Source organism: Oncorhynchus gorbuscha, linkage group LG07 (assembly GCF_021184085.1).
Source record: "Oncorhynchus gorbuscha isolate QuinsamMale2020 ecotype Even-year linkage group LG07, OgorEven_v1.0, whole genome shotgun sequence".
NCBI classification, from domain to species: Eukaryota; Metazoa; Chordata; class Actinopteri; order Salmoniformes; family Salmonidae; genus Oncorhynchus; species Oncorhynchus gorbuscha.
The window spans coordinates 67,026,938-67,147,158 of record NC_060179.1 but is presented as its reverse complement, the minus strand read 5'-3'; the positions used below and the strand labels follow the sequence as shown (position 1 = coordinate 67,147,158).

At 42.9% G+C, this 120,221-nt stretch overlaps 1 protein-coding gene across 2 annotated transcripts; it reads right to left on the bottom strand.

Moving 5' to 3' along the window:
* Positions 1-1,724: 1,724 nt before the first annotated feature.
* Positions 1,725-106,800, bottom strand: galnt2 (UDP-N-acetyl-alpha-D-galactosamine:polypeptide N-acetylgalactosaminyltransferase 2). 2 transcript variants are annotated; one of them, XM_046357265.1, is made up of 16 exons: positions 106,509-106,800; positions 35,857-35,947; positions 26,591-26,744; positions 16,872-16,970; positions 16,706-16,773; positions 16,102-16,167; positions 14,624-14,745; positions 13,240-13,327; positions 12,632-12,719; positions 11,513-11,616; positions 10,676-10,802; positions 9,604-9,696; positions 6,008-6,091; positions 5,617-5,761; positions 5,071-5,190; positions 1,725-4,760 (listed from the first exon to the last, which is right to left on the bottom strand). In XM_046357265.1, exons 1-16 carry the CDS (start codon positions 106,602-106,604, stop codon positions 4,605-4,607), a joined length of 1,701 nt encoding a protein of 566 aa, XP_046213221.1. In that variant the 5' UTR covers positions 106,605-106,800; the 3' UTR covers positions 1,725-4,604. The 2 variants fall into 2 exon arrangements, with proteins under 2 accessions (XP_046213221.1, XP_046213222.1); XM_046357266.1 differs by having other exon boundaries at positions 5,635-5,761; positions 106,509-106,794.
* Positions 106,801-120,221: the final 13,421 nt, after the last annotated feature.

Below are 120,221 nucleotides of genomic sequence, written 5' to 3'. Positions count from 1 at the left end.
GATATCCCCCTTTCCCCATTTACGGTTGTTTTCAGACCCATAAAGCATATAGAGCGCCAATACCATGGTACCACTCGTGCACCCGCCTCCACCCGTAACCGTTAATGGACAAACTGAGACTGCATGCAAGTAAGTTGGCTAGTCAGGCAGCCCAATGCCCATTGGGTCCTTTTATAGTTAGTAAAAAGCCAACACATTTTGTGAATGTTTTTCATTCAATACAGCCTCCACTCTGCATGAGTGATCAAGACTGCTGAAATACATTTTAATATGTAATCTAGAAATGTTGGACACCATTTGTTAGTAATTTCCATTCTAAAACACAGTGGAAGATTACAATATGTTAAAGTGTAATGACAGTGGCAAGAAAATAAAAAATGTCTTCTGCAGGCCGTGCTCTCTGGCAATTGAAAGTCTAAAGTTGGGACCTGAAGATGTATGATTGAGACAGTCAAGTAAATTAACTTTGCCGACCTCAGGGCTTCATTATTCGCTATTAATAAAAAATAAAAAAAGGTGCTATCAAAATACTGTAAAAAATGATAGATAATATTGAAATATGTGCTCAATCAATAGTCAGTAGAAATGTTGTCAATACTAATATTAAGGGTAGTTGGTAAAATGAAATCTAGTTCCAGAATGGTGTATTTGACATTGTACTAATAATATGTAAATAGCTCATGTAAGCTGGACCAAACTTCGTACCGTATCGGATTAATTCTATACAACACACAAACTGCAATGTATGACTGCTCTGGGAATGTTGTTGAAACTGCTTCTTGTCCTGTGTGTTTTTCATTGGTGGAGGAAAAGTGATTGCTGTATCGTGCGTGTTTGTTATTTCTCCTCATTGAGTGTGTATGTAGCCTATTGTAAACCTTCCCTCTGTGATCTTCATGTTAACAGTACACCACCCTGATGGACTTTGTGAATCGTATGTATACCACCATGTTGCTAATAAATGTTCACGATTTTATACACCACCAGTGTCAAGAGTTTATGTAGGCCTTAAAGGTTCCCTTAACAAACGCTCCCTTAACATTATACACCTTCTAAATTATACTTTTAGATAGTGACCAATATGGGCATCACACTAGCACCCCCTGTGGGCTAGGTGCATGTCTAATGTGCTGTGCTGTAGGTAGTAGTGGGTGACAGATGGTCAGTTTAAGGCTGCTGAGTCAACTAATGTCTGTTACATTACCCTGGGATGTGATGAGCATTACACATTAAGTACAAACCCTTTAGTTCCCACTGGCCATGTACATGCAAGGAGCTGGACCTTAATTCCATACACAACCATTTGATCTATACTGTAGCTCCTGTTGCACGGAAATCGAAACGTATCCATTAAGTGGCATTTTTACACACACACGTGGGAGAGCTAGAGGTGTGTGTGTGTGTGTGTGTGTGTGTGTGTGTGTGTGTGTGTGTGTGTGTGTGTGTGTGTGTGTGTGTGTGTGTGTGTGTGTGTGTGTGTGTGTGTGTGTGTGTACACACGACTTAATAAGTATGCTGTCCAGAATGGCCAGATTTGAAATCAGACACCAGACATCTATTTGTTAGAGGCCTTTTCTGTTCCCTGAGAATGACTGCATAGCATTGAGAGCAGAGCATGCAGGTCAGGAAAACTGGTTTGAATTGTTTAGTTACAGCCATCATTCAAATCCAAGCTTTTTCTCATTTGCATTCCTTAAAGACTTAGCAAAGAAAGTCCACACCTCTTATATAAATGCATTTATTTAAGTTAATCATTTTTCCTCATTTAGTTGAATTTGCCATAACTATAAAACAATGAATTACAAGCGCTGTACAGTAGACCAACTCACTAGTAACTGCTGTTGCTTACAGTATGTGTATATAGACAAACGTACTGTATATACAAAGATATACACTTAAATGTTACCTCCATGCTGCCTCCCTTGCCACTGATTTGAATCAATCCAATTTTCCTACAGCAGAAAATAGAGGAACAAACCATATTCAATATCCCAAATTACAATTTCTTGTGATCAATAATTTGGTTTCAGTCATCATTTAGTCAATGCACGTCCCTCACCTAAACTTGAATCACAAATTGTATTGACAATGCAAATCAAATAAGTAAATAACTTTGGCACATTGTGCTATGTAAACATTTCATCCAATTAAAATGTGGCTGTAATTCTAAGATTTCTTTCCCTCCGTAATTCCTAGTGAACAGCAAACTTCATTTTCACACAAGTCTTACTAAAAAGGCTTTATTCAATACTTGAACAACCGTTGCCACCATGTAGACAATGTTCACACAAGCAATCCCATTTAGTACTGTAGGCCTCCCTCTAACCAGCTGAACTTTCACATTTGAATTGTTACAATTGACATGATCTCTGAAATTGTTACAATTTCAACAGTGATGTGATGGCAGACAGCTCATACCATGTGCAACTTGTCATAATCCTACACATGGGCGGTTACAACACCCCATAGTCCTGCTCACTCAGATCTCACACTCTGAACTGCAGATACTGCAGGTAAAATATGGGATGTTACCTCTATCCCCTGCTCCACACCTCTTACTGTGGGATACCTCATCTCTTTGGCATTTTTGAAATGCAATACCTCCACACAAGTTAGAGATGGGAGCTGTTGCATCTGTTTTGTCGGTGTGATGCTTGTTTCTATACCGATGGTGGTTGGAGTCTCCCTATGTATACGAAGGATTGACCAGAATGGTGTAGAACAAAGGGATATATGCATATATATAATGAGGGCTCACAAAATACAGACAGCAAATATTACTGAATAATTAGTAATTTGCTATTCTAGAATAAATTAATCTATTGAAATTGGGGGCATCCCAACCGAGACATACAATGCCATGTCAATGGATGAATCTTTGCTTTCGTAAGTCGTTATAGGCTCCTTTGGCCATCACATTAGCGGTGGGTTCTGCTGCCCCTCAGAAACTAACAGTAACGTTTAAAGTACCACATAAATCACAAGCTAATGTATTAACCCAATCAGAATACACCGGAAGCAGATGCGAGCTAAATGCACAACAATGATACTGAAATAAGAACATCTTATTGCTTTTCTCCCTTGAGTCCAGTTAACTATAGCCGAATGACCTGCCCTCCTTTAAGAAACCTGTTCACTAGCGCACAAAAACAAATTCCCCTTTACAGTATGATGGATATCAAAAAAGGCAAAGACATCATTCACAAAGCATGCGTGCAATGTCGAGACAAACAAAAGGACAGAAAAAAAGACGCTCAAGTATTGGTACAACATGCAACACAAGGCCCTCCCATGTAAATGCTGTCTTTGTCGCTTACCTCAGATGAAGTGGACTTTTCTAAAATGGCAAATCACAAAGTGACAATAAGGACTCCAATGTATACATACACTGTGTGTGAGAACATTTCAAGAACACTTCTAAGAATGAAAATGATGGTTCCAACAGTACCCTGTAATAAACTCTTTACTAATTTGTATGAGGTTGTTACCACGGTAACACGAACACTGAAAAGGGAGAAGGGGAAAAAATCAATACAGTAAGTAGATACGTTTTTACTCACAAGAGCACAGTCAAGCAACGAGTATAAAGAAATATCAGTTCAATTTACTGTGTAACTTAGTTGATTATTCTACAGTATAATTGAACAAAAATTTATTAAATGTCTGTTACAAATGAATCAATAAACTTGGGACACTACTGCTTTTGCAAAGAAAAAAATACATGAATGATAAAAAAATAAAAAAAAATGTTTTCCATCCAATTGTGATGGGAAAAAGAATGAAGAGTCGTAGCAACAAGTGCTACAATCTGATGACCCAGCAGCGATACATCCACATCCTCGACAACTCCTGGCCCCAAAAGTATCCATGAGAGACGCGTGAAGAGCACCCTTCTGATCAGACGACGCACCTTTTTACAACACGTGTGACAGGAGCAGGATGAAAATTCTGTATAATTGTGGAAGAAAAAAAATGATTTTGTTCTCTCCATCTCTTTACTGTTCACTCTGTCAGAACAGCCCACCAATCAGTAGAGAGTGTTTCAGTGAATGAACAGTGCGTAGAGTCCTTTCCCTTCTACCAGCAGGACCTTTAAGGGGCCAAACCCAACTGAAACCATACCAAAACTATCAACTTTCTTCCTGGGCCGTCTCGGTCTAGTCAGGGAACCTCTATGGAATACGTCTTTTACATTCAATAAAGATAGATTACTTGAGAGAGGGAAGAGGACAACAAAATAAGTCGCATCCATTTCAGAAACGCAGTGAACTTCAGTGGAAAGAGACATTTTAAAAGAACACGTTAAAAAAAAACAAAAAAAAACATCCAGAAAGTTAATTCCATTTCACCTGCATTAAGAAAAATAACATTCACTTTCCAAAGAGCAGGACTAAAGATGAAACACTGAGGTATATAGTTGAATGGAAAGAATCATCATCCCACTTGGTCTGTAGTTTCATATCCTTCCCTCTGTGTGTTGTGGCCCCTCCGGGGGCTTCCGTCCATCTGTCCGTAGTTGTTGCTGGGTGGCTCTAGTCTATGTGGCTCCGGGGAGGAGAGCAGGAGGTGGTGGTGGAGGAGGTGGTGGTGGGGACACTGTCTCTCTAGAGTTGGAGGTTGAGAGTGAACTTCCACTGCTGGTTGAGGTTGGGGCTGCACACCTCCACTGTCAGCCCCCCAGTGCGTGCACTGTGGCTGTCCAGGCACAGGTTGCTACCCACGTGCCGCAACTTGGAGTTGCTCTCAATCTGCTCCCATTTCTGGAGACACACGAGGTGGGGACAGGAAGGGGGAGGTTGGGACATGGGGGAAACAAGGGTGACATCAGTCACAGGTTTGTATGTACTGTGAGTACTATAATCACTAATGGTTTCAATTGACAGTGAGTTTATGGTGAATTATCTACAGTGCATATCAAAAGGGATCATCCCAATCCATCATAATCCACATTCCATGGCAAAACTAAATTAATGTTCTATTACCATGCTAACTGCCAGACTGCGGTTAGTCACTTTCATTTACTACTACTACTTTTTGATCGATCTGATCCGTGGTGCTCAGCTCGCTTACCTGTCTGCTGTCATTTTCCCTGCAGCCCTGCAGCTTGATTTGTGAGCCTGCGGTGCGGTCTACCACCGTCAGACAAAGGTCCATGTGCTTTACTGACTTGTCCTTGGTCAGCGCCCATTCCTGCGGACAAAGAGTGGGACACAGTGAATTTGCTACATTGGCACAGTTTAGGTACTCCTGAATTATTATACAGATCCACTTCTAAAGCGTTTGTCAAGTGTGAATATGTGATGTATACATGTTGTATGTTGAAAATCACACATATTTACACCAAAAGTGGCTGGACTCCCAGAATCCCCTCCTCCAGCTTAGTATATGATCAATATGTTGTGGTAAGTGGGACATCAAAATGCATTTCATCAGTATGAATCAGAGACACCCAATCAAAGCATTAGTTGACTGTCCAGTACAGTACCAACTCTTTGACATGTGCACTGTGACCCTCTGAAAAGCTGCGGCAGTAATTTATTTATAAAGTAAACCCACCTCATTGTGTTACCCAGCCCAGTGCACAGCTTGGTTATGTGTAATGGATCTGAGCAGTACCTGAGCCCTGAATGATACCTGATTTCCCCCAGCGTTGTGGCATTCGTAGACCCCCACCACTCCATCTGCAAAGTGTCCCAGCGTGTCTAAGCAGTTACCTCCCTGCTGCAGAGCGCCGAAGGCAATGTCCTGATGGTCAGGGACCCTGAAGGGCCAGACACACAGCACAAGTGAAGGGGATGTCAAATCACAAGATGTGGGTATATGCCACCCACCGCAGTCTTTCCCCTAGTTTAATTTCTAAGTGGCAAGCAGCAAAGGCCCCCAAACTCTGTTCTGCCTATATAATGGTAGGGGAAACAGTCAATAGTTATGTCTTTCCATTAAACTTTGTCCGTTTTCAAATAAATATATTGCTGGTCCACTGTGGTGGTCTGGTCTCTCTACTTACCGCAGCTCAGGGTACACGTTCTCCAGGTACCACTTGAATGGCTGGCAGCCCAACCTCTTCTTCATTTCCATTCTGCTCTGAATGCTGCCAGACACACAGAGAGGAAACCCATGACTCATCTAATTATCAGCCATCTCAGAGAGACAGACAGCCGCAGCATGACATCTGGAGACAACTGAGATCACTACTATAACTCGGTGTACTACCTGACCTTCTGGAGGTGTGACGACCCTCCCACTCTGTCTGCCGTATTCTGTCTTTGTTCTTGTTTTCTTATTAGGATGCCGGTGGGCGGAGTTGAGAGGGTCGTCAGCTACATGGGAAACACCTGGGCCAGGTGTCTCCCAGGATAAATAGACCTCTTCCACATTCATGGAGGAGACTCTCTCCATGCAGACACCCGTTGTAGATTGTGTTGTGGTTCTTGGTGGCCGTTTGTTTGTTTGCTTTGGCACCTTTCATCACCCTGCATTATCACATTCATGCATGCAAAACACTCACTTACACTACTGATTACTGATTACACACACCATTGTATATTATACTTAGTTACTTCTTTAATAAATATAGATTTTGCTACTCCTTATCTCCACGTTGTCTCCCTTTGTTACGGGCTTTGAGCCGGTTCGTGACAAGTGGGGGCTCATAGAACGTGTCACTGCACACGCAGAGAACACCTCTGGGAAACTCTGTACACTCTCATCAGGAATCCCAACAAATGACGGCTTAGTGGAAACCACTAGAGATGGAAACACAACTGGCCATACCCGCTCACCTGCTAAGTTATTCCCAAGGATAACGTCGATACCCTCAATAGGCAATGAAGGACGCACCCCCACAACAACTTCACCCTTCACCAGCCCACAATCCAACATCAGTTTATGCAATGGAACTGACAGAGTGTTCAAACCTATTCCCCTAATTAGAACACTATTCCCCGAATCAGTCTCAGCAGAAAAGGGTAACACAGACTCCAACACAAATGATTCAGAGGCACCTGTGTCTCTCAGGATCTTCACTGGCACTAGGTCTTTACTTCCTAACATAGACACAAAACCTTCTGTAATGAAAGGTAAATAGTCTGGATCAATATGGACTTTCACATTCTCCTGGGCCTGAGGAAATGAGTCAAGAATGAACTGATGTGGAACAGGTGCAGCTAACGCAGCAGGCTTAGATTTAGCGTAAGCACCCTTTGACCTGAGAAGTGGACATTCGTTTTTCCAATGACCTGAACCTTGACAGTAGTGACACTCCTGCCCAAAGTCAGCCTTACCATGGGAGTCAGGTTCAACCCTAGTTGAATAGAACTCTGCCCGAGAATCAAAGTATCTCGGTGAGCGAAGCCCAAATCTATCCGAACACCCCCACTCTTTCCGAATACGGGGTTTTGCAAAGACACTTTTGTGAGTCAACACATACTCGTCCGCCAAAACCGCAGCTTCAGCAACATTCTTTACTTTCTGTTCATTAATATAAGTGGCAATACGATCAGGAATTGTGTCCTTAAATTGCTCTAACATAATCAGATCACACAGCCCTTGGAAAGTCACAACTGCAGAGGCAGAACACCAGCGATTAAACTGTAAAGATAACTGTCGCGCAAACTCAACATGAGTCTGGTTATCGTCCCTTTTTAAAGTTCTAAATCGTTGGCGGTAAGCCTCAGGGACCAATTCATAAATCTGTAACACAGCTGTTTTAACTTTATCATAACTGGCACTGTCGTGTACACTAAGAGCTGAATATGCTTCCTGCGCTTTACCAGTCAGCACACACTGCAACATTAAAGTGCGGTCAGAATCAGGCCAACTCCTAGCGTCAGCAACCCGCTCAAACAACGAAAAGAATGTCTCGGGGTCCCTTTCATTAAACCGAGGCAATAACCGCAAGTTCCCAACAATATCAAATGTCTCTGGGGCACGACCAAAAGCGGAACTACCCCTAGGTAAATCTGGGTGACCTTCCCAAAACAAACTCTCCCCTGAGATCTTTCCTTCCCTAACCAACTCTATACGTTCTTGTTGCAACTTGATTTTAGCACGCTCCATATCTTGTTTAAATGCCAATTCCTTTTCATATTTCACACGATCATGCTCTAGCTTCTCACGATCATGCTCTAGCTTCTCACGATCATGCTCTAGCTGTAACAAAAGCAGTTCTTTCTGCTGTTCAAAAAGAAGGCTACTAGGACTAACCGATGGAATGGCCATTGTAACGTTATGGGGAGACAACAAATCCTCAGCAGAGGCTGGCCCGGTGGTAACTTCAAGAATACCACTCTCCATCAGATTGGCTTTCAATATCAACCTAATAGAATTCTTTAGACGTTTATCACTAATCTCAACCTTGTAGTGTTCCGCGACCTTCAACAGCTGTTCTTTAGTACCTAAATCTAACAATTCCTCTGATGGAGAGCGAATGAACTTATCTACATAAGACGCCATAATCACACAAAAAACAATTCTCGCTCTTCCCTTCTGCTGAGCACACCAGAACACAACCCGAGAATTGACAATCACCCTGAGCACCACAGAAGAGATGAGATATGGAGCTTCCCAAAACCTACAATAACTCAACCCTAGTCTTCGTGCAGATTTGCGGTGGGAATTTACGCACTGTAGCCCGCTGGCAAGGAAATAGAACTCCCCAGCATGCTGGCAAATTCCACCAAGCCACGGATGTGCCCCCGAGACAACTGCTCAGTCCACAGACACCACACAAAAATAACAAACATTAACCATGCCCAACATATTCCAAAAAATGAAACACGTCGCTAAACCTATCAGGGGAAAAAGGCTATAGCTCCGGGTAGCAAGTTCCACTACCCTACCCAAATCTCCCACCGAGGTACACAGCAGATTACTCACTTCAGACTGACGTCCCAACAGAAAGTAGAACAAGAGTTCAGGCTAGGCAGGGCCTGGAAACTAACCATTATACTCTCTCCAACATAGCACACAAACCAAACAAAAAAGGCAACCAATACTGGGCCGATCACACTCAAACACCATATTCAATCCAAACACGTACCTCCACGGTCTCCCAAACCAATAGTTCAAAGATCCCGGACGAGCCCCCACTTGTCACGAACCGGCTCAAAGCCCGTAACAAAGGGAGACAACGTGGAGATAAGGAGTAGCAAAATCTATATTTATTAAAGAAGTAACTAAGTATAATATACAATGGTGTGTGTAATCAGTAATCAGTAGTGTAAGTGAGTGTTTTGCATGCATGAATGTGATAATGCAGGGTGATGAAAGGTGCCAAAGCAAACAAACAAACGGCCACCAAGAACCACAACACAATCTACAACGGGTGTCTGCATGGAGAGAGTCTCCTCCATGAATGTGGAAGAGGTCTATTTATCCTGGGAGACACCTGGCCCAGGTGTTTCCCATGTAGCTGACGACCCTCTCAACTCCGCCCACCGGCATCCTAATAAGAAAACAAGAACAAAGACAGAATACGGCAGACAGAGTGGGAGGGTCGTCACAGAGGTGTCAGAAAAAGGGAAATGTTGATATTCTATACAAGCTCAGCAGGGAAGTCTGTGATGCCATCATGGGAAGAACGGTGTCTGAAAGGACACTTACTTGCCATAGGGCACGTTTCGGGCCGAGGGCACAGCGGCGTAGTAGAAGTTCTTAAACTCGTCCATCCACACCTCTGCTGCTCGCCTTGTGTTCCTGTGGACGGACAGACACCACGTTAGAATACTTACAAAAATGTGTCCTTCCTGTCCTTGAAATAGTCACTGATCAGACCATTTCATGGTACAGTAGCCTAAAAAACTATAGGCAATCTTATAGAACCTCTACTTGGACCTATTCATTTGATCATATCTATTATTTCTTCAATGAAGGATGCCTGTCAAAATAATTTGAACAGGGCAAGAGAAAGTGATGAGGCGGTTCAGGCTTCAGAAAACACAGGAGGAGAGTGACAGTCCTCGACTGTTTTGAGAAAAGAGCACACATCCTAAGACTTGGCAATCTGTGGGGTTTCCAGTGCTGCGTGACAGACTGGCAGTGAAGGAACGTTCACTCACTCTCATCGCAATGATGAATCACCCTCATGTGATGCATACTTGAACAGTGTTGACACTGCAGGGGTGAAGCCAAGATGAGAGCAGAGCTGAGGCTTCTGCTCTGACTGCGCCTCTATTTTAATGACTGCAGCTCAGCTAGACTTAAACAGCAGGTATTATGATGTGAATTTCAGAGGAATGAAACAGACCCTCTATGGGCTACAACCGCAAGTTATGTCATTTGGCTAGCAGGTATTCACCCCGCCGCCTCAGCTTGAATTTCATTGGATCTTTGAGAATGGTAAAGGGGAAAATAAGGGCAAAAAATAAGGGTAAAAAAGGTATAAAAGTATAACTCAATTGCCAGTTGTTAGCCTGTACAGTGGGTATTCTTTATGACTCATATTTCAAAACCCTAATGTACCGTCACTCTGGTGGGTTGTTATATACCCATACGTAGAATGTATGCACACATGACTGTAAGTCGCTTTGGATAAAAGCGTCTGCTAAATGGCATATATTATTATTATTATTATTATTATATGACAGTATGTAGAATAGGTTTTTACACATATTGGACCGAAGAGGGCAGACTTTAGCCAAGTCTAAATCACATCACAGGGACAATCAATAGTCACCTAGCAAACACGGTGCCACTGCCCCCAGGAAAGGTATATGGGTGCTGCTTCCTGAAGACGTGTCCCACTCGACTGCAGGGAATGATCTCTAGACTGCCGCCACACTGCCACACGCGGAAAGAGATCTCTGCAATGTCCAAACACAAAACACACATATTAATATAACGGTTTATGACAAGGTTTTAGAGTTACATTTCATTGTGATATAACTTCCCACGGTTGGTACCTTCAATGTCAATATTTGGTATTAGGATCCCCATTAGCTGTTGCAAAAGCAGCAGCTACTCTTCCTGGGGTCCACACAAAACATGAAACATGGCATTATACAGAACATTAATAGACAAGAACAGAACTACATACATTTGTTTTTTAAAGACACACGTAGCCTACATATCACTACATCCCCACAAACTATCTAGGTCAAATAGGGGAGAGGTGTTGTGAGGATGCTTTATCAGTTTAAAAAAAACTTGGTTTACTGATTATTTGAGCAATAGTAGATGGATCAGAGTTCCATGCAATAAGGGCTCTATATAATACTATACACTTTTTTGAATTTGTTCTGGATTTGGGGACTGAAAAGACCCCTGGTGGCATGTCAGGTGGATTAAGTGTGTGTCAGAGCTGTGTGTAAATTAACTATGCAATCAATTTGGGATCAACACATTCTTTCTTATAAAAAGAAGAAGTGATGCAGTCCAACTCAACTCTTGGTTGACATATGGACATCATAAACCAATCCAACAAAAGGTAGCGTGGGGCACACTTCCTCTCCCATTCCCCAGGCACACAATGTCAAACAAGCTCAAGCGTTCCTAGTGTTCTGTGTCCTATTACCTAGATTCTCTCCGCCCCACACATCCATCATCATGTCGTACTTCCCCAGCAACTCAAAGTAGTCCTTGTCCATGACAAAGAGTCCGCCGGCAATCATGGGAGTCCTGAGAAAGAGGTAGGACCGAAAGTACAGTTCGTCAGGGTCATGAGACAAAACTGTGAGACAGACTAAGCAAAGTCAAGCCAAGTTTAGCTCTCCTACAGTCCTCTCATCAGCATGTGATGCACAGAGCCTGGCCCTGTAACCTGGCAGCAGCAGGGGATGTGGTGTCCTGTCCTCTGGCTGTCTGGAGGGAAGAATACACCACTTCTGCTCAGAGGCCATTTTGTTTTCAAAAGGAAGAAAAACATAATGAGCATCTTGAACTAGTCTGCTGTTGTTCTCTCTTAAATGAACTTTTGGGAAATCCATGGCTCTAGTGGAAGATTTCAGACAAAACAAATTATGAAAAATGACTTGTCACCCTTTGGGTTAATTACCATCACCTAGCGAATAGGAACAAAAATGCATTTTAGGAAATTAAGGGCCAAATTCAAATTCTAGCCTTTGGATATCGATTAAATGCTGCCCTCTGTTGGTAAACCATGGTTCACTGAGAGAATGCATCTGACATTGGGTTACTTAGTTAAACAATCATTTCTGTGAGCTCATATTGATTGAACGAATCAACGTTTTTGCCCTCTCTTCTGATCTACAAGTGATAGGCTTGCAGGAAAATAGGTCAATGTACTAAATCTATCCTTTAACAGCAATATCCCCATTAAATCTCTTCTCCCTTATCACCATACACAGTTTAAGACAAAGCTGGGAGAGATGATACGAACATCTTTAATCACCTATGCCTTTGTTTACTGCACTCGCCGATGTCATACGGCACCGTAGATGTCAGGGACAAAACAGGACTTAGAGGCTCAAAGGCTCCGGGTCTTTTTGAGGAGCATCGGTCCGTATTCCCCAGAGTGCTCAGTTCTGACGCTGCACACTGATACTGACATCTAATGCTGCCAACCTCAGCATCTCCTCCAGCAGGCCCAGATGCGTAGCTATGAATTATTAGTAGAGGTGAGGTTGGCAGGAAAGGGCAGCATAAAGAACAGAAAGAGCAGAGGGTGGCTTACTTGATTGGAGCAGTGGGGTTTCCTTGACGTGCCCTCCTCTGCTCCAGGGTCATATAGTCCCACTTGAAGACCAGGTTCCAATCAAATCCTAGAGGTGGAAAAACACACACACCAGGTACAGATTAGGTTTCAAGTGATTTCAAGTGAATAAGAGTTGAATCATTTTGACAACAAGAAAAAGCGACGCTGGTTGTCAGATGTGATTGTATTCCTACTAAAACTTATATAACACAATGCCTATCTGATAGATATCATATCTGTGGCATTCCCTCTATTTTCTTATGGCTGTACATAACACTTCTCATAAACCGTATAGAATACACAACGACACCGTGCTTATGTTATCTGCCTATATCCTTGGACGAATCAATCAAATAGCTTCCATTCCAAAGGGCATTCCCATTTTCAAGATTTATCATGTACTTATTATCTTCTTTGCTTTCACACACATGCGCAGACACAGCCAGCCACACACACCAAAAAACCTAGACATCTTTGGCAGAAGGTGACTTTGGGCACCGAGTGGAAAACTGCAGTGTGATTTTCCTAAAGGCCAACCTGCCCTAGAGAGGAAATGAAAGCTGCTGGCATAGATGAGTGGGATTTACCTCCTTTGAGATCGGCCGAGGCACCTACGTACTGGAAGTTGTCCATGTTGATGACGTCAATGATGGGTGAAACAACTCGCGTTTTGTCCTGTTGGAGAAGTAAAGAGAGATTAAGATGGGACACAAAGATCCAGAGTGTTCCACTAGATTTTCCTACATTATTTTCCAGGCGGTCCACAAAGACTCCCAACATCCAGGCCCCTCTGCCACCAAAACTGTTCATTTTAACCAAAAGAAGCCACAAAGTATGTTATGGGGTGGGCATGGGGGCAACAGAGGTAGGGTAGGTGGGCTCTCAATTCAAACCAATTGAGAGACTGTCCACTGGATCTGAATTCAGCATTACTGAAGGACTGAAATATTCAGTAAAACTACTGCATAATTTCAATCCAGACACTCGATAAAAGCTATAACAAAGTTAGTCCAAAACAGATCTACGGCGAGTCAAATGTTTGCCCAAATTTGTACTTAAATATATAAGCCTAACGCAGCCAGAACACAAATAGATTTCCAAAAGGGAAGTGGATGATTTGCTGAGAGTGACATAATCAGATGGATTGAATCATTGCAGAGCTATTCCAAGTCTTTTGTTGGAACAACAGAACTACAGTAGTGACAGTGTTCCATGGAAGATTGGTCAAACCAATGGTGAGTTAGAGCTCATTAAATCATATTACTTCATTTTTCCTAAACTGTGTTCAGACCCGACAGCAGTAAACAAGTGTTGAAGCCAAGTGAACACAGTAAAAAAATCATGGAAAACTCAAGAGGGGTTGAAAGGCTGTGTTATTCTGTTTGTTTGCAAGCGCGTGTGTGTGTCTTTGTGTGTGTGTGTGTGTGTCTTTGAACTGTCCTTGCTGGGCAGGTGCCCAACAGGATGCACGTCCTGGTGCAATGCACTTGTTTGCTAGCGGAGGGTGCGGCAGCTCCTCCCCACAACTGAGTGACACGTACAGTAGGTAATACTCTTGAAGCTTGTCGATATTGCATTCTTTAGCAACTAGTCATGTTTACCCTACCAGGCTGAACCCCAAACTGTCCCTCTGTCTGTGTATCCATTTAAGAACCTTGAGTGTGTCTAACGTTACCTGTGCTCGTCTCAGCCCCTCTGAATCACCAATGTCTGTCAGTGTGTTTATCCATCAGTGTGTCTGGCTGTCTGTCCGTCCGTCAGTCATTGTGGGTGTCCGTCCGTCCGTCCGTCCGTCTGTCTGTCTACCTGCCCCCTGCCAGTGTCTGCATGTCTTTGTGTCTGTCTTCCTGCCTGTCTGAGAAATCTCCAGGTGCGTTCTCCTCTCTCTGCCAACACAACAACTCAACAGATCAGCGCAGTGAGCAGCACTCAATGTCAGGTGTGTGTTCTGTGACTGTGGGACACACTGACCTCAGCCACTCTCTCCAGCAGCGGTTCCAGCCAGTGTTCGTTACACTCGCAATGGCTGTCCAGGAAGGTGAGAACACTGGCAGTGGCTGCGTCGGCCCCCCTCACCCGAGATCTCATCAGACCTGTGGAGGTGTCAACAACATGATGTAATCTACAAATACACAATGGGCTATTCATGTGTGCGAGGCTCTAACTTCTTTATCTAAGTATACTTATTGCCCAACACCGGTTCTCTGAAGTTTGGGATGTGCATATCACCAAAATATGGTTAAATTATTAAAGTGATAGCTGCAATGAGTGTACAAAACATTAGGAACACCTGCTCTTTCCTTGACATCGTCTGAACAGGTGAAAGCTATGATCCCTTATTGATGTCCTTCTGTAGCTCAGTTGGTAGAGCATGGCGCTTGTAACGCCAGGGTAGTGGGTTCGATCCCCGGGACCACCCATACGTAGAATGTATGCACACATGACTGTAAGTCGCTTTGGATAAAAGCGTCTGCTAAATGGCATATATTATTATTATTATATTATGTCACTTGATCTATCCAGTGAAGATGAATTGGAGGAGAATGATTTTTAAACCTAGAGACAATTGAGACATGGATTGTGTATGTGTGCCATTCAGAGGGTTAATGGACAAGACAAAAGATTGCATTTGAACGGGGTATGCTGGGTTTTTCACGTTCAACAGTTTCCTGTGTGTATCAAGAATGGTCCACCACCCAAAGGACATCCAGACAACTTGACACAACTGTGGGAAGCATTGGAGTCAACATGAGCCAGCATCCCTGTGGAATGCTTGACACCTTGTAGAGTCCATGCTCTGACAAATTGAAGCTGTTCTGAGGGCGCAAAAAGGGGGGTGTAACTCCATATTAAGAAGGTGTTCTTAATGTTTTGTAAACTCAGTGTATTTAATTAGTAAGTTTTAATGGACTTCTGAAGTCATCTAGTATCTTTGCTGAAGTGCTAGCTCATATTAACTTTCTTTGATCCCGGGTTCGATAATTAAATTCATGCTTAATTGGTTGAAGGGGCAGTGTGCGATTGTGGAGTTGTAAATGAGGTAATCAGTTTTGCAGAGATAGCGATAATGAACAGAGGACTGCAGCCAGGTATTTTTTGGCCCAATGTTCTTTCTATTGGACAGCACATAAAGCCCTTTTCAAAAATATACTCTGCTTGTTACAAACTCTTCATTGTTCTGGAGTGTATATTTTCTCCCCGTTAGCCCCTATAAACCTGTTCAGTGCTTTTCATGAGAATTGCCCTAACAATCAGGACTCTGTTTTAAACTCAATCCTTTCTTAGCCCAAATAATATTTCTCTGCTTTTACAACTGGCAAATCACTGATTAAGGTACATGCAGCGTTGGACAAGGTCAATAAAAATGGGATTCAAATACTATGATGAATGAAGCCTGACCACACATTTCCAACTAACAGTTTTATTCCTTTTCCCATTTGTCCACTCACCTTCTCGGCGATCATTTCGAAGAACCCGGATCTTCTCAATTTTACCCAACAAGGCTCCATCCTCCGCTGAACCACGAGACACCAAAGGTTATTAAAATAAACCAACTATATACATGTCAAAGAAACATCTATATAGGCCTTGTAATGGGTTTATGAAGACTTCATTCAGTTCTGTATCATATAAGAGGGACCAAAGGTTTACGCAGTGGCCCAGACACTGACGGACAACAACTCTAGAACGACTCAAATATCAAAGTAGCTTCAATCTATCTCAAAACACTTTAATGTGCAACAAGAGACCTTGATGAAAACTATAGAGGGAAATAAAAAAACATATGATAGGCGTGATGTCTGTTAAAGTGTCTGGAGTGCACAGCCATCAAAGCTCAAGCAAGAGGCATGTGCCCTTAGGTTCGGGGGTCACCCAGAGTTGAGAGGGAGGGAGGCTCAACAATGGTTCAGGACAGGGGCTTTAGTTTACAGACTGGGTGGTGGGGGAGAGAAGGGCCTGGAACCTCTAAACCAGTGCCAGTACTGATCCAGAGTGACAGAGGCACAGGGCAAAAGAGAGAGAGTTAAGGCCACTCATCAAACAGAAACTCACGGTTGTCGCTGTAATCGTCCACCAGGATAATCTCCTTGACAAGGTGTGGGGGACTCTTCTTAAGAACACTGGAGGGGGAGGGAGGGAGAGGAGAGTGTTAGACATGGGTTATTATCTCCAGGCCTAGCCTGTGTGTGCGTGCGTGTGTGTGTGTGTGTGCACTCACCTGACTACGGTGCGGAGCAGAGCTGAGCGGGCCTCATTGTGGAAGGTAATGACCACACTCGAAGCAGGCAGCTCAGTCTTCCACTGTTTATGCCGGCAGCTGAAGGAGACAGGAAAACACGCAAATTCATTAGGGCACTGAAAACACACTCAATGGCCAAAAAGGACCAATTATCTACCTTTAAACAAGATTTTAAAATTAGCTGGTGTTGTGTGCTCCAACACGCTGGCTGAATAACTTTAGCTTTTGGAGTTTAAATCTCTGGACCCAGACCAATGTATTCGATCTGTATCCTACATAAAAATAGGCTCTATTTTGCACACACTCTTGTGACGGTTTGGTGAAGATGTGATCGACAGCAAGTCTTGCTTGCTTAAGCAATGGAGGCTCAGACAAGCCCCTTGAGATTTCAATATGACGGAGATGGGCTAATCCGCTAGAGTCCAGTCACCAGCAGCTTCGGCTTTGAGTATGGGTGAGAGCATAAGAGGTTCCCCAAGTCAAACCCATCGACACAGAGACTGCCCATGACGAGCCTCCTTGGAGAGAAGATGGAGAAATGGAGGGACAAGAGTAAGGCTTTGACGTCAATCAATGCTTCCTAAAGGAGTTACAAGACAAGACAAGACACGACACGACTCTCCCTTAGCAGGAATCACTCCAGGCAAAAAATAGCTGCTCATAGTTCCCAGAGCAGAGGTCAACTATGGGAGTAGTGCACATAGTACAGAGCACAGCAAGTACTGTATCATCCGTGCCAAGAAAAATACTCAAATACTGAAAATACTCCGTGTATTTTCAAATACAAATATATAAAAATACCCCAAGCATTTGAACCCAGGTCTGGTTGGTCTTAGGAGTATTAGACATTTATTTGGAAAAAAGTAAGCTATTTGAAAATAGAAGGTGAATTGGACACGTCACTTGAAAATACTAAAATATACAGAAAATAAGTATTTCAAATATAAATACTTAAATTCCTAACCCACATTACTGTTAGGACTGCATTCGCATTAAAGTCAATGCTGAAGGCTGCTTCTCTGTTTTTCAAATGGATCTAAACCAGTCTAGTAAACCATCCCAGGCTTAACCAAGCCCTTGACACCGTCTTGCTGTACCATCGAAAAAAACTGTGGCACTCCCTTTTCATTGCACAGACAACAATTAGGCTTCATACTTCATGTATGGCATGTAATGTAGGTCCCTCTGAGCTATGTAATTAAAATGAGGTGTCAGTAACAAGATACTGTAGGGAGGGGATATAAAAGACAAGCACAAATGAAAAACAAGCACAGCTGATGAGTTGCTTTGTATAGTCTACTGCCTGGTCCTTTGGTGGCCTCACGTGCAGGCCGTTCAGCGCCTCAATGTAACTGGCGCACCTCCCTCATTAAATATGTATCCGGCAGTGTACACTGAGAACGCTTCATTAGCATTGGAGAGAGTGGCCAAAACGGCAGACCGCGGTTACCGAGTCCACGCTGGGTCGACAACAGACAATACATAAAACATTCCAATTAAGACCTGCGGCCTCCATGTCTCCTGCCATCCAAGTTAATGGTATGTCTGAAGATTAAAGAAGCCAAGCAATTTAAACTGGTCAACAACAAAAAAAAGGACACAGAAATAAAAGGCATCTGTTGTGACAAGAATCAGAGGAGGCGGAATCTCTCATCTAAGTGTTCAATGGTGCTGGGCAGACAGCTGCAGGCAGTGCAGAGACAGGAAAGATGGTGCCGTATTGTATGGCTGTCATCTTGCGAGCTCGGACCCAACTTTGCTATTTTGTGATACTCCTGGCGTTTACCATTACTTTTTTTCCACAACATGTATCTCATCTGCCGTGGTCTCTTTGTGTAATTCCGACTCAATTTTCAGGCTATCCAAGAGGAAACGCTGGCGAAAGAAAGGCAAGAGAGGGTGAGCCCTGGCAAGGTGAAGGCTATCCAACTCGATGGATTCTCCATTCCCCCGAGTGGACAGGACATCGGATTCAGGGAAATTGAGAGGGGGAGTGGTATGCTTCTTCATCTACAGCAAATGGTGTGCCGACTTTAGCGCAATGGAAGTCTCGACCCATTGTTCACCTATCTTTGAATACCTGATCGTCAAATGCCACCCCTTTTACCTCCACAGAAAGTTTTCATTTGTTATAGTGACTGCTATATATATATATATATATATGTAATGTATATATATGCACACAGTGGGGCAAAAAAGTATTTAGTCAGCCACCAATTGTGCAAGTTCTCCCACTTAAAAAGATGAGAGAGGCATGTAATTTTCATCATAGGTACACTTCAACTATGACAGACAAAATGAGAAGAAAAAAAAATGAAAATCACATTGTAGCGCACCCATGAAGAGATGAGTCTTCAAGTATGTCTCTCACATGGGTAGGCAGACCATTCCATAAAATGGACCAAATCAGAGAGATAGGGACAATTAGGATCTTGTGACCAGCCCATGTCATGCTTTGTAGGTTAGCAATAAAACCTTGAAATCAGCCCTTGCATTGACAGGAAGCCAGTGTAGGGAGGCTAGCACTGGAGTAATATGATCAAATCTTTTGGTTCTAGTCAGGATTCTAGCAGCCGTTTTTAGCACTAACTGAAGTTTATTTAGTGCTTTATCCGGGTAGCCGGAAAGTAGAGCATTGCAGTAGTCTAACCTAGAAGTGACATAAGCATGGATTAATTTTTCTGCATCATTTTTGGACAGAAAGTTTCTGATTTTTGCAATGTTACGTAGATGGGGAAAAAGCTGTCCTTGAAACAGTCTTGATATGTTCTTCAAAAGAGAGATCAGGGTCCAGAGTAACGCCGAGGTCCTTCACAGTTTTATTTGAGACGACTGTACAACCATTAAGATTAATTGTCAGATTCAACAGAAGATCTCTTTGTTTCTTGGGACAAGCATCTCTGTTTTGTCCGAGTTTAAAAGTAGAAAGTTTGCAGCCATCCACTTCCTTATGTCTGAAACACATGCTTCTAGCGAGGGCAATTTTGGGGCTTCACCATGTTTCATTGAAATGTACAGCTGTGTGTCATCCGCATAGCAGTGAAAGTTAACATTATGTTTTCGAATGACATCCCCAAGAGGTAAAATATATAGTGAAAACAATAGTGGTCCTAAAACGGAACCTTGAGGAACACTGAAATGTACAGTTGATTTGTCAGAGGACAAACCATTCACAGAGACAAACTGATATCTTTCCGACAGATAAGATCTAAATCAGGCCAGAACATGTCCGTGTAGACCAATTTGTATGTATGCATTTACATGCACACATATATACATACATACATAAATACATACATCAAGACGAGAAAATCAACAACCTGGCACTATAAGGCTATAAACAAGAACTGCAACTGCTTTCCTTTTTGAGGCTAAATAAACAAATAAATAAATATCCATGCAACTGCTTTCCTTTTTGTTGGTGATTTTAATTCTACGTCATTAAGACTTGTAATGCCCAACTTCCATCAACACGTCTTCTTCGCCACTAGGGATGATAAAGTCCTAGACTACAAGCAAGCATACAAGATCCTCCCTCATCTTGAAAATGAGAAATGGTCCTCCAAATGGTCCTCTTTTACTCGCATGCCAACTGTTTCAGCCAGGCACTGGGAGAACGCAACTCAATTCTCAGTGAAGAAGACATGAAACTTTCAAAGACACTGGCCTAATCCTGCAGTGTCCTGGAAACCAATATGCACAATAAAGATTGTTTTCCCCCGAATCATATCAGTCAGAACCACGTTAATGTCAATTACAGAGGAAACCTATCCCTGGTTCAAATACACTGACGACTACAGACATATATGGTGAACCGGCGTAGATTTAACCCTCACATACTTCAACCCACACACACAGTGAGAGGAGCCAAGCTGGTGAAGCAAACCAATCAATGTGCCACCCCCTGGCACTGATATCCAGCAACTATGTATACAGAGACCTCAGCATTAAATAACTTTCACCGGAGCACATACTGTGAACCTGGCACATTGACAGGTGAGAGATACAATTCAATCCCCTCCTAGAAGTTACAGCTCTCTACAGACACATGGGAAATTAAATCAGCATGCGGTACCTCTGGAGTAAACAAATCAATCACTGTGAATTCTTCCCCATTTCCTTTTTAAGACTAACAGGACAGGGTGAAAGCTGAAAACAGGGCATTTGGGAGAAATCACAGATGAGTGTGCTGTTGTTGTAGCACTCATTGCAATACTCATCCACATAACAACAGAGGAGAGAAGAGAAAAGGCTGAAATATCGATGTTCACATTCAGCCTGGTTTCTGATTACTAATATTTCAGTCTGGTTCCTGATGACTGCAATATTGGCAGGAGATGTGACCCTGCATTCCATTTGGAGAACTTTCCTGCAGACGTACTGACCACAGCCAGAAGCACGCGTCAGTTGCTGAACTGCAACTCCTGACAAAGTATGGGCAGACTTGTTAGAAGAAGCAATAGGAAGCCTGTGCTGGGACACAGACATCCCTGACAAGACTTCCTGCATACCTGCCCCAGTCATAAAACACAGACCTATGTACAGTATGGTGGAGTGGCTAAATGCTTAATGTATTACACATTTTTTTTAATATTTTTTTAATCCGTTATTTTACCAGGTAAGTTGACTGAGAACACGTTCTCATTTGCAGCAACGACCTGGGGAATAGTTACAGGGGAGAGGAAGGGGATTAATGAGCCAATTGTAAACATGAATGAGATAGTCACATCCTACAACTTCGAGAGCATATTTTAGGTACTTTGCAGAGACAGAGTTGAGTAACTTCCAGCTCTTTAGCTCGTGGGACCCACAGACGATAACGAGAGATGGTGAACTCTGTGTTAGCTAAGAACACCACAGGCCTCCCCAAGCCGTTACTTACTGGTGACTTAAGTAATACTATAGTGCTTTCCCTAGTGATTCCAAAATCTGTATGTAAATTTGATATTTTACATTAATTCTGAGAACACCATCTAATGTAAGAAGCACAATTTACTTATTTTTTGGACTGGAATGTATTTGTCCTGCAGCTTCAGGAACGACCGTAATCAAGCTACTGATTAATCTAGAACATGCGGGGACAAGAATGTTTGTCCAAGTCCAGCAAAAATGTCATGAGAAATGAACAGGAAAATAATGATTATGCAAGAAAATAATGATTAAACCTGTGGATGGTTAAAAATGGCCATTTTATATTTGTTACTGTCAACTGAATGATTGCCCAAAATTCCAAATACATATGCAGGTACAGTATGAGCAGTTGTCTAGATTCTAGAGGCAACTGCTTTGAGTGACACACAAATACCATAATCATTTTTTTGAATAATCAGGCTTTAATTGCAGACGGCAATGACTTATAAATATGTATCGACTTCCAGAGATGTTTGTTTTGTTTACCGCACAGTGCCCACCCACTATTATATTTGCATCAGCCAGATGGGAAAGCGGGAGAAAGTGTTTTCACAGAGTGGCAGAAATGCTGACCTCAATATATTAATTTGTGGCCACTGAAGAACACTGCTGTCAACATGACCCACGAGCATCGACGGTAGAGAATATTTATCAGATGTTATATTTGAGCTAAATCAAAATGTTGTAGCTCAATAAACATTGCTTCAATGCCTGCTACATCTGGCCAATGTCATATTTGGTCCATGCTATGTAAAGTATCAGAAAAATAACACGAAAACCTGCCAGGAATCAGTGGTGTAATCTTATCAACATACACAAGTCCTATACCAGACACCATGTTTCCATTTACAAGGAGTAGCAGACGTTTCAATCCACCGCTGAAGCCCAAAACAACAACTCTTTGACTTTCTCATGACATATGGATTTGGCCCTCCTGTCCTCCTGTCCTCCTGTCCTGGGCAGGGATAGTGCTCTAGGTCCCGGGGAGCACAGGGGGGGGAGAGACCACAGGATAATCAATTGTACCTTTGAGCACCACTCCTTGGGCTGACATGAGGGCACCAATGTGGAGCAGGGGCGACTCCTGGGCCACCAGAAAACATTGATCAGAATGCCAGAGAGGGAAAGCCACATTGTTACAGCCACCGACCGCTCCCTCTCATTAGCAATCCAACACATTGGCTTCTGTGCTCCCCCACTCTTCTACAACCCGTCCTTTGTCAAATTGTATCCACTTTGATGGATCATCCTGCCCCTTGCCACCCCTTCACTCTCTTCAATATTTTCTGTGTCCCACGGGGCCAAAAGGCCTCAACATCAGAATACCCAAAGCAGTGGCAGATGACTGGGCATCAGATATAAAACGGTAAAGGGCACTTCCAGTTCAATATGATATTGCATTATTGGGGAAGTCCCTGGGCACCTGCCTTAGTCACAGCCATTTGACTCAAAAACCAACCCCCTTGGCCATGTACACCCTCCCAAAGAGATAAAGAATCCATTACACACATGAAGATAAATCTCATGCTAATTTGCTTTGTATAGTCCGGAATTCAAACATTATGGAAATCCGAGGGTATAAGAGAGAGGCTACAGAGGTTTCCCGGTGCAAATAAAAAAGCAGGGATTCTCTTAACTGGATGACAAGAGTGAGATGAATATGTTAAACTGACAGGGATAATGGACGAAGCTCTTTCAGAGTAGGATTCCTGTTATCTGAAGGTTCTCTCTGGAGTATCTATCTAAGCTCTATTGACCTGGCCCACCCAGAGACATAAATCAAGCAGGACATTGACATCTTTGGACCACAACTAAGTGATAATGCCCTCGAAGCCGGTGTTTGGAAGATATATTGGCACGGGTGTTGTTAGGCCCAAGACGAAATCGAGGGTCGGCAAACCGTGCAAATATATCCTCCAAACACCGGCTTCGAGGGAATTATCACTTTTATACAACGGGTTACCAACATATTCAAATAATGATTGACATATTTTCATAAAAAATATTATTTTGATTAATTTATTTCATACTATTTCATCCTTCCACAAGATATAGTCTCGACACAAATCTAGGGTTGCTACCTAAGCCAGCTGCTCGTCCATTCGGTCCGGCTGCCAGAGACGCGACCCAGCCGTTTGTTCTAAATGTTCTGTTGCCATACTGGCTGCAAATGTTCTTATTCCTTACTTGCTAGCAACTTACAGTCACATCAAACAGTGCAGCCAGAATAAGAGCAAAGTAGCTGTTACTCTGTTATTTGCGTTCATTGTAACCGGGATCTAATCTGAAAACAAGACTCCCTAAATTCTATCAGCATAATGATTGTGCTACCAGGGCTGGATCATTGTTATTCTAATTTCCACGACGCATATAAGGCCCTCCCCCGCCCTCCTTTTGGAAAAGCTAACCACGACTCCATTTTGTTGCTCCTAGCCTATAGACAGAGACTAAAACAGGAAGCTCTCCTTCACTGCGTCCAACGTGAATAAAAACCCTCGCGAGGCTTCAGGCCCAGACGGCATCCCCAGCCGCGTCCTCAGAGCATGCGCAGACCAGCTTGCTGGTGTGTTTACGGACATATTCAATCAATCCTTATCCCAGTCTGCTGTTCCCACATGCTTCAAGAGGGCCACCATTGTTTCTGTTCCCAAGACAGCTAAGGATAACTGAGCTAAACGACTATTGCCCCGTAGCACTCACTTCCGTCATCATGAAGTGCTTTGAGAGACTAGTCAAGGACCATATCACCTCCACCCTACCCAACACCCTAGACCCATTCCAATTTGCTTAGCGCCCCAATAGGTCCACAGACGACGCAATCACAACCACACTGCCCTAACCCATCTGGACAAAAGGAGAACCTATGTGAGAATGCTGTTCATCGACTACAGCTCAGCATGTAACACCATAGTACTCTCCAAACTCATCATCAAGCTCGAGAACCTGGGTCTCGACCCCGCCCTGTGCAACTGGGTACTGGACTTCCTGACGGGCCGCTCCCAGGTGGTGAGGGTAGGTAACAACATCTCCACCCTACTGATCCTCAACACTGGGGCCCTACAAGGGTGCGTTCTGAGCCCTCTCCTGTAATCCCTGTTCACCCATGACTGCTTGTCCATGCACGCCTCCAACTCAATCATGAAGTTTGCAGACGACACTACAGTGGTAGGCTTGATTACCAACAATGACGAGACGGCCTACAGGGAGAAGGTGAGGGCCCTTGGAGTGTGGTGTCAGGAAAATAACCTCACAATCAACGTCAACAGAACAAAGGAGATGATCGTGGACTTCAGGAAACAGCAGAGGGAGCACCCCCCTATCCACATCACCGGGACAGTAGTAGAGAGGGTAAGTTAAGTTCCTCGGCGTACACATCACGGACAAACTGAACTGGTCCACCCACACAGACAGCGTGGTGAAGAAGAACAACCTCAGGAGGCTGAAGAAATTCGCTTTGTCACCAAAAGCACTCAAACTTTTACAGATGCACAATCCAGAGCATCCTGTCGGGCTGTATCTCCAGAGAGTAGTGAGATCTGCACAACGCATCACCGGAGGCACTACCTGCCCTCCAGGACACCAACACCACCCGATGTCACAGGAAGGCCATAAAGATCATCAAGGAAAACAACCACCCAGCCACTGCCTGTTCACCCTGCTATCATCCAGAAGGCGAGGTCTGCACGATGCATCAAAGCTGGGCCCGAGAGACAGAAAAACAGCTTCTATCTCAAGGCCATCAGACTGTTTTACCTTTATTTAACTAAGCAAGTCAGTTAAGAACAAATTCTTATTTTCAATGACGGCCTAGGAACAGTGGGTTAACTGCCTGTTCAGGGGCAGAACGACAGATTTGTATCTTATCAGCTCGGGGGTTTGAACTTGCAACCTTCCGGTTACTAGTCCAACGCTCTAACCACTAGGCTACCCTGCCGCCCCTAAGTACAGCCAACTAGCGCAAAAACAATATGGCGATATTGTTAAAGCGATAGGATATATTGTCAAAAATCACTATAAAGCCGTTTGGAATGGATATACAGTAGACCCTGCCGCCCCAGGGTCACCACTAACATTGAGTGGCTGCTGCCAACATACTGACTCAACTCCAACCACTTTAATAATGAAAAAATGTATGTAAAAATGTATCACTAGCCACTTTAAACAATTCCACTTAATATAATGTTTACATACCCTACATTACTCATCTCATATGTATATACTGTACTCTATACCATCTACTGCATCTTGCCTATGCCATTCTGTACCATCACTCATTCATATATTTTTATGTACATATTCTTCATCCCTTTACACTTACATTACTCATTGGTTATTACTGCATTGTCGGAACTAGAAGCACAAGCATTTCGCTGCACTCGCATTAACATCTGCTACCATGTGTATGTGACAAATAACATTTGATTTTATTTGGATTTGATGATTGCACCAAAAGGTCTCTGCTCGACTGTCCAGTGTTCTTGTGAGGCTTAGTTAGATTATATTGAGGCACCAGCAGAAGAAACCCTGTTACGTGTTAAGGGGGAGGAACAAGAAAGATGTACACTATATACTTCTGTCTTTGATTCATTTTGCCCTTCTGATAATCAGATGACAGCAGGAGTTCCCAGTTTTTCCCCATAGGACATTACTAATGGGGAAGTTCACTGATTAATCACTTTACTACTCACTGCAGTAAAAACACCATGAATTTGCGAAAATTATTTAATTCTGTTCCCATTTCTTCCTTATTTAATTCCACCCATGACAGAGGTTGAATAAAGACTTACTGGTCGTGTCTGGTGTCAGGGACTCCACGGTCCATCCTGAGCTTGTCACACTCCACCTGATTGAACTTGTTGCGAGCGTAGGGATCCTGCCCCGGCCGCACCACAGTAGCACCGACATACAGGTCCTGGTCAAAGTCTTGCCACCTCACCTTGCCTGCAAACCAGATCAGAGACACAGAGTGTTTCCCCTATATTCAGAGTGTTTCCCCTATATTCATTTAGCAGCAGTTGCCACCACTCCAAAAAAATATGTAATTGAGCTTTTAAATGGATAGTGCAATTTTGGAAATTAAACCCTTTTTCTAGTTACCAATAGTCAGATGATCCATTTACAGTCATTATGCCAACGCTAGTTAGCAATGGCTTGCAAAACTACCTTAAAACTTCATTCAAACTGCAGCCAGAGACATAAAAATGGTATCCATGAGTTCATCTAAGTAAATTGAAAAAGAGCTTAATTTCCAAAATCTCACACTATCCCTTTAAGATCAAATCAAAGTTTATTTGTCATGTGCGCCGAATACAACCTTACAGTGAAATGCTTACTTACAGGCTCTAACCAATGGTGCGGAAAAAAAGAAGGTATGTGTGTGTGTATGTAAGTAAAGAAATAAAACAACAGTAAAAAGACATTTGGAAAAAAGAGTAGAGACAAGTTACAACTTATATTTGTAGCAAACAGAGTGAGCAGTGGCCCGAATGAAAGCTACGAGCGCTCAGCCACCGCTTGCTCATCATCACCCTACAGTGCAGTGGCACACATCAGTTATATTTCAGATGGTGTCAACATAATTACATTTTTGCATTTTGGAGTCTTTTTTAAAAAAGTCACCAGAAATCATTCTACATTTTTTTTTTTTTTTTTTTTTTTATTATCTCCCGCTACTTTTGCCACCCCTGCTGAAAATACTCCTTGGGGAAACACTGGTACAGTGGACAACAGCACAGTAAATTAAGATATTCTAACCTCTTTCCCCCTTACTGGGCAAAAAACAGCTGCTAGCACTTCATCACAAGTGACCATCGTGTTTAGTTTTCACATTCCATAGCTTAAAGATGATATGAGAGCCATTACCAAACTAATAAGAGCCTTCATTACAAACTCTGTGTCTCTTTCGCTCCCTCTCGCAGGAGCGCACACTCACACAGCCTAGTCAGATTATTACACATATAATTTTTTTTAATTTTTAACATCCATATTTAATTGTAATGCTTGTCACAACAACGTATGAAAACAAAATGTCCCCACACACACTGGATATCAATGCGGCTAAATACTAATGCAGCTGTTATGTGATTTTTTTTAATTTAACCTTTATTTAACTAGGCAAGTCAGTTAAGAACACATTCTTATTCAAAATGATGGCCTACCCCAGCTAAACACTAACAATGCTGGGCCAATTGTGCGCCACCCTATGGGACTTCCAATCACGACCGGTTGTAATACAGCCTGGAATCTAACCAGGGTCTGTAGTGACGCCTCGAGTGACGCAATGAGATGCAGTGCCTTAGACCGTTGCGCCACTTGGGAGCCCAAAGAATGAAGCCTCTAAAACACGTGAGCATTTGATTACATTGTCTCTCAGACAGGGTGGGGGCACGGAGAGAAAAAAGACCATGAGCAATTCATCTCATGGAGCTCTGGCAGCCTGTATTCCGCATGATAATTAGGAGGGTATGAGAATAATCTGTCACTGATGCTAATTGTTCCACAGAAATGTAATGGTGAATTGCATGCCGGGGGCATTATAACTAGCTAAGCTTAAAAGGGAAAGCAGATGACCTTGTCATTTCCATGATTAACATGTGCAACAGATGACTATTTATTAAATTCATGTTGCAATCTATTAAATGGTTCAGTCTCAGGTCATCATGTTCTGGAGCTTGATCTAAATAGATGGGCAGTAGAACGAGCACGACATCTCTTTTGTCATCTGTTTTTTTTAAACAAAATATCTTCACGTACATAACCCTCATTACGTTATTAGGTTACATGTTAATTTTGCTAATAACAGCAGTTAAGTCTGTATGGTCTGGTGGTAATAATGTACTAGACTTGTAAAGAGGAAATCAAATCTTCCACGCCCACTGCCATTCCTGAAGACCCATTATAAGCTGCAGTATATTCCGAAACATAAGGTATATAACGATCCCTTATACAGTAGCTTTACTTTATCAGACCTAGGAACTGGTTCCTGTCCAGATCTGTGATCCTGCCCTCAGATACCAGTTAAGAACAGGTTGTCTCTCCTTTATTGCATTTCCTTTGATGTGAAAGTTCAACAGTTCATCCATCCATCTCTCCTCGGCTGCAACATTCCTCCTCTGGCTGTGTTTACTTGACAAAAAGCTTTTAAACATGTCACTAAAGTTGAAAGATGTTTTAAAAATTGCTCTTGGGTAATAGGAATCTATTCATATAATAGCAATCTGAACAGGATCTCAGAGAGTCATGTCTACTGGTAACTGGCCTACACACAATACCACATAATGTAAAAGCTGAAATGTCTTGAGTCAATAAGTATTCAACCCCTTTGTTATGGGAAGCCTAAAAATGTTGCTTAACAAGTCACATAAGTTACATGGACTGTGTGCAATAAGTGTTTTTATGACTACCTCATCTCCGTACCCCACACATCTCTGTACCCCTCAGCAGAGCTTTGAATTTCAAACACAGATTCAACTACAAAGACCAGGGAGGTTTTTCAATGCCTCACAAAGAAGGGCACCTATTGGTATATGCATGAAAAAAAATAGACACTGAATATCCCTTTAAGCATGGTGAAGTTATTAATAACACTTTGGATGGTGTATCAATACACCCAGTCACTACAAGATACAGGAGCCCTTCCTAACTCAGTTGCCGGATAGGAAGGAAACTGCTCAGCCACTGATGGCTTTTAAACAGTTGCAGAGTTTAATGGATGTAATGGGAGAAAACTGAGGATGGATCAACATTGTAGTTACTCCATAATACGAACCTAAATGAGAGTGAAAAGATGGAAGCCTGTACAGAATTAAAATGTTCTAAAACATGAATCCTGTTTGCAATAAGGCACTAAAGTAAAACTGCAAAAAAATGTGGCAAAGAAATTAACTTTGTGCGGAATACAAAAAGTTACGTTTGTAGCACGTTATGGGTATGCTTGTTATCAGCAAGGGAGTTTTTCTTTTCTATTAAAATAAATGGAATAGAGCTAAGCACAGGAAAAATCCTACAGGGAAACTTGGTTCAGTTGGCTTTCCAACATCTCAAGCTCTTCATTCAAAGACTCATTCATGAACACTCTTACTGACAGTTGTGGCTGCTTTGTATGATGTATTGTTGTCCCTACCTTCTTGACTTTTGTGCTGTTGACTTTGCCCAAAAATGTTGGTACCATGTTTTTGTGCTGCTACCATGTTGTGCTGCTACCATGTTGTGTTGCTACCATGTTGTGTTGCTACCATGTTGTGTTGTCATGTTCTGCTGCCTTGTTACGTTTTCATCTCTCTTTATGTAGTGTTGTGTTGCTACCATTGCTGTGCTGCTACCATGTTGTGTTGCTACCATTGCTGTGCTGCTACCATGATGTGTTGCTACCATTGCTGTGCTGCTACCATGTTGTGTTGCTACCATGTTGTGTTGCTACCATTGCTGTGTTGCTACCATTGCTGTGTTGCTACCATTGCTGTGTTGTCATGTTCTGCTGCCTTGTTACGTTTTAGTCTAGGTCTCTCTTTATGTAGTGTTGTGTCTCTCTTGTTGTGATGTGTGTTTTGCGGGGACGGGGGCCTGGGATATTTATTATTATATATATATATAAATAATAATAAATATCCCAGGCCCCCGTCCCCGCAGAGGGCCTTTTGGTAGGCCGTCAATGTAAATAAGAATTTAACTGACTTGCCGAGTTAAATAAAGGTTAAATTAAAATTAAATTAAAAACACACTGGGAGACATTCACTTTTCAGCAGGACAATAAGCAGGCCGAATATAAACTGGAGTTGCTTACCAAGACAATATTCCATGTTTTGACTTAAATCGGCTTAACTCTATGGCAATACTTGAAAATGGCTGCCTAGCAATGATCAACAACCAACTTGACAGAGCTTGAAGAATTTTAAAATAATAATAATAATATAATAATTGTACAATAATAATTGTACAATAATAATATTGTACAATCCAGGTGTGCAAAGCTCTTCGAGAATTACCCAGAAAGACACAGATGTAAATCACTGCAAAAGGTGATTCTAACATGTATTAACTCAAGGGTGTGAATACTATGTCAAATTACATATTACTGTGTTTCATTTCAATAAATTTGCAACCATTTCAAAATTGGGTATTGTGTGTGGATGGGAGATTTTTTTAAAATTGATTCAACCAATTTTCAGGCTGCAACGCAACAAAATGTGGATTAAGTCAGAGAGGGTTATTCTAAAATGACCTTATTCTAAAATGAAATAAACAGTTTTCCCCCCTCATCAATCTACATACAATACCCCTATAATGACGAAGCAAAAACGTGTTTTTAGAAATGTTTGCAAATGTATTAAACATTTTAAAATGATATGACATTTACATAAGTATTCAGACCCTTCACTCAAGGTTTCTTGGGCATGATGCTACAAGCTTGGCACACCTGTATTTGGGGAGTTTCTCCTATTCCTCTCTGCAGATCCTCTCAAGCTCTGTCAGGTTGGTTGGGCAGCATCGCTGCACAGCTATTTTCAGGTCTCTCCAGAGATGTTCGATCGGGTTCAAGTCCGGGCTCTGGATGGGCCACTCAAGGACATTCAGAAACTTGTCCTGAAGCCACTCCAGTGTTGTCTTGGTTGTGTGCTTCGGGTCGTTGTCCTGTTGGAAGGTGAACCTTTGCCCCAGTCTGAGGTCCTGAGCGCTCTGGAGCAGGTTTTCAACAAGGATCTCTCTGTACTTTGCTCCGTTCATCTTTGCCTCGATCCTGACTCATCTCCCAGTCCCTGCCACTGAAAAACATCCCCACAGCATTATGCAGCAACTACCATGCTTCACCTTAGGGATGGTGCCAGGTTTACGCCTGACGTGACGCTTGGCATTCAGGCCAAAGAGTACAATCTCAGTTTAATCAGAACAGAGAATGTTGTTTCTCATGGTCTGAGTGTCCTTTAGGTGCCTTTTGGCAAACTCCAAGCGGGCTGTCATGTGTCTTTTACTGAGGAGTGGCTTCCGTCTGGCCACTCTACCATAAAGGCCTGATTGGTGGAGTGCTGCAGAGATAGGAGAATCTTCCAGAAGGACAACCATCTCCACAGAGGAACTCTAGAGCTCTGTCAGAGTGACAAATCGGGTTCACCTCCCTGCCCAAGGCCCTTCTCCTCAGATTGCTCAGTTTGGCCAGGCGGCCAGCTGTAAGAGCCTTGGTGGTTCCAAACTTCTTCCATTTAAGAATGATGGAGGCCACTGTGTTCTTGGGGACCTTCAATACTGCAGAAATGGTTTGGTATCCTTACCCAGATCTGTGCCTCGACAAAATCCTGTCTCGGAGCTCTAAAGACAATTCCTTTGACCTCATGGCTTGGTTTTTGCTCTAACGTGCACTGTCAACTGTGGGACCTTATAGAGACAGGTGTGTGCCTTTCCAAATCATGTCCAATCAATTGAATTTACCACAGGTGGACTCCAAGTTGTAGAAACATCTCACGGATGATCAATGGGAACAGGATGCACCGGAGCACAATTTCCAGTCTTATAGCAAAGGGTCTGAATACTTATATAAATAAGGCATCTGTTTTTATTTTTAATACATTTGCAAACATTTCTAAAAACCTGTTTTCACTTTGTCATTATGGGGTATTGTGTGTAGATTGAGAAAATCAAATATTTAATACATTTTAGAATAAGGCTATAACGTAAAAATGTGGAATGCACTGTATAGGCCATCAACTAGGCCTTATAACTTCCAATGTACTTCTTGAGCAGAGCAGCCATAGTGGAGGCAGACAGAGGCTAATTGTGTCTATGGGCTGGTGTGCTTTGCAGCAGATTCCTCACATGTCAAATCAGTTCATATAATAGCATTGTCAATAGGTAAGAATGATTACTCTAAAATTGAGTTGTCTTCTCATCTTGATCCAAGAGGAAACTCACTCACAGCACATAACACACTGTACACAACAGTACTGCAAAAAGCACAAAGTGGTGGCCAGAGAAACAGCTAGCAGCATCATAATAATTAAAAGCACCATTCGTGGAGAAAGACATTCCTACAGGGACTGAGAATACACAGCAGCATTCTCAATCAAAGACAAATGAAGCATGTTCTGTACAGAAGTTAAGAGGGAGAGAAAAGGACCTGCAGCAGAGCAGGATACAGCCGTCATCAGTATAATTAGCTTCTCGGAAGAGAATGGAGCCGCCAGGCTGTGACCTCCACAACGCTTCAATCCAGACATGCTCACAGACACGCGCGCGCGCGCACACACACACACACACACACACACACACACACACACACACACACACACACACACACACACACACACACACACACACACACACACACACACACACACACACACACACACACACACACACACACACAGCAACAGACTTCAGAAAATGAAAGTGTTACACAACCCAATCATAAACCTCTATGTAGAATTAATTTTAAGAAACAAGCAAGACTTCGCTGAGACTTCACATCGACCTAATGAAGTTCAGAGCTTTATGGAATTAATTTAATACAACCTTGAGGCAAAAAAACGACTTGTTTTCTCTTCAGCTCGACTGTAGCAGTAAAACAATAAAAAATGATGTATGTGGACACCTACCTGTCAAACATCTCAATCCAAAATCATGGGCATTAATATGGAGTTGGTCATTCCTTTGCTGCTATAACAGCCACCCCTCTTCTGGGAAGGCTTTCTACTAGATGTTGGAAAATTGCTGCAGGTACTTGCTTCCATTCAGCCACAAGAGCATTAGTGAGGTCGGGCACTGATGTTGGGCGATTAGGCCTGGCTCGCAATCTGCGCTCCAATTCATCCCAAAGGTGTTCGATGGGGTTGAGGTCAATAACCTGTGCAGGCCAGTCAAGTTCATCTACACTGATCTCGACAAACCATTTCTGTATGGACCTCACTTTGTGCACCACATTGTCATGCTGAAACAGGAAAGGGCCTTCCCCAAACTGTTACCACAAAGTTGGAAGCAAAGAATCATCTTTGTATGTACTGTCAAATTCTCTAAAACAACATTTGGGGCAGCTTAGGGTTGAGAAATTAACCTTAAATTACCTGGCAACAGCTCTGGTGCACATTCCTGCAGTCAGCACGCCAAATGCACGCTCCCTCAAAACTTGAGACAACTGTGGCATTGTGTTATGTGACAAAACTGCACATTTTAGAGTGGCCTTTAATTGTCCCCAGCATAAGGTGCACCTGTGTAATGACACTGCTGTTTAATCATCTTCTGGATATGCCACACCCGTCAGGTGGATGGATTATCCCAAACAAGAAATGCTATCTAACAGGGATGGGCTCCCGAGTGGCGCAGCAGTCTAAGGTACTGCAAAGCAGTGATTGAGGCGTCACTACAGACACCCTGGTTCGTATCCAGGCTGTATCACAACCGGCCGTGATTGGGAGTCCCATAGGGCGGCACACAATTGGCCCAGCGTCGTCCGGGTTTGACCGGTGTAGGCAGTCATTGTAAATTAGAATTTGTTCTTAAGTGACTTGCCTAGTTATACAAAAAATTATAATAATTATAGTTAACAAACTTGTGCACAGAATTTGAGAGTAATAAGGTTTTGTGCATATTGAACATTTCTGGGATCTTTCATTTCAGCTCATGAAACACTTTACATGTTGCATTTATATTTTTTATGTTGCATTTATATTTTTGTTCAGTATACCTCAAAAGACCTCATACAGTGCCTTGCGAAAGTAGCCCATTTGGCTGAATAATTTTGCACGCCCAATTTTTCAGTTTTTGATTTGTTAAAAAAGTTTGAAATATCCAATAAATGTCGTTCCACTTCATGATTGTGTCCCACTTGTTGTTGATTCTTCACAAAAAAATACAGTTTTAGATCTTTATGTTTGAAGCCTGAAATGTGGCAAAAGGTCGCAAAGTTCAAGGGGGCCGAATACTTTCGCAAGCCACTGTACCTCTCCACATTGATCTGGTACTGGCTGTCTGTATATAGCTCCATTCTTGTGTATTTGAGTTTATTCCTCATAATACTATTTTATTTTAAACTCTGCATTGTTGGGAATCATTTCATGGTAAAGTTTACATCAGTTGTACTTGGAGCATGTGACAAATAGAATTTGGTCTGATTTGATAGCAGATAGAAGAGGCTAATTACAAGGCAATTTTCACAGACATTCCATTATACTTTGGAGTCAAAAAAGGATTAATTGTACATTAGGCCATCTGGAAATGAGCTTAATTAAAAATGGGCACCCTTCTGCAAATTCTTTGTTTAACTCAAACTTGAGTGTTAAGCAGAGTGACCTAAATAGCATAAGCCACTGAAACAAGACACAATTGAATATTGATAGGGGTATTCTTTTCTACATAAAATACAGGAAACAAAAGCAGATGGGAATGATTTTTTCTCCCTGCCCTACCTTTATAGAAAATATGGAATGTTTATGACATGAATTAAAAGGAACAGCTCTCCCCCAGAACTACCTTGCCAAGGAAAGAATGTGACAGTCACAGTTATGATGGGAAAAATACTCAAATGTATATATGTATATATATATGCTTACACCTGAGGCTTAATGCATTAAGCAGCCCTGCTAAATTGGATCCCGGGTTTGGTTGAGCGCATGGGCTCGCAAATTGTTACGACAGGAGCTTTTCTACTTGGGTGATTGGCCTGAGGACAAGGATCAGACATTTGTAAAAACACCCAGATGAATTCAGATGCTTTTCATAGCATCTCTACACACACACACACACACACACACACACACACACACACACACACACACACACACACACACACACACACACACACACACACACACACACACACACACACACACACACACACACACACACACACACCTTGCATAATTAGCCCTGACCTTATGAACAGTAAAGGTAGTTTACTAGTTTTAAACAGAGCCACAGCTGACACCCTGCTCTATTGCAAAGTAGCTTGAACAACATGTCGATTCATTTTCTCAACAGGACTCTCCTGCGCCTGTGTGTAAATGGAAGGGCTAATCAGAATGGATGGCGCTGTGGGATGCCTGGCAGGGCTGGGATATCTGGCTCTTACCTGGGGGGAGTGTCTCCAGACTGTGGGTTTTGTCATCTGTGTTGCTGTGGGCCTGGGCCTGATTTGATGAGTCAATAGCGTTCCAGTCATCCTGCCAAAGAAACACAAAGACACATGAATATAGAAACAAATAGTGAAGGCAACTTTTTTACATTCAGTGGAAAATATATTCTTGCTCTCCTCAGAAAAGGATGATCTAAACATAGAAAATGCTCATCCCCATGTTTCATAAATAGCAGTGTTCCTCAATGACATGTCTGAGTAGTTTAAACCGAGAATGTTAAGCACATTTCCCAGACTAATTCTGAAAGCAAATGGTTAGAAAAGGCTTTAATAATACTTTAGTCTTCCTAGTTCCCAGTTGGGGTTATTGATTTATTCGTTCAGGGTTAACTGTGGAATTACAAATGCATGATTTGCATCATCATGTTACTCTGGCAACGAGATGCCCCTGACCTCGCATTGCGCTGATTCGAGAAGCTTTTAAAAATGTAAGTGAGTTTGTCAAAAGCATCTTGATGAAGAAAAAGGAACAGTGATCCTATGACAGACCGTTCACCATCATTCAATTTACATTCAAGAACTTGGAACGTAGGCTACTTACACAAACCCAATAGACAGGGGAAGGACAGAGGACATGTTTTATTCCGCTTAGGGCTCACAGCGATTCAAATAACTTCACAACTTGTATGTTGAATCATGCATTAGACCTTCTCAAGAGTCAGACAGTCTGCGTGGTATTTTGGGTTAACCACAGAGTATAAATTACACCCATATACAACAAAAAAACAGCATGTTTGATACAATCTAATGGACAAAATACGTTGTTGTCTCCTTGTCTACTACCATCAGGATAAACTGAAAGAAACTGTCTAGACTACAAAACCTGATGCAGGTGCTCTTGAACATTCCAATCATCGCCAGGTGCGTCATTGGATCCACAACAATAAGTTATGTGAGGATTCACAGAACGGAATGTGATGGAGAGGAAATGTCAATTGGGGAGTGGCTGCCGTTCTGATCTCACAGCAGAAACAAAAGCAGAAGGACAGTCAGTGACTAAACAGCCTAAAAGGATTTCCATCCGTGTTAGAACACACAGGAGTTGTGTGCCTGCACAAAGCCAGTAAAGATTCCCCACACTGCGGGAGCCTTTGGCCTCAGCATATAGCACAATTTGATAATTCTCGCCTGCCTCCATAACAAACTGTTGGGAAGTATGGCCGGGCTGACAATGAGAGCATGGGCCAAGCCAAACGGTGACACACTGCAGTGCTGCAAGCCTGTAACACAACGTGGGCTGGCTTGGTAATAACTCAAGAAGGACTCTTGCCAAGATTAGCAGTAAATAAACAAACAGGCGGGATGGTATGGACAGAAAGCAAGCTACTGAAGTCCTGTCCAGAAGCCCTCGCTTTACAAACCGCGATCAGCATCTGGTCTGGTCGACTGGTCCCCTCAGTCAGCCCAAAATGTACAGGTGGCTGTGGCAAAGAAAAGCATTTAGATGCTCAGCATTTGATCATATTAACTTATCAAAGTAATTCTCATATCTTCACAAAATTCTATATATTTAGACAGATGAACATGAATGAGTACTTAATGGCCTGTGAATCACCAGCAATTAAGAAAAATGTAATGTATTTCTTTTTGAGCATGATTATGCGTTCTGACCTCTTAGGCCTAGGCGCCTTTTTTTCTCAATTTCCACCTAAATGATGTGCCCAAAGTAAACTGCCAGTTGCTCAGGCCCTGAAGCCAGGCTTATACATATAATTGGTACCATTGGAAAGAAAACACTGAGGTTTGTGGAAATGTTAAAATAATGTAGGAGAAAATCCAAAGAAAAACCAACCGGAAATGTTTTCTTGTTGTTGAGAGACCATCCTCTTAGAAAGGCAAGTAAAAGGCCATATTGAAAATTAGCTCCCTGGATGCAATTCCTATGGCTTCCACAGGGTGTGCTCCCCATGTGTCAATAAATGCACAGTTAAGGTTTGTAACTTCAAAAACTAATAAGAAATAATACGTTTTAGTACAGGGACACAGTCTTGGAAATTCATGTTTGTGTGTGCCATTAAGACAGGACGCACCTGCTAAAATCGGTTTCCTATTGAACATACTTCTTTCCATAAGAAATATTATAGTTTGATTACATTTTAGGGTAACTGAGGAGTAAATAGAAACGTATTTTGACTTGTTGAAACAAAGTTTAGGGTTTTCAGATTCCTTTCTCTGCACGTTGAACGAGTGGATTACTCAAATAGATGGTGCCAACTAAACAGACCTTTTGGGAAATAAAAGAAGGATTTTATCGAACAGAACAACACTACATGTTATAGCTGGGACCCTTTGGATGTCAAATCAGAGGAAGATTTTCAAAAAGTAAGTGAATATTTAATCGTTATTTGTGAATGTATGAAACCTGTGCCGGTGGAAAAATATTTTGATGTGTGGCGCCGTCCTCAAACAATCTCATGGCATGCTTTTGCTGTAATAGCCACTGTAAATCAGGCAGTGCAGTTAGATTAACAAGAATTGAAGCTTTCAGCCGATATAAGACACATATGTACCAACATTTTTCATATCCAGAGTCTTTCTTGGTAAGTCTAAGAGCTTTGCACATCTGGATTGTTCAATATTTGCCCATTATTATTGAAACAATTCTTCAATCTCTACAAATTGGTTGTTGATCATTGCTATATAACCATTTTCAAGCAGATTTGATATAAAACTGTAACTCTGCAACTCAGGAACATATCTTCTTGGTAAGCAACTCCTGTGTAGATTTGGCCTTGTGTTTTAGGTTATTGAAAGGGGAATTGGAAAGAGAGCGAGAGTTGCACCCCTTCTGAAACAACCTACACTCGATCCCTCCGATGTCAACAATTACAGACCAGTATCCCTTCTTTCTTTTCTCTCCAAAACTCTTGAACGTGCCGTCCTTGGCCAGCTCTCCCGCTATCTCTCTCTGAATGACCTTCTTGATCCAAATCAGTCAGGTTTCAAGACTAGTCATTCAACTGAGACTGCTCTCCTCTGTATCACGGAGGCGCTCCGCACTGCTAAAGCTAACTCTCTCTCCTCTGCTCTCATCCTTCTAGATCTATCGGCTGCCTTCGATACTGTGAACCATCAGATCCTCCTCTCCACCCTCTCCGAGTTGGGCATCTCCGGCGCGGCCCACGCTTGGATTGCGTCCTACCTGACAGGTCGCTCCTACCAGGTGGCGTGGCGAGAATCTGTCTCCTCACCACGCGCTCTCACCACTGGTGTCCCCCAGGGCTCTGTTCTTGGCCCTCTCCTATTCTCGCTATACACCAAGTCACTTGGCTCTGTCATAACCTCACATGGTCTCTCTTATCATTGCTATGCAGACGACACACAATTAATCTTCTCCTTTCCCCCTTCTGATGACCAGGTGGCGAATCGCATCTCTGCATGTCTGGCAGACATATCAGTGTGGATGACGGATCACCACCTCAAGCTGAACCTCGGCAAGACGGAGCTGCTCTTCCTCCCGGGGAAGGACTGCCCGTTCCATGATCTCGCCATCACGGTTGACAACTCCATTGTGTCCTCCTCCCAGAGCGCCAAGAACCTTGGCGTGATCCTGGACAACACCCTGTCGTTCTCAACTAACATCAAGGCGGTGGCCCGTTCCTGTAGGTTCATGCTCTACAACATCCGCAGAGTACGACCCTGCCTCACACAGGAAGCGGCGCAGGTCCTAATCCAGGCACTTGTCATCTCCCGTCTGGATTACTGCAACTCGCTGTTGGCTGGGCTCCCTGCCTGTGCCATTAAACCCCTTCAACTCATCCAGAACGCCGCAGCCCGTCTGGTGTTCAACCTTCCCAAGTTCTCTCACGTCACCCCGCTCCTCCGTTCTCTCCACTGGCTTCCAGTTGAAGCTCGCATCCGCTACAAGACCATGGTGCTTGCCTACGGAGCTGTGAGGGGAACGGCACCTCAGTACCTCCAGGCTCTGATCAGGCCCTACACCCAAACAAGGGCACTGCGTTCATCCACCTCTGGCCTGCTCGCCTCCCTACCACTGAGGAAGTACAGCTCCCGCTCAGCCCAGTCAAAACTGTTCGCTGCCCTGGCCCCCCCAATGGTGGAACAAACTCCCTCACGACGCCAGGACAGCGGAGTCAATCACCACCTTCCGGAGACACCTGAAACCCCACCTCTTTAAGGAATACCTAGGATAGGTTAAGTAATCCCTCTCACCCCACCCCCCCCTAAGTTTTAGATGCACTATTGTTAAGTGACTGTCCCACTGGATGTCATAAGGTGAATGCACCAATTTGTAAGTCGCTCTGGATAAGAGCGTCTGCTAAATGACTTAAATGTAAATGTAAATGTAAATGGAAAACAGACTGAACCAGGTTTTCCTCTAGGATTTTGCCTGTGCTTAGCTCTATTCCATTTCTTGTTTATCATGAAAAGTCCTTAACGATTACAAGCACACCCCTAACATGATGCAGCCCCCTCAATGCTTGGAAATATGGAGAGTGGTACTCAGTAAAGTGTTGTATTGGATTTGCCCCAAACATAACACCTTGAATTCAGGACAAAAGGTGAATTACTTTAATGCCTTGTTGCAATCAGGATGCATGTTTGGGAATATTTGAATTATGTACAGGCTTCCTTCTTTTCACTCTGTCAATTAGGTTAATACTGTGGAGTAACAACAATGTTGTTCATCGATCCTCAGTTTTCTATCACAGCCATTAAACTTAGTTTTAAAAAGTCACCATTTGCCTCATGGGGAAATCTCTGAGCGGTTTCCTTACTCTCCGACAACTGAGTTAGGAACAGAGTATGTCAGCTGAGTGGAGCGTGCCCAATTCCCAAAGGCTGAAACGTTGTCCTTCTTGCCCGCTCTAATTTTGCTCCAGTAGCACTCACTTCACAACCTCAGGGCACGCCCACCTCAGCATGCATTTGTAGGCTACTTGTGTGCTGCTATAGCCCCTTGCTTTAGCTACCGTCGTGGAGTTCACTAAATATTTTCATTAAGAAACTGACGAAAGACACGGGTGTTAAATCAAGGTGACTTACAAAGATGAAGACCCAGAGCAAGAGAGGGAGTGCAGTCATGTTTGGGCTCCTGAGTGGCGCAGAGGTCTAAGGCACTGCATCTCAGTTCAAGAGGCATCACTGCAGTCCCTGGTTTGAATCCAGGCTGCATCACATTTTTTATTTAACCTTTATTTATACAGGTTTTACTCATTGAGATAATATCTCTTTTGCAAGAGAGACCTGGTCACATCTGGCCGTGATTGGGAGTCCCATAGGGCAGTGCACAATTGGCCCAGCGTCGTCTGGGTTTGGCCGTCATTGTAAATAAGAAATTGTTCTTAACAGACTTGTCTAGTTAAATAAAGGGTAGTGTCCACAATTAAAGAATCATTGTGGAATCTGAAAAGTCACTTATCCCAAAAGCATGATGGTGTACTTACTACGTGCACATGCTAAAAGAAAGGTAGGTAAGTGCATCATTGTGGCAAAGTATTTATAAACCAAAAATCGGATATTTTAAATGTTTTGTATAAATAATAGAACAAAAATAAACAACAGGCCATAATTGATTTTGGCCTAATAGGCCTGGCATATTTCCACATTCAAGGTGGTTTACATTTTGATTGGCTTATTTTGACTAAAAACCTTATCTATAGAAAAAAATTAAAACCACTCTGCATCTTTGCCCAGCCTGGCAAGAGTGGCCAAAAGAGTGTTTAGCATCCCCAGTGGCTCTGCAAATGTGGAGAGGATATTTTCCACTGCTGGCCAGCTATCCAGGCACAATCGCATGCGCCTGAAGCCACAGACTGGCCAAAATTTGTGTTACTAAAAATGAATTCAAAAGGCATTAATAAGTCATTTTGTGTTTAATTTGTATTTAATTCTAAGTAAGTTACAGCCTATATGTGCCATTTATAGACAATAATTTAATACAACAAAATGCTGTTTAAATGCTGCGCTTTATGTTCCTACCAGCCTGTCATGTCGCACTCTCAAATGCATTTCTTTGTAGGCTATAGCTTTGAAGTAATTGAAATGATATAGCTAATTAATTTATGTTCCTTAGGCTCCCTGTCTGGCTCCTGACCTATTTAGTGTTTATATGCTGTTTAATATAACATGTAGCCTATTTGAAAATAAGACTGTTCTTACATTACCTTTTCATGTTTATTCAAATACTTTTCATTCAAAGCCATATGGTTGGGTTTCAATACTTAAACTATTGGTAGGTCCAGGAAGTCACAAAACTAGATGGATGTTAATGAATGGAGCGAATTTGGAGCAGCAGTTTTTTTTCCTGTGACCACAGAGCGGTTTCTAGCGGTGCGGGATTTCCAACCGCTCAAATGCTCTGGTTAGGAAGGATGCCCGTATCTTCGTAGTATAATTAATAACTTTTTAATTAACTTATTTAGGCTTGCAATAACAAAGGGGTTGAATACTTATTGACTCAAGACATTTAATCTTTTATATTTAAGTAATTTGTTTTTTTTTAAATTGAAAAACATAATTCCACTTTCACATTATGGGGAATCGTGTGTAGGCCACTAAAACTTCCCTGCTGTGCTCTGCTTTTACATATGACACTGTAGTATGTACGCCCTGTTATGAACAGCAATCTATCCGGTACATCATTTATCTGATCTGGTACAGTAGTAGACTACTACAGTAAATTATATTCTAGTTTTTGGCCTGCCTGACTCCCATTATGTAATCTTTGTGATTCAGGGCCATTTCAGGTCTGGGAGCCAATTGTGGGAGAAAGCAGGTGTGAATGCAGAGAGCTCAGAGGAACATCCATCTCAGTTGGCATGGTATAACCGCACAGCAACTGTTCCCCCTCACTGAGCCATACATGCACTGCCAGGGGGCATTAGCAGGCAGCAGCCAGACTGGAGGCTCTTTCAGGCTAGTTTGTGGAAGGCAGGCTGGAGCCGAGGAGCAAAGTTCAACCAAAAATGTCCGCTCTTCTCTGAGGATGCTGCAGCTTCAGTTGGGACAGGGTACTGTAGAACTTGAGAGTAGAAGAGGGTATGGAAGTGAGTAGAAGAGTATCTTTGGAGTGCTCTTCAGAAATCAGGAAACGTATAAGACACAGCTGTTAGGGTTATGTAGGAATATGTGGGGTCATGACAAGCTTCAACTACTGTAGAAGCAAGAGTCTGCCAGAGTAACACTAAAGTCCATTTAAATATTTACAATCCCTGCTGATAGAACCGGTAGGAAGACCTAGCACTTGTCTTAACTGAACTATCCTTGTCATACTGTACTAAGATACTGTACTGTGTTTGCTTTCATTATCAGTCAGTTCTGAAGTGTCGTAAAGTGTATTGAGGATTTGGTCCCTTTATGCATTTCAATTAACAGGTGTGCCTTAAAGGTTCATTTGTGGAATTTCTTAACTTCTTACTGCAGTTGTGTTGTGAAAGGGTTGGGGTGGTATAAAGAAGATAGCCCTATTTGGTAAAAGATCAAGTCCATATTATGGCAAGAACAGCTCAAATAAGCAAAAGGAAATGACAGTCCATCATTACTTTAAGACATGAAGGCCAGTCAATACGGAAAATTGATTCCGGCGCAGTAGCCAAAACCATCAAGTACTATGATGAAACTGGCTCTCATGACGACCGCCACAGGAACGAAAGACCCAGAGTTACCTCTGCTGCAGAGGACAAGTTTATTAGTTACCAGCCTCAGAAATTGCAGCCAAATAAATACTTCAGAGTTCAAGTAACAGACACATCTCAACATCAACTGTTCAGAGGAGACTGTGTGAATGAGGCCTTCGTGGTCGAATTGCTGCAAAGAAACCACTACTAATGGACACCAATAAGAAGAGACTTGATTGGGCCAAGAAACACAAGCAATGGACATTAGACCGGTGGAAATTTGTCCTTTGGTCTGGAGTCCAAATTGGAGATTTTTGGTTCCAAACGCCTCGTCTTTGTAAGACGCAGTGTGGGTGAATGGATGATCTCCACATGTATATTTCCCACTGTAAAGCATGGAGGAGGTGTTGTTTTGGAGTGGGGGGGTGCTTTGCTGATGACACTGTCTGTGATATATTTAGGACCCAAGGCACACTTAACCAGCATGGCTACCACAGCATTCTGCAGCGATACGCCATCCCATCTGGTTTGGGCTTAGTGGGACTATAATTTGTTTTTCAACAGGACAATGACCCAATACACCTCCAGGCTGTGTAAGGGCTATTTGACCAAGAAAGAGAGTGCTGCATCAGATGACCTGCATCAGATGACCTAGCCTCCACAATCCCCCGACCTAAACCCAATTACGATGGTTTGGGATGAGTCAAACAGCAGAGTGAAGTAAAATGTGCTCAGAGTGCTCAGCATATGTGGGAACTCCTTCAAGACTGTTGGTAAAGAATTCCAGGTGAAGCTGGTTGAGAGAATGCCAATAGTGTGCAAAGCTGTCATCAAGGCAAAGAGTGGCTATTTGAAGAATCTCAAATATAAAGTATATCTTTATTTGTTTAACACATTTTTGGTTACTACATGATTCCATGTGTTATTTCATAGGTTTGATGTCTTCACTATTATTCTATAATGTAGAAAATAGTAAAAATAAAAATAAACACTTGAATGAGTAGGTGTTCTAAAACTGTTGACCGGTAGTGTACATACAAGCACTGAATTATACAGTGAGTTAACATAGTGCATGCCAATCATAGCCAAGCTACTCTTAGGGGGAGGGGAGAGACTGAAGACTGAATGTCCACTTCTGCAGATGAAGCCAGCTCTGTTAAGAGGTTAGGAGCTGTGGAACCTGAAGGTTTAAGTGGGTTTTGATGGTGTCTCAGCTGTTCTAGATACATGGCTGAAAGCCCTGCAATGAACAGTGAGCACATCTCTTAGAGCTGGGAGGAGGAGAAACATTCCTCCTAATAACATCAGCCTGAAAATCCCACAGAGAGGAGGCAGAGCAAGGCTGGCCTCACACCAACTGTGCTCAGATGGATTATATTTGCCTGGCTAGACAGGGCTGCAGAACTGCACAACAGCATGTGCAGTACACAGAAGTCCCGTTATTTGGCGATAAATTGAAAGAGACCGCGAACACCATCTTCGGTTGCCAACTTCAGTTTGATTAATGACAAAGTATGCATCTTGAGGGTATTCTTGTACACACTGGCTTATGGTGCTGCACATGCTGAAATGTCAGCCAGGCAACACTATGATGTCAAGCATGTATTATTACGTGATTTATACTTTTCACATTTTGGCATAAAAACACAAGATGAAGAGTCTGCAAATCTATGAACAGACTAGGAATCTTGAAATGTTCTTATAGCTTATCTCACACAGCGCAGGCTTTTACCAATGGACAACTGAAAAGGTCTACGTCACCCACTGACAGCAATGGAGGGATTTGCAAAGTTATTTCAAGAGTCTGACAAACAACAAGGTGGTGATGGAGAGAAGTCAACCATTTAGGCTTATTCAAACTTAAAACAGCCATACAGTGATCAAACAGCACCAGAGCAATAGCAGACCTCAGACAAAGTTGATATTTTCTAATTTAGCTAAACAGTTCTCTGTGTACTTCTCATGAGCCAAACAGTCAGCCAGACAGACACCGATGCCATGAATGTGACAAACCACCACAGCTAGACCTAACCACCACAGCTCATCATGGATGGAAAACCAAACAAGAAAACGTCACCTGAAATAGGGTTCAGGAGGATTCCTTTAACATACTGAAAGTTGCAGATAGAAATGCGATGAATAGAACAGACAATGTCCAAGACGCATGTTCTGTTGTACACAATATATTTATATCTTAATGTTCATGAATGTGTCCTAGTGAATGTGGCCTTAGACGTGGACCTTTCTGCTATGCCCAAAACACTATACCTACCTGTACCTTAGCTAACCAGAAAAAAACTCCATAAAACACAGTGTAAAAAAACATCTAGCTTTATTTAACCCTCAGTAATGACTCATCTGGCATGGGCAAGTGAAATGGTCAGCACAAGCTAAGCTTAATCAACAAATCAATTAGAAAAATACATATACGAAAGGCTGTCTTCTGCCAAAACGCTGCCTCAGACGGCAAAATTACTCGGTGCAAATAATCATGGCTAAAATGTTGACATTCACTTCTCTAATGTTCTCTTTTTTTGACAAGTTTGACAAGTTCTGGGGCTGATTTCAAACAGATGGTGGAGTAATCTGAAGTGCACGCTGGACAAGCTAACGAAAAATGAATCAAACGTCCTCCGAAATCAGACGTCACTCAGTCAATTGAGCAAAATTGGGTTGTTTCTTGCATATCTCCCTCACTGATTGCTCAGCAAGTCTTTGAATCATCCCCAACAGTTTGAAGATTATTAGCCAAAGCACTTGCAGCAGGACGCCTTGGGCTGACTAGGATCTAACATCACACATTCTTATGGCCACCAATTGGGTACATCACAAATTTGTCTCTTTTGGCTCATTCATACTGACGAGCCTCAAAGATTGTTATCTGGAAACTTGGCAGTCCAATGGTATAGTGGTATATAATTTGATGGCTTTGTTGGAGGAACATGAGGAATGATATCACTAATGTTATTACAGCTAGGATATCAATAATAGATTAACCACCAATGGCAATGGTTCTGCCAAACATTCCTATCATCCTTCTGTAAGACACTATGCTTGCTTAAAAACCCTAGTGACAAAAGCAGCAGTCATCTTACCTTCAACCAAAGAATCTTACAAAACATTGAATCATAAAGACACTGGGCTGTTTCCAGATTTGATTATAAAATGACTTTATAGCATCACTTTCACTCAATGATATACTCAGTTCCATCTGGTACTGGTCTCCAGGAACATGTACTTTCTTATCATTGTAAAATGTTGACAGCACACAAGGTTTTGTTTTTCAGGTGGTGAAACAATTCACCCAACAAATATTCATAATCATAGCATTTTAAAGTCATCTTGGGCCCACGTCACAATGGTGGGCCTCGTTAAAATTGTTATATTTTGCCTGTCTTTTCAATTGCCAGAAGATTCAGACCCTACCATTACGCTTGTTAACACTGAGCTGCACTGGGAACGGAATGCAATCATGGTCACATTAAGACACCGTGGGGCTGGCGCAAGATATAGATAGGGAAAAATGCTCAAAGTTTTACCTTTATCCACACCGATATATCAAGATAAGGCCGGCGAGGATGGCTGACGTTTTACAGTCAGAAGTTTATATACACCTTAGCCAAATACATTTAAACTCAGTTTTTCACAATTCCTGACATTAATCCTAGTAAAAAATCCCGTTCTTAGGTCAGTTAGGATCACCACTTTTTTAAGAAAGTGAAATGTCAGAATAATAGTAGAGAGAATGATTTATTTCATCTTTTATTTATTGTATCACATTCCCAGTGGGTCAGAAGTTAACATACATTCAATTAGTATTTGGTAGCATTGCCTTTAAATTGTTTAACGTGGGTCAAACGTGTCAGGTAGCCTTCCACAAGCTTCCCACAATAAGTTGGGTGAATTTTGGCCCATTACTACTGACAGAGCTGGTGTTACTGAGTCAGGTTTGTCAGCATCCTTGCTGGCACACGCTTTTTCAGTTCTGCCCACAAATTTTCTATAGGATTGAGGTCAGGGATTTGTGATGGCCACTCCAATACCTTGACTTTGTTGTCCATAAGCCATTTTGCCACAACTTTGGAACTATGCTTGGGGTCATTGTCCATTTGGAAGACCCATTTGTGACCAAGCTTTAACTTCCTGACTGATGTCTTGAGATGTTGCTTCAATATATCCACATAATTTTCCTACCTCATGATGCCATCTATTTTGTGAAGTGCACAAGTCCCTCCTGCAGAAAAGCACCCCCACAACATGATGCTGCCAACCCCGTGCTTCACGGTTCGGATGGTGTTCTTAGGCTTGCAAGACTCATCCTTTTTCCTCCAAACATAATGATGGTCATCAGGGCCAAACAGTTCTATTTTTGTTTCATCAGACCAGAGGACATTTCTCCCAAAAGTGCAATCTTTGTCCCCATGTGCACTTGCAAACCGTAGTCTGGCTTTTTATGGAGGTTTTGGAGCAGTGGCTTCTTCCTTACTGAGCGGTCTTTCAGGTTATGTCGATTTAGGACTTGTTTCTCTGCGGATATAGATACTTTTGTAACTGCACAATGTCTAATATTTTAAAAGTCTTGAGGTATTGGTCGCCTGAGGTAGAGTACCTTACAGTAAGTTGTAGACCACACTATCTACCAAAAGAGTAAGAGAGTACGCATCTATATTATTCATAGCCGTCTATTTACCACCACAGACTGATGCTGGCACTAAGACCACACTCAAACACCTCTATACGGCCATAAACAAACAAGAAAATGCTAATCCAGAAGCAGTGCTCCAAGTGGCCGGGGACTTTAACGCAGGTAAACTTAAATCCGTTTTACCAAATGCTTACCAGCATGTCACGTGCAAAAAACTCTAGACCACCTTTACTCCACACAGAGAGATGCATATAAAGCTCTCCCCTGCCCTCCATTTGGCAAATCTGACCATAATTCTATCCTGATTCCTGCTGACAAGCAAAAACTAAAGCAGGAAGTACCAGTAACTCGCTCAATACGGAGGTAGTCAGATGACGTGGATGCTACGCTACAGGACTGTTTTGCTAGCACAGATTCAAATATGTTCTGGGATTCATCCAATGGCATTGACGAGGATTGATGAAGCCGATGGCTAAGTGCATCGACAACGTCATCCCCACAATGTCCATACGTACATATCCCAACCAGCAACCATGGATTACAGGCAACATCTGCATCGAGCTAAAGGTTTGAGCTGCCGCCTTCAAGGAGCGGGACACTAATCTGGACGCTTATAAGAAATCCTGCTATGCTCTCAGACGAACCATCAAACAAGCAAAGGGTCAATTAAGGATTAAGACTGAATCCTACTACACCGGCTCTGACACTCATTGGATGAGGCAGGGCTTGAAAACTATTATGGACAACAAAGGGAAACCCAGACACGAGCTGCCAAGTGTCGCAATCCTACCAGACGAGCTTAATGCCCTTTATGCTCGCTTTGAGGCAAGCAACACAGAAGCATGCACGAGAGCACCAGCTGTTCTGGATGACTGTGTGATAACGCTCTCGGTAGCCGATGTGACCAATACCTTTCAACAGGTCAGGCTCAATCACACTCCACACTGCCCTTTCCCACATGGACAAAAGGGACACCTATGTGAGAATGCTGTTCATTTACTACAGCTTAACGTTCAACACCATAGTGCCTACGAAGCTCATCACTAAGCTAAGGACCCTGGGACTAAACACCTCCCTCTGCAACTGGATCGTGGACTTCCTGACGTGCCGCCACCAGGTGGTAAGGGTAGGCAACAACACATCTGCCACGCTGATCCTCAATACTGGGGCCCCTCAGGGGTGTGTACTTAGTCCCCTCCTGTACTCCCAGTTCACCCACGACTGTGTGGCCAAACACGACTCCAACACCATCATTAAGTTTTCTGACAATAAAATAGCGGTAGGCCTGATCACCAACAACGATGAGACAGCCTATAGGGAGGAGGTCAGAGAATTGGCAGTGTGGTGCCAGGACCACAACCTCTCCCTCAATGTGAGCAAGACAAAAAGTAGCTGATCGTGGACTACAGGAAAAGGCGAGTCGAACAGGCCCCCATTAACATCAACGGGGCTGTAGTGGAGCAAGTCGAGAGTTTCAAGTTCCTTGGTGTCCACATCACCAATGAACTATCATGGTCCAAACACACCAAGACAGCCGTGAAGAGGTCACAACAACACCTTTCCCCCCCAGGAGACTGAAAAGATTTGGCATGGGTCCCCAGATCCTCAAAAAGTTATACAGCTGCACCGGTTGCATCACCGCCCGGTATGGCTACTGCTCGGCCTCCGACCGCAAGGCTCTACCGAAGGGCCCAGTACATCACTGGGGCCAAGTCTCCTGCAATCCAGGACCTATATAATAGGCAGTGTCAGAGGAAAGCCCATAAAATTGTCAGAGACTCCAGTCACCCAAGTCACAGTAAGCGGTACCGGAGCGCCAAGTCTAGGACCAAAAGGCTCCTTAACAGCTTTAACCCCCAAGCAATGAGACTGCTGAACAATTAGTCAAATGGCCACCAGACTATTACATTGACCCCTCCATTTGTTTTGTACACTGCTGTTACTCGCTGTTTATTATCTATGAATATTCACTTCACCCCTATCTACATCAACTAACCTATACCCCCACACACTGACTCGTTACCGGTACCCCCTGTATACATTTTTTACTTTAGATTATTTGGTAAATATTTTCTTAACTCTCACTTTAAACTGCACTGTTGGTTAAGGGCTTGTAAATAAGCATTTCACGGTAAGGTCTACACTTGTTGTATTCGGTGCATGTGACAAATAGTTTGATTTGATTTAAATACTGCTTGTTTTCCCGGAAAACTGCCCTTTCGACCTCATTCTAGTTAGCAGTAGCCACAGCAGCCATTATGGAACGGCACTGTTGTGTTGAACCACCAAGGAGCTGATTGGCTGACACTGACATTCCAAAATGGCTGCAGTGGCTACTGCTAGCAAGCATGAGGATGACAAAAATTGCAGTATTTCAAGCTTTTTGATGTATCAATGTGGATAATGGTACAATTTGGAATACAATGGCATATCCCATTCCTGCATTGAGGTACGTTTTCCAACCCATATCTTTTGCCGGATTCACAGTGTCTTAATGTAATCATGATTTTGTTCCGACCCCAGTGGAGCTCAGTGTAAACAAGCGTAACGGTAGGGTCGAATCTTCTAGAAATGTTTTCAAGTGCTGGATTGGATGAGCGAGAGAGAAGAAACAACCATCAGTTTTCTGCCCAGGGCCCTGGTGCTCAGAAAGTAGAGGGCTTAATGAATACCACCTGGCCCAGACACTTAACACTGAGCCACTGAAGAGCTCAGGCATGGCTGCCTTAGTCCTGCCCAGAGACAGAGCCTCTAAATTGGTCCAGAACAACTGCTTTACTGTAATGGCCACAGTCAGTAGATCAGGCCAAGCCATCCTTCGTCTCCTCCGCATGGTGACATGCCACCTCAATGTTCTCACTTCCAAACTCCCTCATCCTGAAAGCCACTTAAGCCCTGTGTTGAGCCGCCAGAGTCCGGCCTGACCTGGGAATGTCAGCTGGGATGACAATGGAGGCGGCTGTGACGCGAAGATATAGTACTAATTAAAACAGAATGCTCTGGCCTGTCAAGTGAGAGATTCTTACCCTTTATGGATGCAAATAGAATAGCAAAAATGTGAATCCTAATGAAGAGCTAGAGTAGCAAAAGAGACACTAATTTCCATATTGTGAAGACTCACTTGATGAAGTTTAGAAATGCAACACCCATGATAATAGTAGACATTTTGTTGACCCTTTTGTGAATCTGGATCTTTTGTAATGAAACAATCTGAAGCTGCTATACTCCATTCGGTTTCTTAAGGCTCTGTTCGGAGCAGATTGGTGTGTTGGCTGGTGTAATGACCTTCTCGGAGTTCGTATTAACCTGGGTGATAACAGTCTGTGGTAGGAGGCCGCTTCCCTGTCAGTTTAGATCTGTGCTCGGTGCATCGCCACAGACTCGCTGTTCATGAGTTAAAAATGGAGTTGTCCATTAGCAGACTATCACTAATGTACCAGTGGAGGAGGGTGAATTTTCCCCTTGAGAAAAATCAATACCATCCCCTTTAAACACCAAAACCAGAAAACAACAGAGGAGCCTCTGGGGCCAGCAGGATTCAGGAGGAGTGTAGTGTCACCACATCAAGACCACATTCAGACATAAAACAAAACACAATACAAAGAGTCTCCCCTCAATTTAGTCTTAGCTCAGGGCAGACAGAGCCAAATGAATAAGCCACTAAATCTTCTTGCAGTCAATCTTTCTCTGAGATTAACACCTGGCATCCAGTCTGTTCCATTTACAGTTTAAGAGCCAACCTGGAACACAAACACCATCCGTATTCTTCAGAGACTTTGTCGAGATGACACACACTCAAACAATCCACCACTCATGGTCAAACCCATACAGTACAGAAAGAGTGTCAATATGAAGCTGCCATACAGTTACAGTATATCACCAGGGGACAGGTCATGAAATCAGTCACAGTTCTTTCTTGAGAGATTTTACTTTGTAGGGTTCTAAAGCCTATAATCTTGAGTAATAGAAGGATCCGTTCTCATGTGATGGCCCACTGTTCACCTTGAACTCTGGAATCACAGTGATTCCTGTATGTCATCACAAAAGCCTCCATGCCTTGATCTCCAACATGATGTGGCCTCATCTCTGGAATGCAACAGAGACTTTACATCCCACAGGACCTGGCACACACTGATTACGCCATAAAACACGAGACTGTGGGATTGTATTGCTTGTTGCAACCAGACATAATTGCATTTAATGTCTAGCTAGTTTATGGACTGTCGACTATGCTCATGAAATTAGATTTGAGCCAACACGGCCAAGTATAGGGTGGGTTTTTTAAATGTTGGGCTTAGTACTGGCACATGTTTAATCAATTTTCACAGCAAAGCAACTGAAAACATCTCGAGTTGAATCTCAGCTGAGTGTATGAACATAGTTTTTAGAGGTCTGGGCTATATGCACAGTCACACGGGCTGATGTCGAATTAGGACTCTGACCCTCAAATGAACCTACATGTGGCAGAAAAGTGAGTGCAACAAATACGCTGTGGACAAAACAAGCTTTATTGTTACTCAGATTATGAATTTAACACAATTGATTTTTCTATTGTGAGAAGATAAACAAGGCTTTAGTCTCTTAAGCCAAGATGTTATCATAGAGCCCAACAAAATTCCAAGGTAATGTTACATTTTTAATGGAAAGATACAAATACATGAATTACAAATCAATGTTAAAAGGAGTTATACTTTCCAGTTAAATTAGTACCAATAATGATGTAATGTGATCAGAACCTTGTAATAAGAAGATGAAAGAAAGTGATCCAGTGCAGTAGCTAAAGAAAATTCAAAATAGAGGTCGACCGATTATGATTTTTCAACGCCGATACCAATTATTGGAGTACCCACAAAAAAAGCCGATACAGATTAAAAATCGGCAGATTTTATTTTATTTGTAATAATGACAATTACAACCATACTGAATTAACACTTATTTTAACTTAATATAATACATCAATAAAAATCAATTTAGCCTCAAATAAACAATGAAACATGTTCAATATGGTTTAAATAATGCAAAAACAAAGTGTTGGAGAAGTAAAAGTGCAATATGTGCCATGTAAAAAAGCTAACGTTTGAGTTCCTTGCTCAGAACATGAGAACATATGAAAGTTGGTGGTTCCTTTTAACATGAGACTTCAATATTCCAAGGTAAGAGGCCACACTCGAAGCAGCGTTACCCATCGCTCCACAAAAGCCACGACCCTTGCAGAGCAAGGGGAATAACTACTCCAAGTCTCAGAGCGAGTGACGTTTGAAACGCTTTTAGCGCACACCCAGCTAACTAGCTAGTCATTTCTCATCGGTTACACCAGCCATTAGGCTGATAGGCTTGAAGTCATAAACAGTGCTGTGCTTGTGAAGAGCTGCTGGCAAAACGCACGAAAGTGCTGTTTGAATGAAAGCTTACGAGCCTGCTGCCTACCATCGCTCAGTCAGACTGCTCTATCAAATCATAGACTTAACTATAACATAATAACACACAGAAATGCGAGCCTTTGGTCATTAATATGGTCGAATCCGGAAACTATCATTTAGAAAACAAAACGTTCTGTATTTTATCTAACAGGTGGCATCCCTAAGTCTAAATATTCTTGTTACATTGCACAAACTTCAATGTTATGTCATAATTTACATACAATTCTGGCAAATTAGTTCGCAATGAGCCAGGCTGCCCAAACTGTTGCATATACCCTGACTCTGCGTGCAATGAACGCAAAAGAAATGACAATTTCACCTGGTTAATATTGCTTGCTAACCTGGATTTCTTTTAGCTACATACGCAGGTTTAAAAATATATACTTCTGTGTATTGCTTTTAAGAAAGGCATTGGTGTTTATGGTTAGGTATAGTCGTCCAACGATTGTTAAATCAGACCCTAGCATTGCATCGATTATATGCAACGCAGGACACGCTAGATAAACGAGTAATATCATCAACCATGTGTAGTTATAACTAGTGATTATGATTGATTGATTGTTTTTTATAAGATAAGTTTATTGCTAGCTAGCAACTTACCTTGGCTTCTACTGCATTCGCATAACAGGCAGGCTCCTCGTGGAGTGCAATGAGAGGCAGGTGGTTAGAGCGTTGGACTAGTTAACTGTAAGGTTGCAAGATGGGGTCCCCTGAGATGACAAGGTGAAAATCTGTCGTTCTGCCCCTGAACAAGGCAGTTAACCCACCGTTCCAAGGCAGTCGTTGAAAATAACAATGTGTTCTTAACTGACTTGCCAGCTAAATAAAGTTTTTTATTTATTTTTTAATCGGCAAAATTGGTGCCCAAAAATACCGATTTCCGATTGTTATGAAAACTTGAAATCAGCCCTAATTAATCGGCCATTCCGATTAATCAGTCGACCTCTAATACAAAATGTTCAAAATTAAGTTCTGCACTAAATATAATTTCTGGGAAGCATTAGCAGTTGACACTTTCATGGCTTTTGAGACAGAAAAGGGATTGACGTGTCATATTGGCCATCAACACCATAAACAAACCAAGAGACAAAACTGAGCTAAAACCTACCCATTATGTTTTGCTGATGATTAAGTGTGTTTTATTTGAGTCACGGACTGGAGGAGGGGCATTGGGGAAACAGTCTCTGTCAAAGTATTATTGTTTCCTGAATTGACAGTCAGTCAGTCACCAACATGACATATTACTGCTGAAGGGCAAGCGGCTGACAGTGTGTTACTATGTGAGAGACAGAAAAGAAACACCTTTATGAATAGGAGTTATAGTCTTTTGAAGGAGTAGGTTTATGGTAAAATATCAAACTACAGTATGATAATCCTGTTGAACTATTTTAATAATTCCCATAATGATAACTGTTATTAATTCATTTATGTTAATATTTTTAAAAAGGATAACAGCTGAACAGTATAGTGATGAGAAAGTTGTTTAAAAAGTAACATGGCTATCACTTTTAATTTTCATTCCGTCTCCTCCGATTCTTTCATGTCCTTCCATGTCAGTGAGATTACTGAAGCGCAATTCCTCAGTGAATTGCTGTTTAAAACCACAGCAAAAAATGACCTGTCACCCCACTACAATAATAGCGGTAATGACATATCCCAGAAACCAAGAATGGATTGAACTATGTCAACCTGCAAGTGCCTGTTCAAAACGGAGGACTCTTCCCTGGATGTTACAGAAAAATAACACTGGTCAAAATGATGATCATGACTATGGCATCAGTCTAAGATATGTATATAGTCTACCCATGACATTAGACCGTCGTGAGACAGGTTAGTTTTACCCTACTGATCATGTGTTGTTGCCTGAATTGACAGTCAGTCAGTCACCAACATGACATATTACTGCTGAAGGGCAAGCGGCAGTAAACCCTTTATACAAATAGGAGTCTGATTCAATGAATCATTTCGTAATAATAAATAACACTATAAATAAATAACTGGAAACTATGTATGCCTATGTGCAAAATATAAACAGATGTTAGAGATGGAGAGAGTAGCCTCATCATTGGTGTTTCATATTTGTCATGTAAAGCTATAATCTCAGAGATGTAGTGTGTGCTTCAGGGGAAATCGCCAAAGCATACACTGCACCTCAGGGTCCACACAAAGCTCACTGATTAGTCTTGTAACTATGGTTACCACCCCAACCCCATGTTCCGACAACCGCTGCTTTGGAATAAACAGAGATATTCCTTCAAGTCCCCTGCTGTTTCTAATTTAGCACTAAAGGCATTTTCAGTTGGACCCTTGAGGCCTTTGAACACAGTTGGAGCTGGGGGCTGTTACAAATGAGCTACCTGAGAGGTCAACTTCACTTAATTTAACAACCAAATCAGGAGCTGGGAGGCCTAAGGAACCAGAAAGAGCTGCCACCATCAGCGGCACATCAGGGTGCCAAGTACCCCATAACCTCTTCATAAATACCAAATCTACTGGGATTTCATTTGTATTTTTGAGGAGTCTAATTTCCTGCTCCTACCTTGTCCTCAACACATCAGAATCCCATTATGCGTGTGAATGGGAGAACAGATCACGCTAATAATACCCAAGTTGAAGTCAACATTTACACTTCAGAGAAATGGTTGAATGACCGAGCTTGAGAAGGCTTGTAATACCTATAGATTATTTCTAAGGCACCACCTTGACGAATGTAAATGGTACGTCACAAATAATGTAACCTAGCATTTTCATAGAGGTACCAATTGAGATAAGTCCCTGCCTTACAGTAAACCTACACCTGAGGGAATTACTGTTTAAGCTTTGTATTAACCCCTTTCCATTCTCAAGGTCTGTGGTCCACTCCACCCTCTCACACACACAGACACACAGACACACAGACACACAGAGACACAGACACACAGACACACAGAGACACAGACACAGACACAGACACACACACACACACACACACACACACACACACACACACACACACACACACACACACACACACACACACACACACACACACACACACACACACGCTGGGACTGCAGTGCCCACCTGTTCAAAGCTCTGCCCAGTAATGCTGCTTTTGTGCTTGATTACAGCAGCTTGACAGGGAAATCTCCTTCCTTTTCCTCACAGGACTTAGGAGAGAGCTCAATCCCCAGTCCCCCACTAACCGTAACTTTACACTTGTGATAACAGTGGGGTCATTTCTTTTGTTGAAATTTGTATGGCTGCCATATAAACGGACAACTCTTTTTCTTAGAGTGGGTACAAAGTCCTCTTCCTGCCAGTCTCCTTACCTCCTCCCATTGGAGCCATTAGAGCAGAGTGGCTGCTCACTAATGGGCAGAGACAGCAGATCTGCATGGGTTATGTTGGTTTACAGGGAAAGGGAAGGTAGTACTGATGGACAGTAAGAATTATTGGCAGGTCAATACATGGGACATGTCAGGTGTGAAGATAGATTAAAGATTAAAGTTAAAAAGACTATGTTGAGTTAAGTAAACTACACGTCGAGTGTGACAGATGGTCCAATTTGACTGAAACATCCACTGGGCAGATCTCTGAGCCTGTCATTTTCTGCAGGTCTAATGAAAGCGATTCTGCCACTGCCCTCATGGTTATTTCAGATGTGCAGGATGCATGGGCTGCTACTGAAGGCTACAGATCACTGAGTGGCAGTTCAAAACCAAAGGCCTGGCATTTGAAGTTAAATGGTCTTGCCTCTCTGGCTGAAATGATCAATGGACCAAGAAGTTTCACTTGTGCATTTTCCAGCCTAGTCTCTTTATAGCCTTTGATGAGCTTGACCAATACTTTCTGAATTAAAACCTTTGTCAGGTTTTGTCAAAGGATTAGTGGGAAGAAAACACACAGAGCGTACCAGATGCTTGTTTTTAACTAATGCTTTTAACATTGCAAGCGTGTAGGGGCTCCACTAAGGCTTCATCATTGCTTTTATCATATCATACAGGGTCAGTGGAGTCTGCGACACATGAAAAATATGCCTCAAGAGTGACATTTTAAAAGACATCAAATGAATCACAGTGCTTTGGACTGATGGTTTATGTCAAGCGGTCACCCGTCAGCCAAAGTGCAGACATCAATCTAATGTCAACCTGGAATGGCAGCCAAAAAAACGAACAATTAAATAAAGATGCTTCCAGCCCTTGTCCCTTGTCATCTTCACCTAACACACAACATGATGTTGTTAAGTTTAATGGCCGCATTAATGGGTGAGGTACATCCTTCACACCGTTTAGGAGTAAAAACAGCCCATTCAAACCTGATTTATAGAAAAGGGGAGGATAAATTCCACCACAGTTCACTGCACCATTAATATGGAGTTGGTCCCCCCTTTGCCGCTTTCAGCTATACTTTTCGTGGCTGTTTATTTACCACCACAAACAGATGCTGGCACTAAGACCGCACTCAGTCAGCTGTATAAGGAAATAAGCCAACAGGAAACCACTCACCCAGAGGTGGCGCACCTAGTAGCCAGATAATTTAATGCAGGGAAACTTAAATCAGTTCTACCAAATTTCCATCAACATGTTAAAAGTGCAACCAGAGGGGAAAAAAATTATAGATCACCTGTACTCTACACACAGAGTCGCGTACAAAGCTCTCCCTCCATTTGGTAAATCCAACCACAACTCTATCCTCCTGATTCCTGCTTACAAGCAAAAATTAAAGCAGGAAGCACCAGTGTATAAAAAAGTGGTCTGATGAAGCAGATGCTAAACTACGGGACTGTTTTGCGATCACAGACTGGAACATGTCCCGGGATTCTTCCAATGGCATTGAGGAGTACACCACATCAGTCACTGGCTTTATCAATAAGTGCTTTGAGGACGTCGACCCCACAGTGACTGTATGTACATACCCCAACCAGTAGCCATGGATTACAGGCAACATTTGCACTGAGCTAAAGGGTAGAGCTGCCGCTTTCAAGGTGCGAGACTCTAACCTGGAAGCTTAGAATAAATCCTTCTATGCCCTGCGACGAATCATCAAACAGGCAAAGCGTCAATACAGAGCTAAGATTGAATCGTACTACACCGGCTCCGACGCTCGTCTTATATGGCAGGGTTTGCAAACAATTACAGACTACAAAGGGAAGCACAGCCACGAGCTGCCCAGTGACACGAGCCTACCAGATGAGCTAAATCACTTCTATGCTCACATCGAGGCAAGCAACACTGAGCCATGCATGAGAGCATCAGCTGTTCCAGGCGACCGTGTGATCACGCTCTCCATAGCCGACGTGAGTAAGACCTTTAAACAGATCAACATACACAAGGCTGCCGGGCCAGACCGATTACCAGGACGTGTGCTCCGGGCATGTGCTGACCAACTGGCACGTGTCTTCACTGATATTTTCAACATGTCCCTGATTAAGTCTGTAATACCAACATGTTTCAAGCAGACCACCATAGTCCCTGTGCCCAAGAACACAAAAGCAACCTGCCTAAATGACTACAGCCCCTCATTCACGTCTGTAGCCATGAAGTGCTTTGAAAGGTTGGTAATGGCTCACAACACCATTATTCCAGAAACCCAAGAACCATTCCAATTTGCATACCGCCCAAACACATCCACACTACCCTTTCCCACCTGGACAAAAGGAACACTTGCGTAAGAATGCTATTCATTGACTACAGCTCAGCGTTCAACGCCATAGTACCCTCAAAGCTCATCACTAAGCTACGGATCCTGGGACTAAACACCTCCCTCTGAAACTGGATCCTGGACTTCCTGATGGGCAGCCCCTAGGTGCTGAGGGTAGGTAGCAACACATCTGCCACGCTGATCATCAACACTGGAGCTCCACAGGGGTGCGTGCTCAGTCCCCTCCTGTACTCTCTGTTCACCCACTACTGCATGGCCAGGCACGACTCCACCACCATCATTAAGTTTGCAGACGACACAACAGTGGTAGGCCTGAATACCGACAACAATGAGACAACCTATAGGGAGGAAGTCAGAGACCTGGCCGGGTAGTGCCAGAATAACAACCTATCCCTCAACGTAACCAAGACTAAGGAGATTGTGGACTACAGAAAAAGGAGGACAGAACACGCCCCCATTCTCATCGACGGGGCTGTAGTGGAGCAGGTTGAGAGCTGCAAGTTCCTTGGTGTCCACATCAACAACAAACTAGAATGGTTCAAACACACCAAGACAGTCGTGAGGAGGGCAAGACAAAGCCTATTCCCCCTCAGGAAACTAAAAAGAGATCCTCAAAAGGTTCTACAGCTGCAACATCGAGAGCATCCTGACTGGTTGCATCACTGCCTGGTACGGCAACTGCTCGGCCTCTGACCGCAAGGCACTACAGAGGGCAGTGCATCACTGGGGCTAAGCTGCCTGCCATCCAGGACCTCTACAGCAGGCGATGTCAGAGGAAGGCCCTAAAAATTGTCAAAGACACCAGACACCCTAGACTGTTCACAGGAGTGCCAGGTCTAGGACAAAAAAGGTTCTCAACAGTTTTAACCCCCAAGCCATAAGACTACTAAACGGGTAATCAATGGCTACCCAGACTATTTGCATTGTGCCACCCCCCAACCCCTCTTTTTACACTGCTGCTACTCTCTGTTTATCATATATGCATAGTCACTTTAACGATACATTCATGTACATACTACCTCAATCGGGCTGACCAACCAGTGCTCCTGCACATAGGCTAACCGGGGTATCTGCATTGTGTCCCACCCACCACCCGCCAACCCCTCTTTTACGCTACTGCTACTCTCTGTTCATCATATATGCATAGTCACTTTGATCATATCTACATGTACATACTACCTCAATCAGCCTGACTAACCGGTGTCTGTATGTAGCCTCGCTACTTTTATAGTATCACTACTGTATATAGCCTTTCTTTTTTTACTTTTGTTTTATTTCTTTACCTACCTATTGTTCACCTAATACCTCTTTTGCACTATTGGTTAGAGCCTGTAAGTGAGCATTTCACTGTTGTATTCAGCGCACATGACAAATAAACTTTGATTTGAACAGCCTCCACTCTTCTGGGCTTTCAAATAGATGTTGGGACGTGCCTCCATTCAGCCACAAGAGCACTAGTGAGGTTGGGCACAGATGTTGGGCGATTAGGCCTGGCTCACAGTCTGCGTTCCAATTCATCCCAAATGTGTTTGGTGAGGTTGAGGTCAGGGCTCTGTGCAGGCCAGTCAAGTTCTTCCACACCGATTTCAACAAACCATTTCTGTATGGACCTCGCTCTGTGCACAAGGGCACAAAGCCCAATACCTCTTTTGCACTATTGGTTAGAGCCTGTAAGTCAGCATTGCACTGCTGTAGCGCACCCACTGCCAGCTAGCCTACTTCAGCAGTACTGTATCATTTTAATCATTTTAGTCAATAAGATTCTTGCTACGTAGCTTAACTTTCTGAACATTCGAGACGTGTAGTCCACTTGTCATTCCAATCTCCTTTGCATTAGCGTAGCTTCTTCTGTAGCCTGTCAACTATGTGTCTGTTTATCCCTGTTCTCTCCTCTCTGCACAGACCATACAAACGCTCCACACTGCGTGGCCCCGGCCACCCTACTCTGGTGGTCCCAGCGCGCACGACCCACGTGGAGTTCCAGGTCTCCGGTAGCCTCTGGAACTGCCAATCTGCGGTCAACAAGGCAGAGTTCATCTCAGCCTATGCCTCCCTCCAGTCCCTCGACTTCTTGGCACTGACGGAAACATGGATCACCACAGACAACACTGCTACTCCTACTGCTCTCTCTTCGTCCGCCCACGTGTTCTCGCACACCCCGAGAGCTTCTGGTCAGCGGGGTGGTGGCACCGGGATCCTCATCTCTCCCAGGTGGTCATTCTCTCTTTCTCCCCTTACCCATCTGTCTATCGCCTCCTTTGAATTCCATGCTGTCACAGTTACCAGCCCTTTCAAGCTTAACATCCTTATCATTTATCGCCCTCCAGGTTCCCTCGGAGAGTTCATCAATGAGCTTGATGCCTTGATAAGCTCCTTTCCTGAGGACGGCTCACCTCTCACAGTTCTGGGCGACTTTAACCTCCCCACGTCTACCTTTGACTCTTTCCTCTCTGCCTCCTTCTTTCCACTCCTCTCCTCTTTTGACCTCACCCTCTCACCTTCCCCCCTACTCACAAGGCAGGCAATACGCTCGACCTCATCTTTACTAGATGCTGTTCTTCCACTAACCTCATTGCAACTCCCCTCCAAGTCTCCGACCACTACCTTGTATCCTTTTCCCTCTCGCTCTCATCCAACACCTCCCACACTGCCCCTACTCGGATGGTATCGCGCCGTCCCAACCTTCGCTCTCTCTCCCCCCCTACTCTCTCCTCTTCCATCCTATCATCTCTTCCCTCCGCTCAAACCTTCTCCAACCTATCTCCTGATTCTGCCTCCTCAACCCTCCTCTCCTCCCTCTCTGCATCCTTTGACTCTCTATGTCCCCTATCCTCCAGGCCGGCTCGGTCCTCCCTCCCGCTCCGTGGCTCGATGACTCATTGCGAGCTCACAGAACAGGGCTCCGGGCAGCCGAGCGGAAATGGAGGAAAACTCGCCTCCCTGCGGACCTGGCATCCTTTCACTCCCTCCTCTCTACATTTTCCTCCTCTGTCTCTGCTGCTAAAGCCACTTTCTACCACGCTAAATTCCAAGCATCTGCCTCTAACCCTAGGAAGCTCTTTGCCACCTTCTCCTCCCTCCTGAATCCTCCTTCCCCCCCCCTCCTCCCTCTCTGCAGATGACTTCGTCAACCATTTTGAAAAGAAGGTCGACGACATCCAATCCTCGTTTGCTAAGTCAAACAACACCGCTGGTTCTGCTCACACTGCCCTACCCTGTGCTCTGACCTCTTTCTCCCCTCTCTCTCCAGATGAAATCTCGCGTCTTGTGACGGCCGGCCGCCCAACAACCTGCCCGCTTGACCCTATCCCCTCCTCTCTTCTCCAGACCATTTCCGGAGACCTTCTCCCTTACCTCACCTCGCAAATCAACTCATCCCTGACCGCTGGCTACGTCCCTTCCGTCTTCAAGAGAGCGAGAGTTGCACCCCTTCTGAAAAAACCTACACTCGATCCCTCCGATGTCAACAATTACAGACCAGTATCCCTTCTTTCTTTTCTCTCCAAAACTCTTGAACGTGCCGTCCTTGGCCAGCTCTCCCGCTATCTCTCTCTGAATGACCTTCTTGATCCAAATCAGTCAGGTTTCAAGACTAGTCATTCAACTGAGACTGCTCTCCTCTGTATCACGGAGGCGCTCCGCACTGCTAAAGCTAACTCTCTCTCCTCTGCTCTCATCCTTCTAGATCTATCGGCTGCCTTCGATACTGTGAACCATCAGATCCTCCTCTCCACCCTCTCCGAGTTGGGCATCTCCGGCGCGGCCCACGCTTGGATTGCGTCCTACCTGACAGGTCGCTCCTACCAGGTGGCGTGGCGAGAATCTGTCTCCTCACCACGCGCTCTCACCACTGGTGTCCCCCAGGGCTCTGTTCTTGGCCCTCTCCTATTCTCGCTATACACCAAGTCACTTGGCTCTGTCATAACCTCACATGGTCTCTCCTATCATTGCTATGCAGACGACACACAATTAATCTTCTCCTTTCCCCCTTCTGATGACCAGGTGGCGAATCGCATCTCTGCATGTCTGGCAGACATATCAGTGTGGATGACGGATCACCACCTCAAGCTGAACCTCGGCAAGACGGAGCTGCTCTTCCTCCCGGGGAAGGACTGCCCGTTCCATGATCTCGCCATCACGGTTGACAACTCCATTGTGTCCTCCTCCCAGAGCGCCAAGAACCTTCGCGTGATCCTGGACAACACCCTGTCGTTCTCAACCAACATCAAGGCGGTGGCCCGTTCCTGTAGGTTCATGCTCTACAACATCCGCAGAGTACGACCCTGCCTCACACAGGAAGCGGCGCAGGTCCTAATCCAGGCACTTGTCATCTCCCGTCTGGATTACTGCAACTCGCTGTTGGCTGGGCTCCCTGCCTGTGCCATTAAACCCCTTCAACTCATCCAGAACGCCGCAGCCCGTCTGGTGTTCAACCTTCCCAAGTTCTCTCACGTCACCCCGCTCCTCCGTTCTCTCCACTGGCTTCCAGTTGAAGCTCGCATCCGCTACAAGACCATGGTGCTTGCCTACGGAGCTGTGAGGGGAACGGCACCTCAGTACCTCCAGGCTCTGATCAGGCCCTACACCCAAACAAGGGCACTGCGTTCATCCACCTCTGGCCTGCTCGCCTCCCTACCACTGAGGAAGTACAGCTCCCGCTCAGCCCAGTCAAAACTGTTCGCTGCTCTGGCCCCCAATGGTGGAACAAACTCCCTCACGACGCCAGGACAGCGGAGTCAATCACCACCTTCCGGAGACACCTGAAACCCCACCTCTTTAAGGAATACCTAGGATAGGATAAGTAATCCCTCTCACCCCCCCTTAAGATTTAGATGCACTATTGTAAAGTGACTGTTCCACTGGATGTCATAAGGTGAATGCACCAATTTGTAAGTCGCTCTGGATAAGAGCGTCTGCTAAATGACTAAAATGTAAATGTAAATGTAAAATGTTAAGATTTCCCTTCATTGGAACTAAGGGGCCTAGCCCGAGCCAAGAAAAATAGCCCCAGACCATTATTCCTCCTCCACCAAACTTTACAGTTGGCATTATGCATTCGGGCAGGTAGCATTCTCCTGGCATCTGTCAAACCCAGATTCGTCTGTCGGATTGCCAGATGATGAAGCGTGATTCATCTGTCCAAAGAACATGTTTCCACTGCTGCAGAGTCCAATGGCGGCGACCTTTACACCACTCCAGCCGACGCTTGGCATTGTGCATGGGGGTCTTAGGCTTGTATGCGGCTGCTCGGCCATAGAAACCAATTTCATTAAGCTCCTGACAAATAGTTCCTGTGCTGACCTTACTTTCAGAGGCAGTTTGGTTCTCGGTAGTGAGCATTCAAACGAAAACAGGCAATTTTCACACACACAACACGCTACAGGACTCGGGAGTCATGTTCTGAGCTTGTGTGGCCTACCACTTTGCAGCTGAGCCGTTGTTGCTCCTAGACTTGACCTTTCACAATAACAGCACTTACAGTTGACCGGGGTAGCTCTAGCAGGCCGAAATTTGACGAACTGACATGTTGGAAAGGTGGCATCCTATGACGGTATCACGTTGAAAGTTACTGAGCTTTTCAGTAAGGCCATTCTACTGCCAATGTTTGTCTACGGAGATAAAAATGGACCACACAGCCATGCATACACCGGTCAGAAACGGGTGTAGCTGAAATAGCCCAATCCACTAATTTGAAGGGGTGTCTACATACTTCGTATATATAGTGTATTTTCAGATCACAAAAATGTTGGTCTTATGTCATCACAACTGATGTGCAAAATTCTCTCAATGCAAGTCATTTCCAATTAGGGCTATACTAATACGCCTTTGTTACACCCTGAGCAATTCAAGAATTCAAACAAACACCTTGTTGTACAATCATTCAGTGCAATTGTAAATACTCCAATATGTTGTTCAGTTGGGCATGAAATTGACCAAGAGAGATCTCAGCAGCACAGCAATTTGGATACTCAGTAGCGAGATGATCTGAGAGCAGCCTGGGCTATCTTAGGAGAATTCCTGCAATGGAAGGCCATTACAGCTCTACCCTCAGGGCAGGGCACTGACACACACTGCCTGGACAAAACCCAGACCCAGCCAGGCAGGGATTACAAATGATCTGAAGGAGTACCTTTTTTTTCTCTGCGTTTCAAATTGCTTCTCTGCGTTTCAAATACACCATGGAGGGTCATAAAATAGGGGAGCCCTGACAGTGCAGTAACTGGCCTTCCCCTATCAAGGTGTAGCAGAGCTGGGAGCCCACAGCATAGTGTAGCACTTCATAACACCCTGCTGAAACTCAAGACTCCGTAGAGCAAACTGTGAGATGTCATGCAGGCATGCAAAACTAGGAGGGAGGAAACTCAATGGGGCAATTGTGTGTGCTGGCCAGCCGCCTGGACCCCCATCTGCGTGAGGAAACCAGACTGCAGAGTCAAGGGAGTACAAGTGGAACCAAGACTGAGGCAAAACACATGGCAACCCAAACTAGCCATCAATACCACCCTGCATCGCATGCAGCAAGACTTGGGGGAAGATTTGTGTGAAACAAGAATAGCCGTGCGTTCGCCTGAGCCTCGCCTTTTGAAGGATAAAATGAGTACTGTCCATTGGAGGCTCACGTAATGTCTAGGCTTATCAGACGCAATTGACTAGGAACACCATAGAAGCACAGCCAGGTACTTAATAAATTACCAAATATTTCATCTAAATCTTCCAGCAAACAAAGAGCTAACTGAAAAACTGAGCTGATTTACAAGAGGCTTACATTACGGCCATTGTTCGATGCATCCGTTCCCTCGCTTCTTCCCAACCGACACAGACATGGTTTTATGTTCAGCAAGGCACAAAGTAAAAGCAGATCTTTCACCATGCCTGTCTATGAGTTGCCTGAATGAGAGACGTAGCAGGTCAGAGGATCTGGGCTGCTGGAATTTCAAACAACCTTTCTGCAGACAGAAGTACAAGTGTCCTAAGGACAATCAGACCCCACATCATTACAGCCGGCAAGAGGAAACGCAGGGAAGCTTAATGACAGCCTGTCATTGGAGAGCTTGTCTTCTCTCTCATTCCCACAAACACACACACAGCCAGCCTGGGACCAGCCTACAAGCAACAGAACAGAATGTTCTGGCTGACTAATCCTTCCCTTACAGGTTCAATTTTGTTACATTTTCTTATTTATTAGTATCAAAACGCAAAACTCACTTGCTGCAGAAAATATGCTTTTGAAACTCGGGGATAGGGATGGCTTTAATTTCCTGAACTGACAAGACTTCCAATTAAATTGACACCAAGCCCTGAAAAAAAAGCAATGTCAAATATACCCTACTAGTTCCGGTTGCAAAATGATCTGATATTGGGCAATATTTCCATGCAGCCAAAAGCAGATTTTTCACCAAAAGCACACACAGTGAGTAATGAACTGAATCAGCAGGTCAGAATTCTCCCAGAACATTCTGTTACCATGTCAACTCGCCAGGGAATGGTACAAACATATCACCCCCATCACTACCACCACCAGCCTGGGGAAGAGAGAGAAGGTCCAAGGGAACAATCCTCACCACTGACACAATGTGACAGGTGGCAACAGGGCTGGAGACACATGGTAGGATCAATGTTTTATAGTGCAATGACATCACACTGAAGAAAGAGGCAGAGAGAGATTGAGCGAGAGAGAGAGAGAGAGAGAGAGAAAGATTAATCATTTATGTGTCAGCATAGATAGAAAGTAGGTCATGGTGAGGGTGGGGGATCGAGGGGTAGGTCCCCCCACTGTACTTTGCTTCTAATTATCTTCGATTCCTTCTGGCAGCTGTGTACGATGCTGTATAAAGTGGCACTTGCTAATTGTTCAGCAGATCAAATCTTCCTTTACATACTGTGTGGCTGGAGTCATAAGTGCCAATGGTGCTGATGAAATGGCACTTAGCTCTTTGATGTTCAACCATTTGGACTGACCAGATTAGAGGGTGGTGACATTTGCCCTTTAGTGTCTATTGTCAACGTCTCTGGAAGCCTGGAAAAGCATCCACTTAACTAACTACAAACATACATGAATTGACTTTAATCAATGGTTTTCTGATACAAGTCGACATACTGGTAGCGCTGTTCAATATCCATGGACAAAAATGTATCATCCATATTGTGATCCTTGCAACACTTATCCCCACCTCATCCGTATGGCAGTGGAACAGTCTTTTCTCCCATTGGGAGGCTCAGCCTATAGACTGTGACCCACTGCATCCACATAGGAAAACCAATTGGCCCATAAATGGGTTTGGGTACACAGAAGTAAACACGGTGTTAAAATATCTGACCATGTGAACATACATATAGCAATAAATCTAGATTAATAATCCACAACATATCATGTAGCAGGCTGACAGATCATTGCCCAATTGAAATCACACCCGTGTCCTTAGGGCCATCTAATTAATATTCCTGCCATGGTCGCAGTGGAAAGAAGTGATGGCGCAAGATAAGCCTCAAAAAGACTACGCGCAGTTGTAATTCAGGTGCCCAATTCAGCCGTGCATTAATCCAATGTCACACTCCCCATCTCTTGCTCTGCCCACGGGGAGGAGGAGAGAAAAAGGAAGTGTGACAAGTGAGGAGACAGACACTTAGCTGCCTCCCGCCACAGATTTTAGAAGCTTCTGCTGAGACTCTCACAGAGGGAACAGAAGGAGAGAGGAAGGAATGGAAGGAGGAATGGAGGAAGAAAGAGCCGACAGCCTCAGTCAGTGGATCCGGCTGTGTGGGAGTCACTCAGACATGTGCAGTGGAGTGTGAATATTACACTCACACTTCAGCCTATGAGGGCCACCTCCTCTAGGGAAGGCAAGGCAGGCAGTCCCTGAAGGTCAGTGAGCAAACCTGCTCCAGCTGGGCCCAGGCAGGGTAGCTGGGTAGGGAGACGGAGTATACCAGACCACCTTCCTCCCAAGTACAAGTAAACTTTTCATAGGCTCACTTTAGGTAAAGGGTAAACTAGATGTATGGTTTAAGAATGACCCTGTCGCCAGATGTCCTGTCAGGAGCGGTAGAATGAGGCCAGCTTTTAATATTTGCTTAAATACAATAGGTTTTTAATGGTGCACCTTTTCCTTATCAATGATAACAGTTTAGACTAACCCAAGCTGTTGTTATCAATAACTCACACACACAGCCAGACTGTTATGATAAAGCATTCCAAGTTCTTGCTCGACTCAGTGGATAGCAGACAACAGCCTGCAGTTCCATCCTCAGGAGTCACCATCTTGACTAATCCAACCATGTCATGACAAGGCAGAGTTGTGCCAAGAACTCTGATGCAGAACATTTAAGGGAGCAAATAGTTTGGCCATTTAGTTCATGATTCCACCCCCTGCTTTCATCATTTAAACTGTCCTTGAGGTAACAAAGATGGTGAAAAAAGGCAGGGAGTACATAAAACTATAAAGAACTGTCCAAAGTCAAAGGCTGTCTCTTGCAATTAAAAGGCTCTGAGGTCATCTGTTTAAATTAATCAGCTCTGACTACAGAGGCTATTTTTGTGGCATTTCACTGTTTTCTTATTTTGTTTCATATAGCCAGAACACATCTAAAAGAAAAATACAACAATAGCAGTTATCATAGTTTACCACATACCATGTAAGTGGTGGTGGAACCACTTCTCCCAAAGAAGTTTGGTTGGAAAACAAATAGATAAAAAATCATTTAAAAATCTTCCCATACCAGCAAAAACCCATTTGGGGGGTACAGCACGGTCTCCAGTTTCAGGTTTTGCTACATGAGCCTACATTCTGTCAGCTGGGGAGCACTTCCTATGGGCTGTTCTCACATGGGCCCTATGGCTGTGGACGCTAATGGCTACCGAAACCCAGCTCTTCAGTATAATGCTTCAAACAAGGCACCTGCTCGATAAAAGGGGGTAAAGTGACGTGGCTAACCAGTGACTATACACTGTGATGAAATGCCTATGTGCTGGAGTACAGTATTTCATTAACAAATTAATAATACAAATGGGTTAGAACCGGTCCTTACATCTGACTCGTTGCAAAATGTGGCAAACGCTATTTCTTCTACCCTTTGGCATGACATTTGTTATAAATTATTTGTGAAGAATCTATGAAAGGGTTTATGAAGACTCCATGAAGCCTTAAAATTGTTTGTGACCAAAAATAGGCAACCTACAGAGAGAGAGTATTCAATGCTGGGGCAATTGAAAGTCCACAGATGGAAATTTCGGTTCAGAAAGGCAAAATCTTGCCAGTGATGATGTAACACATGACAAAAAAAATGTAAAAGGTAGAAAACACAAAATAACTGCCATCCAAACTGGCACCATTCTCCTCTTTTCACAAGTCTGGCAGCAACTAAAATAACATTCAGCGAGTTTTGGCACACCAAGTATAGCAGCTAACACAGAGCACATTTCCATATAGCAAAAGGGTAACTAAAGATTTTATTACATCAATTCACAGTGAAATATGGCCTGACAAAGCATTTGTAACCATTTACCATCAATGCACTGCAACAGAAACACTATGCCAGACTAAATGTCTACCTCCCCTCATGCTGGGCTCCTGAGTGGTGCAGCGGTCTAAAGCACTGCATCTCAGCGCAAGAGTCATCACTACAGTCCCTGGTTCAAACCCAGGCTGTATCACATCCTGATGTGATTGGGAGTCCCATAGGGCAGCGCAGAATTGTCCCAGAGTCGTCCGGGTTTGGCCGGAGTAGGCCGTCATTCTAAATAAGAATTTTCTTAACTGACTTACTTGCCTAGTTAAATAAAGTTTAAATAAGCTAATCAAATAAAATTTTATTTGTCACATACACATGGTTAGCAGATGTTAATGCGAGTGTAGCGAAATGCTTGTGCTTCTAGTTCCGACAATGCAGTAATAACCAACAAGTAATCTAACTAACAATTCCAAAACTACTGTCTTCCCTCTTGCAGCAAAGCACCCCCACAACATGATGCTGCCACCCCCGTGCTTCACGGTTGGGATGTTGTTCTTCGGCTTGCAAGCCTCCCCCTTTTTCCTCCAAACATAACGATGGTTATTATGGCCAAACAGTTATATTGTTGTTTCATCAGGCCAGAAGCCATTTTTCCCAAAAGTACAATCCTTGTCCCCATGTGCAGTTGCAAACCGTAGTCTGGCTTTTTTAATGGAGGTTTTGGAGCAGTGGCTTCTTCCTTGCTGAGCGGCCTTTCAGGTTATGTCAATATAGGACTCATTTAACTGTGGCTATAGATACTTTTGTACCTGTTTGCTCCAACATCTTCACAAGGTCCTTTGCTGTTGTTCTGGGATTGATTTGCACTTTTCGCACCAAAGTACGTTCATCTCTAGGAGACAGAACGTGTCTCCTTCCTGAGCGGTATGACGGCGGCGTGGTCCCATGGTGTTTATACTTGCGTACTATTGTTTGTACAGATGAATGTGGTACCTTCAGGCGTTTGGAAATTGCTCCCAAGGATGAACCAAACTTGTGGAGGTCTACTTGTGGAGGTCTACAAATTATTTTACAGAGGTCTTGGATGATTTCTTTTGATTTCCCCATGATGTCAAGCAGAGAGGCACTGAGTTTGAAGGTAGGCCTTGAAATACATCCACAGGTACACCTTCAATTTACTCAAATTATGTCAATTAGCAAGCTTCTAAAGCCATGGCATAATTTTCTGGAATTTTCCAAGCTGTTTAAAGGCACAGTCAGCTTAGTGTATGTAAACTTCTGACCCACTGGAATTGTGATACAGTGAATTATTAGTGAAATAACCTGTTTGTAAACCATTGTTGGAATAATTACGTGTCAATCACACAGTAGATGTCCTGACCGACTTGCCAAAACTATAGTTTGTTAACAAGAAATTTGTGGAGTGGTTGAAAAACGAGTTTTAATGACTCCAACCTAAGTGTATGTAAACTTTGATTTCAACTGTATATATATATATATATACACACACAACTATGTGATTTCATAAAATCAATTATATTCTCTACCGTTCAAAATTTTAGGGTCACTTAGAAATGTCCTTGTTTTTGAAAAGAAAAATGTTTTGTCCATTAAAGTAACATAAAATTAAATCAGAAATACAGTGTAGACATTGTTAAGGTTGTAAATGACTATTGTAGCTGGAAACAGCTGATTTTTAATGAAATATCTCCATATGCGTACAGAGGCCCATTATCAGCAACCATCACTCCTGTGTTCCAATGGCAAGTTGTGTTTGCTAATCCAAGTGTATAATTTTTTTAAAGCCTATTTAATTATTGATAAAACCCTTTTGCAATTATGTTAGCACAGCTGAAAACTGTTGTTCTGATTAAAGAAGCAATACAACTGGCCTTCTTTAGGCTAGTTTAGTATCTGGAGCATCAGCATTTGTGGGTTCGATTACAGGCTCAAATTGTCCAGAAACAAATAGCTTTCTTCTGAAACTCATTTGTCTATTCTTATTCTGAGAAATGAAGGCTATTCATTCATTCATCATATACCAGTCTCAACGTAAGGTGAATGCACCAATTTGTAAGTCGCTCTGGATAAGTAAGTAATCCCTCTCACCCCACCCCCCCTAAGTTTTAGATGCACTATTGTTAAGTGACTGTCCCACTGGATGTCATAAGGTGATTGCACCAATTTGTAAGTCGCTCTGGATAAGAGCGTCTGCTAAATGACTTAAATGTAAATGTAAATGGATAAGAGCGTCTGCTAAATGACTTAAATGTAATGTAAATGTCAACAGTGAAGAGGCAACTCCGGGATGCTGACTTTCTAGGCAGAGTTCCTCTGTCCGGTGTCGGTGTTCTTTTGCCCATCTTAATCATTTATTTTTTTGGCCAGTCTGAGATATGGCTTTTTCTTTGCAACTGCCTTGAAGGCCAGCATCCCAGAGTCGCCTCTTCACTGTTGACGTTGAGACTGGTGTTCATTGTTTTCATATGCACATTAACTTCATTTATAAATGTATTCATATCTCAAAATCATTGTTATGTGGTTAATCAAACTTCTATCCAAATCTAAATGAAAATGATACAACCCTAAAAAGTCACTTCTATTGCCAACTATGTCGAAATAGCCTAAAGCCAACAAATAAAAACATTGCAGCCTGCAGGTAGAAAATAAATATCCTTATAAAACACATTGGCTATGCATGGCCTGTTTGCAGCGAACTTGAAACATTGTATCAACTATTACTTGGATCCAGTGAAACTTGTGCTAGCAAACTTGCAACAATGTATAAAATATTCTGGGCCCTCAGAGTTTCCTGCTCCAGCAAGCACAGGACAGACACAGTTGTAGGCTGTTTGCGCAAGGGATAACAAGTAATCAGGTAGGCCTATTTTATGACGTTTCCACTGGATGAGAGCATGACATTTCTCCCTTCCACGCCAAATGGTTATCGAAAGGGAGAGAGCTGAGTAACTATTGTCGTTGGATGTAAAAACATACTTTGTTTGCTTGCTGTTTGAGATGACGAATGCATTACTTTGAGAAGCATTACTTACAATCAGATGCCCAAATGGGCACATTTATATGTCTACATTTGCGTACAGGCCAGGTAGCCTATAGGCGTACTTCAATATGCAATCAGGTGCATGCCTTTGCTCAACATTGACAGGAGCGCTCCAAACTAAAGACAATGACTACGTTTATAAAACTCATAAAACGGAATGAAATAAACCAAAACTTCTTCTCACAAATGTAGCATAGGTTGTGCGCTCTGCAAACAATGTGTCCACTCTGACAATGAGAACGGTAACACTGGAATAACAATATATTGAATGCATTAACAGAAATTACCGTAACCAAACAAACATTGTAGATTAGAAATTTTAGGAATTAACAATAAATGTACTACTGATGATACATGTAATGGGGAATTGAGAGACACTAACAATCAAATGCAAACTATTTACACAATGAAGTTACGAAAACAATGAATGTGCACAAATTGGTGGGAGAGAGCAGATTCTGGGGAGGAATGTGCATCTCAGCTACACTCCCATTCTTCTTGGCCTGTGCCATCCCGTGGCCTCCACAATGGATTAGTTCACTGAGATGGGTACGAATAAGACAGGTGTCTCTTGTGCCATAAAAAAAATAAAACATATATATTTGATACAGCTCTACTAAAAAAAATCTCGGTCGACCAACAGCCTATTGACCAAACAATCGACCGGTAGACAAATTGGGGTCAGCCCTAGACCAAACCAACCAACCAAAGGCTCCTGATCATCTGCTAACATTGAAGGATGTGTTCGTGTTTGAAAATGTGTTGTGAATTTGAATGAGTAAGCACATTGTTGATAACAATATGCTGCTATGAAATCAATCAAATCATTTGCAATACAAGACAACTAGTAACAGGATAGTTTTAAATCGGGATATTCTTATCTACATTAGTCAGTGTTTTTCCCCCAAGGACTAAAACAATGAGCCGTTTGGGGAAGCATCTGTCCGCTTCACAGAGCAATTGGTTTGGAATACTGATTATAGAAAACTAAAGACAGGGACAGTCGGATATTTTATATACTTTGAGAAAATAAACACTTTCTGGGACCCTTAGCTGCTAATCAGGAAGCATTCAGGTTCTTCAGAAGAACACTCACAATACGAGTCCTCACACAATACGAGGTGGAAAGGAAGAATGTCATGGTTTGGATCACTCACTACTATACTTGAAGTGGAAATGCAAGGGGAAAAGTGGATGGTTCAGACAAAATTTCAGAATCATTTCTCTGTGGTACCTGCCTTTGGGAAAAAATGGTATGTATGACATAGCCTAGTTTGATCAATCATGATGTTTTTTGTGCAAACTAGGATACCTTTAGAAATGAAAACTTACTTCCCACTACATATGCAAGCATTTTCTTTTTTGCACATCAGTAAGGATTTTTTCATTAGTAAAAGGACAGTCGGATATTCTCCTTTTCCCCTGTTATTATCAAACTATAGAATTATCTGACCGCACCCTAAATCATATTCAACCAAATCTAGGCAATGTCCTACTAAACCACCACATTGCATGGCTGTTCAAAATCACTGCTGTTATAATTCACAAACAATGTGCTAAGATGACTTTACATGTCTGCCCCACTCACAGTGACAGGCAAGCTCACCGTTGATGGAATAGGAGGTAGCCTCCATCAGAGCCTCGGCTCATGCCCAGCAGTGTTAAAGATGATAGATATCATTGTAAATTACCTTCTCTGTGAAGGTTGACACGCAACGGGGCAAGGTTAAATGCTGATGAAGACATTTTAATTTTGCTGTTGATGGCTGCAGATACAGCCAACTGCTTCGTCACTGCACATCCAGCCGCACAGAGTCAGTATTAACTTCAGACTTGCACTTGGGAGCAACTTCTCCGCTTTTGGGCTCCTTGTCTCTTCTAAATCAGAATGATTAAAATGCAGTTAAAGCCAGGGCCTGTGGAGCATGAAAGACATTCTTCCAATCCTACAGTTGGAGCTATAATTAGTAAGTAGTTACTAGCAAATCAGCATGAAATTAAAACATGCTAAACACACGGTATTACGCCAAACTGAATCAGACACCTTGTCAGCTGATCACGCCAACGCGGATACGAAGGGGCGGATTGGTTCTGAAAGAAAAGAGAAGCAGGCGGGAGGATGAATTTATATTGGGCATTATTTTTGTTAAATAGAGACAAGGTCAAATTGGAGGCCTTCCACCTCAGTGTGTCAATCAGGCGTGGCCTTTTCCTCACTCTCTCTGATCCCAAAAGGTTTTGTCCTTCACCCATGTAACAGAAACCCAAATAATCTCCTGCACTCAGATGTGTAGCTGTGGGTTACTCGGGGAATATGAAATGTGGTGTCGAGGGGAAGACGATCTGAATTGCAATGAGCCGACTTCATACACAAGGTCTTTCTAACCAAACCGTTCAAAAATATTAAATATTCTGGAGATGGAGAAGAGCAAGGGCAGGGTACAAAGGCTTTAACTGTGCAAGTGATTCCTATAAATAAGTCCTTGCAAATAGCAAGGATGACATTTTCAGAGGCATGGGATTTTTGGAACAGGCCTAACCTCAATCAAGGTTGTAACTAGTAGGATACTCCATTCCTTGATTGCCTTAAAAGGGAAATAAATCCATACATGTCTAGCAAGCTGATGTTTATAGGGATACTTCAAACAACAAATCAAATATTAGTCACATGTGCCGAATACAACAGGTGTAGGTGTAAACCTTACTGTGAAATGCTTACTTATTACTTTTGTTTGACTAGGAAAGTCAGTTAACAACAAATTCTTATTTACAAGACAGCCTGTTTACAAACCCTTAACTATATTTATTGAACTGCATTGCATTAACTAAATAAAGCGAAGTGAAAAATATAATAAAAAGTATCCCAATAAAATAACAATAGTGGGGCTATATACAAGGGGCACCGGTACCGAGTCAATGTGCAGGTGTACAGGTTAGTCGAGATCATTTGTACATGAAGGTAGGGGTAAAGTGACTATGCATAAATAATAAACAGAGAGAAGCAGCAGTAGCAGGGATGTCAATGTAAATAGTCCAGGTGGCCATTTGATTAATTGTTCAGCGGTTTTATGGCTTATGGGTTGGAGGTAGGAGCTGTTAAGGAGCCTTTTGAACCTAGACTTGACACTCTGGTACCAACTAACAGAGAACATTAAATATTTTGTGGGGGGGGATTCATCGGGTTGTTTTTGAGCAAAAGTTTCTCCGTTTTCATAATGCAACTCTGCAGAGCATCCGCCTTGGTGTTTCAATACCTTCTGGGATTCAATCCAACGTAATAGGTTGAGATTGGCCAATTTCCCCTTTAAACTCTAGCCATTGGCAATTGGCATGAAGCAGAGCTCAATTGTGGAATGCAAGAGCCTAGATTGGCCGAGGCCAACTCTCATTATCCAAAATGGCACTGAATAAAAGCCTCCAATGTTCCACCAAGATCACAAAAGGAAATATCCACATTGTTTTGGTAGAACCAGCAGACACAGTGCAATCAATCTACAGGGGACTGATAGAGAGTCATGAGCCATCATGTAGGCAGTTTAAAAAAATGTATTTAAAAAGGCGGTATTTCATAATCATGATAACTCACGGCACCATCATGATAACTTTGTTCACCTTCTCAAGGTAACGGCACATTGTTGATTATTCTTAACAGCTTGTGTAGATGTGAGGAGCAAAGAACTCTTTTCTGCCAGCCAAGGCTGTGAAGGTGAGTTGGGTCTGTGGAACGGGGGAGGCGGTAGTCACGCTCTGGATGACACAGCGAAGCGTTTGGGCGGCAAGGGGTTGTCAGGTGATGATTCATGGGCAGCACTGAGGAAGTCGCAGGCTTGGCTCCAGCTCCCGTTCCCGGGAAACGTCTGCTGCAAGCATCAGATAAGCCCTGAAAATACAGCAGACACTCCCCAGCTGATAGTCTTGGGAAAGACCAGATTGTATCCAAATGAGTGGTGGCGGATGCAAATAGGCACTTCAGTGGAAGAGAAAATATCTCGGATACAAAGACCAAATCACTGGAGGGACTGCGTAGTTGGGTGAGGACTGTAGAAGGGGGAGGGGGTCACTGGAGTGACTGAGTTTAGTAAGATGAGGACTGTGGATGGGTAAGTTCACCACTTAAGAGGCAGATTGGTAGATAACATTAAACAGAGATTATAGACTCCATTGAGAAGTTTGTATGCATGTACAGTAGATCCATAACATGAGTGTTATCTTCCGAGCACAGGATGACTACAAAAAAGGATTCAATGAAACCAAAGCAAAACTATTTTGGATGAACAATAGAATTTGAACAAAAACACCAGATGCTTTGATCATTTGCTTATTTTTCTCATCTTTAACTCTGCATTGTTGGAAAAGGACCCGTAAGTCAGCATTTCACTGTTAGTCTACACCTGTTGTTTATGTGATAAATACAATTGACTTGATTTAGTATTAATTCCATGAGATACAATTAAGATTTTAATTTGTATTCATCCCCATATATAAACAGAGAGCCAAGTCAGACTAAGTTTCACTCTAAATAGATGCCAATGAAAATTGATTTCAGATTTGTTTTTTAAGTAGTCCTGGAGCTTTCCCATGGTATTGAGAGTCTCAACTGGAGCCCGTAAGCTCCAGTCTCCAGAGGGGCTGAGGTTCCAGCCTGGGACAGGAACGTTTCCCACAGTACAGCCAATGAGAATCAGCATTTTAACTGTTGCTCATGTCTCCACTAAGTAGCCATGACGTGCATCATTCACTGGACGGGTGTTAAAACGTTTGACAAAGTCATGTTGTTTGCCCAATTTCTACGTTTCATCTGATTTGGAGGCTTTTATAAGAATTGTTGACAGGTAGAAAAAAAAGCAATGAGGGTTTAGCTACAGTCATTGATGGCTTGAAGTTCAGCCTACCTCCATGTCAACGTAAACCACTGAGTGTAATGAATATAACATATCCCCAACAGTAGTACTGATTACATTTTTATTTTGGCATTCTCAAAAGATCTTATTTGAATTGGAATGCAGACATTTTGCTTGGCCTGAGCGAGTAGAATAGTAGGAGTGCTGAGAAGCGTGACATATACAGAGAACAGGAAACATTTTCTTATTAGAGCCTGGGACCCACAGACAGGCGGATGGCTCCCTTAACTGTCAATCCATCAGGATCCATGGTAACAAACCCACTATTTTCCTTCTCTTCATTTGCCAATACCTCCCCTATACTCCAAGAACATTGTCCTTGGTCCACCGTGCTGGACCACCCTTGCTGCCAGCTGCGACTGATATTATTTGGAAGCCATCATTCGCACACTCACGTTGCCAGTTTTAAGTCATTCTAGAAACGGTGCCTATAATAATTCATGCTGCAAGCTCATTTCACAACAAACCATTCAAAGTGTTCATTAAGTATTTCCCCAAAACTGGAATGAAATAGAGAGGCGTCATGTAAAAAAGTGAAAGCTGACATGAATCTGATACAAATTTCTAAAACCCCAAGGAGAAAGATGGTGTTTTAGATCAGATCAATAAGATTACTAGCTTTACTTGATTCAGTGCTAAAAAATCATAAAAAATCATAAAGATAAAAATAAATGTATTTTCCCCCATTTGTAGACAGAGATTCCAATGAAATTAGAATAGGGCAATCACAACTGTATCCCAAGACTGAGGCCTGTATACTGTATATCCATTCCAAACGGCTTTATAGTGATTTTTGACAATATATCCTATCGCTTTAACAATATCGCCATATTGTTTTTGCGCTAGTTGGCTGTACTTAGGGGCGGCAGGGTAGCCTAGTGGATAGAGCGTTGGACTAGTAACCGAAAGGCTGCAAGATCAAACCCCCAAGCTGACAAGGTACAAATCTGTCATTCTGCCCCTGAACAGGCAGTTCATTGTTCCTAGGCCATCATTGAAAATAAGAATTTGTTCTTAACTGACTTGCCTAGTTAAATAAAGGTAAAACAAACCTGCACCAAAATTCCAGTATGCCAATTTGTTTTCAGCACTTTTATTTCCATGACTCATCAAAACTTGTTCTCATGTCTCTCGCTTGTCCCTCTACAGCAGACATATGTGACCGACCACCGCGAACATTTGAAATAGTTATTTATTTTATTTTTTACATTTGGATAAAAGTAGAGACTCAGAGCTACAAAATGTTTTATCATACACTCCAGTTGAGGAACTAACAGAAAGCAATTCTGCTCTGAAAATGGATAAACTTGTAACCCCACTTTTGAGAAAATGGCCCTTGAATATTTTGATACATCTTCTGGAGAGCACTTCTTTGTCGACACCCATTTAGCATCTTTCACACCATCTAAAGCCTTGGTCCCACCCATCTCTTTAAGGATTCACATGAGACCATGTGCTAATCTGAGTAAGTAAGGTAGAGTAGTAAACAACTAAAGATAAAGACTAAAAGTTATCAATGTAGTAGCATGCAATAAAGGAAAAACTCCAGGTAAAAATACACTTTATCTAGTCCTTCACATTACCGTCGCTGGTAAACACACACTATATCAAATCAAAGTTTGTCACATGCACAGAAGTTGTATACCGTACAGTGAAATAGTTAGTTGCATATTTGCATAGTAGCAATATCAAAAACAGAACATGTCCAGATACAAATATTTTACTAATATTTTGTTATTATTAGATGATGCTTACCCAGACAGACACACTTGTCCAAATTGATGGGTCATATGAAAGAAATGTATAACCACACCCCAGCCACATCTAGCTAAGTGGATGGGTCACTATTGTCTAATCATGTACATAGGTAGGCCGTCATTGTAAATAAGAATTTGTTCTTAACGGACTTGCCTAGTTAAATAAAAGTTTCAATAAAAAATGTAAATAAAATGTTCATGAAAGACAATATTATGGTGAGCAACATGTTAGCAATAAAATCACAGTATTGAATAGCGAGAGTCGCAATACATATCATATCGGCACCTACTGTAAATATCGTACTAATATCCTATCGAGGGCCCTGGCAATTCCCAGCCTATTGATTTAGGAGTGAGTTCAGTCAGGCTTAAAGTCATCGATAGAATAAGATGGGGATCAGGGACTCATTATGGCAATACTCATGTTGTATGCACAAGTAAAGCAGAGACATGCTGTTCGACCTTTTCTCTGCAATGGAATTACTTGGTTTCAAATCAGAATGATTTTGGAAGAACGGGGCAAGAGCTTTTGCCTCATTGTGTTGTTGCAGCCACGGAGGGAAACAAAATACAAAGGTTTTCCATCAAGCCAAATGCAAACAACATCGCTTTATATTGGGGTTTATTTTTTAGGAAGGTGATGTGATATTAATTGACAACAATCCTTGAGATATATTCTAAAAATATTTTTGTGTTGCATTTGTGGCCACCGAGCAAGAGTGGTGAAATGTATGACTTCCGCTTGTGGTCTTCGTTGCTCAGTCAAATCATGGCCTCTAGAACACTGGTTAGCCTAAACATCCATCTTCATTAATTAACTGTAAGAGCAGCTTCATTTGCTGTTAAATTAACTTATGTCAACAGCAAAAAAATGACATTTGAATTTGGTCTCAACTGTGATAGCATTGTAACAACAATCCACTGATTTACATTAGTTTGCCTCAGTAATTCCCTCGTTACAGACAGTCGTCTCTCTCTGGATGTCTCAAAGTTGCCCCCGTGTTTCATTGCTAAGCCAAGTTTTCATGAGAAATCTCAAATGTGACATCATTTACAGTAGATCAACAACTGCTAATGTCACAGAATGGTTGTCCTAGACTCTCTGCTAGTACATAACAACTGTACATAATCCAGGTGTTTAAGTACTACTCAGAGTAACAACTTTGGTGTTGACTGTACCTAACACAATCAGGATAGTTGTAAACTGAATTTAAGATCCCATTAATTTGAATTCATATCTGTCTTGCTTCCCATATACTCAAAATCTAAATGTAAATATAGCAGTGATATCAAAACATGGATGTCTCTGAGAGATGGGTTGGTTATAAACTTAGAGCTACGAGCACAGTGTTTGAATGGCATGACCTTACAGCATTTCCTGATCTATTTGCAGGTTATTCTGGGTAACCAATAGCAACATGTCAACCATGGAATTTACATCCCAGCACCTAATATAGGGACTTCTCTGAAGAAGCACACAGCTTCAATATATAGTATTTAGGTGTTTTAACTTAGATTTAACTTAGATCCCTAAAAAAACATTTTGTGCAGTGTGGATCTACAGTAAAATGTACGGCTAGGGAGTGAACATGATTTAAATAAGGGTTACATGGAGAAAATCTGACCTTAAAATGGACAGCCCTCCATTCAGCAAAACATATTTCACCTAAAACCTCCCTGAACGCTTGAAAAAACAAGCGACACTGCCCTATACCCCGAATAATAATTAAAACAAAGTGGATGGCAGAGAATATGTCTGCCGTTTACCCTCACTTCTTGGACAGACCAGAGCCTTAGATATGTTCTTCGTCCTATATGCATTACATGGCAACGCAGAAATTGTTGTACCGCACAGGGCTACAGGCCAGAAGGTTGTGGGTTCACATGGACAAGAGTAGGGGTGGAAAGATCTCCTTTATAGTAAAAGCATGTCATGAATCTATCATCGTATTTACAGGTCTGAGAAGAAAAGCCTTACATAGAAATGCATGCAAGACACACATCAGTGTGTCTTATTTGCAACAAAACTGTCCCTGTTTGCAAATCATTGAATCTGAGCAGAAAAATGTAAGCTTTAACTGCTGGCTACTCTTCTTCCATGGCTTAACCCTAAAAGCTGTCTGGGTTTAAACACTGATTGTAAAGAAAGTGAATAGCTTAATCAATTGATAGTGACAGAATTAGATTACACCCCAAGCAAAGTCAGCCTCAATGTCAAAGAATGGAAACAATGATATCCCCATATGCATCAGAGTCTTTCCCAGGTATTTATTTACAGCTTGTTTCTAGCATAAAGGATCACAGACCAAAGCTCTGTTATAGATCACTATCTTATTGGATCATTTTCTTCCTAATCTTAAGTTAACAAGGGTAGGCCTGTGCTTTGACATTTTCTTAAATAAAAAAGGTAGGCCTATGGCATATTGTCTCATAAAACCAAGATTCGAATTGAGGGTGTAACTCAACAGCCCTTCACTGACACAGAGGTAGGCTATTGAGAGTGTGCATGGTGGGTGGAGGAATTGACTGACAAATCTAATATAGCAGCCTATAGCCTAATGTCGTCTGTGAAACAGGTAAGCCTAACTGTTATTTATTAAATAGGAATAAATAGGCTCCAACAGAAAGCCCGCTTGTTGCTTGTAAAGTCTAATTCAAATGAAAAATAGAATTTACATGAATTTTGCCTACTTGCAGCACCATGAGCTTTCCATTTCCAATTGATTGTGCCGTGGTTACTGCTTCAAGTTTCAGCACCACAATGGAAGTTACTCGAAATCGGGCTTATTGGCAGGTCAATAACTCTGATAAATAATGGGCGAGAAACATTGTTTTTAATCAAATTAATTATAGCAGTAGCAAGCTATCAAAGTTGACCTCCGGTCCTCCTCCTCAAACTGAACAGAAGAAAGGCTATAGGATAGTCTGCACACAAAATACGCATTTTTTTGTACTAGGATTAAACAATTACTTTTGGAATAAACCTTTGACTCTATTCCTGAAGTGCCATCGTAGCCCTACATGGCACAGCAATTGCTTAAGCAGTAAACAAAAAAGTTTATGATTAGCAAGAGCAGACCGGGGCTGCAGATCCAGATCCATCCCATCAGCTATCTTAGAAATATACAGTGGGGCAAAAAAGTATTTAGTCAGCCACCAATTGTGCAAGTTCTCCCACTTAAAAAGATGAGAGAGGCCTGTAACTTTCATCATAGGTACACTTCAACTATGACAGACAAAATGAGGGGGGGGAAAATCCAGAAAATCACATTGTAGGATTTTTTATGAATTTATTTGTAAATTATGATGGAAAATAAGTATTTGGTCAATAACAAAAGTTAAGCAACTAACACAAAAATATTGAAATTAACAATAAAATGTTGATCCATCCCGTAGTGAGTAAAATAAAAAGTGGTAAAGTTGAGCTAAATTACACTGTTTTTCGGGGTAATATCTAATGACCGATGGATGTGAAAATTACAAAAAAAATCTTAACGTTTAAACTGCAAAAAAAAAATGTTCAATTAAGTTGAATATGTCAAAATTCCATATCAAATCCTATTGTGTGGGGGAATGAAGTTCTACAGCAGCCACACAATCTGCTTCGGGCAGGTGAAATGTTGTCCCGATTACAACCGTTAGGCCTAATTCACGTTGACTCTAGTATCCCTAACATGGGATACACAAACAAAACTACAGACGAGACACATTTCTTGCCAAATCATGACAGCTTTATCACAAATTCAAAATGGACTGGCTGATTAAAGTAGGTGCATGTGGTCCAACCGTGAGCTTCTTAAAGTTAATTATTTGATTTTGTTTAAACGTACACAGAACAAGAGAAAATAAGAGGGTATCCTCTGCTGTGTTTGTCAAGGTCCTTTGACATCTTACATTTATGCCTCCAGGTGGGAAAGCCTCTGGCTCAACTTCCCGTATGAATCTACAGTGCATTCAGACCCCTGGACCTTTTCCAAAGCCTTATTCTACTTTATTTTTAAAAATTGTATTACCCTCAATCACACAATACCCCATAATGACAATGCAAAAACTGGTTTTTAGAAATGTTTGCAAAAGTATCAAAAAATATATATATATTAATACCACATTTACATAAGGATTCAGACCCTTTACTCTGTACTGTGTTGAAGCAGCTTTGGCAGAGATTACAGCATTGAGTCTTCTTGGGTATGACCATACAAGGTTGGCACACCTGTATTTGGAGAGTTTCTCCCATTCTTCTCTGCAGATCCTCCAGAGATGTTCCATCAGCTATTTTTGATCAGGTTCAAGTGAGACCTGTCCTAAATCCACTCCTGTGTCGTCTTGGCTGTGTGCTTAGGGTCAGTATCCTGTTGGAAGGTGAACCTTGGCCCAGTCTGAGGTCCTGAGCGCTCTGGAGCAGGTTTTCATCAAGGATCTCTCTGTACTTTGCTCCATTCATCTTTCCCTCGATCCTGACTAGTCTCCCAGTCCTTCGACCTCATGGCTTGGTTTTTGCTCTGTCATGCGCTGTCAACTGTGGGGCCTTATAAAGACAGGTGTGTGCCTTTCCAAATCATGTTCAATTGAATTTACCAGATGGACTCCAATCAAGTTGTAGAAACATCAAGGATGATCAATGGAAACCTGATGCACCGGAGCTCAATTTCGAGACTCATAGCAAAGGGTCTGAATACCCGTTTTTGTCATTATGGGCTATTGTGTGTAGAATGAGGGAAAAATAATTTCATCCATTTTAGAATAGGGCTGTAATATAACACAATGTGGGAAAAAGTCAAGGGGTCTGAATAGTTTCAGAATGCACTGTATGCACCCTACTCTCATTGGTTGACCATTTTATGGATAAAGTACTAGCGTGCACAGATCATTTACATAAAAAGTTAGTTTTCTGACCAAACATTTCCCTAATCCTTTCTAAATCTACCAATATTTAAAAGTTAAGAGAGTAAAATCTGGTGTTTTGGCTAGGTCAAACACAAAACAAAAAGGCAGGCAGGCATATTAATTAAAAGGAGCGCAAAAAGCAGTTATCTAGCCAAGGTATGACTCAAGCCAAATGAAAAAACCAAGAGGCGACAGATACTACACCTCTTGAAATTACACTGAACAAAAATCTAAAATGAAACATGTAAAAGTGTTGATCCCATGATTCATGAGCTGAAATAAAAGATCAGATATATTCCAGACGCAAAAAAAGCTTATTGCTCTCAAATTGTGCAAAAATTTATTTAGATCCCTGTTAGTGAGCATTTCTTTTTGCCGACATAATCCATCCACCTGACAGGTGTGGCATATAAAGACGCTGATTTAACAGAATGATCATTACACATACCTTGTGCTGGGGAAAATAAAAAGTCATTCTAAAATGGGCAGTTTTGTCACACAATGCAATGCCACAAATGTCTGAAGTTGAGAGAGCGTGCAATTGGCATGCTGACTGCAGTAATGTCCACCAGAGCTGTTGCCAAATAATTTAACATTCATCTCTCTACCATAACGCTGTTTTAGAGAATTTGGCAGTACATCCAACCAGCCTTACAACCACAGACCATGTGTATGGCGTTGTGTGGGAGAGCGGTTCACTGATGTCAATGTTGTGAACAGAGTGCCCCATGTCTGCGGTGGGGTTATGGTATGGGCAAGCTTAAGCTACGAATGAACTCAATCGCATTTAAATCGATGGCAATTTGAATGCATAGAAATACCGTGATGAGACTCTGAAGCCCATTGTGAGGCCCGTTTTTCTTTAAAGGCATCTGTTACAAACAGATGCATATCTGTATTCCCAGTCATGTGACAGCCATAGATTAGGGCCTAATGAATTTATTTAATTTTACTGGTTTCCTAATTATGAACAGTTACTCTTAAATTGTTACATGATGACTTTATATTTTGTTCAGTACAGTTGAGTCCTTTGAACAACTCAAACGAACTACCAAACAGTAGCCTTAACCCTCATTCAATACTGAATTCCCACAGATGACAATATAAAACACACCACACAGAGTTACAGTTGATTTGTTCTCACATTTGTTCCTTATTTGCATGGCCTTAGTTTACCACTGTGGAAAACTAGAACAACAAGCCAACACTGTTAGAATCATGCCTTCACTTAGGCTGTCTGCAAGCCTGTACATGTTCAATAAGACCTGAAACGAGCCATCTTCTTCAAACAGTGCCTTCGTTGTGTCTAAGGCAACCAGCATATTTCTGAGTGGGGGGGGGGGGGGGGGTACTGTAGACGTACGTACTGTAGATCCAGAGATACACACCAACACCCCCCCAAACCTCTACAAGCAGCGACGTTGCTGATAACTACTATGTGAAAATGTATTTGCTCTGGTCGTAATATGTTGTCGTCTCACCTAGTTATGATAAAATGAATGTACTAATGTAAGTCGCTCTGGATAAGGGAGTCTGCTATATGACTAAAATCGTAATGTTACATGTAAGAAGTGTATATAACCAGGGGAAAGGGGTGAGAGCAGCAACCTACGAGTGCTAGAATGTAATGGGTGCATTCTTTTCAATTCACAGTGAGGGGAAACATCCACACACGGCAAATTGAAATCTGAATATCAAGTATGAGACAGCACTAGGGCTGGGGACTATTTGTAAATTGTAAACTCTAATGCTGAAATTTGGCTAGGAATAGGAATTTTTCAAACTTTTCCCATGTTCTATAAAACTTCAATATGCATGATTAGCCTAAGGCAAATACATTGCAACACGGTCTTAGGGCAAATCTGAGGCAGCAGCACTGTCATTAAAAGCACAAAGAGGCTCTATTACAGTTCAAGCTGCTAGTTCTCCGCTCATCACCTGTGGCCTTCACACAATCCCAAACTCTACTGTGAAGTGCAATCTCTCAAACACATGAGATTGTAACAAACTCATTCTCAGCTATAACAAAACAAAAATACACACGTCTTTTTTAGGGCTGTGGCTCGCTCTCTCCCTTTCTACACAGCACAAGCAGTGAAAAAAAAAGGTTTTATCAGAGGAGTAGTGAGGGTGGCCTGTGTGTTAAATCCTCGTGTCAAAGTACACATTCCTGCTGGTGCCATCCCTGGCCAGTCCCTTCAGAGTCCTATTACTGTCTTATAGTGGCTTTAGCCCCTTGTTAGATAATAGTGTAATACTGTCAGGGAGACAATCTCCTCATTTATCCAAGTATCACAACTATGTGTGGGTCACCAGAGTCTGAGTCAAGCTGTTACTGCCCTCTATTATACAGAGACTAAACATTGCAATACTTTGTTAATACCTCATAGTAAGCACTGAGGATATGTATTTCTTACAAATTACTATGAACATATTTTAAACTTGCATGCCAATTCTTTACAGTCATAATACATTGGACTTGCTTTACATTCACATGATATACACAAAAAATATAAATAAAATACAAATCAACCAGCACTTGTACTTGTAAACACCAGAGTAGTGGGTTTGATTCCCGGGACCACCCACACATCAAATGTATGCACACATGACTAAGTTGCTTTGGATAAAAGTGCCTGCTAAATGGTATATATTGTTATTATTATCATATTATCTGCTACGTAATCAGCAGTGATGAATATGTCCTATGAATGCTTTATTATGAGAGTCAATGCAATCCTTCTCATGGCCGTGGTACATCTTTAGATCGACAGGCCCTATGGAAAATGGAGCCATTGTGTATGGGGGCAGCGCAGACGAGTGGGGTTTTGCCCAAAGAGCCTCTGGCTCACTTGACAGAAACGTGTGGTGGTGAAGCATTTGTGACGATGAATCTAATGACTACGGCTATGAACTCCAAAATCATTTCTCCACTCAAAGCAGCACTCCTCCGTCGCTTTTGTCTTTGTCAAATATCTCCATTGAGCAGTTGTGGAAAGGGTACCCAATTTTCATACTTGAGTAAAAGTAAAGATACCTTAATAGAAAATGTTTCAAGTAGAGGTCACCCAGTAAAATAGTACTAAAGAGTAAAAGTCTAAAATTATTTGGTTTTAAATATAATTAAGTATCAAAAGTAAATGTAGTTGCTACAATATACTAATGTATACAAAGTCAAAGTACAAATAATTTCAATTAAGCAAACCAGATGGTACCATTGAATTTTTTATTTTAGGAAAGCCAAGGACACACTCAGACATAATTTACAAATGTGTGTTTAGTGAGTCCGCCAGGTCAGCGGCAGAAGGGTTGACCACGGCTATTCTCTTGATAAGTGCGTGAATTGGACCCTTATCCTGTCCTGCTAAGCATTCAAAAGGTACTTTTGGGTGTCAGGGGGGGAAAAATGTAGTGAAGTAAAAGTTGCCAAAAATTATAAATAGTAAAATATAAATAGTAAAGTACAGATATCCCAAAAAACTACTTAAGTAGTACTTTCAAGTATTTTTACACCACTGCCATTGAGACGTAGTGATACTTGTCATAATATGACTAATTATCCAGTACCCATAAAAAAACATGCATAATTTGTCATTCATGGATGTCACATGTCATAGAAAAAATATATTTCTCCAAACAGGAAATGAGTCAGCAAAATGAAAGCAGTATACATCATTTATTTAAAAACTCACAATGGGATATCAAAAAACGAATGATTTCTGTGTAAGCTACTTTCCCACATCATGGCACTGAGTGGCAGCACTGTTGGAGGTGATTGACCAGCTCGTGGAAGAACACTAGCAGTTTTGTTCATCAGTGGAGCTCCTCAAGCATGGCAGATTAGGACAGATCAGCTCTCTGAAGAGCAGAGAGTTAGTGCTCCAAACCAGGTCCATTTGTATGGCTTAGCCTGGCAGTAGACAAGAGTAACACACATCAGATAAATAAAGGTACACAAACAACCTACAAAACACAGTAGTCCAGGGTACCCATGCTGATTAGATATGTTTAGTAGTCACATGCCCTGTACTTCCGGCGCCGACAGAGATGGCCGCCTCGCTTCGCGTTCCTAGGAAACTATGCAGTTTTTTGTTTTTTTACGTGTTATTTCTTACATTAGTACCCCAGGTCATCTTAGGTTTCATTACATACAGTCGAGAAGAACTACTGAAGATCAGCGTCAACTCACCATCAGTACGACCAAGAATATGTTTTCCGCGACGCGGATCCTGTGTTCTGCCTTACAAACAGGACAACGGAATGGATCGCATGCAGCGACCCAAGAAAACGACTCCGAAAAAGAGGGAAACGAGGCGGTCTTCTGGTCAGACTCAGGACACGGGCACATCGCGCACCACTCCCCAGCATTCTTCTTGCCAATGTCCAGTCTCTTGACAACAAGGTTGACGAAATCCAAGCAAGGGTGGCATTCCAGAGGGACATCAGAGACTGCAACGTTCTCTGCTTCACGGAAACATGGCTCACTGGGAAGACGCTATCCGATGCGGTGCAGCCAAAGGGTTTCTCCACGCATCGCGCCGACAGAAACATACATCTTTCTGGTAAGAAGAGTGGCGGGGGCGTATGCCTCATGACTAACGAGACATGGTGTGATGAAGGAAACATACAGGAACTCAAATCCTTCTATTCACCTGATTTAGAATTCCTCACAATCAAATGTAGACCGCATTATCTTCCAAGAGAATTCTCTTCGATTATGATCACAGCCGTATATATCCCCCCCCAAGCAGACACATCGATGGCTCTGAACGAACTTTATTTAACTCTTTGCAAACTGAAAACCATTTATCCGGAGGCTGCATTCATTGTAGCTGGGGATTTTAACAAAGCTAATCTGAAAACAAGACTCCCTAAATTTTATCAGCATATCGATTGCGCAACCAGGGGTGGTAAAACCTTGGATCATTGTTACTCTAACTTCCGCGACACATATAAGGCCCTGCCCCGCCCCCCTTTCGGAAAAGCTGACCATGACTCCATTTTGCTGATCCCTGCCTACAGGCAGAAACTAAAACAAGAGGCTCCCACGCTGAGGTCTGTCCAATGCTGGTCAGATCAAGCTGACTCCACACTCCAAGACTGCTTCCATCACGTGGACTGGGACATGTTTCGTATTGCGTCAGATAAAAATATTGACGAATATGATGATTCGGTGTGCGAGTTCATTAGAACGTGCGTCGAAGATGTCGTTCCCATAGCAACGATAAAAACATTCCCTAACCAGAAACCGTGGATTGATGGCAGCATTCGCGTGAAACTGAAAGCGCGAACCACTGCTTTTAATCAGGGCAAGGTGTCTGGCAACATGACCGAATACAAACAGTGCAGCTATTCCCTCCGCAAGGCTATTAAACAAGCTAAGCGTCAGTACAGAGACAAAGTGGAATCTCAATTCAATGGCTCAGACACAAGAGGCATGTGGCAGGGTCTACAGTCAATCACGGACTACAAGAAGAAACCCAGCCCAGTCACGGACCAGGATGTCTTGCTCCCAGGCAGACTAAATAACTTTTTGCCCGCTTTGAGGACAATACAGTGCCACTGACACGGCCTGCAATGAAAACATGCGGTCTCTCCTTCACTGCAGCAGAGGTGAGTAAGACATTTAAACGTGTTAACCCTCGCAAGGCTGCAGGCCCAGACGGCATCCCCAGCCGCGCCCTCAGAGCATGCGCAGACCAGCTGGCCGGTATGTTTACGGACATATTCAATCAATCCCTATACCAGTCTGCTGTTCCCACATGCTTCAAGAGGGCCACCATTGTTCCTGTTCCCAAGAAAGCTAAGGTAACTGAGCTTAACGACTACCGCCCCGTAGCACTCACTTCCGTCATCATGAAGTGCTTTGAGAGACTAGTCAAGGACCATATCACCTCCACCCTACCTGACACCCTAGACCCACTCCAATTTGCTTACCGCCCAAATAGGTCCACAGACGATGCAATCTCAACCACACTGCACACTGCCCTAACCCACCTGGACAAGAGGAATACCTATGTGAGAATGCTGTTCATCGACTACAGCTCGGCATTCAACACCATAGTACCCTCCAAGCTCGTCATCAAGCTCGAGACCCTGGGTCTCGACCCCGCCCTGTGCAACTGGGTACTGGACTTCCTGACGGGCCGCCCCCAGGTGGTGAGGGTAGGCAACAACATCTCCTCCCCGCTGATCCTCAACACGGGGGCCCCACAAGGGTGCGTTCTGAGCCCTCTCCTGTACTCCCTGTTCACCCACGACTGTGTGGCCACGCACGCCTCCAACTCAATCATCAAGTTTGTGGACGACACAACAGTGGTAGGCTTGATTACCAACAACGACGAGACGGCCTACAGGGAGGAGGTGAGGGCCGTCGGAGTGTGGTGTCAGGAAAATAACCTCACACTCAACGTCAACAAAACTAAGGAGATGATTGTGGACTTCAGGAAACAGCAGAGGGAACACCCCCCCTATCCACATCGATGGAACAGTAGTGGAGAGGGTAGCAAGTTTTAAGTTCCTCGGCATACACATCACAGACAAACTGAATTGGTCCACTCACACTGACAGCGTCGTGAAGACGGCGCAGCAGCGCCTCTTCAACCTCAGGAGGCTGAAGAAATTCGGCTTGTCACCAAAAGCACTCACAAACTTCTACAGATGCACAATCGAGAGCATCCTGGCGGGCTGTATCACCGCCTAGTACGGCAACTGCTCCGCCCTCAACCGTAAGGCTCTCCAGAGGGTAGTGAGGTCTGCACAACGCATCACCGGGGGCAAACTACCTGCCCTCCAGGACACCTACACCACCCGATGTTACAGGAAGGCCATAAAGATCATCAAGGACATCAACCACCCGAACCACTGCCTGTTCACCCGCTATCATCCAGAAGGCGAGGTCAGTACAGGTGCATCAAAGCTGGGACCGAGAGACTGAAAAACAGCTTCTATCTCAAGGCCATCAGACTGTTAAACAGCCACCACTAACATTGAGTGGCTGCTGCCAACACACTGTCATTGACACTGACCCAACTCCAGCCACTTTAATAATGGGAATTGATGGGAAATTATGTAAATATATCACTAGCCACTTTAAACAATGCTACCTTATATAATGTTACTTACCCTACATTATTCATCTCATATGCATACGTATATACTGTACTCTACATCATCGACTGCATCCTTATGTAATACATGTATCACTAGCCACTTTAACTATGCCACTTTGTTTACTTTGTCTACATACTCATCTCATATGTATATACTGTACTCGATACCATCTACTGTATGCTGCTCTGTACCATCACTCATTCATATATCCTTATGTACATATTCTTTATCCCCTTACACTGTGTATAAGACAGTAGTTTTGGAATTGTTAGTTAGATTACTTGTTGGTTATCACTGCATTGTCAGAACTAGAAGCACAAGCATTTCGCTACACTCGCATTAACATCTGCTAACCATGTGTATGTGACAAAAAAAATTGATTTGATAATTGCAGGGTACAGTGACATTCTTAAGCTCCAAAAGGTCAAAAAGAGAAGTGAATGAAACAATATACATGTATTTACAACTGTAACATTGACACTGTAAATGTCTATTGGAGGGCTTCTGAATGATGGAAGGGTGAGAACAGACAGTGGCTCTGCTGGCTGAGGTCCTAGATGATCTTCTGGCAAGATGGCTCCGACGAACACGGTAGCTCCTACAAAACTTTGCAGGTTTCTACTTTTTCCTTGTGTTTTCCTCAAATTTTCATAGACCCAGGTAGAACTATTGGAATATGAATCGCTGGTTACTCACCATCCACCCGACGTTCCCGAATTCCCGGAGATGGTGGAACAATGGCGCCAGGTAACCTGGGAGTCCAACCAGAGAGAAGGAAATGAAGATGCCGGCGGAGAGGCAGTCGTGTAGGGGTCTCTGTGAGATTGAGAAGCCAGATGACCCATCCTCCATTACAGAGCATACTACCTCGCCAATGTTCAATCATTAGTGAATAAACTCAGCACGAGGATCTCCTTCCAGAAGGACATCAGATTACGCATCACTCTCATACTGCAACAAAGTAGTTAGCAGTTTTTCTGAAACTTTGCTTTCCTCCGACATCCAAATGGATTATATAAAACCAGCAGGTTTTACAGTTCATCAACTGGATAGGAAGCAGGCTCTCTCTGGCAAGAACAAAGGCGGAAAGTTTCTGATTCATGAACAATAACTAGCGATGTAATGGGGGCAACGTACAGGAACTTGTGAGCTTCTGCTCTCCTGAGTTGGAATACTTGGTCATTAAATGTTGCCCTTTTTACCTTCAGAGGGAGTTCTCAGGGACTATCGCCGTGTATATCACGCCCAGGGTTTCCGTTAGGAAAATGTGGCGTCAGACATTTGACCGGCAGTATTTTAATGAACTGGACCCATATGCATTGGTTGCGTAACCTGATTAGGACATCCACCCACAGATCTCAGAAAGACATAAAATCACATTTAGTTTAGGGAAATTCATTTTAACAAGCAAATCTGACGCAACCGCATGCCTTACCGAACTCTGATGAGCAATTTGAAGATGCTAGAATACATAGGCGGCATATCCGCAAAGCTCGGAGAATCAAGGCTTTTCCTAAAGTGAATTGAATTGCCAGAATTATATAGCCTAATTAGCTTACTCCTGTCTATACAGAAATAAATAAAATCATTCAAAATAGGCCACTACACCATAAAGCATGATTTGGCCACAGAGGATCATTAGTTCATAAGTAATAAACTAGATCGTTTTAAAAATCGCATCGCCTACAGTCAGATGGGCCCACAATTTGCGCAGAGCACAACGCAAATAGCAAATCGATGATTATAAATCATAAGTCGCAATGCAGCAAAAAAGACCCAGCAAGGCATATCGCAATATTTAAAAATACAAATCACTGAAAAAGCTATTCAGAAAACAAATGACTATTGCTGTAAAGAGAAGACAATAAGAAGACTCCAATCAGTCTTTTAGTTATCAAAATTCTCAACTTAATTGAGCAAAAAGTAGCACATTGGCACCAGTAGAGAACATCAGCCATATCCCCGGTAAGTGAGCATATTCACTGTCTTTATCAATGGATCTGTGCCACTTTTGTTTGTTTTTGGAAAATCATTTCCTCTTCCAGGTTATATCGACTTCATATTGTATTTGACTTTTTCCACTTTGTTAGGTTACAGCCTTATTCTAAAACTGATTAAATAACTGTTTTCCCTTGTCCGTAGAGCTAGAGACAGTATTATGTCGACACACAGGTCTGTGGAAGGGTACCAAAATATTTGTGCAGCATTGAAGGTCCCCAAGAAGTCAGTGGCATCCCTCATTCTTAAATGGAAGAAGTTTGGAACCATTAAGATTCTTCCTAGAGCTGTCCGCCAGGCCAAACTGAGCAATTAGGGGAGAACAGCCTTGGTCAGGGAGGTGACCAAGAATCCGATGGTCACTCTGAAGGAGCTCCAGAGTTCCTCTGTGGAGATGGGATTCTGGAAGGTTCTCCAAACAATCTCCGTAACATGCCAAAAAGGCATATCTCAGGTCATGAGAAACAAGATTCTCTGGTTTGATGAAACCAAGATTGAACTCTTTGGGCCTGAACACCAAGTGTCATGTTTGGAAAAAAATCTAACACCGCTGAAGCATGGTGGCAGCGTCATGCTGTAGGGATGTTTGTCAGCGGCAGGGAATGATGAATGGAGCAAAGTACAGAGAGATCCTTGGTGAAAACCTGCTCCAGAACTTCAGACTGGGGGGGAAGCTTGTAGCGTCATACCCACGAAGACTTGAGGCTGTATTTGATACCAAAAGGTGCTTCAGCAAAGTACTGAGTAAAGGGTCTGAATACTTATGCAAATGTAATATTTCCATTTTATTTTTGTATTTCTTTGCAAAAACTCTGAAAACCTGTCTTTTCCTTTGACATTACGGGGTATTGTGTGTAGATTGATGAGAGGGGAAAAAACTATTTAATTCATTTTAGAATAAGGTTATAACTTAGCAAAATGTGGGGGGCAAAAAATCAAGGGGTCTGAATACTTTCTGAATGAACTGTATTCAATGCCAAAGTGACAAGGAACAATGAAATATTAGAATCAAATGTGAAAATCATTATCACAACAATTACTCTAGCAAATCAAACATCCAGTAACCTGTTCAAAAATGTAACCTGAAGATGATCAGTTATGATGCTCTCTGTAAAGTGTAACTCATTGTCCTGTGATAGTCCAGTGTCACTTTGTGACATAGCTACGCGGTCCTGAGACCACCATCCGCAGGGGACAGGAATGCACAACTCGAACGAGCACCTCCCCACCACACCAAACCAACGTGACTCCGGTATGAGTCCTCCTTTCATTTTCAATGTATTGACAGATGGCGAAATTGCATGAGGAAAGTATGAAAGCCTACGGTCCAATATTCTAGAATGCTGCTGTGCGTACTCGTTCACATTGAGAAATTCTCTACCTTTTCTTCAAACGCACTTTTTCATTTACATTTCTTTATACTTGCAAATGAATCAATTCCAAAAAGACATTTGACTTAAAAAGCTGAGGAAGCACAGCATGGCCCTTCTTTACACTAGTGGGCGCAACTACACTGTTGGCCGCTGAGCAAAAGCAGAACCATCAGTTTATCAATAATTGTGTTGCAAAGCAGAAATCAGATCAAACCCTTTGGAGCAAGAGAAAAGCTGACAATCTGGTTACCATACACATCCAGTGAGTGCATTCTCACCAAGCGGCAGCAGCTCCCAATACAATCAAGTGGGAGGTTGGGGAAAGCATTAACCCTCTGACCTGGCTGCTTACATTGAGGATCTCAAACCTGCCATGACTACATACGCCTAATTTTAGGCCTCTCGGAGTGGCTGCCTCTCAGTTCAAGGCAGCCACTCTCTGGCGTCTTCACAGTGAAACTGTAGGTTTGGAACTGTAAATGTCTGGGTGACGTTTGTTGGTTTGTGTAAAATGTAGGTCTGTAAACTAGAATTTCCTAGGTGTAGAGCAATAAATAACTTTCCATTTCAATGGTTAAAGAGGCCTCTTGAGCAGTCATAAAGATAGAAGCCTAAACATCTTCTGTATATTCCATATCACACAATTCAAACTAAGATGCAGACTTTCTCAGAAAAAAAGCATACTTCATGGGATTCATTCAATTGAAAACATGTTTAGGTGCCATAAGGATATAAATACATTCTAGCTAAAATTGGAGTACTACAGGAGCAGCAGTAAAGGGGACTTTCAACAGTCCAAAACAGCAGAGGGATCCAGTCTGCAGGAGCCTGTCACCAGTCCAAAACAGCAGAGGGATCCAGTCTGCAGGAGCCTGTCACCAGTCCAAAACAGCAGAGGGATCCAGTCTGCAGGAGCCTGTCACCAGTCCAAAACAGCAGAGGGATCCAGTCTGCAGGAGCCTGTCACAGGCCAAAACAGCAGAGGGATCCAGTCTGCAGGAGCCTGTCAACAGTCCAAAACAGCAGAGGGATCCAGTCTGCAGGAGCCTGTCAACAGTCCAAAACAGCAGAGGGATCCAGTCTGCAGGAGCCTGTCAACAGTCCGAAACAGCAGAGGGATCCAGTCTGCAGGAGCCTGTCACCAGTCCAAAACAGCAGAGGGATCCAGTCTGCAGGAGCCTGTCAACAGTCTGAAACAGCAGAGGGATCCAGTCTGCAGGAGCCTGTCACCAGTCCAAAACAGCAGAGGGATCCAGTCTGCAGGAACCTGTCACCAGTCCAAAACAGCAGGGGGATCCAGTCTGCAGGAGCCTGTCACCAGCCCAAAACAGCAGAGGGATCCAGTCTGCAGGAGCCAGCCCGAAACAGCAGAGGGATCAGTCCAGCCCAAAACAGCAGAGGGATCCAGTCTGCAGGAGACTGTCAACAGCCCAAAACAGCAGAGGGATCCAGTCTGCAGGAGCCTGTCAACAGTCCAAAACAGCAGAGGGATCCAGTCTGCAGGAGCCTGTCAACAGTCCAAAACAACAGAGGGATCCAGTCTGCAGGAGCCTGTCAACAGCCCGAAACAGCAGAGGGATCCAGTCTGCAGGAGCCTGTCACCAGTCCAAAACAGCAGAGGGATCCAGTCTGCAGGAGCCTGTCAACAGTCCAAAACAGCAGAGGGATCCAGTCTGCAGGAGCCTGTCACCAGTCCAAAACAGCAGAGGGATCCAGTCTGCAGGAGCCTGTCACCAGTCCAAAACAGCAGAGGGATCCAGTCTGCAGGAGCCTGTCGACAGCCCAAAACAGCAGAGGGATCCAGTCTGCAGGAGCCTGTCGACAGCCCGAAACAGCAGAGGGATCCAGTCTGCAGGAGCCTGTCACCAGCCCAAAACAGCAGAGGGATCCAGTCTGCAGGAGCCTGTCACCAGCCCAAAACAGCAGAGGGATCCAGTCTGCAGGAGCCTGTCAACAGTCCAAAACAGCAGAGGGATCCAGTCTGCAGGAGCCTGTCAACAGTCCAAAACAACAGAGGGATCCAGTCTGCAGGAGCCTGTCAACAGCCCGAAACAGCAGAGGGATCCAGTCTGCAGGAGCCTGTCACCAGTCCAAAACAGCAGAGGGATCCAGTCTGCAGGAGCCTGTCAACAGTCCAAAACAGCAGAGGGATCCAGTCTGCAGGAGCCTGTCACAAGTCCAAAACAGCAGAGGGATCCAGTCTGCAGGAGCCTGTCACCAGTCCAAAACAGCAGAGGGATCCAGTCTGCAGGAGCCTGTCACCAGCCCAAAACAGCAGAGGGATCCAGTCTGCAGGAACCTGTTGACAGCCCGAAACAGCAGAGGGATCCAGTCTGCAGGAGCCTGTCGACAGCCCGAAACAGCAGAGGGATCCAGTCTGCAGGAGCCTGTCACCAGCCCAAAACAGCAGAGGGATACCGTCTGCAGTAGCAGGAGTCACAGGACAAGAGGGAGCATAATGGTGTTTGGCTCTCTGCTACTATGGGCACCTTTTACTGCTGCTCTCCTACAAAGCAAAATCTTCACCTTCCCAAATCACAGACAGACCTAGAGCTGACAGACTAATTGTTGAGATAGCAATAGCCTGTCTAACATATGGATAGAACTACAATAAAAGTGCATTATGTTTAGTGATGAGGGAAAAAAACTGATAGTTGCAGTGCCTTCAGAAAGTATTCACGCCCGTTGACTTTTTCTACATTTGTGTTACAGCCGGGATTTCAAATTGATTTTATAAAAATAATAATAATGTTGTCACTGGCCTAGACACAAAAACCCATAACGACAATATGGAATAATGTTTTTCCAAATATTTAGAAATTAAATTACAATTGAAAAGCTGAAATGTCTTGAGTCCATAAGTATTCAACTCCTTTGTTATGGCAAGCCTAAATAAGTTTAGGAGTAAATATTTGCTAAACAAGTCGCATAATAATTTGCATGGACTTACTCTGTGTGCAATAATAGTGTTTAACATGCATTTTGGTAGACGGGTAAAAATAAATGACTGAATATCCTCATTGTGAAGTCATTATTACTGGATGGTGTACCCACCCAGTCACTATCAGTTGCTGGAGACAATTCTCTGATTTTTAAATGTTCCAAACAGGATGCCAGACAGTAATACTGCAAGAAATATAGCAAAGCTATTCATTTTTTTTGTGTTATGTTTGGGGCAAATCCAATACAACACATTACTAACTAATTGACACTCCAGAATAAAACATATTTTCAAACAGGATGCCAGACAGTGGCTGCATTATTTTTTTGTTTATGTTTGGGTCCATACTTACTAACTACCATTTTTCAAGGACTGGGCTGCAGTTATGGGTATACTTGTAATAATTAAAAAAAAAAAAAAATAAACTAATGGAGCTAAGCACAGGCAAAATCCGAGAGGAAAACCTGGTTCAGTCTGCATTCCACCAGACACTGGGAGATGAATTCACCTTTCAGCAGGACAATAACCTAAAACACAAGGCCAAATCTACTAGTTGGTTACCAAGAAGACAGTGAATGTTCCTGCATGGCCGAGTTACAGTTTTGACTTAAATCTACTTTTAAAATCTTTGGCAAGAACTGAAAATGATTGTCTAGCAATGATCAACAACCAATTAGAATTTCAAAAAGAATAACGGGCAAATATTGCACAATCAAGGTGTGCAAAGCTCAGAGACTAAAAGCCAATCTAGACATGTGATCGGAGGTTCCGTATGCAGGGTGTGACGAATTGCGGAGCCTCCGGAGGCATGCAGAGGCCAAATTGAGCTCCGTACCGCATCATTGTGTGCCTCCCAGATTTTGTAACAATGCGGAGGGCACCGTATAGCTCCGCATTGACATGATTGGTTGAAGGTAGGTGGGTGCAAGAGGTCTTGTATAAACACAAACTCACTTCCTTGAAGCACAAAACATGTATGAATGCCCTGACTTCTACAGAGGCTGTATCACCGTAAATGCTGCATGGCAACACAGATGTCGGATTGACCATCCAACACCTTTTACCCAGACAGACTCACAGCTGTAATCTCTGCCAAAGGTGATTCTAACATGTATTGACTCAGGGGGTTGAATACTTAAGAAAATTAGAAATATCTGCATTTTATTTCAATACATTTGCAAACATCTCTAAAAACACATTTCACTTTGTCATTATGGGGTATTGTGTGTAGATGGGTGAGAATAAAATATACAATTTGAGCTTCTACTTTTAAAAATCCACCTTTCCAGAAGCAAGTCTCTCATTGTTGACACTTGCTATAGACCACCATCTACCCCCAGCTGTGCCCTGGACACCATATGTGAATTGATTGCCCCCCATCTATCTTCAGAGCTTGTGCTGTTAGGTGACCTAAACTGGAACATGTTTACCACCCCAGCCATCCTACAATCTAAGCTTGATGCCCTCAATCTCACACAAATTATCAATGAACCTACCAGGTGCAACCCCAAATCCGTAAACACAGGCACTCTCATAGATATCATCCTAACCAGCTTTCCCTCCAAATACACAATCTGTTTTCAACCAACATCTCAGCGATCACTGCCCCATTGCCTGCATCCGTAAAGGGTCTGCTGTCAAACGACCACCCCTCATCACTGCCAACGCTCCCTAAACACTTCAGCGAGCAGGCCTTTCTAATTGACCTCGCCCGGGTATCCTGGAAGGATATTGACCTCACACCGTCAGTAGAGGATGCCTGGTTAGTCTTTAAAAGTGCCTTCCCCACCATTTTAAATAAGCATGCCCCGTTCAAAAAATGTAGAACCAGGAACAGCTATAGCCCTTGGTTCACTCCAGACCTGACTGCCCTTGACCAGCACAAAAACATCCTGTGGCATACTGCATTTGCATTGAATAGCCCCCATGATATGCAACTTTTCAGGGAAGTTAGGAACCAATATACACAGGCATTTAGGAAAGCTAAGGCTAGCTTTTTCAAGCAGAAATGTACACCCTGTAGCAAAAGTTCTGGGACACTGTAAAGTCCATAGAGAATAAGAGCACCTCCTCCCAGCTGCCCACTGCCTGAGGCTAAGACACATTGTCACCACCAATAAATCCACTATAATTGAGAATTTCAATAAGCATTTTTCTACAGCTGGCCATGCTTTCCACCTGGCTACCCCTACCCCGGTCAACTGCCCTGCAACTCTCCCAAGCCTCCCCCATTTCTCTTTCACCCAAATCCAGATAGCTGATGTTCTGAAAACGCTGCAAAATCTGGACCCCTGCAAATCACTCGGGCTAGACAATCTGGACACTCTCTTTCTAAAATTATCTGACGAAATTGTTGCAACCCCTATTACTAGCCTTTTCAACCTCTTCCGTATCATCCTAGATCCCCAAAGATTGGAAAGCTTCCGCGGTCATCCACCTATTCAAAGGGGAAGACACTCTCGACCAAAACTGCTACAGACCTATATCTATCCTACCCTGCCTTTCTAAGGCCTTCGAAAGCCAAGTTAACAAACAGATCACAGACCATTTCGAATCCCACCGTACCTTCTGCGCTATGCAATCTGGTTTCCAAGCTGGTCACGGGTGCACCTTAGCCATGCTCAATGTCCTAAACGATATCATAACCAGCAATAATGTGCAGCTGTATTCATCAACCTGGCCAAGGCTTTCAACTTTGATAATTACCACATTCTTATCGGCAGACTCAACAGCCTTGGTTTCTCAAATGACTGCCTCGCGTGGTTCACCAACTACTTCTCTGATAGAGTTCAGTAGGTCAAATCGGAGGGCCTGTTGTCCGGACCTCTGGCAGTTTCTATGGGGGTGCAACAGGGTTAAATTCTTCTCTGTATACATCAATGATGTCACTCTTGCTGCTGGTGATTCTCTGATTCACCTCTACGCAGACGACACCATTCTGTATACCTCCGGCCCTTCTTTGGACACTGTGTTAACTAACCTCCAGACGAGCTTCAATGCCATACAACTCTCCATCCATGGCCTCCAACTGCTCTTAAATGCAAGTAAAACTAAATGCATCTACGTTGTGCATGACACAAGTCATTTTTCCAACAATTGTTTACAGACAGATTTTTTCACTTATAATTCACTGTATCGCAATTCTAGTTTGTTAGAAGTTAACATACGCTAAGTTGACTGTGCCTTTAAACAGCCTGGAAAATTTCAGAAAATGTCATGGCTTTAGAAGCTTCTGATAGGCAAATTTACATCTTTTGAGTCATTTGGAGGTGTACCTGTGGATGTATTTCAAGGCCAACTGTCAAACTCAGTGCCTCTTTGCTTGACATCATGGCTGATTTCTTTTGATTTTCCCAAGACCTCAGAAAAAAATTGTAGACCTCCACAAGTCGGGTTCATCCTTGGGAGCAATTTCCAAACACCTGAATGTACCACGTTCATCTGTAAAACAATGGTACGCAAGTATAAACACCATGGGACCATGCAGCCATCATACTGCTCAGGAAGGAGACGCATTCTTTCGCATAAAGATGAACCTACTTTTGTGTGAAACGTGCAAATCAATCCCAGAACAACAGCAAAGGACCTTGTGAAGATGCTGGAGGAAACAGGTACAAAAGTATCTATATCCACAGTAAAACGAGTCCTATATCGACATAACCTGAAAGGCCGTTCAGCAAGGAAGAAGCCACCGCTCCAAAACCACCATTATAAAAGCCAGACTACGGTTTGCAACTGCACATGGGGACAAAGATTGTACTTTTTGGAGAAATGTCTTCTGGTCTGATGAAACAAAAATAGAACTGTTTAGCCATAATGACCATCGTTGTGTTTGGAGGAAAAAGGGGGAGGATTGCCAGCCGAAGAACACCATCCCAACCGTGAAGCACGATGGTGGCAGCATCATGTTGTGGGGGTGATTTGCTGCAGGAGGGACTGGTGCACTTCACAAAATAGCTGGCATCATGAGGTAGGAAAATTATGTGGATATATTGAAGCAACATTTCAAGACATCAGTCAGGAAGTTCAAGTTTGGTCGCAAATGGGTCTTCCAAATGGACGATGACCCCAAGCATACTTCCAAAGTTGTTGCAAAATGGCTTAAGAACAACAAAGGCATGGTATTGGAGTGGCTAATACAAAGCCCTGACCTCAATCCTATAGAAAAAATGGAGGGCATACCTGAAAAAGCGTGTGCGAGTGAGGAGTCCTATAAACGTGACTCAGTTACACCAGCTCTGTCAGGAGGAATGGGCCAAAATACATACCAACTTATTGTGGGAAGCTTGTGGAAGGCTACCTGAAACGTTTGAACCAAGTTAAACAATTTAAAGGCAATGATACCAAATACTAATTGAGTGTATGTAAACTTCTGACCCACTGGGAATGTGATAAAATAAATAAAAGCTGAAATAAATCCTTCTCTCTACCATTATTCTGACATTTCACATTCTTAAAATAAAGTGGTTATCCTAACTGACCTAAGTCAGGGAATTTTTACTAGGTTTACATGTCAGCAATTATGAAAAACTGAGTTTAAATGTAGTTGGCTAAGGTGTATGTAAACTCCGACTTCAACTGTAGGTGTCTGGTTAGACTGTACATTTTCCTTCCAGATTCACATTTAGCATCTTCATTCCTAAATTAAATCTAGAATCGGCTTCCTATTTCGCAACAAAGCATCCTTCACTCATGCTGCCAAACACACCCTCGTAAAACTGACCATTCTACCGATACTCGACTTCGGCGATGTCATCTACAAAATAGTCTCCAACACTTCTACTCAACTAACATCAAGGCGGTGGCCCGTTCCTGTAGGTTCATGCTCTACAACATCCGCAGAGTACGACCCTGCCTCACACAGGAAGCGGCGCAGGTCCTAATCCAGGCACTTGTCATCTCCCGTCTGGATTACTGCAACTCGCTGTTGGCTGGGCTCCCTGCCTGTGCCATTAAACCCCTACAACTCATCCAGAACGCCGCAGCCCGTCTGGTGTTCAACCTTCCCAAGTTCTCTCACGTCACCCCGCTCCTCCGCTCTCTCCACTGGCTTCCAGTTGAAGCTCGCATCCGCTACAAGACCATGGTGTTTGCTTACGGAGCTGTGAGGGGAACGACACCTCAGTACCTCCAGGCTCTGATCAGGCCCTACACCCAAACAAGGGCACTGCGTTCATCCACCTCTGGCCTGCTCGCCTCCCTACCACTGAGGAAGTACAGTTCCCGCTCAGCCCAGTCAAAACTGTTCGCTGCTCTGGCCCCCCAATGGTGGAACAAACTCCCTCAAGACGCCAGGACAGCGGAGTCAATCACCACCTTCCGGAGACACCTGAAACCCCACCTCTTTAAGGAATACCTAGGATAGGATAAGTAATCCTTCTCACCCCTCCCCCCCTTTAAGATTTAGATGCACTATTGTAAAGTGACTGTTCTACTGGATATCATAAGGTGAATGCACCAATTTGTAAGTCGCTCTCAATAAGAGCGTCTGCTAAATGACTTAAATGTAATGTAAATGTAACAAATTGGATGCAGTCTATCACAGTGCAATCCATTTTGTCACCAAAGTCCCATATACTGCCCACCACTGCGACCTGTACGCTCTCATTGGCTGGCCCTCGCCTCATACTCGTCGCCAAACCCACTGGCCCAAGGTCATCTACAAGTCTTTGCTTGGTAAAGACCTGACTTATCTCAGCTCACTGGTCACCACAGCAGCACCCACTCGTAGCACACGCTCCAGCAGGTATATCTCACTGGTCACCCCCAAAGCCAATTCCTACTTTGGCTGCCTTTCCTTCCAATTCTCTGCTGCTAATGACTGGAACGAACTGCAAAAATCACTGAAGCTGGACACTCATATCTCCCTCACTAGCTTTAAGCACCAGCTGTCAGAGCAGCTCACAGATCACTGCACATAGCCCATATGTAAATAGCCCATCCAACTACCTCATCCCAATACTGTAATTATTTATTTATCTTGCTCCTTTGCACCCCAGTAGCTCTACTTGCACATTCATCTTCTGCACATCCTACCGTTCCAGTGTTTAATTGGTATATTGTAATTACTTTACCACCATGGCCTATTTATTGCCTTACCTCTCTTATCCTACCTCATTTGCACACACTGTATATACTTTTTCTACTGTATTATTGACTGTATATTGTGTTTATTCCATGTGTAACTGTGTTATTGTATGTGTTCTACTGCTTTGCTTGATCTTGGCCAGGTTGCAGTTGTAAATGAGAACTTCTCAACTAGCCTACCTGGTTAAATAAAAGGTGAAAAAAAGTTGTGTGTGATGTGATGTATGTATGTATACACATTTAATCCATTTTGAATTCAGGCTGTAACACAACATGTGGAATAAGTCAAGAGGTATGACTACTTTCTGAAGGCACTTCATATTGTACCGTTTTGACAATAGTGCTAGTTTGCTGTACCTGCACCAAAACTCCAGTAATTTTCCATCATAGCTTGTCCTCCAACTTCTTTTTAAAATCGGGAGCAAATTTGTTTTCAGCATTTCTTTCCATGACTCATCTTTCCAAAACTCCTTTTCACATGGCTCTCTAGTCTCTCTGCAGCAGACATATGGTGAGCAAAATGTTAGGAACATTGAATCACAATAAAATAGCTAAACATATTGTATATCGGCACCTAAATATTGTGATAATATCATGAGGTCCCTGGTAATTAACAGCCCTAATTCTGTTGCAGGCTCATCTCCCTCCACAACAAAAGTCAGACATCAGATGACCCCTTCCCACAGACAGGAAACCAGCAGCATTGTTATCACCCCTATTTGAGTCCAACGTGGGAGCTTAGCATTGTGGTGGCGTTCCTGAGCAGTTCCTTGTGATTTGGCCTTGAGGTATCCCTCTGCCTTGCACTCGCCAGGGAAATTGGAAACTACTCACTGATAACTACCTTTAGTGGAGACTGGGCCTTTGTTAATCAAATCAGAATGTCAATAGGTCCCTTATCTAGCTGCACCACCTATCAGCATAATGTCAAATGAAAGGTGCCAAATGACAGAGCACACACTGACAAGAGGAGAGCAAATAGTGGCCCAATAAAGGGGACAGGTGTTATCACAGGGGTTGGTTACATGATAAACCACTTTAATATATTTGCTGAATGCACAACTTAACAATAAGTGACGTGTTTGACCTCGTAATTTTTGTTTATTAACGGTTTATTAACGGTAACAGAGAAAGAATAATAAGGCTTGGGAGAGAGCTATACAGTACTTAGGTTATAAACTACAGGCAATAGCCTATTCCTCACTTGTAATCATATGACCATAGATAAGCATGAGTTTTAAACAATGGCAAACAACACAAAGGTTTGAATATTTTGTTACAATGTAGCCGATATAGGCTACTTCCTGCCACTATTGCAGCAGTCATAGTTGAATTAAGGAAGTGGTGTGTGCATTAAACACAGCTCTTGATAAAGTTGTTACAATGGCCTAGCTATTCAATCACACATCAAAATGATAGGCTACGATTAGTCCGATTAATTGGTATATACAGCCTGAAGCAAATGCCTGAAAAAATTGGTAAATGTTCCTTACAAGCCAGAATGTTGAATAAAATTACATTTAAACTTACTCTACCTGTTGTCTGTGTGGTTTGTCATTCAGCTGCTCGAAATATCCACAGAAAAGTATTGTTTACCTGACTTTTTGGAGATCATTAGGTATGTTATATGTTTGGCTCAGAGGTCAAATTAGTTTTATATTGGATATTCGGTTCTCTCGTCAATAGCAAATTAACCAAGCACGCCGTGACAATGAAAACGGCATATCCTGAATCAGGGGAGGAAGGAGGACAATCAACACATTTTCTGTTTGAATTATACATTTTTTATTCAGATCTTAACCTTTAAAAAATGTACTATTCCCAAAAATAAGATTGTTCTCCACTCTCCCTTAAATTATTATAAACTGTGCGGTTTGAGCACTGGATGCTGATTGGCTGACAGCCGTGGTATATCGAACCATATACTGCGGTTATAACAAAACATTTATTCTTTTTACTGCTCTAACTACTTTGGTAACCAGTCTATAATAGCAATAATGCACCTCAGGGGTTGTTATATATGGCCAATATACCATGGCTAAGGGCTGTATCCAGACACTGCTTTGCGTGTTTCCTAAGAAAAGCCCATAGACGTGGTATATTGGCCATATACCACACCCCCTCATGTGTTATTGCTTAAATATACAATTTTCATGGCATGCTTGGTTCAATACCTATTGACGAAAGAAACTAATTTTATATCGGTTCCCGAACCATACAGCCTACCGGCTCTCTGAAAAGTCGGGTAAACAATACTTTTCTTTGGACAATTTGTCTCGAATTTCTAGCAACTTAAGTACAAACCGCAAAGACAACCCGTGGAGTAAGTTAAAAATGTAATTGTATAAAACATTCTTGCTTGTAAGGAACATTTACACGATTTTGTAGGCATTAGTTTCAGGCTGTATATACAAATTAATTGTGTATGACAGCCTGTTTAATCAGACTACGCTACGATTAGCTACCAGACGATACAACGTTCAAAGCATGCAATAGCTGTATTCCTATTAAGCAAATACAAACAATCTAGTTGATCATGGAAACAATATATTTCTTAACGGTATACACTCGGAATTTGCGTTCCATAATATTAGCAGACTATCAAAATAGCCATGATAAAAATCTACACAACATGGTTCGCTTTTGTCTTGAAGCCATTCCATGTACTGAATTCTCGTTGAAGCGAGCTCTAATGAATTTTCAATAAGCTCAGAAAAGAGTCGGGGAAACATACCTTTCGGCTCAACGTTGTCCCTGAATAGAAATAATATGCTATGCCAAGCACCCAGAGGACAGCAAAGCATAGTAATATCCTCGATTTCCTTCGCATTGCTGTCTGTTTGAAAGTTAAATAATTGTCTGATAGGCTTTTGCTTTGATTAAAGCGTCCGGTATCTGAGCTGTGTTCAGTGGAGCTTCAGCAGTCGAGTAGAGAGACCAGGAAACAGCCAACATCACCGGGTTAGAGGGGAAAGGGTAACCGTCTCTAATCCAATCACACTCCGTGGAGACACCATCGAAGGAGGAGTGATGGGGGTTTGAGACGCTTGTCCATGCATTTTCGAATTTGACAGAATGAACATTGTTTACAATATTGTAGCGATTTATTAGAGAATGTATCATTTGAGCGTTTGCAACATTGTCGCAGTGGATTATAAAACGATCCAGCAGTTTGTGTAACAGATTAGGCGGAGCCTACCTTCATGGTCAGTGTAGATGAGATGGTAGCCAGCAGATCTGACCAGCTTTCTTACAGCTGCAATAGGGTCGGACAGCATTCCGGTGCGAAATATTGCTCAGAAAATGTACCTTAATCCGGAGATGATAAATGTGTTGTACTCCGAATTGCCCATTATCCCAACTATTACACAGGGAAGATTGAATGACTGCTAGTTTAAATAAACCGCCATTTCGTCCTCATGCTTGCTAGCAGCCATTATGGAAAAATTATCCCAGCCATTATCACCTTGGCTGCTATTGGTTCATGCACCTCAGCCATCTACAAACACATAGCCCATTAGCTGTAGTGGCATGCAATTGTAATGTCATACCCCTGAAAGGGGGGAAATATGATAAATTATTCACACTGACACATAGCATCAGCGACAACCAAACAAATCAATTGTTTTTAACTGTAGCCTATTTGCATGTGATGTACCAAGGCCTATATGGAAGATGGGACATGTGGAGCTGTATATATATATATTTTTAAATTTATTTAAAAGCCCTAACTTGTTTGATAAAGTTAGTACAAGTTTTCTCAGAGGACCCCCCATTTAGGAACCACTGTACTCTCCCTCGGTCTCCACTGCTTCCTCCTGCATACATTGCAGCCTGCCTCAGCTTCACCACAGAGCGCCATGCCAAGACGCATGAAAGCTGTGATTGAAAATCAGGGTTATTCCACCAAATATTGATTTCTGAACTCTTCCCAAGTTAAAACATTAGTATTGTGTTGTTTAAAAATGAATATGAACTTATTTTCTTTGCATTATTCAATGTCTTTTTTGTTGTTGTTATTTTTCTGCAAATAAATGCTCTAAATTACAATATTTTTATTTGGAATTTGGGAGAAATGTTGTCAGTAGTTTATAGAATTTAAAAAAATGTTAATTTTACACAAACACATACCTATAAATAGTACAACCAGAGAAACGGATCATTTTTCAGTGGTTTCTTAATTTTTTCCAGAGCTGTATATATGTATATATATATATTTAGGGGGTAGATCAGCTTTTATATTGCAGATTGATGGAAGCTTCCATATATTTTTGGTAAATACAGTGCCTTTGGAAAGTATTCAGAACCCTTGACTTTTTCCACATTTTGTTATGTTACAGCCTTATTCTAAAATTAATTATATTCGTTTTTTTTCTCCTCATCAATCTACACACAATACCCTATAGTGAGAAAGCAAAAACAGGGGTTGGGTCATTGTCCTGTTGAAAAACTAATTATTGTCCCACTAAGCCCAAACCAGATGGGATGGTGTATCGCTGCAGAATTCTGTGGTTGCCATGCTGGTTAAGTGTGCCTTGAATTCTAAATAAATCACAGACAGTGTCACCAACAAAGCACCCCCACACCATAACACCTCCTGCTCCATGCTTTACGGTGGGAAATACAAATGCGGAGATCATCTGTTTACGCACACCGCGTCTCAGAAAGACACAGGCGGTTGGAACCAAAAATCTCCAATTTGGACTCCAGACCAAAGGACAAATTTCCACCGGTCTAATGTGTACTGCTCGTGTTTCTTGGCCGAAGCAAGTCTCTTCTTATTGGTGCCTTTAGTAGTGGTTTCTTTGCAGCAATTTGACCATGAATGCCTGATTCACACAGTCTCCTCTGAACAGTTGATGTTGAGATGTGTCTGTTACTTGAACTCTGTGAAACATTTAATTGGGCTGCAATGTCTGAGGCTGGTAACTCCAATGAACTTATCCTCTGCAGCAGAGGTAACTCTGGGTCTTCCATTCCTGTGGTGGTCCTCATGAGAGCCAGTTAACTCTGATGAACTTATCCTCTGCAGCAGAGGTAACTCTGGGTCTTCCATTGCTGTGGTGGTCCTCATGAGAGCCAGTTTCATCACATCCCTTGATGGTTTTTGCAACTTTCCGGATTGACTGACCTTCATGTCTTAAAGTAATGATGGACTGTTGTTTCTCGTTGCTTATTTGAGCTGTTCTTTCCATAATATGGACTTGGTCTTTTACCAAATAGGGCTATCTTATAACCCCCTACCTTGTCACAACACAACTGATAGGCTCAACGCATTAAGAAAGAAAGAAATTCCACAAATGAACTTTTAAGGCACACCTGTTAATTGAAATGCATTCCAGGTGACGACCTCATGAAGACGGCCTCACGAAGAGAATGTCAAGAGTGTGCAAAGCTGTCATCAAGGCAAAGGTTGACTATTTGAAGAATCTCAAATATAAAATATGTTGTGATTTTTTTTGGTTACGACATGATTCCATATGTGTTATTTCATAGTTTTGATGTCTTCCCTATTATTCTACAATGTAGAATATAGTAAAAAATAAAGAAAGACCCTGGAATGAGTAGATGTGTCCACATTTTTGACTGGTACTGTGTATATAAACACACATATTTATATACATACGTACACACACAAACAACTTAAAAACATGTATGTAATGTATGTAGAGTTGAAATTGAAAGTTTACATACACTTTAGCCAAATACATTTAAATTCAGTTTTTAACAAACCCTGACATTTAATCCTAGTAAAAATTCCCTGTTTTAGGTCAGTTAGGATCACCACTTTATTTTAAGAATGTGAAATATCAGAATAATAGTAGAGAGAAGGATTTATTAAAGCTTTTATTTCTTTCATCACATTCCCAGTGGGTCAGAAGTTTACATACATTCAATTAGTATTTGGTAGCATTGCCATTAAATTGTTTAACTTGAGTCAAATGTTTCGGGTAGCATTCCACAAGCTTCCCACAATAAGTTGGGTGAATTTTGGCCCATTCCTCCTGACAGAGCTGGTTTAACTGAGTCAGGTTTGTAGGCCTCCTCACTCGCACACGCTTTTTCAGTTCTGCCCACAAATTTCTATAGGATTGAGGTCAGGGATTTGTGGCCACTCCAATACCTTGACTTTGTTGTCCTTAAGTCATTTTGCCACAACTTTGGAAGTATTCTTGGGGTCATTGTCCAATTGGAAGACTCATTTACAACCAATCTTTAACTTCCTGACTGATGTCTTGAGATGTTGCTTCAAAATATCCACCTAATTTTCCTGCCTCATGATGCCATCTATTTTGTGAAGTACACCAGTCCCTCCTGCAGCAAAGCACCCCCACAACATGATGCTGCCACCATCGTGCTTCACGGTTGGGATGGTGGCAAAATTACAGTTTGTTAACAAGACATTTGTGGAGTGGTTGAAAAACGAGTTTTAATGACGCCAACCTAAGTGTATGTAAACTTCCGACTTCAACTGTATGTATGTATGTGTGTATGTATATATTCTACTGTTCAAAAGTTTGGGGTCACTTAGAAATGTCCTTGTTTTCCATGAAAACTTACATGAAATGAGTTGCCAAATGAATAGCAAATATAATCAAGACAAGACAAGGTTATAATTAATGATTTTTAATTGAGAAAATAGTGTCCTTCAAACTTTGCTTTCCTCAAAGAATCCTCCATTTGCAGAAATTACAGCCTTGCCGACCTTTGGCATTCTAGTTGTCAATTTGTTGAGGTAATCTGAAGAGATTTCACCCCATGCTTCCTGAAGCACCTCCCACAATTTGGATTGGCTTGATGGGCACTTGTTACTTACCATACGGTCAAGCTGCTCAAACAACAGCTCAATAGGGTTGAGATCCGGTGACTTTGCAGGCCACCCCAATATAGACAGAATACAAGCTGACTGCTTCTTCCCTAAATGGTTATTGCATAGTTTGGAGCTGTGCTTTGGGTCGTTGTCCTGTTGTAGGATGAAATTGGCTCCAATTAAGTGCCGTCCACAGGGTATGGCGTTGCAAAATGGAGTGGTAGTCTTCCTTCTACAGGATCCCTTTTACCCTTTACAAATCTCCCACTTTGCCAGCATCAAAGCACCCCCAGATCATCACATTGCCTCCACCACGCTTGACAGATGGTGTCAAGCACTCCTCCAGCATCTTTTCATTTTTTCTGTGTCTCACGAATGTTCTTCTTTGTGATCCAAACACCTCAAACTTAGTTTTGTCTGTCCATAACACTTTTTTCCAATCTTCCTCTGTCCATTGTCTGTGTTCTTTTGCCCATCTTTATATTTTCTTTTTATTGGCCATTCTGAGATAAGGCTTTTTCTTTGCAACTCTGCCTAGGAGGCCAGCATCCCGGAGTCGCCTCTTCACTGTTGACGTTGAGACTGGTGTTTTGTGGGTATTATTTAATGAAGCTGCCAGTTGAGGACTTGTGCGACGCCTGTTTCTCAAACTAGACACTCTAATGTACTTGTCTTCTTGCTCAGTTTTGCACCGGGGCCTCCAACTATTTATATTCTAGTTAGTGCCAGTTTGCTCTGTTCTGTGCAGGGAGTAGTACACAGCATTGTATGAGATTTTCAGTTTCTTAACAATTTCTCGCATGGAATAGCCTTAATTTCTCAGAGCAAGAATATAGTGTCGAGTTTCAGAAGAAAGTTCTTTGTTTCTGGACATTTTGAGCCTGTAATCAAACCCACAAATGCAGATATTCAACTAGTCTAAATAAGGCCAGTTTTATTGCTTCCTTAATCAGAACAACAATTTTCAGCTGTGCTAACATAATTGCAAAAGGGTTTTCTAATGATCAATTAGCCTTTCTAAATGATAAACTTGGATTAGCTAACACAATGTGCCATTGGACACAGCTGAAAACTGGCGTTATGGTTACTGATAATGGGCCTCTGTACGCCTATGTAGATATTCCATTTAAAAAATCAGCTGTTTCCAGCTCCAATAGTCATTTACAGCATTAACAATGTCTACACTGTATTTCTGATCAATTTGAAGTTATTTTAATCCCCCCCAAAAAGTGCTTTTCTTTCAAAAACATGGACATTTGTAAGTGACACCAAACCTTTTAACGGTAGTGTATATATATTTTTCCAATATTATTTTCCACTAAACAAATCAGATTTATTTATATAGCCCTTCGTACATCAGCTGATATCTCAAAGTGCTGTACAGAAACCCAGCCTAAAACCCCAAACAGCAAGCAAATCAGGTGTAGAAGCACGGTGGCTAGGAAAAACTCCCTAGAAAGGCCAAAACCTAGGAAGAAACCTAGAGAGGAACCAGGCTATGTGGGGTGGCCAGTCCTCTTCTGGCTGTGCCGGGTGGAGATTATAACAGAACATGGCCAAGATGTTCAAATGTTTATAAATGACCAGCATGGTCAAATAATAATAATCACAGGCAGAAGAGTTGAAACTGGAGCAGCAGCACGGCCAGGTGGACTGGGGACAGCAAGGAGTCATCATATCAGGTAGTCCTGAGGCATGGTCCTAGGGCTCAGGTCCTCCGAGAGAGAAAGAAAGAGAGAAAAGGAGAATTAGAGAGAGCATACTTAAATTCACACAGGACACCGGATAGGACAGGAGAAGTACTCCAGATATAACAAACTGACCCTAGCCCCCCGACACAAACTACTGCAAAATAAATACTGGAGGCTGAGACAGGAGGGGTCAGGAGACACTGTGGCCCCATCCGAGGACACCCCCGGACAGGGCCAAACAGGAAGGATATAACCCCACCCACTTTGCCAAAGCACAGCCCCCACACCACTAGAGGGATATCTTCAACCACCAACTTACCATTCTGAGACAAGGCCAGGTATGCTAGTTGGACTCTGGAGGGTCCGGGCTAAACCTACCACCCCTCCCATAATTGTGTAAACGAATGAACAACAACACTTAGGCTTCTCTTTCCAGCTTTTACATACTGTATACATTTTACGAACACATTCTATTTTACAATAGTTATATTTTGTATTTTTTTCTTACAGATTGTTGTTTTAAATACAACTAGCATCCTACTGGCTTTCCAATTGGACCACTGTTGGTTACCCCATGTTTTTATATTTTTATTTGTGTAACGCTTCTCGTTGGTGGAAGGAGAGGAGGACCAAAATGCAGCGTGGTAAGTGTTCATCATGTTTTAATTGAACAAACTGAACTCTACACAAAATAATAACGAAGAGAAAACGAAACAGTTCTGCCAGGTGAACAGACACTAAACAGAAAGTAAACACCCTCAACCAAAATGGGGAAAACAGGCTACCTAAGTATGATTCTCAATCAGAGACAACGAACAACACCTGCGTCTGATTGAGAACCATACTAGGCCAAACACATAGAAATATAACAACCTAGAAAAAAACAGACTACCCACCACATCTCATGCCCTGACCAACCTAACACAAAGACATAAAAAAGGAACTAAGGTCAGAACGTGACAGTACCCCCCCCCCCCCCCAAAGGTGAGGACTCGGCCCGCAAAACCTGAACCTATAGGGGAGGGTCTGGGTGGGCGTCTGTCCGCGGTGGCGGCTCTGGTGCGGGACGTGGACCCCACTCCACCATAGTCTTTGCCCACTTAAGAGGCACCTTTGGAGCGGCGACTCTCGCCGCTAACCTCGGACTGGGTACGCTTGCAGCGGGCCCCAAATAGATGGTAGACTCCGGCAGCGTCGGATGGGCGGGAGACTCCGGCAGTGCCGTAGTGAGGGGCGACTCCGGCAGCGCCGGAGTGACGGGCGGCTCTGGCAGCTCCTGACTGACGGGCGGCTCTGGCAGCTCCTGACTGACGGGCGGCTCTGGCAGCTCAGGACAGACGGGCGGCTCTGGCAGCTCAGGACAGACGGGCGGCTCTGGCAGCTCAGGACAGACGGGCGGCTCTGGCAGCTCAGGACAGACGGATGAACCTGGCAACCTTGGCATCACTCCTCCAGGCTGGATGACCACTTTAGCCCGGACCCTCCAGACTGCAGGCACAGGTTGAACCGGGCTGTGGGTGAGCACTGGAGATCTGGTGCATACCACTCGCACCTCTCCCTTAGGCTCAATGCCCCCATTTGCCCAACTCGGGTGGAGCGCAGGCATAGGACACACTGCACCCTCCCAGCGCCCCGGAGACACAGCACGCAGAGCCAGAGCAGGATACCCTGGGCCGAAACGGCGTACCGGAGACCAGACACACTGAGCCGGCACAACACGCCCTGGCTGGATGCCCACACTCGCATGGCATTTGCGGGGGGCTGGCCTATAGCGCACTGGGCTATGAGAGCATACTGGCGACACCGTGCACCTGACCACATAACACGGTGCCTGACCAGTACTGCGCTTCCTCCGGTAAGCACGAGGAGTGGGCTCAGGTCTCCAACCAGACTCCGCCAGACTCCCCGTGTGCCCCCTCCCAAAAATGTTTGGTGCTGCCTATTGTGCCTGTTGCGCTGCCGTGCTACCTCCTCATATCGGCGCCGCTCAGCTCTCGCTGCCTCCAGTTCTTCCTTGGGGCGGCGATATTCCCCAGCCTGTGCCCAGGGTTCCTTACCGTTTAAAATCTCCTGCCATGTCCATGAGTCCAGAGGACGCTGCTGCTCGATACCACACTGCTTGGTCCTTGGTTGGTAGGTGTTACTGTAACGAATCTCTTCTTCGTCCAAGGAAGAGTAAGAAGGATCGGACCAATATGCAGCGTGGTAAGTGTCTGTCATAATTTATTGACTGAACGCACAAAAACAAAATAACAGGGTGAAATGGAAGAAACAAAACAGTTCTGTAAGGTGACATACACTAAACAGAAAATAACCACCCACAAACAAGAGTGGGGAAAACAGGCTACCTAAGTATGATTCTCAGTCAGAGACAACGAACGACACCTGCCTCTGATTGAGAACCATACTAGGCCAAACACATAGAAATATAACAACCTAGAAAAAAGAACATAGACTACCCACCCCAACTCACGCCCTGACCAACCTAACACAAATACATAAAAAAGGAACTAAGGTCAGAACGTGACAATTTGATCATTAAATGTACATAGAAGTCTGTTCCAGCCCAACAGTGAATAGGCCTACATCAAATGATCTGGGATGCATAATAAAGCCTGCAGGCTTATTTCCACTGTGGTCCTCTCATAAGTTGAGCACAGCCAGATGGTTCTAAATCCATTAACAAAGCATTGTTTAGTAACTGGAGATTCTATTTGTATTATTTCCAACATTTATTCACAAGTTCTCTCATATCAACAAACCGTTGACCCACAGTGAAGAGGCTCATTGAGTATTTTGGCTAATGTAACTAGCGAATAGTATGTCATCTATTTGTTTCCCCACAATTTCATGATAATGATTGAGAAGGCCGCAGTAATATCTACTTCATATCTTAAACCTTAAATGCTGTGTGTTAATCCTTCTCTGGCACTAATATAATTAATTTAATGGCCTAATTCATGTGGTCTCACTCTCAAAGTATGACATCCTAGCCTAGGCTACTGATCATAGAAGTTCACACAATTATAGTTAATATCACCAAGGCTTTGCAGCCACCACATCTCTTTGTACTCCTCTCTAATACTTGGCCCAACACTGCCTAATAGCCAGAGTCTTTCCCAATTAAATACTTTACAACATGTATTCAGCTATTCCGTTAACATAAAAAAGAATACAAATGATTATAGCACCCTGTTGTCCTCTAATAGGAGGCTTTTCCCCAAATATATACATAATACATTCTAGCAGTATCAAGGAAAATCTATTTTTGCATGACATTTTTCAGACATCAGAGAAGGCATGTCTCTAAATAACCTTTCCCTTGTGCTCAGGGCACACAATGTAGTAGTTAGTATCTCTCTCCATCTCTTATTATGAAAATGAAGAATAGAAGGTTTACCACGCCTCTGATTGATCTCAGTGAATTTAGCGTCACATACAAACAGCTTAATGAATCAATTAGGCTCCATACAAATCAACATTAGAGCATCAGTGAGAGGTAAGCCCACGTCAAAATAGATTCAATTATTAAATTGGGCTTTTTTTGTCGATAGATTAAATGGAGACAGCAAACTGTATACTGCAAGTTCCTTTGTAGGCCTACTTTGGTTCCTTGTTGTAAAACGACAAAGCTGTATGCAGGGTCAGAGAGCTTTTCCATGTAATTAATCAACACCTATGGTGAGGTGGCATCTGTTACTACAGAGTTACTGACTCACAGAGGCCTGCATCTCTAGACAGGACTTTCAAACTCCCAATTAAAACACAGAAGATGGAGTCTCTGATCACAGGATTCCCAAGCCACTCCCAAAGACAGAGCAAGTAGGACAAGCAGGGTTCCAGAGCTGTAATTGCCATTGACAAGAGGCCGCATGGTAGTTCTGCCAGAAAAATGTAGGTTCCCCTCATTAAAGTAAGAGGAGCTTAAACAAGAGTTGTCAAGTAGACTTCAAGGGCTATTAGAGGACTTCAAGGACTATTGGAAAGACACAGGTTAATAAATATTGAAGGGATGTCCAGATGAGAGTGACCTCTGAGCATCAGTATGAATCGTTTCAATTACAGTACCTCCTCACACGTCAGAGCGGTTGTCGAGCTGTTACATCAAGGGGGGAACAAGATGGTGTGAACAGAGGAGATGATTAATTAACAAGTGGTGTTCCAGAATGCAGACAATGATACTTCCCAAATAATCATATGAGATAAACTAAAAACACAAGAGGCTAAATTCGGTTGTCAGTTGAAAGGTGTTTCCTACACACGTTGGAAACACCTACACAAGAGCCTCTCAGTGGATGCTACAATGTACCCAAGTGGTGTCGCGAGCAACTGCTTGCACGCGCGTTACCACTCCACTATATCTCCCCATAATGGCTTTTGCGCCATCAGTACAGATACCAACATGAGCTGTTAGTGGAATTCCCGCGAGAGAGTAACGGTTAATGTGATTGGATGTTAGGCTACCTGTATTTGACATTGTGTTGTTATTTCGCTGTACACTAGATGGTTTATTGTATTTTTGGCAGTGGAACGAGGCTACTCAGACAAGTAAAAACCTCACCCAAATGTATTGCCCCGTTGGAAAATATAAATGTTTTTGAAAATGTGAATAACATTATATATTTTTTTAAATGTTTCATTTAAAAAATCACATTTTTATTTGGTGTACCCCCTCTACGGCAACTGAGTTAGGAAGGACACCTGTATCTTTGCAGTGACTGGGTGTATTGATACACCATCCAAAGTGTAATAATAACCACCATGTTCAAAGGGATATTCAATGTCTGCTTCTTTGCAAGGCATTGGAAAACCTACCTGGTCTTTGTGGTTGAAATTCACTGCTCAACTGAAGGATCTTACAGATAATTATTTTTGTGGGGTACAGCAGAGAAGAGGTAGTCATTCAAAAGTCATGTTAAACAGTATTATTGCATACAGAGTACTGGCAACTTATTATGTGACCAGTTTTTGATTTTTTTTGCCCTTTTTCTTCACCAATTTCGTGGTATCTATCTAATTGGTAGTTACAAATCAAATCAAATTTTATTTATATAGCCCTTCGTACATCAGCTGATATCTCAAAGTGCTGTACAGAAACCCAGCCTAAAACCCCAAACAGCAAGCAATGCAGGTGTAGAAGCACGGTGGCTAGGAAAAACTCCCTAGAAAGGCCAAAACCTAGGAAGAAACCTAGAGAGGAACCAGGCTATGTGGGGTGGCCAGTCCTCTTCTGGCTGTGCCAGGTGGAGATTATAACAGAACATGGCCAAGATGTTCAAATGTTCATAAATGACCAGCATGATCGAATAATAGTAAGGCAGAACAGTTGAAACTGGAGCAGCAGCATGGCCAGGTGGACTGGGGACAGCAAGGAGTCATCATGTCAGGTAGTCCTGGGGCATGGTCCTAGGGCTCAGGTCCTCCGAGAGAGAGAAAGAAAGAAGGAGAGAATTAGAGAACGCACACTTAGATTCACACAGGACCCCGAATAGGACAGGGGAAGTACTCCAGATATAACAAACTGACCCTAGCCCCCCGACACAAACTACTGCAAAATAAATACTGGAGGCTGAGACAGGAGGGGTTAGGAGACACTGTGGCCCCATCCGAGGACACCGCCGGACAGGGCCAAACAGGAAGGATATAACCCCACCCACTTTGCCAAAGCACAGCCCCCACACCACTAGAGGGATATCTTCAACCACCAACTTACCATCCTGAGACAAGGCTGAGTATAGCCCACAAAGATCTCCGCCACGGCACAACCCAAGGGGGGCGCCAACCCAGACAGGATGACCATAACAGTGAATCAACCCACTCAGGTGACGCACCCCCTGCAGGGACGGCATGAGAGAGCCCCAGTAAGCCAGTGACTCAGCCCCTGTAATAGGGTTAGAGGCAGAGAATCCCAGTGGAAAGAGGGGAACCGGCCAGGCAGAGACAGCAAGGGCGGTTCGTTGCTCCAGAGCATTTCCGTTCACCCTCCCACTCCTGGGCCAGACTACACTCAATCATATAACCCACTGAAGAGATGAGTCTTCAGTAAAGACTTAAAGGTTGAGACCGAGTTTGCGTCTCTGACATGGGTAGGCAGACCGTTCCATAAAAATGGAGCTCTATAGGAGAAAGCCCTGCCTCCAGCTGTTTGCTTAGAAATAGGGACAATTAGGAGGCCTGCGTCTTGTGACCGTAGTGTATGTGTAGGTATGTACGGCAGGACCAAATCAGAGAGATAGGTAGGAGCAAGCCCATGTAATGCTTTGTAGGTTAGCAGTAAAACCTTGAAATTAGCCCTTGCTTTGACAGGAAGCCAGTGTAGAGAGGCTAGCACTGGAGTAATATGATCAAGTTTTTTGGTTCTAGTCAGGATTCTAGCAGCCGTATTTAGCACTAACTGAAGTTTATTTAGTGCTTTATCTGGGTAGCCGGAAAGTAGAGCATTGCAGTAGTCTAACCTAGAAGTGACAAAAGCATGGATTAATTTTTCTGCATCATTTTTGGACAGAAAGTTTCTGATTTTTGCAATATTACGTAGCTGGAAAAAAGCTGTCCTCGAAATGGTCTTGATATGTTCTTCAAAAGAGAGATCAGGGTCCAGAGTAACACCGAGGTCCTTCACATTTTTATTTGAGACGACTGTACAACCATTAAGATTAATTGTCAGATTCAACAGAAGATCTCTGTTTCTTGGGACCTAGAACAAGCATCTCTGTTTTGTCCGAGTTTAATAGTAGAAAATTTCCAGCCATCCACTTCCTTATGTCTGAAACACATGCTTCTAGCGAGGGCAATTTTGGGGCTTCACCATGCTTCATTGAAATGTACAGCTGTGTGTCATCCGCATAGCAGTGAAAGTTAACATTATGTTTTCGAATAACATCCCCAAGAGGTAAAATGTATAGTGAAAACAATAGTGGTCCTAAAACGGAACCTTGAGGAACACCGAAATTTACAGTTGATTTGTCAGAGGACAAACCATTCACAGAGACAAACTGATATCTTTCCGACAGAGAAGATCTAAACCAGGCCAGAACATGTCCGTGTAGACCAATTTGGGTTTCCAATCTCTCCAAAAGAATGTGGTGATCGATGGTATCAAAAGCAGCACTAAGGTCTAGGAGCACGAGGACAGATGCAGAGCCTCGGTCCGATGCCATTAAAATGTCATTTACCACCTTCACAAGTGCCGTCTCAGTGCTATGATGGGGTCTAAAACCAGACTGAAGCATTTCGTATACATTGTTTGTCTTCAGGAAGGCAGTGAGTTGCTGCGCAACAGCCTTCTCTAAAATTTTTGAGAGGAATGGAAGATTCGATATAGGCCGATAGTTTTTCATATTTTCTGGGTCAAGGTTTGGCTTTTTCAAGAGAGGCTTTATTACTGCCACTTTTAGTGAGTTTGGTACACATCCAGTGGATAGAGAGCCGTTTATTATGTTCAACCTAGGAGGGCCAAGCACAGGAAGCAGCTCTTTCAGTAGTTTAGTTGGAATAGGGTCCAGTATGCAGCTTGAAGGTTTAGAGGCCATGATTATTTTCATCATTGTGTCAAGAGATATAGTACTAAAACACTTGAGCGTCTCTCTTGATCCTAGGTCCTGGCAGAGTTGTGCAGACTCAGGACAACTGAGGTTTGGAGGAATACGCAGGTTTAAAGAGGAGTCCGTAATTTGCTTTCTAATAATCATAATCTTTTCCTCAAAGAAGTTCATGAATTTATCACTGCTAAAGTGAAAGTCATCCTCTCTTGGGGAATGCTGCTTTTTAGTTAGCTTTGCGACAGTATCAAAAATGAATTTCGGATTGTTCTTATTTTCCTCAATTAAGTTAGAAAAATAGGATGATCGAGCAGCAGTAAGGGCTCTTCGGTACTGCACGGTACCGTCTTTCCAAGCTAGTCGGAAGACTTCCAGTTTGGTGTGGTGTCATTTCCGTTCCAATGTTT

Excerpts from the sequence above, each read along its gene's own strand:
- galnt2 (XM_046357265.1), bottom strand. The coding sequence starts at position 106,604 with ATGCGAAGGAAATCGAGGATATTACTATGCTTTGCTGTCCTCTGGGTG. Across the intron at positions 16,168-16,705 it reads GGACGATTACAGCGACAACC|CGGAGGATGGAGCCTTGTTG; the intron begins GTGAGTTTCTGT and ends CTCGTGGTTCAG. Across the intron at positions 5,191-5,616 it reads AGGTATCATTCAGGGCTCAG|GAATGGGCGCTGACCAAGGA; the intron begins GTACTGCTCAGA and ends CTTTGTCCGCAG.